The sequence below is a fragment of the Miniopterus schreibersii genome, assembly GCF_964146895.1.
Source record: "Miniopterus schreibersii genome assembly, chromosome: 16".
Taxonomy (NCBI): Eukaryota; Metazoa; Chordata; class Mammalia; order Chiroptera; family Miniopteridae; genus Miniopterus; species Miniopterus schreibersii.
In genome coordinates, this window is record NC_138116.1 from 3,694,769 (window position 1) to 3,806,441 (window position 111,673).

At 47.9% G+C, this 111,673-nt stretch overlaps 9 protein-coding genes and 1 pseudogene across 28 annotated transcripts; 6 read left to right on the forward strand and 4 right to left on the reverse strand.

Moving 5' to 3' along the window:
* The first annotated feature begins 7,663 nt into the window (after positions 1-7,663).
* Positions 7,664-16,858, forward strand: SLC25A19 (solute carrier family 25 member 19). 8 transcript variants are annotated; one of them, XM_081115839.1, is made up of 8 exons: positions 7,664-7,825; positions 8,184-8,234; positions 9,898-10,067; positions 10,254-10,409; positions 11,707-11,877; positions 13,620-13,803; positions 14,678-14,808; positions 15,362-16,858. In XM_081115839.1, the coding sequence occupies exons 3-8, from the start codon at positions 9,936-9,938 to the stop codon at positions 15,548-15,550; spliced, it is 963 nt and encodes a 320-aa protein (XP_080971965.1). In that variant the 5' UTR covers positions 7,664-7,825; positions 8,184-8,234; positions 9,898-9,935; the 3' UTR covers positions 15,551-16,858. The 8 variants fall into 8 exon arrangements, with proteins under 8 accessions (XP_080971965.1, XP_080971969.1, XP_080971966.1 ...); XM_081115840.1 differs by having other exon boundaries at positions 7,675-8,008; XM_081115841.1 differs by having other exon boundaries at positions 7,681-7,743.
* An 899-nt stretch (positions 16,859-17,757) lies between these two features.
* Positions 17,758-21,694, forward strand: MIF4GD (MIF4G domain containing). 3 transcript variants are annotated; one of them, XM_081162780.1, is made up of 6 exons: positions 17,758-17,884; positions 18,785-18,916; positions 19,739-19,848; positions 20,021-20,176; positions 20,267-20,359; positions 20,940-21,694. In XM_081162780.1, the coding sequence occupies exons 2-6, from the start codon at positions 18,835-18,837 to the stop codon at positions 21,165-21,167; spliced, it is 669 nt and encodes a 222-aa protein (XP_081018906.1). In that variant the 5' UTR covers positions 17,758-17,884; positions 18,785-18,834; the 3' UTR covers positions 21,168-21,694. The 3 variants fall into 3 exon arrangements, with proteins under 3 accessions (XP_081018906.1, XP_081018907.1, XP_081018905.1); XM_081162781.1 differs by lacking the exon at positions 20,267-20,359 and having other exon boundaries at positions 20,021-20,266; XM_081162779.1 differs by having other exon boundaries at positions 20,021-20,359; positions 20,940-21,568.
* Positions 21,569-24,831, reverse strand: MRPS7 (mitochondrial ribosomal protein S7). Its single transcript, XM_081162782.1, has 5 exons — positions 24,504-24,831; positions 23,789-23,980; positions 23,616-23,679; positions 23,077-23,244; positions 21,569-22,230 (listed from the first exon to the last, which is right to left on the reverse strand). Exons 1-5 carry the CDS (start codon positions 24,584-24,586, stop codon positions 22,009-22,011), a joined length of 729 nt encoding a protein of 242 aa, XP_081018908.1. The 5' UTR covers positions 24,587-24,831; the 3' UTR covers positions 21,569-22,008.
* Positions 24,832-24,861: 30 nt separating this feature from the next.
* Positions 24,862-46,695, forward strand: GGA3 (golgi associated, gamma adaptin ear containing, ARF binding protein 3). Of its 6 annotated transcripts, none has more exons than XM_081162772.1 (17): positions 24,862-24,943; positions 30,494-30,578; positions 30,703-30,778; positions 32,078-32,176; positions 32,891-33,014; positions 33,273-33,376; positions 33,511-33,591; positions 33,945-34,082; positions 34,647-34,728; positions 34,840-34,956; positions 35,269-35,514; positions 35,900-35,970; positions 36,174-36,490; positions 36,703-36,923; positions 37,221-37,390; positions 37,544-37,654; positions 45,928-46,695. In XM_081162772.1, the coding sequence occupies exons 1-17, from the start codon at positions 24,904-24,906 to the stop codon at positions 45,994-45,996; spliced, it is 2,151 nt and encodes a 716-aa protein (XP_081018898.1). In that variant the 5' UTR covers positions 24,862-24,903; the 3' UTR covers positions 45,997-46,695. The 6 variants fall into 6 exon arrangements, 4 of the variants coding, with proteins under 4 accessions (XP_081018898.1, XP_081018897.1, XP_081018899.1 ...); XM_081162771.1 differs by lacking the exon at positions 45,928-46,695 and adding an exon at positions 37,881-39,503; XR_014000581.1 differs by lacking the exon at positions 36,703-36,923.
* NUP85 (nucleoporin 85) lies at positions 39,885-56,893 on the reverse strand. Of its 2 annotated transcripts, XM_081162777.1 has the most exons (19): positions 56,562-56,893; positions 54,869-54,962; positions 52,741-52,909; positions 51,076-51,146; positions 50,509-50,552; positions 49,004-49,073; positions 47,705-47,826; positions 46,264-46,398; positions 46,037-46,159; positions 45,711-45,842; positions 45,359-45,465; positions 43,972-44,055; positions 43,761-43,826; positions 43,408-43,559; positions 42,545-42,662; positions 42,340-42,440; positions 40,985-41,136; positions 40,542-40,643; positions 39,885-40,165 (listed from the first exon to the last, which is right to left on the reverse strand). In XM_081162777.1, the coding sequence occupies exons 1-19, from the start codon at positions 56,592-56,594 to the stop codon at positions 40,064-40,066; spliced, it is 1,977 nt and encodes a 658-aa protein (XP_081018903.1). In that variant the 5' UTR covers positions 56,595-56,893; the 3' UTR covers positions 39,885-40,063. The 2 variants fall into 2 exon arrangements, with proteins under 2 accessions (XP_081018903.1, XP_081018904.1); XM_081162778.1 differs by lacking the exon at positions 40,542-40,643 and having other exon boundaries at positions 39,988-40,165; positions 56,562-56,679.
* On the reverse strand, positions 47,048-47,386 carry LOC308569214 (large ribosomal subunit protein eL42 pseudogene; annotated as a pseudogene). Its single transcript has one exon. The product of its transcript is annotated as a large ribosomal subunit protein eL42 pseudogene (transcript).
* Positions 56,894-63,327: 6,434 nt separating the features above from the next.
* Positions 63,328-74,076, forward strand: SUMO2 (small ubiquitin like modifier 2). The gene is made up of 4 exons (XM_081162783.1): positions 63,328-63,627; positions 65,216-65,347; positions 70,655-70,726; positions 73,424-74,076. Exons 1-4 carry the CDS (start codon positions 63,607-63,609, stop codon positions 73,484-73,486), a joined length of 288 nt encoding a protein of 95 aa, XP_081018909.1. The 5' UTR covers positions 63,328-63,606; the 3' UTR covers positions 73,487-74,076.
* A 6,404-nt stretch (positions 74,077-80,480) lies between these two features.
* Positions 80,481-94,233, forward strand: JPT1 (Jupiter microtubule associated homolog 1). 2 transcript variants are annotated; one of them, XM_081162784.1, is made up of 5 exons: positions 80,511-80,675; positions 86,741-86,883; positions 87,478-87,575; positions 88,479-88,497; positions 93,202-94,233. In XM_081162784.1, the coding sequence occupies exons 1-5, from the start codon at positions 80,620-80,622 to the stop codon at positions 93,354-93,356; spliced, it is 471 nt and encodes a 156-aa protein (XP_081018910.1). In that variant the 5' UTR covers positions 80,511-80,619; the 3' UTR covers positions 93,357-94,233. The 2 variants fall into 2 exon arrangements, with proteins under 2 accessions (XP_081018911.1, XP_081018910.1); XM_081162785.1 differs by lacking the exon at positions 88,479-88,497 and having other exon boundaries at positions 80,481-80,675; positions 87,478-87,579.
* Positions 94,234-96,545: 2,312 nt separating this feature from the next.
* NT5C (5', 3'-nucleotidase, cytosolic) lies at positions 96,546-98,125 on the forward strand. Of its 2 annotated transcripts, none has more exons than XM_081162786.1 (5): positions 96,546-96,794; positions 97,090-97,190; positions 97,263-97,323; positions 97,523-97,637; positions 97,760-98,125. In XM_081162786.1, exons 1-5 carry the CDS (start codon positions 96,591-96,593, stop codon positions 97,927-97,929), a joined length of 651 nt encoding a protein of 216 aa, XP_081018912.1. In that variant the 5' UTR covers positions 96,546-96,590; the 3' UTR covers positions 97,930-98,125. The 2 variants fall into 2 exon arrangements, with proteins under 2 accessions (XP_081018912.1, XP_081018913.1); XM_081162787.1 differs by having other exon boundaries at positions 97,523-97,627; positions 97,719-98,074.
* On the reverse strand, positions 98,125-109,297 carry ARMC7 (armadillo repeat containing 7). Of its 2 annotated transcripts, none has more exons than XM_081162788.1 (3): positions 108,913-109,297; positions 108,678-108,821; positions 98,125-99,692 (listed from the first exon to the last, which is right to left on the reverse strand). In XM_081162788.1, the coding sequence occupies exons 1-3, from the start codon at positions 109,001-109,003 to the stop codon at positions 99,331-99,333; spliced, it is 597 nt and encodes a 198-aa protein (XP_081018914.1). In that variant the 5' UTR covers positions 109,004-109,297; the 3' UTR covers positions 98,125-99,330. The 2 variants fall into 2 exon arrangements, with proteins under 2 accessions (XP_081018914.1, XP_081018915.1); XM_081162789.1 differs by having other exon boundaries at positions 98,131-99,692; positions 108,742-108,821; positions 108,913-109,086.
* Between the last annotated feature and the right edge of the window lie 2,376 nt (positions 109,298-111,673).

Genomic DNA, 111,673 nt, shown 5'->3' on the forward strand with positions numbered 1-111,673 from the left:
ATCCAGGAGATCCGGGTTCAATTTCCGGTCAGGGCACATGCCCGGGTTGCGGGCTCGATCCCCAGTCGGGGGCGTGCAGGAGGCAGCCGATCAATGACTCATCATTGATGTTTCTCTCCCTCTCCCTTCCTCTCTCTGAAATCAATAAAGACATATTTTTATAAAATTAAAAATAGAACTTCCAGAGGACCCAGCAATCCCACTTCTGGTATTTATCCAAAATAATTGGAATCAGGATCTCAAAACACTATTCAGCCAAGATGTGGAAACAACTTGAATGTCCGTCAACAGATGGACAGATAAGGAAAATCTCTCTCTCTCTCTCTCTCTCTCTCTCTCTCTCTCTCTCTCTCTCACACACACACACACACACACACACACACACACCCCGGGATACCATTCAGCCTTAAGAAAGAAGGAAATTCTGCAATTTGCTGTAACACGGATGAACCCTGAGGACAGTGCGCTCAGTGAGACGAGCCAGCCACAGGAGAGCGAAGGCCTCACGTCCTCGTACAGCAGAGAGAGCGAGCTCTGGTCATAGAGACACGAACCCATCGCGAGGACCCCGCCCTCATGACCTCATGTCCAGCTCGTGGCCTCCCGGGGGCCCCCTCCCAATACCATCACGCTGGGGGGCGAGGGCTTCATGTCCATTTGGGGGGCATTCAGTCCGTAGCTTCGGATTCCCGCTAGTTGTAGGACCGGAGCTCCGAGCTTGTCTCGTGGGGACTGTGCGGGGGCACGAGGCCCGCCTGCCGCCCAGGGCTGCGGGGAGAAGTGACTAAACAGTAGACTCTGAGCCCGGTGCGGGAATGCGGCGCTTGCTCACCGCGGGTTTCTCGCCCGCCGGCCGCTGCTGCCCTTGTCGCCTCGCCTCTCCTTCCTCTCCTCTCCTCCTCAATTTTTAGCTTGGTCGTGGCTACCCGGAATAAAGGCCACTTGTCCCAGCCATTCTAGCATTTAGGGGTGGCCGCGTGACTAAGTGCTGGCCAAGAGGGCCCAGGCCAGTCTCCTGGGCGGCTCTAGGCGCCCCCCCAGAACTCTCTCCTCAGCCCTTCCTCCACCCCGTGGCTGGAGTTCCAGCTGCCGCTGTTGGTCAGCCGGGGGGACCACACCCTGACACCCTGGGGCGGTGACACGGTGGACTGGAGCTGAGTCGTGCCCCTGGGAAGTTTGTGGAGACAGCTGCCAGGCCAGCCCTGCTCGGCTTCCCCTGCGCTTAGCCGGGTTTCAGCCACTGTTATTGCGGGGCTCTGTCACTTCCCTGGCAGCTGGGTCTAATCCTGACACCCCGCTGTTCATGCCAACCCCCACAGCCCCGATGGCACTTTCCCTCCCGAGTTCAAGGGGCCTCAGAAGCAGGTGTGTCTCCTCGAAAGGTGAGCAAAGAAAGACGCCCGAAGGTGGCCCCGTCGGCTCTGCTGCAGACGCTTCTCCGAGGCCGTTTCCAGCTCTGTAGACGCCAGGGGGCCGGGGCAGGTGGGGAGGAAAGTCACGGCCCTCTGAGCCGAGCGGGCACGGTTCCCCCACCCCTGCCCACCGCGGGACGGCTGGGCATTTGAACAGGGGCCTGTGCCCGGGGCCGGCGACAGAGATGAATCCGAAATTTACCCAACCCCAGCCGTCAGGGAGCTCGAGACGTGTGGATGCGGAGGGTCCTGAGCGATGATTCTCCCCCAAGACGGGCGGAAGGAGGACGCCCAGACTCGGATAGGGTGAGAGGGCTGCGGGGGAAGGAAGGGAGCACCGTGCACGCGAAAGCTCCCGGCGTCAAGAAAGCAGAGCCCGGCAGCGGGGCCCAGCCGCTGAGCATCGACCTCTGACCCCGGAGTCGTGCTCGATTCCCGGTCAGGGCCGTGCAGGAGGCAGCCCATCAGCGACGCCTCTCTCATCATTGATGTTTCTCTCTCTCTCCCCCTTCCTCGCTCTGAAATCAATAAAAACATTAAAAAAAGAAAGAAAATAAGAATTCAAACAGATCCTTGAATGTCACTGTCTGTTGCAGCGTTTTTCACGATGACCAAAAGGCGGAAACCACCCAAGTGCCCACTGAGGATTAAAGGACAGACAAAAAGGCAGTCTATACGTGCGTGTGGAATATTACTCAGCCATGAAAAAGAATGAGGTTCTGATACATGCTCCAGTGTGGAAGGACCTTGAGAACCAAATACTGAGAATCAGGAAGCTAGAAGCTTGGAGACCCCTCTGGCAAACGTGGGAACCTTTCTCTTTCTCTTGGGGCTGACACTGACGCTCGGTAACCTCCTGGCGCTTGGCTCTGCTGAGAAGAGCAGCAGAAGAAAGTTGAAGTGCATAAGAAATCAGCTCTTGAAAGTTACTGGACAGTAAATCCTCTCTCCCTCTCTTTTTCTTTTTTTGGTTAGCTTGCTGGTGTTTGAGCCATTCGCTGAGTTAATCTGAAAGGACGGAAAAAGGAACTGGATCCAGAGTGCCTCAATCCTTGGCGCCTGCAGGCTGTCAGAACTTCCCCAGAATCCTCCAACAGTTGTTGGGTTTTCATGATTTCCTCAAACTTAAAGTCCTAAAGTTTATTTTATTTTTTAAATATGTTTTATTGATTTTAGAGAGAGGAAGGGAGAGGGAGAGAGAGAGAGAAACATCAATGATGGGAGAGTCATTGATTGGCTGCCTCCTGCACGCCCCCTCCTGGGGATCCAGCCGGAAACCTTGGGCATGTGCGAACCCTGACCTCCCGGTTCATGGGATGACGCTTAACCAACTGAGCCACGCCGGCGGGGCCAAAGCTGCATCTTTAAATAAGCATCCCAGATAATTCTTGTATGAGCTGAAATTGAGAACCCTTGCAATGCTTACTAAAAATGTAGATTTTTTTTTAGACCTGAGGAGGTAGAGAGGCAGCAAGGCGTGGACACCCTGTAGTTCAACCCCTTTATCTTTATAGATGGAGAAACTGCAGCCGGAGAAACAGTGCCTGGCCGAAGAGCCACAGCAAGTCACCTCCTGGCTCTCAGGCCTCTTGCGGGTGGCGTGGCTGACACCCACTCAGGCAGCAAGGGATTCTCCTGCCTCTGCTGGAAAAGCTCCCCGCCTTCGGCAGCTGATGAAGGCCGGCTGTTTGCAAGGCCCGGGAGGTGTTTACTCCCTCGGAGGAGGCGAGGAGGCGGGGGAAGTCCAAACGAGCTTTTAATAAGTCTGTCTGTTTAGGGTAAATGTTGGTGAGGTCAAAGGAGGATTCACTTCCCTAACCTGACGGGAACCTCTATCTTCCCGTTTCTCTTTTCACATGATATGATTTGCTTAGAATATTTAACTTGAAATGACCAGATTTGAAATATGCAAAAACTAGAACCAGGTGTCAGCCGAGGAAAACTGGCACCTGCCACTAATCTCCTCTCAGCTCGGCCACCTATTTGCCATTTGACCATGGGGAGCCCTGGGCGAATCACCTCGCCCCTCTGGGCCCTGGCCCTGGCCCTGAGTCTTCCAGTTCTGACCGTCTGTGGGCCTCTGAGTCTAACGCTCTCTACCCTGCTGGCTCTTTTGTTGAATGACCTTTGGGGGGCCTATTCTGAAATGAGGGCATCTTCTGGTCCAGGAGAACAAGACAGACCCAAAGATTTCTGTAGCTGAAGAGAGAGGTGAGCAGTCAGCCCACAAAACTGATGGAAAACAGATTGAACACAAAGGCTGGGGCTTCGTGGGGAAATAAGGCCGTTGCTAAGCAAGGAGATGGAAGAAGTGAAAGTGGGCGAGAGTAAAGGTGGCCCTGAAGAGTACCGTGGGGGACAGTTCCAGGAAGTTAAGTTTCGGTACCAGCCCGGCCGGGCGGGTCTCAGCGGCTGAGCATTGACCTAGGATCCAGGCGATCGGGGTTCGATTCCCAGTCAGGGCACATGCCCGGGCTGAGGGCTCGATCCCCAGTCGGGGGCCTGCAGGAGGCAGCCGATCAATGACTCTCTCATCACTGATGTTTGTATCTGTCTTTCTCCCTTTCCCTTCCTCTCTCTGAAATCAATAAAGATATATTTAAAAAAAAAAAATTTCGGTACCAGGTTCAGCTCACTATGGGCCACCTTAACTTTTTTTTTTTAATTTATTGACTTGAGGGTGGGGGGAGGAAGAGAGAGAGAGAAACATCAATTTTTTTTTTTTAAGTTTCTTCATCTTTATTGTTGAGAATATTACAGGTGCTCCCTTTTTATCCCCATTGATCCCCTCTACCCTGCATCCATCCCACCCCCAGGCTTTCCCCATACCAATGCCTGTGTCCCTGGGTTATGCTTATAAACATGTAAGTTCTATGATTAATCTCTCCCCACCCACTTCCCACCCCCGCCTTCCCTCTGAGATCCCTGTCTGTTCCATGCTTCTATGTCTCTGGATCTATTTTGTTCATCAGTTTATTTTGTTCATTATATTCCACATATAAGTGAGATCATGTGATACCAGTCTTTCTCTGAATGGCTTCACTTAGCATATTTTCTAGTTCCCTCCATGCTGCCCCAAAGGGTACAAGATCCTTCTTTACAGCTGCGTAGTATTCCACTGTGTAAATGTCCCACAGCTTTTTCATCCACTCATCTACTGATGGGCACTTGGGCTGTTTCCAGATCTTAGCTATTGTAAATTGTGCTGCTATGAACATAGGGGCTCATGAGTTCTTTGTGATTGGTGTTTCCGGTTCCTTAGGATATATTCCTAGAAGTGGGATCACTGGGTCAAATGGCAGGTCAATTTTTAATCTTTTGAGGAACCTCCACACTGTTTTCCATGGTGGCTGCACCAGTCTGCATCCCCACCAGCAGTGCACCAGGGCTCCCCTTTCTCCACACCCTCCCAGCACTTGTAGTTTGCTGACTTGTTGATGGTGCCATTCTGACAGGTGTGAAGTGATATCTCATTGTGGTTTTAGTTTGCATCTCTCTGATAATTAGTGAAGTTGACCATTTTTTTCATGTGTCTCTTGGTTATTTGCATGTCCTCTTTGGAGAAGTGTCTATTTAGGTCCTTTGCCCTTTTTTTTAATTGGATTGTGTGTCTTCTTTTTGTTAAGTTGTATGAGTTCCTTATATATTTTGGATATTAACCCTTTATCAGATGCATCCTTGGCAAATATGTTCTCCCATAAAGTGGGCTACCTTTTTGTTTTGTTGATGGTTTCTTTTGCTGAGCAGAAGCTTTTTATTTTGATGCAGTCCCATTTGTTTATTTTCAAGAAACATCAACTTTTATTTCACTTATTCATGCATTCATTGGTTGATTCCTGTATGTGCCCTGACTGGGGATCAAACCCACAACCTTGGAGTATGGGGGCGATGCTCTAACCAATAAGATGCCCAGGGCCACCTTAACATTTTTAACTTTTCCTTTTCCTGCCTGGACAATGTTTACCAGCACTTATGTTAAGTGAAAAAGAGCAGAAGTCAAAATTTCGTGTACATGTGAACAACTGATTTTCAACAAAGGTGCAAAAGGCAATTCAGTGGAAAAATAATAGACTCTCCAACAAAAACAGTGTTCCAGGGGCTGCAGCAATTAAATAGGCAAATGCAAAAAAATAAAACAAAAAGAGATTTTCAACCACGTCTCACATCATACACAAAAATTAACCCAAAATGGGTCAGAGACCTAGATGTAACACCTAAAACTATAAATTTTCTATTAGAAAACATAGGAGAAAAATCTTTATAGCTTTTGGCTAGTCAAGGAGTTCTTAGGTATGATACCAAAAGCATGACCCATAAAAGAAAAAGAACCAGTAAACTGGACTTCATTAAAATTAAGAACTTCTGCTCTTTGAAAGACACAAGAGTGAAAGGACAAGCCACGTATATAATAAGGGGCTTATGGAAAAGAAAATATAAAAACTCTCAAAACTCAACAATAAGAAACAAAATAATCCAATTAAAAATGGGCAAAAGATTTGTACACATACCCCCCTGAGAAGACATACAGACAGCAAGTAAGCACATGACAAGATACTCCACATTACTCATTAGGGAAATGCAAATTAAAACCACAATGAAATATCACTACTTACCTATTAAAATGGTTAAGTGTATCATGAATGACCTTACCAGTGGAAAACAGTTTGGTAGTATCTTAAAAAGTTAAATATACATTGACCATATGATCCAGACATTGTACTCCTAGGTCTGTACAAGAGAAATCAGCGCAGATGTTCACACAAAAACTTCCATGTGGCCCTGGCTCGGTAGCTCAGTTGGCTAGTGTCGTCCTCACACCAAGGTTGTGGGCTCGAGTTCCCGGTCAGGGCACGGGCCTGGGTTGCAGGCTCTACCCCCAGTAGGGGGCATGCAGAAGGCGGACGAATGATGTTTCTATGCTCTCTCTCCTCCCTTCCTCTCTCTCTAAAAAAATCAACAAAAACATATCTTTTAAAAAAACACAAAAAACAATGTCATGGGGATGCCACTAGCCACAAGAGCTAGACTGAGGAACACTCTACAGGACAAACTACCTATTTTCTTTAATTAAAAAAAAAAGAGAGAGAGAAAGGAAAGAAAAAAGAAAAAAAAGAAGTGGCAATGAAAGAAATTGCAAGGGAAAAAGAGGAAGGGGGAAAACACAGATTTAAAGACTTAAGAAATGCATTAACCAGTTGCAATGTATGGTCTGGATCTCAACTTAGACAAACCTGTTGTGTTGTTGTTGCTGCTGTTGTTTCACATTTATAGGCCAGTCGGGAAAATGTAAATACTAATTTGATATTTGGTATTAGGCAATCATTGATTGGGTGGGGGGGATAGTTTGGTGGATATGTTTTAAAAGGAGAATGCTTCTTTTTTAAAGCTGCATTCTGAGATGTTTACTGGTGAAGCCACAGCATGCCTGGCATTTACTTCAAAATCATGCAGGAGGGGAGGGGTGAGGTAGGTACAGGCACGGAGGAAACAGGGTTGACCGCGAGCCGGTTCACTGCTGTGTAGTGACTATTTGGTGGTTCATTAGGCAATTTTCTCTACTTCTGCATATGTATGAAATATGTTAAAATTGTGCAATAAACTTTTAAAAGTGCGCGTCAAAACGATTGCACTAACGTTTAAAATGCAATTTAAAAATCAGGAAGAAATACCGTCCTGCGACACGCTGACGTTACGCGCCCGAGAGCGGGAGGCTGAGTCATTTCCCTTCGCGGCCGCATCTGCGATGCGCCTCCTTTTTATGAGAAAATAAACCCCAGGGGGAAACAAAGCCTCCACTTTCGCAGTCCTCTTCCTGGTCTCAAAACCCATCTATTCTTTCCCCCCCGGCCCCCGGGTTTTTGCAAAGCTCCCGCCATCTTTTCCAGGTTTACACTGTCCGGGTTCCGGGGCTGCCAGGGTCCGGAGGAAAGCGGGTGACGTTCGGGGCTCCCCAACCTCCCGCCCGCCCGGCCGCCCGCGGGATGCTTGAGCCACAGCGACGCTCCGCGCAGCCGAGCCCGCCGCCTCCCGCCGCTTGGTAACGTCAGCGCGCGCGCGCCCAGCAGGACTACATCTCCCAGGAGGCTCCGCGCCTCGCAGGAAAAACCGCCTCGACAGCGGAGGACTACATTACCCAGTGACACCTTGTGGGAGCTGTTGGCGGGGCGGGAAGACTGTACAACCATTGGTCCAATGTCTACCGGAAGCTGCACGGTGGTTGGCCCGGGAGCCCGTCAATTACTGCTGGGCTCAGTTTAGTTTTGCTGTTAGACTGCGTGAGGAGGGAGGGGAGAGCGGCGCTGGTGGAGCCGGGCGGTGCCCTCCGGGCAGCGTGAGTGACCTCTTCCCCCGCCCCCCTCGCCGTCCGCTCGGACACCTGTGCCCTGGCCCCGGGAGGGAGCACACGTGCGCAGGTATTCACGCGGGGGCGGGGACCGTACGCACGTGTGTCGGGCCTGACCTGAGACGCCTCTTCAGGGACCCCGCACACACCCGGGGCACCTGTGCACGCCGGTGCCCACCTCGCGGGCGTTTTCTCGGACTCTGGGAGCAGAAACCCTGCCTGAGGCCACCGAGATACCTGTGTGTACACGCGGGTACGGCGGCGGAGACCCGGAGCCGGACACACGGGCGGCGGGGCGCCCGCAGTGAGAGGAGGGGGTGGCGGGGCAAACTCCCACCCGCCCCCCAACCTGCCACACACCGGCGGCCCCCACCTCTGGGTGCTGCGTTACAGATAAAACATAATCATATTTCATTTCGTCTGTTTAGATAAAATCAAGGATTGTTGCTACAAGAAGGACATTTTGAACAGCAGAAAAAGTAAGGCCACCGCTGGACTATGTTTAGCCTTTTCACGTGTCTAAGACTTTTTTCCGTTTTACAAAACTTATCCCATGTGGTATCTTGCGTGAGCCTGGCAGCAATCCGGGCTAGGCAGGGCAGACACCATTCCCACTTTCCACAAGAGAAAACTAAGCCCGGGTTAAATGAACCTGCCCAAGGTACATGGGAGAGGCAGAGCTTCTTGGTCTGCGGTGGCAGGTTATGTCCAGCTAGGCAGAGCTGCTTATTTATAGAAATACCTCCTTTCCCTCAGGGCTGTGACCTGAGCAGTCCCTGGGGAACCTGGGGAGGGGCTCTCCCTCTCAGCCTTCTACCCTGTGTTTAAACTGCTCCTCACAGGTGCCTGGGGGAAAGCAGCTTGCGTTAAAGTGAGGGAAGTCGATGGGAAAGGCCAGGTGTCCCTCTTTGAGGGAATCAGCGAAGGTACATTTCTGGCAGGGGTTGGGGGGTTTCACACCATCAAACTTTTAATAAAATATCATTTTAGAATACTTTGCTGATAGAACTCCATGGAAATCTCGTGTTGGTTTTGAGGGTGGATTGGAGTGCTACTTTGGTATTTTCAGAAAAGCGAGGGGTTGGGGCTGAGAGAGTGGAACAGAGTTCCAGGCTGGGTGAGAAGAGAAAAAAAAAGTCAATGGTGGGCCTTGGCAGGTGTGGTGTGACTTTGTCCCATGCACTGAAAGGTGGTCAGTTCAATTCCTGGTCAGGATACATGCCCAGGCTGTAGGCTCAATCGTGCAGGGGGCAGCCCATCAATGTTTCTCTCCCCCTTCCTCTCTCTCTAAAAATCAATAATAAAAAAAAGAATCAATGGTGGGGTGAAGGCTGTCACTGTGTGGTCACTGACCTCCCTGTTACTACAGGTATTCAAGACCTAGGTTAATTCTAAGGTCCCTTCTAAAATAACTTTATATTTAGTTTTAGTTGGAATTTTTTGGGAGCTATAGCAAACCCAGAAAATATAGAATTGTATTAAGAAAAAGGGAGAGATCTACCTTCCCTCTTCCCTTGCCAAGCCTTCCCCCAAAGGTAACCCTACCGACCTGGGGGGGGGTGTTGTCACAGACTTTCCCCCCATGCATTATACAACTGTACAGAGTGTGTCTAGGTCTTGCTGTCTTCCTTTTTGCAAAAATGGGGTTAGACATACTATTCTGAAACCTACTTTTTTTCATGTTTCACTCTATTGTGGACATCTTTTCAAGTGTGTATAGCACTGGCTCATTCTTTTTAATGGCTGCATAGTATGCCATCTCATGGATATGACTTGGTGTATTTATCCATCCCTCTATTGATAAGCATTTGTGCCATATCCAGTTTTATAAACAGTGATGCTAGTGTGTAAAACCCCTCTACAACGATGGTTCTCAATCAGGGACAATTTCGCCCACCCTATATAATGTATAAAAAGTTTTGTTTACATCAAGTGGAATTGGCAATCCATGCTTGTACTTTTAAAATCTAAGCAGGGCAGAAATCCAGACCTATAAAGATATTTTCTCTGTTCTATGCTGAATCCAAGGGAGGCGCACTTTTAGATGGGTGGTCAGGGAGCGCTGTTCTGAGGAGATGATGTGTGAGCAGAGACCCTGAGAACTTGCTCTGGTGTTTACTCCTGTTTTTTTTTTGCATTTAGCTCGAAGCTGATGGACAGTGTATGGGCCAGAGGCAGGGATGGTCGGCTATGACCCCAAAGCCGATGACAGGAATATCTCCAAATTCGAGGTGGCCGTGGCTGGGTCTGTGTCTGGACTCGTCACTCGGGCACTGGTCAGCCCCTTGGACGTCATCAAGATCCGTTTCCAGGTACCCTTTCCCCCTTTTTCCATGTGATGGACAGACTGGAGGACAAGTTCATGCTTTTTTGCCAGAGCATTTCCTAAGAGCTTGACATCTTGTCGAGAAGCACTTTGCCTTCACTACCTTGACTGGAATTTTTCCTCTTCGCCCAGCCCCAGCCCGTTTTCCCGACCATCCGATTTTCATTCCTAGCTTCAGATTGAGCGCCTGTCTCGCAGTGACCCCAGTGCGAAGTACCATGGGATCCTGCAGGCCGGAAGACAGATTCTGCGGGAGGAGGGCCCGACGGCATTCTGGAAGGGACACATTCCAGCCCAGCTCCTCTCCATAGGCTATGGAGCTGTCCAAGTAGGTGGCAGGAGAACCACTAGGCACCTCGTGTCGGGTTGCTCAATGGAGCAGCACAGGGACGCTGCCTGGGGTCCGGCAGCAGAAGGTGATCATCACACTTCTCACGTTTCTCCACTGGGAACCTACCTGACGGACAGACCGAGTCAGACTGAGCTGTACTGTAGGCATTCTCTCCCACCGCCCCCACCCCCACCCCAGGGACTGAGCACCAACTGAACATTAGGTGTTGCACCTGGGAGACTATTTTGACACCACACCCACAATGGCACTTGGCAGATGGTGACACAATGCTTCTCATTTTTCGAAATAGCATTTTCATGTCTGTGCTTCCTTTGAACTTCCCAGCAGCATTGTGAGGAGCGTAGAGCAAATGTTATGTGGATCACAGAGGTTAAGTGAGCTGCCCGAGGTCACACAGCCTGTAAGTGGTGGGGCTGGGATTAGAACCCAGCTTCTTGACTTGTTCATTCTTCAGCTAAGCGCCGGTTCATCTCAGAGTGTGTAACACACAGTGTAAACCCCTGTAGTGCTAACTGCGGGCCAGGCCCTGTTGCAAGCATTTTACGTCTGTTACCTCATCGCAGTCCTTTGAGATAGGTTCTGTTGTCAGTCCTGTTTTACAGACAAGAAGAGTGAGGCAGAGAGAGCTTAAGTAAGTAACGCAACCAAAGTTAGTAGGTAGAAAGTGGCAGAGCCAGGATTCCCACCTGGACAGCTAGCACCAGAGTAGTCCCTGCCTGCTCTTCCTGCGACATCACAGCCATTGCTCAGGTCAGGCGCCTGGTTGGAGTGCCCTGCCATCCCATCTCCGCACCTGGCACGTAGTGACTTGGGCTCCCAGGACCCCGAGCTGTCTTGCTTTGCCTGGAGGGAGATCTGAGCATAAGGGAGTAGCACCGTGGAATTTGGAATATGTGGAACTCTCCGGACAGAATCCCTGCTCCGAGGCAGAATGCTTCTCAGTGTCGCTGCCTGCTGCACTGGAAGGGTCCCCTGCTGAGGATCAGACAATGGCCGCCTTTGCCCCGGTCTCAGGAAACTAAGTTAATGAGTAGAATTTTCTGATATAAAATTTTTCTCATATATTTTCTTAACCCTTTGAATATTTGACTCAACTCCAATAGAGCAGTAGAGTATAAAATGGCATCTGAGTTGCACAAAATTGTGTTTGTTATATTCTGTCACTGCTCAGGAGGACTCTCTTCTTGTCCCTAGGACTGGGCCCCACCTGGGTTATGGGTCATAGATGGCATATCTGGGTGCTCGCCGATAACCTTGTCACGTGCTCTTGCAGTTTTTGTCATTTGAAATGCTGACTGAGCTGGTGCACAGAGCCAGCACACACGATGCCCGCGACTTCTCCGTGCACTTCGTGTGTGGCGGCCTGTCTGCCTGTGTGGCCACCCTCGCCGTGCACCCCGTGGATGTCCTGCGCACCCGCTTTGCAGCTCAGGGTGAGCCCAGGGTGAGTGGCCCGGCCATTATTTACTTTTTCTATGTAACATGCTTAAGCCGCTGTTTCTCTCTTCTCTCTCTTCCTTCTGCCCCTCCATCTGCCCGTCCTTATTTGTAGGCGTTGGCTACTGACGGCTGCTAGGAAGGTGAAGGTTTGGCTCTTTAGCCATCACCCTCGTGTATGCTCGAGTTTCCTCCCTCATCTGATTACAGTACAACTGACCAGATTTTGGCTAAATCAACTCAGTGTTTATGCTATTACGATTACGTAGATGTTACTGCTGAGCCTTAAAATACATTTTCTTTCATCTCTCTTTTTCCTGAAGTTAGGAAAGGCCTTGTATTTTATTTGTTTAGCTTTCTACATACTTATCACGAATTCACCCTTAAACCTTCCCTCGATAGGGTCTGCCCATGGTCGTCAGTCCCACGTTACTGTGGAGCCCTCCTGGAGTCCCCTCTCTGGCACCCTTGACCCTCTGACTTCAGTCTGGACCCTTTGCTCTAGGACCCTGGCCAGCTGCTCTCTTAGGAATTCTCTTGTTGGAGACCACGTCTTCTCTTTCATTTTGGTGTAGCTTCCTGAGAGAAGTTTTGATAGAAAATGCCTTTATTTTACCCTTACACTTAGCTGCTGACTTGGGTATAGAATTAATTCTAGGTAGCTATCCGTGCTGCTGAAGAGAGAAGTCTGGAACCATTCTGATCACTGATCCTCTATATGAAACCATCACCCCTTCATCCCTTCCCCACCTTGGGAGTGTTCAAGATCTTTCTCAACCCCTGGTTTTCTAGAAATGTACACTGGTGTGAGTCTCCTTTCTTCATTGTGATGGGCGCTTCCTGGACCCTTTAGTCTGGATGATCCTGTTCCTCGTGCCTGGAAAATGGTCATGAATTGTTCATTCACGATGGCCTGCCCTCTGTTTTTTAATTTTCTTTCTTTCTGGAGTTCATGTCAGTTGGACACCCTGGATCGACCCTCTGATTGGCTGAGCTTTTCTCTTCTATTGCCCAGCATTCTTTGTCTTTTCCTCTCTCTGGGAGGTTTCCTTATCTTTATCATCTGGGCCCTCAGTTGAATTTTTTAAATGTTTGCCAGCACATGTTAGTTCCTAAGGGCTCTTTTTGGTTTGTTTCAGTCAGGTTTATTGAAGTATAATTTAGGTACACAGTGCGGAACAGCAAAAAAATGCACCATCCACGCAGGATACTGAGGACACAGAACGGGGATCATGACCTTCAGGGAGGAAAAGGGGGCGTGGCCAGGGCGGGAGGAGTGTGCTGTTACCTGTGTGTCCTGGGGGGGCGATGACTTCTGCATATGTTTGTTTCCTGCACAAACACTGCCTGCTCTTCTGTGCTTGGCTGTGATCTTTGGGGGATTAGTCCCTGTCAGTCACACAGATTGCCACCTCCTGTTTTAGCAGTTACACTGTGTTCCCGTGTTCTTTTCAATGGGTGTGTCATAATCCACCCAGTCACTCGAGGGTGGATGTCCCGTCTTCTACTGCTCCGAAGGACACATGCTTTGTGTACTCACGCGGATGTATCAGTCGTGTAAAGAGCTTGAAGGGGAGTCGCTGGAAAAGCCCACCCTTGGGATTTTTGTCCCGCGTGCTCTTTGTCTTCTTGGCAGGAGGATTAATGCTCCCAGTAGCTGGGTTTATAGGTGCGGGACGCACACGTGAGGGCTGTATGCTCAAGCTGACACTAGCACGTGTTCACTCGAGTTGCATGTGTGCCGTCCAGGTGTATAAAACCCTGCGGGATGCCGTGGCCACCATGTACAGGACCGAAGGCCCCTTGGTCTTCTACAAAGGCTTGAACCCCACTTTGATCGCCATCTTCCCCTACGCCGGGTTCCAGTTCTCCTTCTACAGCTCTCTGAAGCACGTGTATGAGTGGGTCACGCCAGCCGAAGGAAAGAAAAACGGTGAGACAGCCCCCACGAGAGAGGAAGCCGGGGGCTCCCACCCCACTCCCAAGCCATAACGTCTTTCTGAATCACGTAGGATATAAAGTTTTCTTGTCAGAAGCTTAGACACCCCAGGTCTCTGGATCTGGCACAGAAATGCAGTGGGTCACAGATGCCTCTGTTTCTTCAGGCTCTTGCCCCACCCATCAGTGGCATCATCGACATTTATTTCCAACTATTGGCCATGGTTTTCATTTTGGTCAGAGGTCCAACTTGCAGGCCACCTGCTTTTGGTTGTGTGTTTTGCTTGGTTTTTGTTTTGGAAGGATGTGCAGGAGGAGGGGCATCCTGTTCCCCTTTTGTTTTTTTTAAATCCTCACCCGAGAATATTTTTTCCATTGCTTTTCAGAGAGAGTGGAAGGGGGTGGATGAGAGAGACACATTGATTGGTTGCCTCCTGCATGCGCCCGACCAGGAATCGAGCCTGCAACTGAGGTACGTGCCCTTGGCTGGAATTGAACCCGGGAACCTTCAGTCCAAGGGCCGACGCTCTAACTACTGAGTCATGCCAGTTAGGCTTCCTGTTCTCTCTTGAGCCTGAACTGAGTGACACTGCAGAGCCCAAGGCCCTTATTGCCTCCAGTTGAGGAGGGAGATCACTAGTGATTGCTCACACCCATCCTGACACCTGCTTGTCTAATCTGCAGTCCCTTGTCATTCTTGCCAGAAGTGACTGGGTCTGGTCCTCTCTTCCTGGATTAAGTTCATCTGAGAGCAAGGATGCTTGTGGCTTTTTGTTTTATGGTGGAAGATAGAGCTCATGAACTTGAAGTTGTCTACCCTAAATTGCATTTTTCTTATTTTCCCCCTCAATCCTACTTTTGTGGTTTAGGGAACCTCAAAAATCTGCTTTGTGGTAGTGGAGCTGGAGTCATCAGCAAGACCCTTACGTACCCCCTGGACCTCTTCAAGAAGCGGCTGCAAGTCAGAGGGTTTGAGCAGGCCCGAGTCACCTTCGGCCAGGTGAGCTGTCCTCTTCACTGGAGGTGGGAGGGGACCATGGGGGAGAAGGGCAGGGCAGAGAGGGAAGTTGAGTTCCAAACGAACACCAGGCCTTGGAGCCTGAACTTGGTTCTTCATGATGTCACTGCCATCATCACAGTCGGGAGTTACTGGAGCCTTTGGAGGGGAGCAAGGTCATCTGGAGAAGGCCCAGCTGGAGGGGTGACTGGTCAGGCTGAGAGCTAATGAGGGCCAGATTCAGACATGCTGCCCAAGGAGGACGGTGGGGTGGAGGGTCACAGGTGCCTCTGGGAAGAGGGTCCAGAGCTCTCAGCCACAGCCAGTGGGAGCTGCCTGGGCAGGAAGCTCTGTCCAGCGCCGATTTCCAGGCACGTCAACTTGGGAGAGAAAGAACGAGGTTAGCTTTTTCTCTGTCTTTTTTGCACCCATTCCTCCATCCAGAAAGTATTTATTGGGAGCTCTGATGTGCCAGGCATTGCATTGACGAAAGAACAGAGCCGCCCCCATGTGTATTCACCTCTCTCGCCAACCCGAGTCACCTTCCTGTCCTCAGGTTCGAAGCTACCAGGGCCTCCTGGACTGCGCCAGGCAGGTGCTGCGGGAGGAAGGTGTGCGGGGCTTCTTCAAGGGCCTGTCCCCCAGCCTGCTGAAGGCTGCCCTCTCCACCGGCCTCGTGTTCTTCTGCTATGAGTTCTTCTGTAGCCTCTTCCACCACGTGAAGAAGGCAGACAGCTCGCCTTGAGAGCCGGAAGGTGGCCTGAGGTCTCTCACTGAGACAACCTCCTGAAAGAAGCAAGACTTGGTCTACGGTCTCGTGTTGCACTGAGAGGTGCCGTCTGGTCCATCCCTCCAGCCAGCTGTCCCAAGCATGAAGAGCCGCTGGGAGTGGGCTGCAGCCTCGATCCCACTGGCTTGGATGCCACCAGAAGGACGGGGCTTTCTCCCTGCGGGAGCATGGGAAGGACTGAGGACTTGGTCTGTGGGATCCCAGCCACTCCAGTCAAGGAGCTTGAAGTCTCCCCTCCGTCTAGTCCACACTAAGGGGAACAGTTGCCTGCTGTCCTGCATGTCTTAGTCAGTCTGCCAGAGAGTTCTCCTAGCCCTGGGTGCGGCCACAGCTTAGAGTGAGGGCTGAGACTGAGCCAGTGGCAGGGGTCTGGTCCTTACACCTGGGCTCTGGTTCCCGCCAGTTTTTTAAATAGACATTAAGGCTAAAAGCACATTCCCTACCTTACCCCTCCACCTTCCCTCCCAAGTCACATGTCCCCTGGATACCAGCTGTGCCCAGCCTTTCTCAAACTCCATTTTCTCAGTAGTTGCAGCCCTCAGGTAGCTTTGCTTCTAGTTCTGGGGGAAGCTGGTCACTTTCTAACCCCCCATATTCAGAGCTGCATGTCTGTAAATGTACCATGCAGGCTCTTTTCTCTTGGGGCAGGACTGGTCACAGCGGGGGGGCTCTGGGGAAGCAGGTACTGCAGCCCTGCAGGAAGTGGGGGGGGCTGTGCTGAGGGGAGGAGGTGGGCCCAGGGGAGACCGAGCACAGAAACCCAGCAGATACCCATCTAGGCACCGGGAGAAACTTCCATCCGGGGTGTGAGAGGAGAAAATCTACAGAGCAGCCACCGCCCTCCTCATCCAGGTCTCCCCAGCCCCGAGGAGTGGGCTCTGCAGGGGGAGCCAGGATGGAGGGGCACCAGAATCCCATGTAGGACTTCCACCTGCGCCCTCTCCTCTGGGCCTCAGCTCCAGGCTGCTCTTACTCTGAAGGCACCTGCTGGGAGCGGGCCTGGTGTGGGCCCCCGTGGAGCCTGCGCCCCTTCTCTCCTTGTTCTTATTTCATCCCCCATCTGGGGCTTTGTGACATGTCTGGGACCCTGAATCCCGAAGCTGCCTGCTCCTGGCTGCTGATCATGAAGGTCCTGGCTGTGGCCAGAGGGCACTCCGACACCCACAGGGTTTGGGCACTGAGGCCTGGGCATGGGGCTGGGGGAGGTAGCTGCCTGAACGTATTTTTATGAAATTCCATGAAGTAAACTATTTTCTTCGTCTCTCCTGCTCCCTGGTTTCCCCTGCTGCAGCTGGGGGTGCTCTGCCTCATCCATTTTCTGGTGACTGCTTCGGCCTCTCCTCACAGGAGGCAAGAGCTGTGGCGCCAGGAACCCACGGTCAGCACTTCTTGTCCAAGCCAAGGGGAGAGGCAGCTCCTGGCGGCGCCTTCTGTACGCCCTCCTGCACCCAGGGCCGAGCTCGGGCAGGGCCCTGCGCCCGCCAGGACAGACGGAGCCCGGGCTCGCTCACTTCAGGGTCACCCCAACACCTCGGGGTCGCAAGTTGGCAACTAGGAGGACCCTTTCCCCACTGATTTTCAACTTATTTTACCAGTATCGTTTGTACCTGGGGCAGGGGAGGAGGGGGGTAGTGGAACTGATCCTGCCCTTACACCCCTACCCGCTTCTCTACCTTGGGGGGGGCGCGGCCACCACCTGTGAAGTCCTACCCCTCCAGCCATCTCTGCGCTCCCTCCTTGCTCCCTCCCGCCCCCCCGGGTCCGGGACACGCCCCCCGCGGCTCCTCCCACGCCACGCACCCAGCCCGGCGGAGTCTCCCCCTCCGATCAGGTTTTAACCTGAGCCCCGGCGTGGGGCCGGGTGAGGCGAGCGCCACCGCTTAAGACCCGGGGCTTCATGCAGGGCCGGCCCAGCGCCGACGAGCCGTTCTGATCCCAGACAGGCGGGGGACGAACCGGGTGAGAGGACAGGGGCAGTAGGAGCAGTGTCGCGGAGGTGTCGCGCCGCACCGCCTCGGTCCCACTCTAGGGACCTCCGGGCTCGCCAGGCGATGAGCAGAGTCAGCGGGGCTCCGGCAGGTGGCGCCGGCGAGTCGAGTCCGCCGGGCCCCGCCCAGCCTCTCGGTCCCGCCCCTCTCGGCCCCGCCCCGCCCCTCGGCCCCGCCCTCCCGCGGTAGGAAATGACCTAAGCCGCGGCGAGGCGCCGTTGGTCTCACCAGCAGGTCGCGGACGTGGGTCGCGCGCACCATGCCCGCCGAGCGGCCTCCGGGCTCGGCACCGGCCCGGCAGGTGGGTCCTGGCGCTCACGCCTCCTCTCCCTCCCGCGGGGCACCCGACAGCGGGTTCCACCGTCGGTCCTGCACCGCCGGGAGGGGCGTCCCGGGTTTAGGGAGGCTGCCCAGGTCTGGAGACCCCTACGGTTGTCTCCTTTGACCGGGGGGAGGCACCGAGTCCAGAGAGGGGGCTCCCCTCGGGACACGGATACCCGCTCCTCTCTTTAAAAGGAAGGGTCTAGAATGGAGCTCAGGACTTGGGAGTCCTGAGCGGGCAGGCTGGGTTTCTGCCGCTCTGGAGGCCAGTTTAACCAGTTCGCCCCCGGGAGAGGCTGGCCAGGGCAGGGAGTGGGAGCTCCCAACCGTCAAGGCGGCAAAAAAGTCGTCTCCACCCACCCCACCTACTCGGGCCGGCCCCCCGCGAGGGCGGGACGAGTGGTTCTGCGGCCTGAGAGGGACTGAGTGAGGTGAGGTTGGAGAGGGGCTGGGAGCCCTGCTGGGGCCGCTGTGCGCCGCTTGGAGCCCCAGCCCCCTCACTCGCTGCGCCAGCAGCTTCCAGGCCGGCTTATATAGGCAGGCAAGTGTCTAAAATCCACCTGCCCACACCCCCAGCCCAGCGCACCCCCGCACCCCGCACCCCAGCTGAGAATAACTCTGCCTCCTGTTGGGACTGGGGGGTAGGCGCTTTCCCCCTTCATCTCTTTGCTCTTATGTAATCCCAGAAGCTACAGGGGTTCCTAAACTAAGCAGCAGGTGCTTAGCTGGTGCCCAGTCTCCACCAGAAGCCAAGTTCGGTGGGCACCCAGCCAACCACCAAATGCCAAGGACTGCCCAGGAGTACCTGTCCCAGGCGCTGGGAACCCCAGCCCCTCGCTCCACATCTGAGGCTTTCTCCTTTGCCTCTCCTCCTCCCCAGGTGCTGTCACTAACCCCGCCCCAGTAAAGAGCTGCTGGGGCTGGGTGGTCATGGGGGAGCCTGGTAGAGAGGAGTATAAAATCCAGTGTTTTGATGCAGAGACCCAGCAGCTGCTGAAGACAGCACTCAAAGGTGAGCATGGGGAGCCCTCCTGAGCCTGGGTCTGGACCTGCAGACACGGGGCCAGGGGGACAGGACTGGAGGACTGAGCCTTAGCCTGGGAACGTCCAGTTCCCTCTCTCCCTTCAAACCAAAAGGCAGGCTACATTCTGGCCAGTATTTAGGAGTGTGATTCAGAGAGTCACCTACCTCACTGACTGTAAAACCCTTTTTTAAAGTTTAAGTATCCATGAAAGTGGGGTGGGGCACAGAACACAGTTCCTGCCCTTTAAGTCCTTAAATTGGGCTTGGTTCCTGCGTTGCTGCAGCCAGCTCACTTGAATGCGCGGAGCTGCCCTTGTAGGGACAGAGGATGGAGTGTCCTGCTTGGCAGAGGAGCTAGAGTAATTGTCCTGGACCAAGGCCTTCCTGCAGCACTCAGGGCAGAAGTTTGACTCAGCTCACAATTAGCAGTGCCCTGCCTGGCCCTCTCATGTCAGAGGTTCATGGGTGTGTGTTATAACACTCTCCTGTAAAATTGCTGTTAAAGACACATATTCAGTGCTCCTTCCTCAACCTAGTGCCACAAGAGGTGTCCTAAAAAAACAAGCATTCTTCGATTAGTCTCTATCGGCCACATAACCCTTCCTGTTGCCTCCAATTGGGCTACAGGAGGCTCACAGCTGGAGCTGCTTCCATGTGTGGTTACTTCTCTGTATGTTTTCTGGTCTCTTTCAATTAAATGTAAGCGTACAATGAGAGTGCTGTTTTGTAAACATCTCCAGTCCTCAGGAGCAGGTGGAGGCAAATGTGATCATTAAGCAGCTCGAGACTGCCTGCCTATCTTTACCCCAGATCCAGGTGCCGTGGACTTGGAGAAAGTGGCCAATGTGATTGTGGACCATTCTCTGCAGGACCGTGTGTTCAGCAAGGAAGCAGGACGCATGTGCTATGCGATTATTCAGGTTGGGTAGGGTTGGTGAAGAGGGGAGATACTTTGCTTCAGGAGTGGGCAGAGATGCAAAGGACTTCCCTCAGAGACAGAGACGAGTAGGACAAGAGGGTCCTCAGCCCTGTTAGCTTAGGTGGGAGTTGTGACGGTAGCGTCCTCCCCCCCATCCTGTCTCTGGTTCACAGGCGGAGAGCAAGCAGGCCGGTCAGAGTGTCTTCCGGCGTGGACTCCTCAACCGGCTGCAGCAGGAGTACCAGGCTCGGGAGGAGCTGCGAGCCCGCTCCCCACAGGGCTGGGTCTGCTATGTCACCTTTATCTGCAACATCTTTGACTACTTGAGGGTGAGGCCACCGCAGCCACCCTGTACAGCAGAGACAGCCTGTCTTCTGAGGCCACCAAGCCAGTGTTCTGAGCCCTGCTCTCCCCCACAGGTGAACAACATGCCCATGATGGCCCTGGTGAACCCCGTCTATGACTGCCTCTTCCGGCTGGCCCAGCCTGACGGTCTGAGCGAGGAGGAGGAGGTGGGTGGCCCTGGCATGGAAGGCTGTGGAGGTGGGCAGTCTTTAGCTCAGCTCAGAATGCCAGCCCAGTGTCCATGGAGGCCTGGAGGGCATCACTTCCTGGGGCAGTTGCCTGGTGGGGGCAGTTAAGGCCTGTCAGTTACAGGATAAGCTGCCAGGTCTGGAATTTATCCAGAACAGAGAGCAGCCAAAACCTATTGGCTCAGAGGCTTCCTTCCCAGCAGGAAAGCCAGCCTATAAAAGGGATGGTGAGAGCCTTGGCAGTTGCGGATACAGATGGCCAGAAACCAAGCCAGGACCAGGCAGTGTGGGAGAGGCAGGAAGTGAGGCTAAGCAGCAGTTTGGAGAGAGGGTGTGTGTCCTGCCTGGCCCAGATGGAAGACCTTAGGCAAGTCCCTGAAACATGCTTCCTCTCATATAAGGTGGGGCTAGAACCCACTGGGTGCTGACAGGATGAAATGGGAAAATGCCCGTCTAGAGCCAAGCATGGTGCCTGGCATGCAGCAAGAGCTCAGTAAATGGTTGCTCTGTGTGATAGGCTGGCCGTGCCCCAGGGCTTACCTCCCTCTGCCCCCTGCAGGTGGACTGCCTGGTGCTGCAGCTGCACCGAGTTGGGGAGCAGCTGGAGAAGATGAACAGGCAGCGAATGGATGAGCTCTTTGTCCTGATCCGGGATGGCTTCCTGCTCCCAACTGGCCTCAGCTCCCTCGCCCAGCTGCTGCTGCTGGAGATCATCGAGTTCCGGGCAGCTGGCTGGAAGACGACCCCAGCTGCCCACAAGTATTACTACAGCGAGGTCTCTGACTAGGCCTTCAGATCAGGCTTCCTTTCAAGCAGCACTGGCCTACCCACCTCCCAACCTGGCAGCCCAGCCTTTGCCTCTCCCAAAGATGTTTTCCCTTCCAGACTTGAAACAGCTCCTGAGAGGTTTCCTACTTACCTGGTGGTCCTGCCCTGAGCACCCTTCCTCCTCCAGGGATTGGGGAATACACCACACAGACCTGCCCCCCCTAGTCTCTCCCATCACCTCCCATCTGGGCCAGGCAGAGAAGCACAACTAACAACCACTGCACTGTGTAACCACTGGTATAACACCATCTTGGTGCCTCAGTTTCCCATCTGTAAAATGGGTACCCATAGCCACTGGTGAAATGCTTTGGAATGTAAGGGGGAGAGGTGCAGAGCACAAGTCACACCAGAAACTGTTTTATACATTTTGTGTAAGGACCACTTTGGAAAAAGGCATATTTCCTCCAGTTGGGTTTAATGAGTGGCAGTACTGCATCACATGCTCCAGTTCAGGGTGACAATTTTCTAATAAACCTTTCTGACACTAAAATGCTCCCTTTTATCACCCTAAGGTCCACTCCAAGCAGAGGGAAGAGAAGGCTGGATAGGCCCTAAGTTTCTTGGGGGAAATCCAAGTCCATGTATTGCCTCTTTGCAAAAGGTGGGGCAGGGAGAGCAAGTTCTAGCCCACAAAGGAAGGACTAAAGCAAAATACTGCTCCATCCTTCCTGTGAGGCCTGCCCGCCTGCCCTTAAAAAGGAACTGCATTTTTAAGCACAGGTATTTTTCAATGTAGTGGCAGCTCACATTGATTCCTGCAGTAGCAAGCACTGGGCTCCTCCTGGAGCCTCTACCCTCCCCTACCACCAGCGGTAGTGGGCCAGGGCACGGTTGGCCTCAGCCATCTTGTGCATGTTGTGCTTCTTCTTGATCACAGGACCCTGGTTGTGAAAAGCCTCCAGCAGCTCCTGTGACAGCTTCTCTGGCATCAGCATCCGCCGATGCTTCTTCTCCCTGCACTCAGTAATCATCCACTTCATGGCCAGGAAACGCCGCCGCCGGTCGGCTAGTGGCACCGGAACCTGGGCATGACAGGACATGGGCAAGTTGGTCCAAGGATTTGCCAGAACTGTAGCCTCCTTCCTCCAGGAGCTCTAAAGTGTGCCCACAGGTTCCCTCTGGGTCAGCCCTAGCAAGGCTCCTGAGGAAAGGGGCCTGTCTTTTCCTCTTTGAGCTTCCTTCACCTTTGGGTGACCTCAGTGTATCAGACATCAGAGGCATTCACTGAGCAAGTGCTCATTAAGCAAGACCTCTTTCACCTGTAAATGGAAGCTCAGCCAAATTGATTAACAAGGCACCAACTGGGAGAAGCCCCATCAGCTGGGGTGACTTAGTCAGCTGAGGTGATGGGTGCCTAAAAATAAGATTCTCTTGTCCAAGAATCATTTGCCAAGCCCCCACTATGGTATCACACCAGGTATCACGCCAGATCCTAGGGACACAGACATTAATGAGAAAGTCTCTACCTTTATGAAGTCTACAGTGAAAGAGGACCATGAAGTATAATTAAACACTATAATGGAGGCACCTAGTTCAGTTTAACAAATGGTGGTGAAGCATCAGTTACAAGTCAAACGCTATGCTAGACACTGGTGGATAAAGACGAGGTATAAACATAGCCTCTCACCATGAGAAACTGACAGAACACAAGAACCTGGGGGATGGGGGGGCTCCAGAAGAGGGTACTTGGATACTTGTTCTCTTCCATTTTCTGCCTGTCATTTTTAACACTATGAGACTCAGATGATCAGATCCTGACGGTCTCTAGTCCCTAGAAAGCTATCAATCTGGATCCAACTCTACAAGAACCCTTCCCCCATCTTGTTACACATGTGGGCAACCCTGCTTTCCCTGCCCTGACCACTTACCTGGTAGAAATGGCCACCCTTGAGGATGGGTACCAGCCCAATCACAGGCTCACAGTTTTTCAGTGCTTGGTGGAAGATGGTGTAGGGGTTGCGTTCAATGGTTGCCTGTTCCTCTGAAGAAGCAGCATGGTACTTCTCAAATTGCTTCCTTTTCACAGCTTCCAGAGTCTGCAAAGGGATACAGTGGTAGAGGCTGCCCAGGCTTCCTGAATGGTTTACCCAGCTGAGCTAGTATTTTGCCCTTCACCCCCACCATCTCGCTCTTCTATAGCAGTACAGCTCCTCCCCCCAGCACTTCTAAGACAAAGTTCTTAAGTGCCTCCCTCTTTCCTCCACTAGGCCAGAAAGGGAAGGCTAAGATTTCAGGGAGGGGTGGGGATGGCAGTTGTTGACTGCTGCAGGACTTCATTAAAGCCCCCAACACATACATACAGGGAAGTTAATTTTAACGACAGACACATGAATTCATTCTTGTTCATGCTAAACTGAAAGAGCCAAGTACAAAGCCATAGGAGAAAGATGAGAGAGGTACCCTTTACCTGTGCCATGAGGGATCTGGCCAGTACTTTGTTTCCTCCTTTCATCATCATGTTGGTGAATTTACTTCAAGGAGAGAAGCAACATGTTTACCTTTCCAAGGCTGTATCAGAGAATCCTTATTGTAGATCCTCCCTGGTACTGCCCCAGTGGAACAAAAGAGTTTCCATCTAACCTGATCAATGGGTCTTCAAACACAGAGCTTGTTTTCGCCGCTGGGGCAGCTTTGATACGCTGAGTCTTCCTGAGCTCCCGCTCAAACTTCTCCTCCTCCGTCAGCTCTGCCAAGGGCTTGCGGTGATATTCCTTGTCAACCTGGGGATCTGTGTATTCAGGGCCATAGCGGCTCCCCCTAACCTGGGTTAACCTGGGAGGCGGGGAAGAGGAAGAGGCGGGCAAAGCTGACCCCACAAGTGAAAAGGTTTGACTTAATAATAGGCATGTTAGCCAACCAAACGGCTAGTGAGCGGCGCGCAGACCGCTAGCCAAACCTGAACAGCAATAATTCTGGCTCTTGTCCCAAGAGGTAGGAGGACCTCCCCCAAACAGGCCTGGAAAGTCTCCTCCTCGTCTAGTGCCTACGACAAGGACAAACTCCTGGACCTCAGGGTGGACGCCTGTCTATGCATCTCTCCCCCTAAATCCCAACACAGAGCCCCCGACTCTGAGCTCTTTAGCAACACCGCACTTTTAACTCCGAGTTAGAACCCCCTCGGGCAGGGGGCAGTTACCAAGCCTTCAGATTGGCCCAAAGTCACGTTTGGACCCAGATATCCTGGCCCCTAGGCTCTCTCCAGGTCCCCGCGCGTCTTGCCTGTGGCCCCTTTCCTTCCCCGCAGGTCTCCCCGAGAACACCCAAGCGGCCTCGCAGCTGCCCGCCGCCCTCTCACCTTGGAAACCGCAGGACAGCGCTCCGTACGCCCAGCGTTAGGTCCGACCACCCTCGCACTGCCTTCACCAAGGGCGCAGCCATCTTGGTTTGCTACGAGGACCCCACAAGAACTGCCCTCGGCGTGCCTGAGCGACTGACCGGAGACGGGGAAAAGGCTCCAAAGGGTCCTAAACCTGCGCATCACCCCATTAATCTGGGCGTTAAGAACCTCTCATTCCGAGATCCAAAGGGAAGACTCAAGAAGAAACACTCGCCCTCCCGTTATCCGTCGCAGCCTGGCGCGACCTTCGGTAGCGGCGCTCACTCCTCTCAGGCCCCCATGCAGGCTCCGCCCCGGCTCATCTCTAGCAGGATATCGCGAGGTTTGAGGCCGCGGGCCCGGCCCGGGCGGCTGCAATATGGCGGAGGCGGAAGGAGAGAGCCTGGAGTCCTGGCTGAGTGAGTACCCGCGGTCGCTTTTGCATGCCCTCGAGCCACCACCGAGCCGCCCCTCTCTGCACTCTATGCCCCGTCCCCGGCCTCGCAGCGGCGCCCCCTGTCAGCCTGCAGCCGAGCCCGCCGCCGCCCCGAGCGTCCCGCGATCACGCCCCTTCCCCAGCTGGGCTCCTGGCCCCCGCCCGGTGCCCGCTCCCCGTGCTGCGGCGCCTCCTCCCGCTCCTACGCGCGACGGCGTGAGCTCGGGTCCCGGCCCGGCCCTCGGGGCTCCGGGAAAGTGACAGCCACCCAGGTGCTTCCGGCTGACAAGCACCGGGCTTTGGGGAGGTCGTGGTGGGGCTGCGAGCGGTTCAGTCCCCGACGGAGGGAAAGGCTCCGGACTGGGGCTGAGACTCCGGGAGCGGCCGCTGCTGCTGAGCGCGCCCAGCCTCGGAACTGTGACTGGTTATTCGAAGAGAAGTGACCGCTCCGCGCACGCAGAATGTTCGAAGTGAGACTATTCCAAAGATAAAGAGCAGCGCTCTGTGCGCCCCTGCGCCGCGCGCGCGGAGCGTCTTGAGCCATTTGTCGGTAACCTCTGGGCAAAGCGGGGGAGCCCGGCCTGATTCCGTAGTTCAGCGGCCTGTTGCTGTAATTGCTAATTCAGGTTGGTAGTGAGGAAATGCGGGTTAACCTTGTCTGCTGAATGGGTAAGTCAGTTAACTTTCCTATGGGCAAGAGGAGGCTTCTAAGAGAAGACAGAAATCGGACGTGGCGATAAGGCACAGAGCGATGCAGGTTCTCGGAGGTGAAGGCTGTTTCCTCCAGTTGCCTGACCTTTCTTAATAAGAAACTCAGGTGTTTGAACTTAGGTTACCTGTGCAAAATCCTCCGTTGCAGGCAGGTCACAAAGCCTTCTGGATGTGGGGAGCTGTTCTCCAGGAAGCTCAGAGTGCTCAAAAGACATTAATTTATCAAGTCTCCTAGCGAAGCGGATATTATTGTCACAATTTCACAAAAAGGGGGCACCCTGACTCTAATCAAACCATTTGCCCAGAGCCATCCAACCAGATATAACCACGCTGGAATTGGTTCGATTTACAGATATTAATGGGGACATTGGAGTAGTTTAAGTGACCTAAGCTGGGGTTAGTAGATCTAGAAGTTATATTTTGAAATAGGAGAGGTACAGCCCTGTTTTTGAGGAAGAGCGGAGATGACAAGGGGAATGGGATGGTATCTCTAGGGACTACAGATGTCCCTCCCTTAACCACGGTTCGACACAGTTTTTAGACGTTATGATGGTGGGAAAGCAGTAAGCATTCAGTAGAAACCGTACTTTAAATTTTGAATTTTGATCTTTTCCCAGACTAGCAGTATGCAGTAGGATACTCTCTCCTGATGCTGGGCAGCTCCAGCAAGCACAGCGCCCTATCAGCCACTTGAGCACAAGCGTAAACAGCTGGTAGTCCACAGTGTACTGTGTTGCCAGTGTCTTTTGGATGTTGTGTTCTAGGCTAAGCTGTATGGTAGATTGTGTGTGTTAAATGCATTTTCGACTTTTGATATTTTCAACTTATGAAGAGTTACCTGGATGTAACCCCATCATAAGTCTTATGGCTTAATGGTGTGAACTATACCAAATGAATTGCTACTGGGGTTTTATATAGGATGGATTGGAGCCAACCTTCTGGAAACAGGTGTAAGGGAGGTGGGATGGGGACAGGGATAAGATATGAAGGGAGAGATTTAAAAAGACATTGAGAAGAAGGGGCTATGTACTGAGAAATGGATGAGGCAGGAGGAGAGGGGTCAATGATGGGGGCGCCAGAAGGAGGGGGCAAAGGGAGTTTTTTTATAGAAATAGGAAAGTCAGGAAGGAGAAGTGATGAGTTTGTTTTTTGACTCATTTCTGTGCCAAAGAAGCACTTATAATTACACACTGTTTTGTCTTTTGCTCTGGTTATGTCTCATGTGTTGCATCAGAAGAGAAAACCTTGGATGTTGTGTTCTAGGCTAATCTATGACATTCATGACATTCAGTAGGTTTGTTGTATTAAATGCATTTTCGACTTTCGATATTTTCAATGTATGAAGAGTTTATCTAGATTAACTCCATCGTTAGTCTTACGACTTAATGGTGTGAATTATGTCAAGTAAACGACCAGTGCTTGGACTCCAGTGCATCTTATTCTAGGTCCTTGTCACTCCGTGGTTTGCCAGAATTACTGCAGAAGCTCTTGCTGGGCCCAGCGTAGGATCCAAGTCTTGTACTGTTTCTGCCAAGTCCCTCCAGGGCCTGGCATGCTATGTACTTAATTTTCTGTGGGTGCTTAACAAACATTTGGTGATTTGCTCAGTCTCTCTTGATTCAGTGAAGGTTGACTCTTGATTTTCCTTCCATCCCTTGTTCTTGCCTCTGTTTATTTCTGAATCATTAGAACTTATTGTCTCTGGGATATCTGAGGTATGATGGATGGGGTGGCCAGAGCTGCTATTTCCATCCCTACTTGACCTTATGAGGCCCCACAACAGTCAATGCTAGCATGGAATTAAGCTGAAAATGAGAGCAGGGAATCTAGAGGCAGAGACACAGAAGACAGTAAGACTTTCAATAAAGATCTGAAATTAGAAACCTTGAGTCAAAGTAGAGCCCAGAGGGGCAGTTCTAGAAGGCAGGGTCTGCAACGGAAGCCCTGATGTCGCCTTGGTGCCCGGTGATGGTGAATGTTGAGTGGGTGGAAGATGGTGTGCATCTCCTGGGGGAGGCAGTGGGCAGATGGAGAGATCTAGTCAGCCAGAATGACCCTCAGAGGTTTCTTTAGTCCTGTGGCCAATCAAGGTGTGCTTTCTGAGCTGGCTGGAGAGCTGGAGGAGGCACTTAGAAGTGGGGCTGACCATTGCTGAAGCCAGGGCTTATTGTGCCCATGTGCAGGCACAGCACTCCCTGCAGGTTTTCAGTAGAAAGTTTTACCAAGATTAAAGGAAGTGGGATTCTAGAGAAGTTGAACACAGTGAAAAGCAAGCAGGGGTATTCTTGGAAGCAGGAATGCTGTTGGAATTATAGCAGCTTTGGGAAAAATACACTGTTTGGTGAATGCCGGGGGGGGGGGGGGGTTGGTGTGTGTGTGTGTGTGTGTGTGTGTGTGTGTGTGTGTGTCTGGTGGGGAGGAGGGGGTGTCCACATCAGACTGTGTGTATGGAAGATGCTTTTCTAATTTTGAACAGTGCAAGTGAGTGGGCTGCTTGTTCTTATAAGAATGTGACTGTTCCCAAAATAATAGTGATGGAGTGGGTATGGCTCCTTAGACCGTCTTATTTTTGTATTACTACAGCCTCTTGATGGCATGTGAGAACCTTAAACATCTCAAATGATAGGGATTAGTAACAAAGCCACACTAACACCTGAGAAGATTTCAGATAACTGGTGGGAGAGACTCGGGCTTCTCTGGAGGGTGACAGCTAGTAGGTCACTATGGCAGTTAATAGCCCCTCTTGATAGAATTTATCTTTTTCCTTCAAGCTTGACATTTTGAAGGGCCTACTAATTCTCTTACACGATTGAGGGCACACATCTCTTTTTTCCTCCAAACATGAACCCAAACCATCCGAATCTTCTTGCAGCCAGAGCAGAAACCCTGCCAGGCAGGTGCAGCGTCGCTGGTACTGCAGACTCGGCTCTGCCTCTGCGTGGCGTCTGCTGTCCTCTTGTGGCTCAGAGCCCCAGGGGGTGGGGGTGGCAGTCCCTGTTAGGATTTGATTGTGTGGAGCTAATGATTTTTAAAGTTAAGAAAACAGACCCAAGAAATCAGAATTCAAGAACTTTTAACAACCCCCCTGTTGGGAGAGGCTTTTTCAAGCCTCTGTCTCTCTGCTGTTGGCCCTGGTGGGAATCTGCAGGAGCGTGGGTGTTTAAAAAGGATGAGCCTTCCATTTGTCTTCTGAACCTGAAGCCCTAAATTTAGCAAACAGCTTGAGGCTGCTTTCTGGAAGAGGCAAACTCCAAGATTTGACTCAGGGATAGGAACACTTTTTTTTTAATTATTATTTTTTAAAATAAAATGTCCCCAATAGTCTGAATGCTAGCAATGTAGCAGAAAGAAAACCTGGTGGGGAAGTGTTTTGTGGTCATGTCCACGGCAAATGAGAAACTGCACTCTAAAAGCCTTGGTAACGACCAACAGATGGGAACACGTTTAACCACCCTCAGCCGCGCCATTCTCTGCAAGCACAGGTTCCCGGAATAATGGAAAAGAGGACCCCTCCCCAAGTATTAGCAGACTTGGCATTTAGGGCTGGATTTTAAACCCTCAGTGACCCTCTTAGAAGACCATCAAGCTTAGATTCTGTTTCTGTGACCCCAGGGACAGCTTAGTAATGGTGCCTAGTAGGGGTTCAATAAATGTTGTTAGCATAACTTAAAATGATGAGCATTATGTGCAATTTAAAAAATATTTAAAGCATTACAGAGGTTAGATCTTGAAAAAGGCTTTGAAGGTATGTGGGAAGTATATTTTCTAAGTATGTATATTTTTTATCAAGTATCCCCTTCTTCATTTTCTCCAAGAAACACTTCTTTTCTTTTGTAATTGTCAATTTAAAAAAATTTATTTTCATTTACTGTTTATATTCAGTATTATTTTGTATTAGTTTGTACAGCACAGTGGTTAGACAATCATATACAGAGTGTTCCTCCTGATAGTTCCAGTGCCCACCTGGCACCATACCTAGTTATTACATTATTATTTTTTAATTATTAATTGATAAATTTATTAAAAGCATGTGATTACAACTTTTTTCCCCTTTTTATTGAATTTATTGTGGTGACACTAGTAAACAAATTATACAGGTTTCAGGTGTATTACACTATTATTGACTATATTTCCTATGCTATACCAGGAAATACTTTTTTTCCCCCAACGTTAGGGTTAGCTTTATTTTTTGGAAACACTTCTTGATCACCCCTACTTGCTTAACACTTAGCTTATTTTTATATAGCTGGATTTGTCCGTATTCTTTTTATATTAAACGTTTTATATAGATATCTACTTGAATATTTATTTACTTATTTTTTTAATATGTTTTTATTGATATTTAGAGAGAGGGGAAGGGAGAGAGTGTTTATAATTATTTGTTTTCTGTTTTCTTTTAATCCTCACCTGAGGATATACTTCCTTCATTGATTCTAGAGAGGGAAAAAGGAAGAGGGGGAGACATTATTGACCAGTTGCCCTCTGTAAAGTGCTCTGACCAGGGATGGAAACTTTGGTGTGTGGGATGATGCTCTAACCACTGAGCAACACTGACTATTTGTGTGTGTTCTATTGATCGTGATCTACTCTAAGCTCCATGAGCTGAGGGTTTGTTTTCTCTTTCGCTTGTGACTTTCACAGTATGGACAGCAAATGGTATTTGTATGTGACTTGCTGCCTGACGGAACTGTTAGGGCTTCTGTTAGAGACAAAGTTTGGAAACAAACTTATTTTCACATCAATACCTAAAAATTATGAAAAAAACCTTCTGTTGTGTCCTCCTTGCTCTTTGTAACAGTTGTCTTCTTGGTTCTGTCCCAAGATAAAGCCACCAATCCTTCCAACCGCCAGGAGGACTGGGAATACATAATCGGCTTCTGTGATCAGATCAACAAAGAGCTTGAAGGGTGAGTCTCAAAGCTTTTAGGGGCAGGTGACATAGTTGAATGGGAAAGTACAGAACTGAGGCCGAGGGCTAGCCAGATGGCCTCAGGGTCAGTGTCTTGAAAATGTGGTCTGCTTATCTCCCAGGCCACAGATCGCTGTCCGACTGCTGGCCCATAAGATCCAGTCTCCGCAGGAATGGGAGGCAGTGCAGGCCCTGACGGTAGGTTTTTCATCCTGAGGGTGGATCTTCATGAGCCCAGGCCTGTTCTGTACATGTTCAGTCAGCTGTTTTACAAATGTGTGTGCCCTTGTGCCAGGCACTGAGGCTTCACAGATGACTGCACGGCTGTGAGGTCTAGTGGGAGAAGCAGAGAGGCTAAGGGAGGGAGCCAGAGGCAGGGCCCAGAGCCCAGGGTGGGGCTCAGAGAAGGCATCTTGAAGAGATGCTGACAGAGCTGTCCTGCCAGTTAAGCCAACTGAAGAAAAGTAGAGGTGAGTATAATTCATTCTGTAGCAAAAAATAATGCCAGTTACTAGTGAAGTCATCACACCAAGGGACGGATCTTAGTGTTTATTCAGACTGAGGATTCAAGACGTGGAGCTGTATACAGCACCTGGGCGCCTCCAGGCTCTCCCCTAAACCTGATGAGGAGTCCCAGGGTGCTCCCTGCCTTCCTTGAGGCAGTAGAAAGGTACAGGAGAAGAAATGGTAATGGAAAGGGTGTTTAGACATCGCACATGCACGCCTCTGTCGTGATCACCATAGACCGAAGGCCTTCAAACAGTGGTTCTCAACCAGGGTGGTTTTGCCCCCAGGGGACATTTGGTGATATATGGAGACACTTTTGGTTGTCTCATGTCAGGGGGTGCTACTGGCATCAGGTAGGTAGAGGTCAGGGATGCTGCTAAACATCCTGCAATGCACAGGACCACACCCACAATAGGGAATGACCAGCCCAAAAGGTCAGTAATTGCACAGTTGAAAGACCCTGCCTTACAAAGACAGAAGCCAAGAAAGGGATCCCTGGGTTGGCACGCTCCTTGGCATAAACTGCAGGCACAGGAAAGCTTACGGTAGTTTTATGGCCCCAGAAGGAAAATAGATGGAAGCAGAGAGGGAACATACCATGTTATCTAAAATGGAGAAAACAAAACTTTATCTCCCACCTCCCCAAAATGTCGGACAGCTTCTGGAAGAACCCTGGACCTTGAGTCAGAGAAACCTTCTCTGGGTCTCACTTTCCTCATCTGAAAACGGCAGAATCTCGCAGGAAGGCCCTTCCAACGCTGCCATTCCATCCCTCTTGGTATCCTGGTTTCTTTAGCTCCTGTTGAGCTTCCCCAGAAGCTCAACAATTTGAGGGACACAGCTGTCCCCTGGGGCTGTGCTCATAACTCTTCCTGATTACTTCCTTCCTTGCATGAATATTTATTCAGTGCCTGGCTGAGTGCAGGTCCCACCCAGACCCTCACCCTCACCCTCACCCTCACCGAGCGCCTCTCCTGTGTGTGGCTACAGGTGCTGGAGGCGTGTATGAAGAACTGTGGGAGGAGGTTTCATAATGAAGTGGGAAAGTTCCGGTTTTTGAATGAGTTAATCAAAGTTGTCTCTCCAAAGGTCAGTGAGTGGCAGTTTTCTCATTTCTAGGAGCCTTCTTTGTGTTTCTCCCCCTCTCCCATCTACTGGCTTTCACTGCACAACCAGCATCCCCATGGGTCTGAATTTCTCCATGTCCTGTCCTTGGAGAACTGGGACCCGAGGGTAACAGGATGACCATACAGGCCCCAGGGACAGGCTCCCAGCCTAAATGCGATAAGTGACACGGCAGCAGCTATGTGTGTATCCAGGGAGGGCCTGCATAGCGCAGGCCTTTGGGCTCTTAGTACAGCAGCCACTTTTGTCTGGCCGATATCACCTGGATACAAGGAGCTGGCTTCCCTCATTACTCAGCTGCTCAGGTTCAGTTGCTCACTCGTGTTGCCTAAGCTCTGAGTTCCCGCTTACAGCAGAGGGAACAATTTTTATGCTAAAGACTTTGACTCCTTTAAGATAAATCACAGTTGTGTTTTTGGCAGATTGTGCATTGAAATTCAGGGCCAAGCTCCTGGCCCCTAACCACCGACTGTATTCCAGATGGATGCGGCTCTGCCACAAGCAGCGTCCTCTCCTCCCCCTCCCTTTCTCTTTCTTGCACTCTGATCCCTGCTGGTTTCCCACAGGCCTGAGGGCTCTAACTTAACTGGGACCATTTCATTGCTGTGAAGAGAGCCTTCCCATTGTCTCTGCCCCAGGCTGCAGTTACTAGTTTCCCCATTTCCTTTTGCTTCTTAGTACCTGGGGGACAGGGTGTCTGAGAAAGTGAAGACCAAGGTTATCGAGTTGCTTTATAGCTGGACATTGGCCCTGCCGGAAGAATCGAAGATCAAGGACGCCTACCACATGCTAAAGAGACAGGGTATGTGCCTGTACCACCTCGGCCTCCACCAGCCCAGAGGCCGCCAGGGCCAGGGTGGATGAGGGAGTGTCTGATGTACCCAGGCTACGGCCCTTCCTCCCTCCCGAAGACAAGGGACAGGCTTGGCTGGGGTTTGATTAGACCTGCTTGTCCCTGTCCCTGCAGGTCCTGATCACAGGGATGTGCCCCTTGCTGTGTGAGGAAGGGCAACAAGGTTGCCTCAGCTGAGCAAACACTCTGCCCTGTGTCACCTTTCAGGCATAGTGCAGTCTGACCCACTGATCCCTGTGGATAGGACACTGATCCCCTCTCCACCACCTCGTCCCAAAAACCCTGTTTTTGATGATGAGGAGAAATCCAAGGTAAAGTGCATCCAGCCGGCAGAGTCCTCAGGCGAGGCGTGGTCTCACTCGTGCTGCAGGGAGCTCCCGTTTCTCTCGGGTCTCCCAGGTGGGGTGCTACCTTTGCCTTCATCTTTGATGTCCTTCTCGTCTAGCTTTTAGCCAAGTTGTTGAAAAGCAAAAACCCAGATGACCTGCAAGAGGCCAACAAGCTCATCAAGTCCATGGTGAAGGAAGTGAGTGGGCCTTGGGGTGTGGGGTGGAGGAGCCTGTGACACAAAGCAGAAGTCCTTTCCCTTGGCATTGGGCCTGCTGTTCGCCCCTGCCACCAGCCCTCTCTGAGAGGCCCGAGATGGAATAGAGGAGCAAGAGTGGATGAGGCCAAGTTTGGGGGTGGGGGGAGAGCCATTATTTTAAAAGAAAAACTAAACTGGGTCTGAATCCCGTGTTTCCCAAGCACTGTGCATTGAGAGGAGCCTCCAGGGGGCCTGGCCTCCCTCACACTCTCTGGTGTGACCCTGGCCTTGTGGGATTCTATGGGCCGTGGGACGAGTCTGGTGGAGCCCTTTTTCCTCGATCCTCTTTGCAGGATGAGGCGCGGATCCAGAAGGTGACCAAGCGTCTGCACACTTTAGAGGAGGTTAACAACAACGTGAAGCTGCTCAGTGAGATGCTGCTCCATTACAGCAAAGAGGATTCCTCAGAGGCAGATAAAGAGCTCATGAAGGTAGTGCACCCCCCTCCGCTGGAGAACTGGGCTCCGGGCAAGGGAGCCAGCCTTTGCTCAGCGGCTGCTCTTTTGAAGATGTTGCTCCACATCTCGGATCCCTAACTTATGAATCAACATGGCAGCTAGGTAGAGGGGGTTGGTGCCCCCTATTTTACAAGAGTGTTACTAACTCGCCCCGGGTAGAAGACTGCATGTACATGCAAATCTGTGTGACTCTGAGACCTGTTCTTGGCCTCGCCTCCTACAGAAAGGCCCCTGTGCGTCCCGAATTGTGGCATCTCAGTTCTTGGTCACATAGATACTCTGAGTTCTGAGCACATGCCAGCAGGGAGGCAGGAAGGGATGAACTTCCCCTTGTCTGTCCTTGTGACTTCTCCACTTAAGCAGGTATTTGGGTGATAGTGTGGTGCAGAGTGGTGGCAGAGGACTTGTGCTCGGAGCCCAGTTCGGCCATAACTGACCATGGAGCCAGGAGAGGCTGTGGTTTTCTGGACACAAATGCTGAATTAGATGATCTCCAATAGCCTTTGTAGCTGATTTTTATATCTGGGTCTCTTTCAGGAGCTGTTTGATCGATGTGAGAATAAGAGGAGGACATTATTCAAACTAGCCAGTGAGACAGAGGACAATGATAATAGTTTGGGTGAGTGAAAAGGAAAGACTAGTTGAAACGGAAAGACTAGACAGGAATTGAATTTGTGTGTGGTGGGGGAGTTGTCATGTCCAGGAATGAGAAGTCTCTTTTCTGCTCTAGGGGACATCCTGCAGGCCAGTGACAACCTCTCCCGCGTCATCAACTCATATAAAACAATCGTTGAAGGGCAGGTCATCAATGGTGAGGTGGCCACCTCAACTATGTCTGACTCTGAAGGTAAATGTTTCAGTTCCTCATTCTGGACCCCTCCAGACCAGCTGCAGTCCCCACCAAGCCACAGGTGCACGTTGACCAGTGTGTCAGCCCACAGGGCCCAAGGGGATTCTAAGCCATTCCAAAAGGTTCTCCAGCTTTCCAGAGGCCAGGAGACCAGACAGGGCTTTCTCCACCTGCTTTCACTTTTCTGCATACTTGGCACGAATGGCCCTTGTATTATACCAGAGGCTGCGCTCAGGGTTTTGGCCTCCTGCTGTGTAGCCACTACAGTGGCCCCTAATTATTCCTGTCCCCTTCCATTCACTCATCCAGGAAACCTCCACTCCAGTAACCAAGGCACTCTCATCGACCTTGCGGAGTTGGACGCACCAAGCAGCTCATCCCCAGTGTTGGCCCCAGCCCCCACCCCGCCTTCCTCGGGCATCCCTATCCTCCCCCCACCCCCCCAGGCCTCAGGACCTGGGCGCAGCCGCTCAGCCAGCCAGGCTGAGGCCCCCCCAGGGCCCAACAACACAAGCAACGCCCTGTGCTTGCTGGATGAGGAGCTGCTCTGCTTGGGTGCGTCCTGGAGGGAGGCTGTAAAGGGCTTTTAGCAGAACTGGTAGAGAAGGGGCATGGAATTGGGGGGTAGTGTATATATAGGGTGCCCTGTGTGCTTAGCAAGGATAGGAAGGGAGGCTTCAGTTGTAGGGGGAGAAAGTCAAGTTCATTGTGTCAGGCTACCAGGGCAATCTGTAGTGGACTCTAGGGTAGAAATGGTAGATCCAGTGTCTTGCTCTGCTTCTGTCTCCCCTGGAGACCACCTCCCCAACTATAAGGACTCCCCTCGAGATTGCCTGGGGAATACCTCACCATTTTTGTTGCATGACCCTTCCTTAGGTGAGGTAGGGCTGGGCTGCCCTAGCCCAGAACCTCTGCTCATCACAGCCATCTTTGTTCTCAGGCCTAGCTGACCCAGCCCCTAGGGTTCCTCCCAAAGAGTCAGCTGGAAATGGCCAGTGGCCCCTATTCCAGGTAGGTGCACAGGTGACATCACTGGAGCACTCAACCACCTTGACTTACCAGTATCCTCTTTCCCGACTAGTCCTCAGCTGCAATTAGCTGCAGCTCCTCTGTCCTTGGAGGGCTGCTAGTCCAGTGGGGTTGCAAAGGAGCCAGGAGTGGAAAGCTGAAACCCTTTGCACCCCTTGCTCACTCGCACTTTCCATTCCCAACAGAATGAACAGTCGGACCTGGACTTTTTCAGCCCCAAACCCGGGACTGCTGCTTGTAGCCCCACAGACAGGCCTGTCCTCCAGCCCTCAGCAACCCCTGCAGGCAACTCCCAGGCTCCACTGCCACCCCCCTTCCCAGCTCCTGTGGTCCCAGCCAGCGTTTCTGCTCCAAAAGCAGGCTTTTTGTTCCCTACTGGACTGGCCCCAACTTCAGTCCCAAAGGCTGAGCCCACAGGCCCTGGGTACCATGGCTCAGCTTTGGGCGACAGCACCTTGCACCAGCTGGATGCCCTCGATCAGCTTCTAGAAGACGCCAAAGCGTAATGAGTGGGAGAGGAGGGCTTGGGGAGGGTGGGTTGGGCCTGGGCTTGGCTTGGCAAAACCGGAGGGATTGGGGATGTTTTCTTTTGGTCTGACTGGAGATTGGAATCTAGAAGCTAGGGAGTGGGTAAGAGTGGCTCTGGCCTGGGTGAGGGGTTAGTCCAGCAGCTCTGCTTGGTCTCTGACTTGCCTTGTCCTTCCTGCCTCCCAGGACCTCAGGCCTGGTGAAACCCATCTCCAGCTTCCTCCCCGGGGCTACCACCTCCCCTCTGATCCCCACCAGCGCCTCAGCTAGGCCTCTCCTGCCATTCTCCACGGGGCCTGGCAGCCCTCTCTTCCAGCCACCTGTATTCTCGTCCCAGGGGAGCCCCATGAAGGGGCCTGAGCTTTCCCTGGCCAGTGTCCATGTCCCCCTGGAATCTATCAAGCCTAGTAGGTGTTGGAGGCTTGGGGTGGGAGGGGAAGTGGGACCCCCACCTTGCAGCACTGTGGAGAGGGATGGGGAGGGACAGGCACTCTTGCTGGCATCCCTTCATCAGTCAGGACCTGCTTGCTTGTCCTAGCCCCTGCTTGTGGCTTCTGTGCACTAGTGAAGTTCTGACAGCGGTCCTTTCCCGGAGTCCTTTGTGGGGAGTGCAGCTCTCCCCACTTGGCTGCAGCAGGCCCCCCCGGGTTCTGTTGGGGATTGCGGACCTCTCGCCTTCACGTCCACATGCTACCTTCTTGCAGGCAGCGCCCTCCCTGTGACCGCTTACGACAAAGACGGCTTCCGTATCCTCTTCCACTTTGCCAAGGAGTGTCCGCCAGGGCGGCCCGACGTGCTCGTGGTAGTGGTGTCCATGCTGAACACGGCTCCCTTGCCCATCAAGAGCATCGTGCTGCAGGCCGCAGTGCCCAAGGTACTGCCTAGGGCCTCTAGAGGCACAAGTTACCTTTATCCTGAACGCCTGCATTGAGGTGGCCAGCAGGCGGCAGTGTGTCCGTTGTGACTACAGGGTTGCACCTAGGCACCTGCCCTCTCTTCAAAGGAGCTGCTTTCTCTTCCTCTTTAGTCAATGAAAGTGAAGTTACAGCCGCCCTCCGGGACAGAGCTCTCTCCATTTAGCCCCATCCAGCCACCTGCAGCCATCACCCAGGTCATGCTGCTGGCTAATCCACTGAAGGTGAGCTAGAAGCCCCAGATTAGGACCTTGGGACCACCAACTCCAAGCCCTTGCCCCAGGCCACCTCCCAACCAGAAGTGTCCTAGTATTGTGGCATTAACCCTGCCCCCTCCCCACCCTGGTCCAGTGGCTGAGCAAGGATGTGGTGGTGGGAGCAGGGCCCATCCATTAGCACAGAAAGCGTCGAGGGTAATGGAGTCTCACGTGTGCTGCCTCTCTGTCACAGGAGAAGGCAAGGCTTCGGTATAGGCTGACCTTCGCCCTAGGGGAGCAGCTGAGCACGGAGGTGGGTGAGGTGGACCAGTTCCCTCCTGTGGAGCAGTGGGGGAACCTATGACCCCGGAGGATGCTGTCATCTCCACTTTGAAGCCCAAGCAGGCTGCCCTGAGACAGGAAGGCTCTCCGGGTCCAGTCATTTTCCATGTCCTGACCACAGTGCTTAGAGCTTTGGTATGGAACAGGGACCCTGGGCATTGCTGAGCATTGCTGCCAGGAGTTGAGCTACTGCTGTGATGGTCTCTCCTCCTTTGGCCCCTTAAAAGGACCTGTTTTTATCTACCTGTGTGACTTGAAGTGGCCATGTACTGTTGGGCGGGATGTGGCCCCAGACTCTGCACTGTTGCCCTGGGAACAGACTCAAAGCTGGAATAGGTTTTCCCCTCATGCTGGCATCCCCTGATGCCACAGGGAGGAGGTCTCTAAAGAGATTCGGGGCCCTCCCTCGAGGACCAGGTCCTCACCCCTCACCCCCAGAGGCCTCAGCTCTCCCACCCCACCCCTGCCATGCTACTCTGTGCGTCCCTTGCTGGCAGGCTCCTACTCCTACCTCCAGGAAGGTGGGCAAAGCCCAGTGTTCCCTGACGGGCCAGGGCACAAAGAAAGGAGTGGTTGTGCTGCCTTCTATGGGCAGCACTAGCCTGAAATGGCCACTGGATGATAAGCGTGTTTGTCCCTGGCGATGACAGGCTGTGTCCTATGGACATCTCAGCAGGATGTGGAACTCAGCCTATTAGAAACAGAACTTGGCCCCAAGGCAGCCTGAACTAAGGATAGGAGGGAAACTTAGAACCGGTGCTTCCCTTTCTGCGGAAGCAGGTACTTGGAGCTTTCTGCAAAAAGTGTGCCTCCCACTGTGGGAACAGGCCAGCCTATTCACTACCTCTTGCTTGGCATGAAATAAACTGCTGTCTTGCCCTTTCAGTCTCTAAAGAGAGGACAACTCCTGCCCCCACCTGCGTCCTCCTGCCTGGGCCTCCCTTCCCCACCCCAGATGGCCTGTGGTATAGCACAGTCAGGAACAGAAGGCCTCAGGGTCAGGAACGTTGCACTAGACTTACCTGCTGCCCAGAAACTGACTATCCTCAGCTGCTGAGGGGTACTGTCAGCGAGATGTTGGGTCTGGGGGTGGTGAGATTGGGCCCATGCTTGAATCGAGTCGCCAGACCCTATTGCTTCAGCAGTGCTCAGCCCCAGCTAGCTTGCGCCAGACTGTAGGCCTCACAGGACAGGAAAAGGAGAACCGGCTGCTGGGGAAAGGACACGGCTCACCTGAGCTCAGCTGGACGGGTGCAGAGCCATCTCCAGGGGAAGGTGGCACAAGCCTCACTCCCTGATCCCTCCCTGTTCCTGCCAGGCTTCCTTGCTCTATCAAGAGGTCATCTGCCCCTCCCCTCTTTAGCAAGCAGGTTTCACTGCTTCACTAGGATAGGTCAGAAGTGAATTGATTTCACTAAAGGAATAAACCCAAGAGCTTTCTGGAGACCGGCTGCTGCAGCCCTGGGAAAGTGTGGGATTACTACATGGAACTGTCTCTTACAATAAGCTTTAGACATTAAAATTATGAGTGTTACTGTTGAGGTCACTGTTTCATGACAGCTATTACTGGATATATCAACTCTGCTGCCCTTATTTTGCTGCATGTTGAATAAAACCATTTTCACCCCATGTGGAATCCTTCTAATGCAGAAACCATTCACCCCATTGGGAGGAAGGGGGGGGGGCACCACTTATGAATTCCAAATGTAGGTATCACCTAGGTTTTTGTTAAAAAATACAGGTTCCTCGACCTTTTTTAAAGGAGACAGCGTTTCAGATGATTCTCAGGTGAGGGCAGATTTTAGAATCACAAGTAAACCACTGATGGCTTCTGTTTATAGGCAGGAGGGCACTGCACTCACTATAACTTGTGAGGGGGCCTTTTTCTGTAAGGAGACAGGGAAGTCAGTTCCATGTCAAGGAGAACATTTTCTTAATTTTTACTACCTCATGTATACAGGGGACATAGATAAAACTCCCTAGCTGAACTCAATAAGAACTTACCTTATATTTGCAAACGAAAACATTTATTCTTTAAAAACTTATATACAATGCCATAAAAAGATAACATGCTGGAGCAGCTCTCGGCTAGCCTCAGGAGCCTCCCAATGAGCCTTCTTTTATAATTGCCCGAGCCAGATTTCGTGCCAGAGAAAGTCTCAGCATTTCCACCTTGGTGGTCTCTATGTCATCATCCTGAAAGCAAAGAGAGCCAGCATGAGGAATGGCAGGAAATGATCCTTTACAGCTCCCAAGGGCTCTACTAATCCAAAAGCAGACAGAGATCATTTGGCATTCAGCGATAGCTTCCAGCAAGTTCTCAATGTAAGAGCTGAATGCAAAGGACTAATGCAACTGATTGACAGAAGAAAAACGAGAGAGATCAGAACACTAGAATGACCCCACTGTTTTCCTAAAAGAAGGTGGTGTGTCACAGTTACAGGTTAAGAGGTAATTTAAGAGGCACATGAGTCTGTAAGAGGCCACTGTTTGTGGAAGGTGGGAGGAACCAGAGATAGAGGGAGCCTTTTCTCATCTCCATTGTGAAACCAACCCAGGAAGCTAAAATGACCTGGAGTTGTTGGGCATCAGGTTCTCCATGCACTGGTCGTCCTGAGGTCAAGTCCTCCAGACATCTCAGCAGCTCATATGTTTGCTCTGCTGAAAAAATCACCTAGGAGAGAGAAGCTGCTTTGCTTAGCTGCTCACAGCTGAGGCCTACACTGATTTGGGCCTGGACCAAAGTTCAGTGATGGCCTTCCTCGCATACCCTTGGAGGGGTGTACTTTGTATATGCAGCCCTGGGAAAGCACCACTACTCTCCCAGCCCTAGGCTGGGTATGGTCAGTAGGCAACTGCCTCATTTCAAATTAAGTAGTTTTTCTTGTGTGGATATGAGATTTCCAGAGTGGGTGCTATGAGGTGCGACCTACGCATCTGCACCAGCTACACAATGAAGCACTATCAAGGACTCCAAAACGCAGAGAAGAAAAACACTGTGGGCTCAACCTGTACCTGTTTCTGTTCCAAAAGGGGTAGGGCATCTGTTAGGAGTGTCATCCAGAAAGATCTTGGGGCAATCTGAGAGGTCATCAGTGACAGGAGAAGAGAAGCCGCATCAACAAAACGCTTGTCCCCATATAATCGGTGGAATTCGCGATACTTTCCTATTGAGAAAAGAGCACTAGGTCACCTCTGGCCCCAAACAAGACAAGACAGACCCCAGACCAGCCATTCCATAGAGCAGGGAGATTCTTCCAAAGCTGTATCCAAGCTCAAGGACCAACAAGACCCCAAAAGGATTCAAAACACACTTTTGAAGGGACTGAAACCTGCCAAACCTGGGAAAATGTAAGCATTACAATAAACAAAGAGTTACAGATTATAACAGACTGAACAAAATAACCCAGGAGTCCGTTACTGATGTAAGTAAGAGAATAAACAGGGATGAAGGGAAAGCCTTCCGAATGCTGGGATGCCAACTAAAACAAGGAGTGAGTCAGAAAATCACAGTAGGCACTAAAATTAGTGGGTGAAAGCTCAATGAGGAACAAGACATTTAAGGGATTCCAAAGTGTCTCTCTCCACAATTATTAAATCAAAGGGAAAGTCAGTGCTGCATGGAGGAGACAGCTAGTGGACCCACTTTAACCAAGTGATCAAAGCAAACTACTACAAGGGGACACAGCACTGAGGACACACCACCTCAGTGGCATTCCTGCCCCAAACACAATCTAAATCTGATAATGAGGAAACATCAGATAAACCCAAATTGAGGACATTCTACAAAAGAGCTGAACTGACTCTTTAAAATGTCAACGTTAAGATGCACCAAGAAAAGCAGAGGCACTTAAAGAGATATAAATTCGTGAACCTGCACACGATTAAGGACATTACTGGGACAACTGTGTAATAAGAGTATCAACTGTGGATGAGATGAGAGTATTGTATCGATGTTGAATCTCTAGATTTGATAAATATGATTATATAAGAGAATGTTCTTAGGAAATACATGCTCAAGTATTTATGGAGAAAGGGGGACAGTGTCTCCAACTTCCAAATTGTTCCCAAGAAACCCAACTGAGAGAATGAGAAAACAAATGAGGCAAAATATAAAAAACTAGCAAGTTTGGGTAAAGTGTATATGAGAGTTCCTTATACTACTATTGCAACTTTTCTCTAAGTTTGAAGTTACTGGAAAATAAAATATTACCAAAAAATATACTTTGTAGTCTAGCACACAGCGTTCTATGTGGTTTGGAGTTTGGGCTTAAGAGAAAGGAAATGGAGGAGTCTAGAACAGTCCCTTCAATTTCCACAACTGACCACCTGTGCCAGCAGTCCAGGGGACAGAGCCCAGAGAGACTCACCCAGGAACGTCAGTCGATCACTGAGCATCATAGCAGGCCCCAAGTTGTCAATGAGATCCAAATCAGAAAAGCAGCCTCGCTCACAATAATCCCTGAGGAACCTGTAAGGCCAGGCCTGGAGATCAGAGCAGCAGTCCCAAGCCCACCTCACCTCAGCCTCCTACCTTCCCAGACAGTTCTGGAAGCTGACACTGGTTGAACCCACCTGTCTGACACCAGCGTGGCAAAGGCAGCATCTTTGGCTCGAATGCTCCAAGAGAGGGCAGAGCCCAGGCGATTGTTGCGGACAGCTTTCATGGCTAAGATCTTACAAATGCTGCGAACTTTGCAGGAGGAAAGAGAAAAGGAAAACCTTTCACACTACAAATCATTCCTAAACCCTGCTGGGACAGGAGCAGCCTTCCCCCACCTCTCAGCCTCCCAGCCTCCCCCACAAGCCCCAAATACAGCTTGGTGGCAGAACTGGGAACTCGGGGTTTATAAATTGCCTGTTAAGAGTATGACCCACCCTGACAGGATTGGCTTTGTGAGCTTTGATTTCAGGGGTGGCAATAAGGTACTTATTGCTCCCCCAGATCAGCTCTTCCATTATCATTCCAGGTGCCAAAAATCGTATCATCCCTTGGGTCTTAAATGCCATATGTTTTCAGACAGTCAAACATGCAAGTGCCTCTGGGAAAAATAACTTAGGTTTTTATCATTCAACAGTGAGAAGGGAAAGGGCAAACGTCATCATTTCCTCTCTGTTCTTCCCAAGCCACCTCTGGTTCTGCCTCCCCAGAGCCAGCCTTGGCTAGCAACAGCAACCCACGTGGGACAGGTAAACTCAAAGCTGACCCTGGCCCTAACCTCTTAGAGTAAGTACAAGAGAAGTGGGTTGGGAATAATTTTTTATTGAGCAACATGCTCAATTGCTTCTAGGTCCCAAAGGATCCCTAGCTCTTTGTCCCTCCTCAGTGGTGTTCCTGTGTTTTGGTTTATTTCTTGGCATCTACTGCCCAGCCTCTCTCCAGTCTAGCTGGCATAGCACGAATATAGAGGGCTGTACCGGGAGGAGGGCCAACTCACCTTGCTCAGTCATCTGTCGCTGCTCACAAATCCGCAGCACCTTGAGGGCTTTCTGCTCGGTGCTCAGAGGGATGCGCTCAATGTGCAGTTCCAAGGAAACTCGGCCCAGCTCAGGGCAGTAGTCAAAGTAATCCACCCCCAGCTGCCACAGGCTGCAAAGGTCCCAGGAGGACAGACATGAGGGCCTGGCAAGTCTACGTGCTCCCAGGTAGCTCTGGGATTGGCCCCCCAGGATGGCTCATCTCTAGACCACTGTAACCTTCAGGGAACCAGACTGGAGAGAACACAGTCCAAGCTCCAATGGCACCCACATGCTAAAGAGCATCCTGCTGTCACCCCTTGGGCCTTCCTACCTGTGATGAGCAAACAGGCCCGAGGCGTATTCTAGCAGGAGGAACTCTCTCATGTTGGAGCCAAAGCTGGAATAAAACGTAACATGAGACCAAGAGTCCTGGTCTGCTCCATTCAGTGCCCCCTTCCACAGCCCAACATCTCTAGGCATTCAGCTCACCCGAGGGGCTGGGTGGTGGGGAGAAAAGGGTGGGCATGGCCACGTACACTTACTAGAGGTTATGCGACTGGAGGAGTTTGCAGTGATCCAGCAGGTCGGTGAGATGGGCCACAAACCACCAGTTGCTTAGGGCGATGCTGTAGGTTCAGGCACCAAGGCAAGAAGGAAAGTCAGGTTGAGAAGCCATGGCCCACATGAGTGGGGCATGAACAGGAACCCCACAGGTCCTTTGCTTAAAAAGGACAGGAGGGACAGTGAGGAGAGCGCTGAGTGAGAAGTTTCTCCTTGCTATGTGGGGACTAATAAGGGATAACCAAATGTCACACAATGAGATCTAATCCAGGGATCCAATCAGATGCAGAGAACGTGGACACAGAATGAACAAGAAAAGAACTAAAAGACTGGTGGTTTCTGATGTCTGATGAAACAAAACAGGAAGTGCACGTAGCAGTTGCCAGATCTACTGGGATCCACCCAGGCAAAGGGAGTGAACCTGACACTTGAGCAAGGCCACTCGCTGCCTGCTGTTCCCACTTTCTCCTTTCTGGGAGTCTTTGGTGCAATACCCACTTATACAGGCTGCACAGAACAAAGGGTAAATTCTTCCTGACTTACTATATATACATAAAAGTTTCTGGAAAGCTTTACCTTTGATTCATTCTTTTTGACACTCCCTTTCCAACCATGCTGAAGGTTAATCACATTGATGAGATACCCTTTTGGGAAGAGGGCTGGGTAGAATACCTGCTCTGAACAGACCCAGCCAGGAGCCCCATGGTGTGGGAGCCTTTAGCTCATCAGAGAGTGAGGCTGTTGAGAAGCGCTGTCCCCTAAGGTGGCTGCAGGTCGGTTAGCTTCCAAGCAATAAGCTGGCTTTTTCTGGATTTTTTAGAAGTTTTATTATTTTTTATTATTTTTAAAATATGTCTATTGATTTCAGAGAGAGAAAGGGAGAGAGATAGAAACATCATTGATGAGATTCATTGATCAGCTGCCTCCTGCACACCCTCTACTGGGGATTGAGCCCGAAACCCGGGTACGTGCCCTGACCAGGAATCAAACCTCAGTCTCCTGGATCCTAGGTTGATGCTCAATTGCTGAGCCTCATCGGCCGGGTTTTTTCTGGATTTTAAACATCAAAGTAATTTCCTGCCATGTTATTTTAAGTAAACATCCCTGATGTGGAAATTGTTATAAACATGGTAGCCCTCAAGCTTTAGGAAGGTCCCCAAATGTGTCCAGAGAGAAGCCATTATCTACCTACCTGTGGCTGGGGAAGGAAGCAGGTCTGTGGGAAGAAGGTTAAGACACCAGCAAAAAGGAACAGGACATTCTAGAAAAGGATGGTGGTGACAGTTGCACAACACTGTGAATGTACTTAATGCCACTGAATCCCACACCTAAAGGTGTCCAGAATGCTGGTGGCGCAGCAGGTCCTACCTGCACTCCTTGATCACTTGGTGGATGTCAAACTCGAAGGCTGCCATCAGGATGTTGTCCAGGGGTTCTGGGCTGCTCTCACCTCCCAGAAAAAGGTCAAGGCTGGACTGTGGAAAGGTGGTGACCCACTCAATCCCTGGACGAAAGCAAAGGCTCAAGGGGGTTGGCAGGGCTGCTGTGAAGGGAACCCTGGAGAAGGGCGATAGAGTCCTTTAAAAGTGCCAAAGGAAAGCCCCTTCCAGTTCTCCAGGGAGGTTTAACTCAAACAGGACACACACTGAAAATGACCCAGCAGGGAGCAGAGCCCCAGGACTCCTACTCCCCACCCCTACCCCACAGAGCTCAGACTCACCTGGGCATAGAAGTGCAGATCAATGGGTTTTACTGTGGGATGAGAGTACAGGAGCCGGGTCACTAGGAAATGATACCAGTTATTCAGGAGCTCCTTCTGCTCCAACAAGGCAGTTTCGTCGCCCAACATGATCTGAGGAGAGATGTTTTCCCTTAGCTCTAGGGGAGCTCTCTGTAACCCTCCTGATCTCAATGAGAGCACCTCTCCTTCCTCGCAGAGAATGGGTAGCCCTGGCCAAGGAGGACCAAGTTTCTGCCAGCACTGGGCTGGATGCCACAAGCCATAAGGGAAGACATTGGACCCCGACCTGGACTTGCTTCCCACACCTTGCAGAGAGACTCCAGGTGAAGACTGGAGGCGAACGTGCCATCCTGGAGGTACCGCTCACATTCCTCGCGCCAGTGCTGCCACTTGAGCTCCAGTTCTGTTAGGGTCTGCGTGTTACCAGGCTGAGGGAGAGATGCAGTGAAACGTCATCACCACATGAACCCCTTATGCTTAATGAATGAACCCATCTCCCATGATCCAGCAGAGCAGGGCTGCTCCCACGTACGCTGAGAACGGGCATTGTCCTCATCAGGTCCCCCAGGATTCGGCACATGCTGGCAGAGGCGGGGCTTGCATCAGCTTCCTTGGAGAGCATTTGTCGGGCCTCGTCCAGCCGGCCCTGCAGCACCAAGATGGTCACCTGGGGGGTACAACCAAGAAAATGAACATTCACAGGAGGCCCAGAAGCCCTCCCCTCAGTCCACACTTTGGGTTCCTAGCCTTGGGGAAGCATGATGGTTTCTTCCCTCCAGAGGTAATCTAGTCTCAGCCCTCTCCCCAGAAGGGTATCTCATCATTGTGATGAACCTTCTGCAAGGTTGGAAAGGGAGTGTCATCCAGTCTTATGGTTTTAACCTGAACCATGCTTTTGAAACTGACATTGTAACCCATTTACAGGCTGTGACCAGCTTTTAAAAAATAAATGAAACAGAAAATATCAGAGTGCATCAAATAAATTATTGGTTCATAAAAGTTTCAGTTCAGATATACATACATCCAAATAAATAATCCAAAATGACTTTCGGATCATCAATCTTTTTGTTTTTAACAGCTTTATTGAATTATAATTTATACACTATAAACATTCACCTATTTAAATGTATAATTCAATGAGGTTTAGTAAGTTTGCAGAGTTGTACACCATCAGTCATTTTAGAACATTTCTATCACCTCAAAACCACCTCACAAGCTCATTTATTTATTTTTTTTCAAGTGAACATATCCTCAAGATTTTATTGTCACATAATAAAACAAAATTTGAAGCTTAGAACTGGATTACTTGGCCCTTTCTCATCTCATCACCTCCCAGTTCAGATGCTTGCATGCCTTACTAGCCAGCATTCTCTTAGATCTGCAGTGGGGTTCAACACATTCAAGCCTCAGCACAACCTTCTTCGCGGTTTTAGCCTTTTTGCGTAGAATCAGCTCAGTCTGCCCACTGTAGCCACTCTGCTTCCTGTCATCATGTCCCTTTCCCTGCGCATACAGAGGATCCTTGCCCTTGTACTGTGTTACTCTGTGGGGCTGATGCTTGCCACACTTCTTCCAGCAAGTCCGGCAGGTTTTAGGAACGTTCACCATGTTTGGGAGAGCAGTGCCAGCACAGAAAGGCCCTCAAGCTCATTTACATCAACGCCCCAACCCCCAGCCCCGATCATCAGTTTTGTATTATCTCCAAGTCTTCTCTCCCTTAGATGCACAAAAAAACCAATGTCCCTTCTCACTGGAGTCTACAAAGCATTACTTTTTTTTACATAACTTAGTTCTAAACTCTCCCGTGGAGCAGGGAAGAAAAGATCTAAGGGCATCTCCATAATCACAGACAAAAAGAGCCAGGCCAAGTGCACTTAGGCTCAGTAAGTAACCCTCACGCGTGCCTGCGAACACGGGGGGAAACAGGACATGTGGTGGGAGAAAGGGAGGCCTGGCCTGCATGGGGTACTTACCAAGTTCCAGAAGTTCTTGTGTGTGTTTGGATTCTCACTGCCCAGAACATCTGCCAACATGCTGTCTACCTCGCACACATGCAGTCGGACCCAGTCAAGGAGGTGGAGGAGGAGTGGGCCAGCTGCAGGGAGAGACTCTCGTCACACACAGGACCTCAGCTTCATGTGCAGCAAATTCCACTTTCCCACAGTACAGAGAATGTAGGGCAGACAAGCTTTGTAGGAAATGGTTTATCCCTCTTAAGTGAGCATAGGTGTGGTCCTGAATAAAGGACTGAACTTGCAAATAGACTTTTATGGAATACTTCCTGGAAAGGGTTGACCACAAGGCCCAGACCTCACCCTCCTCACCCTTACTACCACAACCCCGCTTCCCACTCCAGCCTTCAGGTTCTCCATGACTATTCAATACTCAACGGCTATGTAAGTAGCAGCCACTTAGGAATTGGTACTGATTAGGTGCTAGGTATGCAACAATAAAAACACACTGATAGCCCTCAAAAATCTACTGGAGGAGAGAGGCATACAAACAACACATTTTATTTTCAAGTTGCTCAATCTTTTAGCAGGAGAATGAGTCAACAGCTGACTGCACAGAGATTACACTTGTTCATGGATAAGAGCAAACATAGGTCCTTAAAAGAATACAAAAAAGTCTCTAGCAATTCCACAGAGAGCCCACTCAAGACAAGAGACTGTACTGACCACAATTTAATTCAAGATCAACAGAAGAATTAAAAGTGGACAGTTAATGCACAGGATTGTCCCTGCCCCAATCATTAGCAACAAAATTCTCAAAGGAACTTTGCCTCCCACAGCCTAACCCCTCCTCACATCCCTAAAACTTTCTTTTTCATTTCCTTTTTTTTTAAACAGCAGAAATTTACGGTCTCTGGAGGTTAGAAGTCTGACACTGAGGTATTAGCAGGGTTGGCTCCTTCTGCAGGCTGTGAAGAAGCACTGGTGCCTCTCCTCTAGCTTCTCCTAAACCTTTCTGAAGCTTGACCATCCAGGATACAAATATCAACGATCACTCCCTTCAAGCACTAGTTTAATATCTGTTTTCTTGGTTTTTTCAAGGGTCATCTGAAACAGTTTAGGCTTCTGGAAAGCAGTCTGATTCTTTCTGCAGTACCTAACAAAACGACAGGCTTCTTTGGCTGTCATGTAAAGCTTTCTGATGGTTGTGTTGATGAAAAGAGCAACGTAGGCAACAAAACACTAACCACAACACACAGGAAAGACAAAGAGAAAGGGTGGGGGACACCTCTGACGCTGACAGAAAGGTTCCATGCTCACCTGGGGCAACTTCAATAAAAAGAATCTCACAAAGGTTCCAAATGAGCTCCATTGCTGACAAGATGGAGACCTAAGGGAGAAATGGAGACAAAGTTTTGACTGAAAAGATTCCTAGGATTTACTCTTAGAGCAAAGGAACAAAGCAGGGCTAGAATCACATGATGGTGAATATTTATTGAGTATTCCTATGGCAGGGTTTCCCACAGCCAGTGAAAAAATTTTAGGGGGGGGGGACGCAAACTAACATTTTTTTATTTTAATGGTTGTAGTCTTCATTTAATGTGCATTAGGAAAAAAATAACTGCCCAGCTGGTGTTGCTCAGTTGGTTGAGCATTGTTCTGTGCAAGGAGAGGTCACTGGTTCGAGTCCCGGTCAGGGAACATGCCCAGGTTTCGGGTTCGGTCCCTGCCTGGGGTGCATACGGGAGGAAAACAACCAATGTTTCTCTCTCCCATCGATCTTTGTGTGTGTCTCTTTCTCCTCTCCTCCTTTCTCTCTAAAATAAAAAAATATACTTAAAAAATAATAATAAACTAGCTCATCATACCCATGATCTTGATGAATATTATGGTTTAGGAAGGGGCTTTATTTGAATAATAAAGGAGAGATGGTTTTTAGAAATAATTCAGTAAGTAATATTATAAGAAATATATACAGTAAAAATTATGAAGTTGGTATTCCAGGGAATGGAGTTTAGGAAATCATCTGTGAAAAGGCAAACCCAATATAAGGCCCCAAAATAAACCTGCCCTGAGAATATACATTCCTCCCTTCCCTACCATCCTTCTGTGCACAAACACAGAATAGCTTATTGGTAAAGGAAAATAAATGCTTTGCTGACTTCAGATACAGTGCATCAGTCCCTATATGGAGTTTGAAAGTATCAAGATTCTACCATAAAGTACAGCATATTGAATATAGTCAATAATATTGTAATAACTATGTATGGTGCCAGGTGAGTACTAGACTTATTGAAGGGATCACTTCGTAAATGATACGAATGTCTAACCACTATGCTATACACCTGAAACTAATATAAAATAATACTGAATGTCAACTGTACTGAAAAATTAAAAATCTTTTTAAAAGACTCTACCAAAGAAAGAGAATTCTTTAAGCCCTCATCCAGTTCCAACTAAAGGGTAAGAACTTGTGGCTCAGGCTCAGTAAAATGGTGGTTTCGTGAGTTGAGTTTATGAAAATAAGCAGTGGTTCCAAAAGCTTAGCTCTCTACCCAAGGTGACACAATGTGGTTAGGATTTATATTTCCCATAAGAACTGAAAACTCACACAAGTATGTATCAAGCACATCCTTTGTTTCAATATTCTAGGCCTTGAAGGAGCACTAGGAAGTTTAAGGTGATCCTTACCACCCCAAAGAGTTGCCTGTATACCTGGAAAGAACAGAGTTCTGCAAAAAACTGATTGCAAAGCGACCCTAGGTAGGTGCCAAGGACACAGAAAGACATAAAAGTGCCAGCAACAACAAAGGCAGAGCCCTTACCTGGCTGCTGAACTGGCGGCTACTATCTGGATCTTTAGCAGCAACTAACAAAACACAAAACATTTTAAGTGAGCAATGGAACTTTCAGTCTGTTATAACTTCACATACTAGGTTCTTCAGCTTGTGCTTTGTTTCTTCTAATGATCAACCATTTTCACTACAGATATTTTTTTAAATGCTTCATATCTTTTTGTTGTAGATCAATAATTCTCAAACCAAGACCCTAATGTTAGAAGTGGCACAGCAAACATTGAGACGACCATGTTATACAAGACTATCTGACATCCAGTGGTCACGTGGCTCTCGTGGTCATGGTGACTTTAAATTACCAACTCAAAGAACTGAGAATGCAATTTTCAAAAATCCTTAATTTGGCCCCTTAGCCTTATACCTGTCAACTCTATATGTTCTAACTTGAAAAACATACTCAAGATGATAGACAAAAAATTAAGTAAGATAAGAAAGTAAGAGTTTTGAGTTGGAATGTCAATCAGATTTTACCTTGTAGTATTTATAGCCAGATAAATACTTCAATTACTATCACATATATACACACAAAATCCTTACTTGCAGCTTGGTGCATTTCTTCCATGCATGCTCTTATGACTGATCGGTAGTTTTTACTGACTCGAACCAATCTACAAAAAATGAAATGACATACAAGATGAGCCTGGAATATCTTGTGGTAATGAAAAGATAGGTGACAGGAGCTTGCTGAAGGGAGACAAATTGAAGGACAGTTGAAGGAGCTCCTACTGGCCAAAGTGGGAACAAGTTGAGCAACAAAAATAAATAAAATACAATATAAAACATGAAAAAAAATAAGTGTCCATGAGGCCCTAGCTGGTGTGGCTCAGTAGTTAGAGCATTGGCACACGCACCGAAGGGTTGTGGGTTCGATTCCCAGGGCATGTTTGGGAGACAACCAATTGATGTGTCTCTCTCACGTTGATGTTTCTCTCTCTAAAAAGCAATGGAGCCCAGCCAGGTGTGGCTCAGCGGTTGAGCACTGACCTAGGATCCAGGAGATCGGGGTTCGATTCCCGGTCAGGGCACATGCCCAGGTTGCGGGCTGCAGCTGATCAATGACTCTCTCATCATTGATGTTTCTATCTCTCTCCCTCTCCTTTCCTCTCTCTGAAATCAATAGATATATTAAAAAAAAAAAAAAAGCAATGGAAAAATATTCTTGGGTGAGCATTAAAAATAAAGAAATAAAGAAATAAAAATCAATGGAAAAATATTTGCGGGTAAGGATTAACAATAAATAAATAAAATAAGTATCCCTGAGTTCATACTGATACTGTTGCAGATGAGACTCACTGATGGGACACTAAAATCAATTGTTGAAAATTTGAGTGGGATAGCACTGTAGGAGTAAAGGAAACACAGGAACCCTAGCTGGTTTAGCTCAATGGTTAAAGCATCAGCCCGTGTAGTGAAGGGTCCCGGGTTTGATTCCGGCCAAGGGCACGTACCTTGGTTGTGGGCTCATGAGGTAGGCAACTAACTGATGTGTCTCTATCACATCAATGTTTCTCTCTCTTTCTCCCCCCCGTCCACTTTTTCTGAAAAGCAATGGAAAACACAGGAGAAGGGGGAAACGGGGTGTTTTCAATAACAATATTGCCCATGCCTAACCATATGAATGGACACTGATTAAAACCTAACACAGGGACTCTCAAACTCCATTGTGCTTAAGACTCACCTGGAGACTTTAGGATCCACCCCCCAAAATTTTGATTTTGATGATCAAAATCAAGTACCTGTCATTGATGCAGATAACTCATGAACCACACCTCAAACATCCTAGTCTATAAACAGTACAATAGTTTTCTGGTCTCTTGCCAAAAAATGTCTTGAGAGTAATTCTTTAAAAACAAAACAAAATTCATTTTTATATTAATTTCACAATCTCCCAATAGTGGGACCTCATTCAGTGACTCTCAGGTGCTTATTTGGTCTAACTTTTCTTCTTTGAAGAGTAAATGAGTAGGAATATAAACAAAGAAACCGTATCAGCCAGCAAGTCAATCAGCACCATTTGCACAATCTCTGCAAGGCACTTCCACCTCTGACCACTCCCACTGCCCAGTATAGAGGCTGGCGCAGAACCAGGACTCCCTCATATGTCCAGGGGATCTGTCTGTTATGCAAAAGGTCAAGAATGCATTTCATTTGGCTTTTCACAATTTAGTTGTGTACTTAAGCACCTATTAGCAGCCCACTTACTGTGCTTTTCTGGATTTTCCAGTCAATTCTTCTTCAATTCTCTGGAGGCCGACAAAGATTCCATGGGATTCATTGAAAAGTTTTCTCAAGATTTGCGAGTAAACATCTTTATCTTTCCGGATGATATGGATGAAGGGACAGCCTGGCACTGTCTCTGATTTTCCTGAAACTACATAGAAAAAAAAAATTAACACCTATCACCATCATCTTCATAAAAGAACCCACTATAAAATTTTTGAGTAATTACAAAAGCTTCAGTTTTTTGATACTAATTTCACTTATTAAAAATGATATAAAAGACCATTTATCAATTATCCACACAGGAATTTTTTAAATGTTCATTCTCAGACTTTACACCTCAATTCACTAGCATATTTTGAAACTACCTTTCACCTCCATCAATCGAACTCTACTGAAAAAAAGTAAACTCTCTTAATAGTAGCCCAATATGTAAAACCCAATAAAAAAGATAAATCTACAGCCAAAGTTCTATATAAACTCAAAGTCAATGTTGTTTTATATTACTTTGTACTGCCATTATCCCTAAAATAAAGAATCAAGAGTTAACTAAACTATTTTGCATCAGCGATGAAAAGGCTCTATAATAAATTATAAACCAACTTGTGGAAATTTCTTATATAATAGCTTCTCAAACAAGCTATGATAATATTCAATGGCTCGTCCTGAATGTGATTTCAACAGATATAAACAAACAAACAAAAAGAAAACCTGTGTTTCCAACAACAGAGGTCAAACTGGAAATGTTGATAAGTTTTCCCACTAAGTATAGAAAGAGACGATCCAGACACATTCACAGAAGTTTCTCTTCTGAGCAAGTGCCCCTTTGGCAGATTCTACAGTTCTGCCAAGCTTGATATCTTCAATATCAATATACCTGACAAATATTTAGCAACATTAGGGACAACTCAACTATTTTTAAACTACACTGCTTAAAAATTACATGAACTGGCCCGACCCGCATGGCTCTGTGGTTCAACATTGACCTATGATCCAGGAGATCGAGGTTCGATCACTGGTCAGGGCACATTCCCTGGGTTTCAAGCTCAATCCCCACTGAAGGACATGCAGGAGGCAGCCGATCAACAACTCTCTCCCATCATTGATGTTTCTCTCCCTCTCCTTCTCCCTTCTTCTCTCTGAAATCAATAAACATGTATTTAAAAAAAAATTACATGAACTGCGTATTATAATTTGCCAAAATTATAAGACTTTCATTAGCTCTACCTGCTCCTTATAAAATAGGAAAACCTATTCTTTAGAGAACCTGTCAAAAATTTGCAAGAAAATCTCTTCAACATTTCCTGAGACTTCTCTTTTGAAAAAGAGAAAGCAGAATCAAATGTCAAGATTTCAGTTTTATCTTGCTACTAGTGGGAGTCTGTATCAGAAGGAAAAAGATTCATATCCAGTACCTAATAGAGCTTAAAGAACAAAGCCAAGGATAAGTCACTTCACTCTCCAGATCATTTGTGCTATGTAGCAACAGCCTAGAGAATTCAATCAAGTTCATAATGATAATGTAAAGGTAAGGGCTGTAAGATCTGCAAAGTTTCACAATAAGGGGGATGCTATGAAGGGAACTGAATCACTCTGGACAAGAAGAGGGATAGCCTGAAGTTTTTAAATATAAAGAAAACCTTTCCCGCCCAGCCGGGCTTGGCTCAGCGGCTGAGCGTCGACCCAGGACCCAGGCGATCCAGGTTAAATTCCTGGTCAGGGCACATGCCCGGGTTGCGGGCTCAATCCCTGGTAGGAGGCATACAGGAGATAGCCAACAGATGTTTCCCTCTCACATTGATGTTTCTCTCTCCCTCTCCCTCCTTCATTTCTCTCTCTCTAAAAATCGATTAGAAAAGGAAAGAAAAGAAAGAAAACCCTTCTTTAACACCAGGAAGAATATTGTGTGGTGTTTTTTTCCCCTGGATTCAACATCTGCCAGGTCTCATAAATCAATGAAACTCTTAAACAACTAAAGTTTCAAAAATGAAAATGGTCCAAAATAAGTTTAACTGTATCATGCCTCAGCTAGTCAAATCTGAGAAAATAAGGGAAAAAAACCAACGAAATGTGCCAGGACAGATAATCAAGAAGGAAAAATAATAACTACCTTTTTTGTTGAAGGAGGTTTCACACACCAGCATCTCCCCTGGACCCCAGTCAAAACATATTTGCTTCTTCTTGGAATTCACTCCTGGAATCAACTAGTAAAAAATAAGGCAAAGAAACTGTTATGATTACTAAAGGCTTTGCTTCCAACTGACTTGCAAGCACAATCCTAGAAATCGGTGGTCATGAAAAGTTAAGTGCTAATCTACGTAACAGCTGAATGTGGCTGCGATCAGCCCAGTCTATTACACCCAGAATAAGCAAATGAACTTTGTTGTCCCTCACTTGGACAAAGTCCCAACTTGAGAGTGTTACAAGTAAGCCCAGAATGCAGTTGAACACTCAAATACAGATGTGAGAGAGTTTGAACTTGAGCTGAGGTTCACACTCTAGACTATGGAGTTCTACCAAGGTAATGCCCCTATGTGAGGCTGTTGTGCCTACAAGGCCAACCAGTTTCCTATCTGGTTTCCCCAACGCCAACATAGAGATGGGTTATCGCAAGTCAATCACTACTGGGATCAAAATAAAGCTTAGATCATCTTCATTCCATTTGGAAAGGCATGGCTCGTTATCATGACCCAATATCAAAGTGGTGGCTCTCCAGGGTCGCACAGGGCACTGGGAAGGTTCCCCCATCCAAAGATTCTGACTAGTGGAGGAAGGAAAGTTTGAAAAAGTTCCAGTTTTTCTGAAACCCTAATTTTTCTTCCCGCAAACACTGACATAAGTCCTTGATGGATGTTTCATATTTAAAGTACTTTATATACGCATTAAAATTTAACATTCTACAGCAGTACACTTTATAAAGCATAACCACCCACGTCTCATGCCTCGTTTAGTCCAGTTAGCTTTGAAATTTCCCATTTCCAATGTTTTGTTTTGTCGGATATTGCTTTGCAACCTCATAGCTTTAGCTGAAAACTGTAGGCATCTCAACTTTCTAAAAAGCAAATAACACAAGGTCAGGCAACCTGCGGTTTAGTGGGGTTTATAGGTTACCTAGGGCTAAGAGGTGCAGAACAAGCCTATGACGGGCAGAGATATTTGCCCTAGTCAGGGGAGGCTTTCTAAGGCTGAGGCCGCAGGAGCTTGCATCTGAAAAATGAGCAGGAGATAAGAGAAGTGCATTCCAGGCTGCGGGAACGGTAGGTATTCGCATCTAAAGCATCACAGATCAGAAACACTTGACATACTTCTTCAAAGTTCAGGAAAAAAAGGAAAGCAAACAGAGCAATAAAAACAGAAATAGTCCCCCGAGAGAAAGAATACGTTCAGTAAACCCTGGGCAAGTACAGCACCGCTAGCCAAGCTCACCGCGCCGCGGCGTGAAGCTTAGTCCGGCTGGAAGAAAAAAGCCCCCATTCCCCTGCTTGGTCCGAGCGCGCTCTTTAAGAGCTTTACTCCGACGGGAAAAGCGTGGGGAGGCGGCAGGCGGGCAGACGAGGGAGGGAGAGGGACGGAGTGAGGCCTGCGAGGCCGGGCATGCAGCGTACTGAAAGCAGCACAAAACCAGCGACCACTGCGACCCCAACACCACAGCCTAGTTGACGGGACCTCCGGACAGGGGCAACCGAGCGGAAAGAGGGGACGGGCGCCTCGCGGGCGGCAGGGAGGGAGACAAGCTTGCACAGACGAAGCAGACTCAACCCTTGGACCGCGAGGGCAATCAAGACTCTTTGGGGCGCCCTTACAGTGACTATCGGCTCGCCATCGAGCTCCTCCATAGCGCCGCACCTCAGCCGCCTGGAACTCGCCGGGCCGCCAAAGCTCGCGGCTCCGGCCTCCCGCTCAGAGCCCGCTGCGGCAGAGGACCCCGCCCGAGCGCCTCTCGCACTGCCCGCAGGTCCAAATCCCCAGCGCTGCAGGGGCCTCTCCTCTCGGCCACGACCACCCCTCTGTGGCACGCTGTACGATTCCTTCCTTCCTCGCCTCAAAAACACTTCAGGAAGAACAGCGCCAGGGGCGGTCTGTCCTGGGAGTAACCCTCCCTCCTGGTGAGGCGCCGCCGCGGACAGCCCCGCGCTGGTCCGGGAGAAGGTCCCCGGAGACGGCGGGAGCAGCGGTGGTGCGGCTGCGCGTGCGCGGGCTGGTCGCAGTGGGGGCGAGAGCTGGGCGTGCCCCGGGCTGGAGCACCCCGCGACTTCTCGCCGCTCTGGCTTTTGTCGCCCCTTTTGGTCTGCAGGTTAGCGTCGTCACAGCCGCTTCTCCGAGCGGTGTCCAGGGCGAGGGAGCCCCTTCCCCGGGACGCGTGGGCCCACTGGGCTCGGGTACGAAGGCAGTCGCTGCCAGCTCGCACCTCAACGCTCAAGAAGCGGGCGGACAAAATTGACGCAGCTGAAACAACTGTGAAACCGAGACTGCTGGGCTTGCTTAAATTAAACACAGATACTGGTTTGTTACCTCACCGAAGAAAAGCCGGAAAAAAAGCAGGGAATACTGGGTCTTGTTAATGGAAAACCCAGAAGTTCCCCATTTACTTAAAGGAGTTTATTATGTAAATACCCTATTTACAAATACAAGGAAGATAATAGTAGCTTCTAAAGTCCCAAATAAGCAACTTTTTTAACTTAAGGTAATTCGGAACTTAAAAGTAAGCCTTAGGAAACTGCCTGAAAATGCAGCATTTTTCTAAAAAATTTTATTTAAGAAAAATTTGACCTGAAAAGGACGAGTTTTCAGTGTTTTAGCTGGGAAAACAGTTCTTTCCCTGAGATTAAGCTGAACGACCTATTTGAATTGGTGTAAATACGCTGACTTGGAGTGATAAGGAAAATCATGTCACCTGGGTAGTTTGTTTTTTTGATGTACAAGTGTTAAGTAAAGGAAGGAAAATCCTGTGGCTATCACAATTTCATCCAAATCCCTCTCTTAAGACAGCCATCCTTAGGATGAAATTTAATATAATTCTGCCATCTATGTCTTGCATTTTCTAAATGTTTCACTTTTACTGGTCTGAATGTTTCTGACACCAATGGTGGGGCTATGAAGTATGAGAAATTAGGCGTTAAAAAATTTAAGTATTGATTTGTTTTTAGAGAGAGAGGAACATTTATTTGTTTTTCCACTTATTTCTGCATTCATTGGTTTATTTATTTTTTAAAATATACTTTTATTGATTTCAGAGAGAGGAAGGGAGAGAGAGAGAGAGACATCAATGATGAGAGAGTCATTGATCGGTTGCTTCCCGCACACCCCCAACCGGGGATCAAGCTGCAACCTGGGCATGTGCCCTGACCAGGAATCGAACCCCAGTTGCCTGAATCCTAGGTCGATGCTCAACCACTGAGCCACACCAGCCGGGCTATCGGTTGATTCTTGTATGTGCCCTGATCTGGGATTGAACCCACAACCTTGACATTGACAGTCCAACCAGCTGAGCTACTGGAGCAGGGCTCATGTTCCTTTTTTGGGTGGTAAAAAGAGCCCTAATATTTTACAAATAAAATAAACATTCAAGAGTCCGGCCAGGTAGCTCAGTTGGTTAGAGCATCTTCCAGATATCCAAGGTTGCAGGTTCAGTCCCCAGTCAGGGCACATGCAAGAATCAACCAATGAATGCATAAGTAAGTAGAACAACAAATCGATGTTTCTCTCTCTCTAAAATCAATCAATAAAAATATTTTTTAAAACCTTCAAAATATAAGTAAATAAAGCAAAATAACCCAAAGAAAAAAATGTTTCACTGATGTTTTAAATATATATATACATACATATGTACACAAACATGAATAAGACCATGTTTGTGAAAACCTGCTTTATAGTCCTAGTAGTGTATATCTAGCCACATAAAACGTCAGGTTGAGAAATACAACTATAAATGTGACAAATTTCTTACTGGAAGGTAAAAACTACTCTAGACTTAGGGTTCTCAAACCTTAGTGAACTTCAGAATTCTCTAGAGTGTTAAACCACTGATTCCTGGGCTCTATCCCCAGAGCTGCTAATTCAGTAGTTTGGGATGGGGCCCCAGGTATTTGTACTTCTGACACATTTTCAAGTGGAAGTGATACTGTTGCCCAGTGATATCAGCCTTCCAACTCTTCTCTACCTCAGGGTGAAAGTAGTTAGTCACAAACCAGAGCTTGAACAATACACATATTATCTATATGTGGCATGACTGCAAAATATAACCTTGTTTAAGTTGTTTTCATTCATTTTATGAAACAAACAGTCTCAAGTCATTGGGCCATACTTGACTCCAGTAATGGACAGAGGAGTAAGATTGGAGCATTGGGTTAGAAGAATTTGAAATTGTCATACAAATGTAGAGGCTGTATAACTGACACTCAGAAACCCTAATTTAGGCATTTTTGGTATTCTCATGGCAAATGCTGTGTTACTATTGCATCAATAAATCAATGAACTCTTATTGAACACTGACTCTCAGGACTTTGTTATTTGCTGAGACTCTGAGGACAAAAAGTGATCATACCTGTCCTCAAAAAACTTACAGGACCATACTGTAAGTATGTTTATGCAACATGTATGTTAATATTCAGTGAATGTGTGGTATTGTAAAATGGAACACTATTTCCCTACCTTTTATACCCCAACTATAAATGGCAGGGAAATAGTGCATTATACCAGGTTCTTGGCTATGACTGCTGGCACAGTCTTGGGTCCCACCTTTGCCATGACCCAAGGAGAGAAAACTGGAAGGTTTTTACATCACCATTCTGCCTCCAGATTTCCTGAAGTATTCAGGGATCCAGTATTCAGTATTCTTACCGCCCCCGCCCCCCCAATATTCAGTATTCTTGCAGTATTCACAGAGAGCTCAAGCACTCAACTAACCTTAGAACCTGAAGGAAATTTGATGGCATAAATTACCAGTTTAGTCATCTGTGTTACAAATTCAGTTATGTGTTTCTCAAGGGTTTTGGCAAAGATTTAAAGCTCTAAACAGACTCCGTGAATCTTGTTTTCCTGCACTTTTTAGGAATGATGGTTTTTCTTTGGCATCTGACCCTGAGGGGTTCATTCTGGATGGTTCACCCTATTTTTACCCTCTACTTCTAACACCAGTTGGTAGATCAGGGTTTCTGGTTCAATCTCTGGTCAGGGCAAATACAGGAAGCAACCAGTGAATGCGTAAATGAGCGGAACAATAGCCCTGGCTGGTGTGGCTCGGTTGGAGCATTGTCCTGTACATTGAAAGGTTGCCGGTTTGATTCCCAGTCAGGGCACATACCTAGGTTGTGGGTTCGATCACAGGTCAGGGCACTTACAGAAGGCAACCAGTCATGTCCTCTCTCACCTTGATGTTTCTCTCCCCCTTCCTCTCTAAAAATCAATAAAAATGTTCTCAGGTGAGGATTTAAAATAAATAAGTGGAACAACAAATCGATGATGTTTCTCTCTCCCTCTAAAATCAATTTTTAAAAAATGGAGGGAGAAACGTAATGTTGGGAAATCTCTATATTTTCACAATTTTTTTTTTGCTGGAAATTGGAAAGAGACTCTCAGTATACAATTTTGGTAGATCCCCTAGGCTAAGCTCACAGAATTCCAGTTCTCCATTGGAATATGTTTTGCTCACACATTTGAATGTGCTTAACTACTTTTTATAGGAACTCCTCCATTGCCTGAAGCTAATTTTGTAATTTAGCATAACTTCGGAGAGGGAGGATATTGTAGGACACACCTGTCACCCAGAAGCTAAGGACCAAACAAGCGTTTGATTCCTGGAAGTCCCCACATATTAATGATGGTCAGTTTAGCACGACATATTCCTCTTTGATGGTTCTGTAGTCCTACAAGGCTGGGAGGATGTGCGATGGCAACAGGAAGACGATTCTGGACAGCAAGGATAGCATCTTTTTCTTTCTCCACAGTACCTGGCACAGCACCCAGCATGTTCATTCCCTGGCATTCAGTAGGAGCTCAGTCAACACTACCTGGCAGCTGCATGATACTGGGTAAGTTACTTAATTCCTTTGAGCCTTAGTAGCAAATAAATACTATACTGGCTTACAAGGGTTTGTGTAAGGAGGAAATGAGCTAATATTATTAGTAAAGCCCCATGCAGTACCTGACACATGGCAGTTGGTGCTCTTCCCCTTTCACTTCTTGTGTATTTCCTACCTAACCCCACCCCCACCCCACCAAATTATGTTATTTAGTCAGGGACTTTGTCTGCCTTTCTTTGTCTGCCCAATGACTACCACAGGAACTTTGCATAGTGATAGTTTCCATTTATTCATGCATTCAGTGAATCTTTGAGCACCTACAATGGACAAAAGCTTAGAGTTGAGAAAGAGAGCAGGTACATTTCAGAACCCAACTAATTGACTATGACTGAAGAAGCAGAGGCTTCCAGGAAAAAATGATGAGAAGGAACTAAAATGGTTAACCTGGATTAGTTTTTCTTGTTGTTTTTTTTATTTTGTTTTGTTTTTTGTTTCTAGAAAAAGAGAGAGAGGAAGAGAGAGACCGATTTGCTATTCCATTTGTTTATGCATTTATTGGTTGATTCCTGTACATGCCCTGATCAGGGATTGATCCCAAAACCTTGGTGTATCGGGAATGAAGCTCTAACCAACTGATCTGCCTAGCCAGGGCTGGATTAGCTCTTAAAGGGCTTTGTAGGCTCTTACAAACAATTTTGGACTTTATCCTGTAAGACAGAGGATTGCCACTGAACCAAAAAGTGGCAGAGACTTATTTTGTTTTTATTTTAGAATGGTTCATGGTTCTCAGACTTTAGTGTGCTTAAGAATCGTGGGGGTGGGGGTGAGAATCATCAGGAAAGCTTGTCAAAAAGGAGGGATCCTAGAGTCACACTGCCCAAGAACGTGCATTAAACCAGCACCCTAGTTGATTCTGATTCACTTAAATATTCAGGTACAAGTCGGACTTACCTTAAAAAGACCAGTTAGGAGGCTATTGCAGTAGCTCTGGGGAGAGCGGACTTGAACTTAGGCTTCCCCCTGCCTCCCCCGAGGAATCTGCCTTTTGTGGCTTGTCTTACATCCAAGGCTTTAAGCCTCCCCTTTCCCATGGAGGCCAGCTGGAAGCCCAGCAAATGCTGCCTAACCCAGAGACTGGACAGAAGCTGAAGAAACAGAGACATATTTGGTAGGTATTAGAAAGCAGAATAGACAAGACTTGGAGGTGGGTTGTATGAGGGGGTGGTGAAAGAGAGGGAGTCAGGGATGCCCGGTTTCTAGCTTGGAGCAGTGTTGTAATGGTGTACCATTCACTGAGTCAGGGTGATGGAGAGGGGCAGGGCAGGGAAGGCGAAATGAGGAATTTTAGTTGCGATTTGCTGAGTTTGAGGTGCCTCTGGGACATCCAGGTGGAGGTGTTCAGAAGTCAGTTGAATTTATAGGTTGGAAGTTCAGAGAAAGATCTGGACTACAAATATAGATTTGAGAATCATTAACAAATAGATGGTAATGGAGGTGGGCGAAATCATCCCAGGAGAGCGACGAGAATGATAAGAGAAAGCGTCTAGAACACAACCCAAGGAACACTTAAGGGAAGGACTGAGGAAGAAAAAAAAAGCAAAGGGATCAAGGACAGACCAGAGTCAGCCCAGAGTTACCGGGAAGGAGTTCAAGAGGAGTGACGAGCTGGCAGGCGTACTGGATCTTGCAGAGTCTGCGGTGACCTTGCAGAGAGCGGTTTTCATGGAGCTGTGGGGACAGCACCAGACTGCAGTGGGTTGAGAGTGAGTGGGAGGTGAGGGAGTGGAGACAGCTGGCGTGGACATTTTTTTCAAGATGTTTGGCCAAGAACCGAGAGATATGGTGGAAATAGAATTGAGTCTTTTTCTATTCTTAACGTTGGAGTGGAAGGAAATACGGGGACAAAGGAAATAATAAAACCTGAGGGGGAGGGGGGAATCCACTGCACAGATGTTAGGATTTGTTCCTAAAACAGGAGGGGCCAACGTCTATATTTTAACCCGACGGAAAGAGGAAATGATTGATTGGATTGGAAACCTGATATTGGGTAGTTCTCGCGGATGGATTCTGTTTCCTCTCGGAGGTTGGGAGCCTGGCCATGAGGAAGGAGTGTGGAGGATGAGCATTTTCCTTCATCCGGCCAAGGTATAGGGTTACCAGCACGCGTTAGCAGTTCCTGCGCCGTTGCAGGAACTTGGTGGGAAGCGGGTTGAGGCTGAAGCTTTAAAATTCAAAGGATGAGAGGCTGACTGAGAGGAAGTGCGACGTTCCTCTCACTGTGGGGAAAACTGCATTTGGGCCAATGAACAGGTTTTTTTTTTCTTTTTCCTAGAGCCTCGTGCTGGGGCTCCCCCTTCCTCGTCCAGCCTGCCTTCCCCGGCGTGTCTCTCACGTCCAGGCCTCAAGCCTCCTCGCCCTCAACGAGGACCAGCTGGAAGCCATTTTGATTAAGCTCCACCACAGAAGGACAATACAGCCCCGCCCAGAGCAGGCGCGCCCCCGCGGCGGGCCGGGTGCGCGTGTCCGCGCCTCTTCCCGCCGGCCAGGCAGGCGCCGGGCCTAGGCCGGGGCGGCGCGGGGCGGGGGTGGGGGTGGTTATGTAAGCGTTGCGCGCTCCCGCGAGGCGACAACCAATGAGAAGCCCCGGTGGCTCGTGCTCGCGCACGCAGGGTGGGGGGAGGGAGCGCACAACGTGCGCGCGCCCTCTCCCTCCTCTACCGCTGCCGCCTCCTTCTTCTGCCGCTCCTGGTGCTGCTTGTGTGCTCGTTTGGTGCGGACCTGGTACCTCTTTTGTGAAGCGGCAGCTGAGGAGACTCCGGCGCTCGCCATGGCCGACGAAAAGCCCAAGGTGAGTTCGGCGCCGGCCTCCTCGCCTCGCCTCGCGGCGGGGTCACGGCGCGGGCTGGGGACCGGCCCGCGCCACCGCGGGCTCCCCGCGCCTTCCCGGGCCCCTCACGGGCCGGCCGCGGCTCAGGCCCGAGCGTTCCGCGCCATTTTCCTCCCTCCCCTCTTCCTCCCTCCCGCGCTGGAGGAGGCTCCGCGGCCCTCCCCCGCCCCCAGCCGCCAGGGAGTGCGCGCCGGGCGCGAGTTGGGCGGGCGGGTCGCGGACGCCCGCAGGCCAACGGCTGCGAGCGGGGCTTCTAGGGCCCGGCCAGGCGGGCGCGCGTGGGGAGGGGCGTTAGGGCGCGCGGTGTCCCCACCCTCCGCGGACCCGGTGCAGAGCTGCGGCGGGTGTTGCCGCCTCCGCGGTGGCGGGGAGTTCCCTTGGCCCGGGACTTTCCCCCCACGGGAATGAGGTCCGCGAGCATTTGGGGACCCCTGCCCCAGGCCGCAGTGGCCCGGTGAGGGTTCGGGAAGAATCAATGGGCTGCGATGGGTTAGAAGCCGGATGCCCGCCGGGTCGTCGTGAGGGGCCGGGGATTCCCGGGGGGTATATCCCGCTTTAATGGCCTCGGGCCCCCGGGGGGGGATGGGCAGGGGCTTTTCCTTGGTGTCAGATAACCCCTAACCTGCGGAGACCATGTGGTTTCGAGAAGTTGGGGGCAGATGGAGGAGCAGGGAGACTTCGTAGGGCTTAACTTTTTAACGCGGGTTTTGAGGCACAGAGAGGCTTTTCCCGTGAGGACTAGGGCACACGTTTCTACCTGGCACAGGGGAGTTTTCTTTTGGTTTGGTTTGTGACACCCTTCCCTTCTGAAGTAATTTAAGGGCTACAGAATCCTTTCTACAATTGATGGGGGTGAACTTCAGATTGGGTCGAAACCTGCAAGGAAGACTTGGAATGAACTGTGCATTTGACTCATGTCAACAAAGGGGAGGGGAGAATAAGAGCTCTTAACTAAAAATAAACAAAATGAAGCTGCTAATTGAGGCGGACGTTAATGGAGGTTCGGAGTTATTACCGCTGCTTCAGAGAGAATCAGGACATTTCTCAATTCGATTTTGTTAATGTAGCTTGAGATTTAAGTTATAAAGCTGAGTTTGGTAACTTTAACAGGAGAATTGTAAATGAGTTTTGAATTGCAAGGTCTAGATTTTGCTCCCCTGCATACTGTACTAAAAGCACTTTGAAAAAGACACTCGTTTTTAAATTTTTTAGGGAAAAGATAGATTTTGAAAGTGACATAAAATATGCCACTTTAGACAATTGAAGAGAGCATTGTAGCAAATTGAGTGGGACCCATCTTTAAAAATCGATTGTTGTCACTGATAGTATTGCATGAGGCTTCTTTTCTGTTTCTGTGACAGCTATTTAATGTTGCTTCAGAATTTCTCATTTTTTCAGATTTATTTCAGTGACTGAAAACAGCTGTATGCTCTTTTATCATACAGAATGGGAAACCTGTTGATTTCTGAAGCAACTTGGGCTACAGCTGCTTTAAAAGGTGTTTGTTCTTCACATTTTCCAAATCATACTTTTATTTTTCTTTCAACAGGAAGGAGTCAAGACTGAGAACAACGATCATATTAATTTGAAGGTGGCGGGGCAGGATGGTTCTGTGGTGCAGTTTAAGATTAAGAGGCATACACCACTTAGTAAACTAATGAAAGCCTATTGTGAACGACAGGTGAGGAAATGACGTGAGCACTTTCACTGAATAAAACTTATTTAAATAAAAAACAAACCTTATTTTCATGAGAATAGAAACTAGACTGACTTTGGTAGAGTGAAAATGCACTTATGTACTTGACATACCAGTTTTATCATAGACTTGGTATGATGATTCTTCATGAAAACCCTTAGGATGGGTTGGTTAATGTATGGCTCTAGTCCTAGCCACAAATGCATCAAATTATACTTAACACGTGGTTTGTTTCCAAGGTGATATAAGAAAATAAGAATGAACATGGTAAAATTTCCTGTCAGGCTCTTTTTTTATCCATTTAAAATTTGCGTTATGTCAGAACTATTTTGAGTATTTTAACCAGTTTGGAAATGCAATTAAATGTGAGTTTAAGGAAGTTGCAATTTTCCTGAAGCATGTAAAATTTTAATAATTTCTTTTTACACTAATAGTTGAGGTCAAGAAATTTAACCTGAGCTAAGTATAAACATTATTATATTCCCAAGACATTTGCATTTTACTCTGATAATAGTAAATAGGCATCAAGTAGAAGAAGTAGAAATGAACAGATGCTGGGAGGTAAAAGCAAGATTTAAAACAAAGAAGCTTCCCTTTGTGATGAGTCTAACAATACAAAGCAACTTTAAAAAAAGGACTTTTGCAAGTATAACAAATACTCTGGTACTTAGATAAGTACAACAATAACCTGGCAGAAGTTTTTTTTTTTTTTTTTTTTTAATTTTTATTTATTCATTTTTAGAGACGGGAAGGGAGAGAGAGAAGCATTGATTTGTTGTTCCATTTATTTATGCATTTTTTTGGTTGATTCTTGAATGTGCACTGACCAGGGATCAAACCCACAACCTTGGTGTGCCAGGATGACACTTCAGCCAGCTGAGTGACCAGTACAGGGCTGAAGTATTTTCTTGTTCAACCCTGAATATATAATATATAAAAGTTGAGAAAATCATTATTTTAAACAACTTGCCTACATTGCAGATTGTCTTAAATACAGGCTCTAAGTAGAATAAGGCTTAAACCTATAGAAGCTGGGAAATTGAGCTTGGGTTGAAAGTTGGGCTTTCTCCATGAGATATATGGGCATTTGAAAAAAACTGAGGATATAAATTCCTTTTTGAGTTTGAAGTCTTACTTATAACTTAATAAGAGAACGTGTGCTTATGATTCTTTAACTTCGTATGTGAAGTTTCTTACAGGTCCTTACAAAGATTGTATCTTCAGGACACTTTTTAAAAATTTTATTTTTTATTTTATACATATATATATAGAGAGAAGCATCAATTTGTTGTTACACTTATTTATGCATTCGTTGTTTGGTTCTTGTATGTGCCCTGACCAGGAATCGAGCTTGCAACCGTGGTGTATCAGGACGATGCTTCTAACCAACTGAGCTGCCCAGGCAGGGCTTCAGTATACTCTTACTCGAAGAATTTTGATGAAATCCACCTAGTAATTAGTGAATATGTACTTATTAATTGTGCTAAAGATTTTTTTTGCACTGGCATCTTTCTCTTCAGGTTAGGTAGGAGAATTTTTTTTTTTTTTTTTTTAAATCCTCACCTAAGGATATTTTTTCCATTGCTTTTCAGAGAGTGGAAGGGGAGGGGGGCGGGTAAGGAGAGAGACAAAAATATTTACTGGTTTCCAGCATGAGCTCTGGGTGCAGGGAGCGAAGCTGCAACCCAGGTATGTGACCTTGACTCAGAATTGAACCTGTGACCCTTTGGTGCGGCCGACGCTCTAACCGAATGACACTGGCCAAGGCTACGTGGGAATTTTTAATGCTAATTTTGTAGAATTTTATTTAGGCAAACGTACAAAATAGAAACTCATGCTTAGATTTGGTGATTTTCAACAAAATGCTATATGTATCTTAAGTTTTCTCTAATCACTACTAGATTTTAGCTTTTTAAATTATGTTTAGAGAGAGGAAGAGGAGGAGAGAGATATAGATTTGTTGTTCCACTTATTTATGCATTCATTGGTAGATTCTGGTATGTTTATCTGATAATTGCCAGATGCCTACCATGTGCTGGGGCATTATACTGTGTGCCAGAAAAACAAAGTACATAGCACACATCTTCTATATTCCAGATTGTCCCTATGGGAGAGTGCCCTATAAGATCAAGTTAGTGGGTCACTCAAGAATTTTTTAGTTTTCCTGCTATGTTAAAGTAATTTTAGTGTATTACCCAGTGTAAAGATAGTTTTTCTTGAATTTTCTTAGTTATTAGGCTTATATTTGAATATATTTGTTGAGGTCACTTAATTTGTGCTAGAGGAAAAAGAAGCACGTAAAAAATTTCCACTGCATATCTATGGGAATACAAATAAAATTTTTTTTTTTTTTTTTTTTACAAATACAATTTGAAGATATGGTTCAGGAAGGGTTTGGATAGACATTTCTATTTTCCTCTTAAATTGGAGTTTTGAGTGAAACAAGATCCCTGTTTCAGTTTCAAATGGTTTCTCACATTCTAAGGAAGAGGGAGTTGAATTATCACCTAATAGGGCTGATTCCCTGCTTTTTAAGTGTAGGTACAAGCTATCAAAAGACTAAAATATTTATCCAATCTAATGAGCATAGCTAAAGTTTTTTGGCAGTTGAGAATTCTTGACCAAGGATTTACAATCAAGATTAAGTGAGTGGTCATATTTACTTTGTATTGAACTTACTTGGTATCTTATCTCTGGAGTTTCAGTGGATGTCTAACGGGTAACTCAAACCAAACATGAAAAGGGGGACACTTCATTTTACTCCTAGGAATCGTTTTTTCTGGTGTTCCCACTCAGTAAACAGCACAATTCAACATCTAGTTGTGAGGTCAAAACCTTGGGGTCATCCTTGATGATGCTTCCTAACTCATATAAGCTGTCAGTAAGTTTTGTTCTTTAACTAAACCTGTGCTGTCCAATACAGTAGCCACAAACCACATGTCACTACCACTAGAAATGTGGCTAGTCCAAATTGAGATGTGCTGTAAAGTGTAATATCTATGGCATGTTTTGAAACTCAGTATGAAAAGTAAAATATCTCAACTTTAAAAATGTTGATTACATATTGAAATGGTAGTGTTTTGAATAGACTGAATTAAAATATTAAGATTATTTTTTTTAATGTGGCAACTAGAAAATTTAAAATACGTATGTGGCTCACATATTTCTGTTGGATATTGCTGAGCCCTCAACCATTTTATTCCACTCTTGCTAAGTTATTACCTTGTAGACATCTCTGATTAATTCAAAGAGCTCCTGCTCCTGTCAATCAATTCTCTCATTCAGTTTGGTATTTTTCATAGATCTTCATCTACATTTGTCTCTTCACTAAAATGCAAGCTCCATGAGCATAGAGCCTTTTTCACTATTTCTGTAGAGCCAGACCAGTACCTGGGATATTGAACATGTTCAATAAATGCTTGTACAATGATAGAGAACATTCAAACTAATATCTCTGGAGGTTGGTTCATAAATAAGTTTCATTCACATGTAGAATGAAAGGTTGCCTGCTTTATGTCAGCTACATAGCCTTCAGCTAACTGATTGAGAGCATCCTTTCCCATTCTAGTGTGGATTTACCCTAACAGATTATTACATGGAGTGTCAGGTGGTTTCAGAGAGCACAGATTTGTTTAGTCCAGTTCATTTTTTGTGAAATGAGAAAAGAACCCAAAGAGAGAAGCTTACACAACTCTCTGGGCACAGTTCTAAAGCTCAGGGATGAGGTTTATTTAGAAGGGGAGCTGAAATACTGGTCTAATGTGAAGCCCTTGTTTGGGTTTACATGGTTTATGGAATCGTAAAGGCAAGTTTTCTGAATTTTGGACTTCTGCTCTCTTGCAAAATAATTGATGAAGAGAAGCATATGAACGCGGCAATAAAGGAATACAGCCCTGGCTGGGTGGCTCAGTTGATTGAAGTGTCTTCCCATACACCAGAAGGTTTTGGGTTTGATCCCTTGTTGGGGCGCCTACAAATGTTTCTCTAAAATCAATAAAATATCCTTGGGTGAAGATTAAATAATAATAAAGGAATACATTTTGCTTATGTACTGACCCTGCATCCCCACCACTACCATCACCACTTATTTTGAATGGCCGCACCATTGTCCTTATGACGTTACCACTGGATGTAGTGCAGGAATAATCCAGCATATAGAAGGTTCTTAGTATTTTGTTGAAGCAAGAAGTCTTCAATGGAATGTTTTAAAATATATAATACTTGGTAATTAATGCTCAGCATTGAATTCTTGGTGGTTTTGTGTAATCACTAATTAAAATTGAATGCCACGAGGATAAGGTTGTGGATGTTATCTACCTGATGGAGGATTGCATGTATTCCTCAAGACGGGGCATGTGTTGAAGGTTAGAGTTTTAAGGAAAAGTTATATGATCATGTTACAGTTAGTTTTAAAGACAGATTCAGCAAATCCTTGTTAAGAGAATATAGGTGTTATACAAGTATTTGTTCATTTTGAATATTTTTATTCCTAGGAACTCAGTTAAATTTTCTCTTAAATATTCATTGAGCCCTGGCCACGGTGGCTTAGTAGGTTGGAGCGTCCTATATGCCAAAATGTCGTAGGTTCCATCCCCAGTTGGGGTGCGTGCAGGAGGCAGCTGATGTTTCCCTCTCTTATTCTTCCTCTTTTTCTAAATAAAACAAGAATCAAAAACATATTCTCTGGTGAGAATTGAAGTATGGAGTTTGTGTAACAATTATAATGTGTAATTTGAGCATGATATAGGAGTCACTTTTTGTAAGATGCTTTCTAGAAAGCTATCTTTTAAGTTAATATATTTATAACATATCTCCAAAGATACTTTATTTTTCTATCTTGTTCTTCATTTGGCTGCAGTTACCAACAGCTTCAGTGCTTTGCTCTTTTCTTCACCCCTGTGTCAGGAAGGTAGTGCTTGATCTCTAATGTGTTGAGAAATATTGTTTGCTGTGTGCATCTGTTACTTCAAATTTCCTTGCAGTATCTTACTCACTTAAATGCACTGTTTGACTCAATGTATGATCTATTAAAGCTTGGAGTAGCTATGGTCTCAAAAGCAATACAGGTTTTTTTAAGAAGACCTTTTTAAAAACATTTTTCCCAAAGAAAATCAAACGTCGTTTAAAGAAAGTGAAAATCACCCCAAATCTTTTTACCCACATAGAAAGGTTGGTGGCATATTGATGATCATTTATTTAAGTCTCTCTTAATACATTCATGGCTAAATATGCATAGAGTTTTATTTCTTACTGCTTCTTTGCATTCTTATGCTTTCAAACTCTCTTGTCCAGGGTTTGTCAATGAGGCAGATCAGATTCCGATTTGACGGGCAGCCAATCAATGAAACAGACACACCTGCACAGGTAAAAATCTCTTTGTGCTAACTAGAAAAATCAATGTTTCTTTGTAATTTTCTTAACAGCTTTGTTTATTTGTGAATTTTTAGATGTTGAAATATAGTTCTTTACCATAATTCAAAGCTGTAAAATATGATCAAAGGGGAACAGAAAGAAGAAAAAAAGGACTAGATTGAGGAAATGGTTGTAAAATATCTGGTTATCACTTAGTAAAACTAATAGGTCATTTAGTTCACAACCCATTTTTTTCTTACTGTCTGTTTCTTCAGAATGTATCCCTTGTTTTGGTTGCTGCAGCTCTTGATCATACCTGGGTTCTGTGAACTAGTTGGCTTTTGATCCTGACCATTTTAACTCATGCTGAAATCTCAGCAAGTCTCTTGATAGCTTCGTTTGAGAGGGAGGGCTCTTGACAATGGGTGGCTTTCCAGACCTTCTGAATCCTTTATCTCTTTACCCATCACGGAAGTGAGGTGGTGGTTCTGTCACGTTGTAAGAGATCTGCTGGGATGTCTTCTATGGCAGAAGCTCTTTGTTTTTACCTTTTCCAGTTCCAATTAAGGATTCCAGTTTGGAAATTTAAATTAGAACCTTTGTATTTTTGAAATTTTTTATCACCCCATAAAAACCAAGAAGTGATAAATATGGTATGAGTGAAGCAGCACATCAAGACTGGTTTTGTCTTCAAAAATTTGAAATATCTATGAATTATACTTGAGGGAACAATATTTTGAAGAAGTTCCCTTCATAAGTCTCTAAGAAGCAATTATAGTCCATAACCACAAGGAGGAGCTGATTTCTTTTGATGAAAGAGAAAGCTCTTTTATCCTTTGAAGGCATTTAAAGTTTCACTATAAAAATTTAACATTCCAGTAGTTTTATTTCAGTAGATAAGCTAAAGACCTGTTTTGATGGTTTTAAAAAAATAATCCATTATGCTAAACTCCGATGATTAGAATGAATTTTCTGTTGCGCAGCCCTCACCCACCACCAAAAAATAGTTCTGAAGATTGTCTACCATGCTAGCTGCAAATACTAAACCTTGAGGAGGATTTGTTCAGACTTGCATTATAAAATCTTCAAATGATTTTAGAATTGAATTCATTTTAGAATGAAATTGATTTGTTTTAGAATTGTTTCCCCCGTGTTAAATAGAAGAACTGTAGTAAATTAGAAAATCTTATCAGCCAATTTTAGTAGCTGTATAATTATGTGTGTATCATTCTGTTAAATACTTTCTTTGACTCATTTAATTCTCATGATCGAATGGTATTCTTTTTTACAAAAGAGGGAATTGAGACTCAGTTATTAATATTTTAATGCCTTACCTCTACTTTGAGTATATTTGAACTTTGTTAGAAACAGTTCCCTTTCTTTTTTAAATAATATCTATTGATTTCAGAGAGAGGAAGGGAGAGAGAGAGAGATAGAAACATCAGTGATGACAGTCATTAATCAGATCCCCTACTGGGGATAGAGCCCACAACCCGGGCATGTGCCCTGACCTGGAATTGAACCTCGATCTCTTGGATCATAGGTCGATGCTCAACCGCTGAGCCATGCCGGCTGGGCGAAACAGTTCCCTTTCTTGTCTTTAGTTGCCCAAAGTTGTTTTATCTTCAAAATTCTTAGTTTTTAGAAAGAAAATTTCAAGGGTAATTGTCAGCAATAATAAACTTTACAAAGCTTATATACTGTACAACATTGCCATATGTAGTTGATAGTTTCTACTATCAACATGGTGGTTTTGTATACAATGTATAAGTGGTGAACCTTGCAACCTTAATTTGTGAATAGCATTTTAAAATTTAAATTTGTTTTTTTCTTTAAAAAACAAACACAAGTTTCTTCTTGCCCATTCCTTCCCCTTACTGCATAGAGGTAACCACTGTTTTGTGCATAGGTAAGGGTATATTCATGTTATAGACACACACACACTTAAAAACACAAATGCTGCCTAGCCGGTTTGGCTCAGTGATTAGAGTGTCGGCCTACGGACTGAAGGGTCCTGGGTTCGATTTCGGCCAAGGGCACACACCTCGGTTGCAGGCTCGCCCCCTGGTCAGGGAGCGTGCAGGAGGCAACCAGTCAGTGTGTGTCTCTCACATCAATGTCCACCCCCCCACCCCCCCACCCTCTTCTCTCTGAAACGCAATGGGGAAAAATATCCTCAGGTGAGGATTCAAAAATTTAAAAAAATGAAAACACAAATGTTGCCTAGTTTTTAAATTTTGTTTTTAGCCTAATATTAGTATTCTAGGGATGTTTCTCCTTCTGCACGTATTATAAATCTGCTTATTCTTTAATAACAGCTATGTGGTATTTCATTACGAATATATCTTATTTCTTTGGGTTTCTATTGATAACTTGGGTTATTTCCAGTCTTTTGCTCATCTAAACAACATAGTAGTGAGATCCTTTATATGCATCACTCATTTCCAGTAATCAAAGGAAATGATTTAACTCAGACATATTAAGCTTTTAACTTAAAAACTAAGTTTTCTATAATCTTCATTAAAAAAGGAGACCAAGTGAAAAATTACTTAAGCCTAAGGCTGATGCTAATAGTCTCTAGGATGTCTAAAATAGTCAACATGAATTGGGTGAAACTTGTGCATTTTTTCAGGATATTAGGTCTGATAGTTACAACTTTCAAGAGCTGAGTGATCAGTGGCTTTTAACTTGTTTTTCTCCATTATGTAGTTGGAAATGGAGGATGAAGATACAATTGACGTGTTCCAGCAGCAGACAGGAGGTGTCTACTGAAAGGGAACCTGCCCCTTTACTCCAGAACTCCGCTCCTTCAGACCAAGAAAACATTCTTAATTAGAAAACTGCAATTTGGTTTCAACACACCTGACTACTACAGTATAGTTTTCTCTATTCTTTCATTTTCCCCTTCCCCGTTCCTTTATTGTACATAAAGTAACTGATGTATGTGCACAAGCATTTGCATTTTTTTTTTAACTAAATGGCCAATGGTATGTTTTGATCGACATCAAATGGAGATGGGATGGGGAAAATACTGGTTCTGTGAAAATACCCCCTTTCTCCATTAGTGGCATGCTCATTCAGCTCTTACCTTTATATTCCAGTAAGTTATTTTGCTCTCACTGTTTAACAAAAAAGAACAACATAAAAATCCTTGCATACCTTGTTTGATTGGAGAATTTTAATGTTTTTCATTTATCATTGTAAAACCAAGGACAATTTTATAACTTTTTTGTACGTAGCTGTTACATGTAGGGCAATCTGTCTTTAAGTAGGGGTAAATTACTCTAAAAAAATGAATCCTAGATAGTTTTCCCTTCAAGTCAAGCGTCTTGTTGTTTAAATAAACTTCTTGTTTAAAATGAGCTGTTTTCTTTATTCTGAGGAATATTAAATAAGAAAATTGAAGTTTAGGGGAAAAATATGACATCAGTAGGCCTGCTAGAAGTAACATTTCAAGGAAGAAATAGAGCTACTTTTTATTTCTTGCATACTAATGCAAAACAGTAACAAATTTATATGAATGACTAGCAAGGGATGTTTCAGCCTCCCCTTGGTTTAAAAAGCTTAGGTAGTTCCAAATGTGCAACTTTACTAGAAAAAAAGGTCATAATGTGTGGATTTACTCTTAAGCATCCCTTTCTGTAACCACTACCTGAGGCAGAGTGCCTTAGTAAGTGCAGCTGGGAAAAAGTTCTGTTTTAGTTAACTGCTGATAAGTCACTTAACCCTTCTAGCTTTCACTTTGATGAGTAAATACTCCCTGACCTAAAAAATAGGCGGTTCCATATTTGAGGATGTTGAAGGGTAGGAAATGTTGACATGTATTTCTTACAGTCTTAAATATATGCAGGTCACTATTCTCTTTAAATTCAAATGTATGGGGAAAGATCAAGGCTATAGAACCAATAAACAGAATATTAGAGCAGGAAAGATACAGATTATCTAATTCTAACCCCTGTTTTAGGAATGAGGAAACTGATCCGGAAGGTTAATTGTCACACAGCTAGATGGTTATAAAAATGGGACTAGAGATAGGTTTCCTGATGCTTGTTAATTCCAATAGAATTCTCCAATACTGGTTCTGGAGAAACTGAATGGCCATCAGTGTGGCCTTTTTGGATCAAGTCCCCATGTGCTATAACACCTTGTCATTCACTTGATTCATTCTGCCTCTTGCAGTATGGTCTTTTTTACATTCTGCATCTTCATAGTGAATGGGCTTCCCCAGAAACAGGAATTCTGTAGATTTTTGGCTCTGTTATGTGTATGAGTTAATCTTGTGTCAACAACTTTTATTTTGCTACCAACCTATTTTTACAATTTATATTGTGCGACTGGGAAGACTGCCCCCCCAAGAATTCTTAGGGATCAGGTAAGTACATTTTTCTTGACTTACTTGCTTGTAGGTACTATTAAGTAGTGGAATTCAAATCAGAGAACTATTATGGAAGGGGTCTTGAATTGGATTCTTTAGTCAGGAGTTTATAATACTATGAGTTTTTGCCTTGTTAGGGGAAGATAAATTCCTTCATAGTAGAAAAACTTGGTTGAATTAAAAGAGCCAGAGGGAAATGTGTGGAAAGAGCACTGTTTAATAATACAGTATGTTGTAACATTGATATTTGGAATAAGTGAAGTTGTTTGAGTTGTTGAAAATACTGAAAGTAATTTTTTTTGCTTGGGGAGGGGACATTCAAATGATGGGAGTTATGCTGCCATTTTGGTTAACTGTTCCAACAATTTAGCTAAACTCTTTCTGGCTGCCCTTACATTAATTTAATGAGATTGAATGGAAGATGGGAAGGAATAAGCATAGTTTGAGGAAAAATGGGAGACGGGTGAAAGTGTAATTACGTTGGGGATTGTGACACCAGCAGATCAATGGACAGTGGCATCCCAGAATTTGAGGGGGGAGGCCTATTGGAAGGTTTTTCCAAGGTCTTTGTGTGGGAGGGCTGTATGGTGTATCGGAGAGGGCCAGCTGTGCTGATGAATTTTTTTTCTTTTTAGTTAGGATGATGCCACTTTTAAATATGACAGTGATTCTGGATCATGGTTTTTTCATTAGAATTTCTGGATGACCTTTTAAGAAATACCAGTGCTTCTACCCTACGCCCAGAAATGTATTTTCAAAGCAATGTGGAATTGAAAAGCAGTTCTAGGAGGCATCCTCACAATTCTTAAGAGTTAATTAAGCACCTCATGGTGAAGATTGAATGAGATAATATATGTTTGGTTTTTTTTGTTTGTTCATTTGTTTTTTTTGGTTAATCCTCACCTGAGTGTCTATCCCCCCCCCCCCCCCAGTGGATTTTCAGAGAGAGTGGAAGGAAGGAAGAGGGGAGAGAAACAGGGATTGATTGCCTCCTGCACATGGCACTGGTGCCGAGGTCAAACCTGCAACTCAGGTACGTGCCCTTGGCTGGGAACTGAACCCGTGACCCTTCGTTGCAGGGGGCCAATGCTCTAACCACTGGGCCACACTGGCCAGGTTGAGCTAATATATGATTTAGCTGTCCAGAAAATGCCTCCAATATACTGAACTCTAAGTAAAAGTTACTATATTCAGCCCTGGTCGGGTGGCTCTGTTGGAGCATCATCCCGTACACCAAAAAATTACGGGTTCAATTCCCAGTGAGGGCACATACCTAGGCTGTGAGTTTGATCCTTGGTTAGGGCATGTACGGGAGGCAACCAATTGATCTCTCTCTAAAAGTCAATAAAAACATCCTCAAGTGAGGATTAAAAACAGAAAAGTTACTTTATTTAGTGTGAAGTATGGGTTCTGCCATAGAATGCTGAGGCTTCAACTGAGTACCAATTGGTCTGCACTTAATGTAAATGAGAAATCAGAGACTTGGCCAAGAACTTTCTATTTAAAAAACAGAATATGATCTTTGTCTCATGTCTCAGTAGGTTTTTTAATAAATGCTTAATACTAAATTGTGCTCTAGTGAGTCTTTAAGGAAACGATTTCCTCAAGATTTATTTTTTTAATCCTCACGTGAGGATATGTTTATTGATTTTTAGAGAGGGAGGAGCATCGATGTGAGAGAGAAACATTGATTGGTTGCCTCTCTCACGCTCCCGGACCGGGGTATGTGCCCAGACCTGGAATCAAACCCACAACCTTTTGGTGTACGGGACGATGCTCCAACCAACTGAGCCACACCAGCCAGGGCATTCCTCAGGATTTTAATGATTCTCCAATCTTTAGGAACCAAAGGACGTTTCCGCAAGATGCTTCAGCGTTCTGATTATCTAGGTGATGATTTGAGGGTTAATCCTGAATGTAGAGAGAAGTATGTTTTATAATGAGACTTTGGTCTGTTTAGTGGTTAATGAAAATAAGTTCCTCAGAATGGAACATAATTAGAGTATATAAACAGGCTAGGAATCTATTATTTGTAACATTGAGTGTTCCCTGTAAGCAGTGACATGTGACTAAGATCATTTTAGAATTTCCTACACCCTTGGGTCTGTGTGAAACAGTTTAAAAGTCAAAGAATTGTCATGTAATATCTTTTCTTTGCAATTCCCATTTTTAAGGCATATGTGATTAACTTTGCCACAAGTTAAAACAATTGGGGATATTAAGGGAAAATTTTTTCCACACATTTTTCTGAGCATACCCTTTAAAATGTTAGCAATTATTTTTGCTAAGAAAGTGAAATTCATTTTTAGGAAAGCGGGACAGATGGGTATGGGGAGTTTTTGCCTGTTTATTAATAAATAGACAAATAACACGGAATTGGGAAAAGGGATAATATTTTATTCAGCTCTTGAGATGAGGAAGAAACAATGGGGAGATACGAATTACGCTCTCTCTCCAGTTCGGTGATTAAAAAGGACCTGAGGCCCTGGCTGGTTTGGCTCAGTGGTTAGAGTATTGATCAGTGGACTGAAGCGTCCTGGGTTCGATTCCAGCCAACGGCACATACCTTGGTTGCAAGCTTGTCCCCGGCCCTGGTTGGGATTCGTGCAAAAGGCAGCCATTCGGTGTGTCTCTCTCACATCGGTGTTTCTCCCTCTCCCTTCCTTTCTTTCTGTCTCCCCCCTACCTCAAAAGCAGTGGAAAAAATATCTTCTGGTGAGGATTTAAAAACAAAAAAACCTGAGAAGTGTGTGTCAGACCTTAGTTTACCTTATCTTTTATCTTTGAATAAAGAGAAGGCAGGAACATGACAAAGCTATTTTCCATTATTGGAGACCTCTCAGTGCATTTGTTTAATGGCAAATGAGTTTAAGAGAACTTGGGTTGTCTCAGTGGGCATTGATCGCCCCCCCCTTTTTTGGTGAGGGTACAGCTAAGAAAAGAATGGACAGATGCATACTAAATTTGGCTTTAAGAGTTATGGATGCAGAACTTTTGTATAAATATGTGTGGTTAAGACACAAGTGATACACTTATGAAGTACCCTGCAATACTGAGGCTGAGAAGTAAAGCTTGTTAGAAATAATTGTCAGTGGGGCAGTCATTAATTCAATCATTAAACTGAGTTCAAAAAGCACATGACAGGTATTTTTTTTAAATAATGAAATAGCCCTAGCTGGTTTGGCTCTGGTTAGAGCGTTGACCTGCTGACTGAAGGGTCCCAGGTTTGATTTTGGCCAAGGGCACGCACCTCGGTTGCAGGCTCAATTCTTCACCCTGGTTGGGGCTCGTGCAGGAGGCAACCAATCGATGTATCTCTCTCATATTGATGTTTTGCTCCCTCTCTGAACCCCACACCCAGAAACTCCAATTTAGTAGATAACAGATGGGGCCTCGTGTTTGTTTATATTCCTTAAAAGCTCATAGGTTATTCTGCTGTGCAGCCAGGGTGAGACCACCTCTAAGAGAAAGCTTTTATTTACTATATACAACATTCTTACAATTCTTAACTCCGTTTTACAAATGAAACTGGGCTCAAGGGCATAAGTGTACTTAAAAGTGTTACATTGAAAGGGCGCAGACCTGTAACTTAGGCTTTTTGATTTTCAGTCCAGTGCTGTATTGCCACAGCAACCTGTCTTCTACTAGACTACAGGGGATGAAGTAAGGCAAGGCAATTACAAATTCAAAAATCTAGGTCAAAAGGGACCCTAAAGAGTCAGGTGCAGACCCCTCATTTCATACATAAAAAATTTCAGATTGTTAGAAAGAATGTGATTCTTTTCCAAGTAAGTCAGAATAAAAATGGCTATCACTTTGATGACTTCTTAAATTTTAGGCCAGGCACTTTGCATCTATTACCTAATTTAGTCCTCACAATTCTGGAGTCTAGATACTATTTTATCCTTATTTTAAGAATGAGGAAACATGCTCAGAAAAGGTAAGAGTTGAGATTAAAAACTCAAAAGAGTTGAGAGCCTGAGCCAGCAACCACCTTACTCCTCTACCTCCTAGTCTTTAATTACATGTTTGTTTTTTGTTGTTTTTGAGAGAGAGAGGAAGGGAGAGGGGGAGAGAGAATGAAACATTGATGTGAGAGAAACACCCATCCATCAGCTGCCTCCCACCCTGACCCAGGATGGAACCTGGAACCTGAGTATGTGCACTGACCGGGGACCTTTACTGCACAGGACAATGTTCCAACCAACTGAGCCACACCGGCGAGGGCAATAATTACATGATTTTTGAGGAGGGCTTGCATGCTGACTGGCTAGATGGGTCTGAAGGTGTTTTGTTTTTTAAGGTTTTGGAAATTTAAGCCCAGTCTTTAAGAATGGAAAGATTTTAATCCATACAACTGTGTTTCATGCTTTTGTGGTAAGCACTTAAAGACATGATCCATGTCTTCTAGAAGAGAAGAACTTACCTCTGGCTTTTCATGAGAGCTCGAAAGAGGGGTTAACCAAAAATACAAACTTCTAACTGCCTGGAAGGAGGAGGCCATGCAAAGAGGAATGTAGTTCAATTTTTATGGAAATACCCAAAAAAGAGATCTGCCTTGAGGAAACCCCGCATGATTTTGTAAACAGTCATTCCTGAGCCCTCCAAGTGTGTCTGCATTTGTTGCAGGGACAGATTTACCCAGACAGGTGGAAGAGTCATGACTTAAGGGTATAAACAGCTGCAGAGCTCTGGAATAGTCTTGGTGGCAAGGGATGTGCCCATTCCCAGCCGCCAGGCATTAACCAGCCTTAGAACAGGCCCTCAAATCGGAACGACTGTAATTTTGGTCTAGTGCATGCAAAGCCCATGACAGCTAAATAGTAACATTAAAATGGAAAGAATTTCCAGTCGTTTTCAAAGGGATCATCTTGGCCTGCTTTCTGTCGCTGACTCAATGCGTCTGCTTTGGGACTGTCAGGCTTCCACACAAGACACACTGTAGGTATTCAATAAATGTCCATTTAGAGCAGCACTTTTCATCCCTTGAGGAGCATGCCCTTGCTATCCCACCATAAGTGAGGCGAATAAGCAAGTGTAAGGTAACGACAAGTGCGCCCTGCGCTGTGGGTTCCAACTTGTCTGGAGCGAGCTTTCCCCGCGGTGGGGTAACTTAATTTTAAGTGGCGGCGAGCATAACTCCTCCTGAGCGCGGGGGCGGGGGGTTGTCCTTTGTCCAATCATCTCCGACATTTGAGGTGGGGAGGAGGGGGACTTCTCCAGACCTTCCCTGACCAGGAAGCAGGCGGGTTTAGGGTGAGTGGAGAGCCCCACAGCCAATCGTGATGCGGCAGTATGCTTGGCACTCCAGGGAACCAATAGGTAAGAAGAGAGCTATTTGAATCGGCCAATGCCGGCGGGGCGGGGGCGGGGTTTGCAAGCACTATAAAGGCGACGGTCGGTCCAACAGGCGGTGGCGGAGGCTTCTGCAGCGGTCGCCGTCGGTGGGGTGGGGAGCTCCTCTGCGCCCCTCTGGCCGGATCCTTTCAGCGCTGTGGTACCGCGCCAGCCTTTCTCGCTCTTCGGCGCCATGACCACCACCACCACCTTCAAGGGCGTCGACCCCAACAGCAGGAATAGCTCCCGGTGAGACGGCGGGGGACTCGGGGTCGGGCGGGCCGCTAGCCGGCGGGACCACGCGGGCCGGTCAGCGGGTCGTTGGCGGTAACGTGCCCGGGGCGCCACTCTTGCGACTGGCCAGGCGGCGGTGCTCGGCTGCCGGCCCCGCCTTTGTGCCGCCCCGCGAGCCCTGCACGCCGGCCCCGCCCGATTCCCTCTCATTCATTCCTGCCCCGGAGCGAGGGGACCGGAGGTCCGGGGACGCTCGCCCTGTCAGCGCGGCGGGTTTGAAGTTGGGATGTGCTGAGAGGGTTCGCGCACTGCCTTTTTTTGGCGTGGCCGGCCCGACCCCAGGGCGGTGGTCTTAGCCCCCCGGTGCCAGGACAGCCTACGGGGCGCCTCGGCCGGGCCCCATTGTCCTACCCCCGGGCCACGCGCTTCTGTCACTGGCCCGGGGCAGGTGGCGGCGTGGCGGTCAGATTCCGCGGTCGCAGCGACCGGGTCCGGCGGGCTCCTGCCCACTGGGGCCCGGCGGGCAGGTGGCATTTTTTTGTCAGGCGGGATGGTCATTGCGACCCCCCAACTCCTTTCCAGGACCCACCCGTCAGCCCTTTGCCAAGTGCCTCCCGTCTGCTAACAAAGGAAAGACCCCTGCTCCTTCCCCTCCCGCGCCCACCCCGAACGGGGGAGAGTGTGCGCCGGTCCGAGGGGCTTTTCTGTGCTCAAACCTTCGGACCTCGGTCTTCGCATCCCACCTCCTTTGCTTCCCCTGTTGACGTCTGTGAAATGAGTTCATCTCTGGCCCCAGTTCCCTCGCTGGAGGAGGCTTCCTGTTCTTGGGCGGGGCCGGAGACATCCATTGTCTCTTCCGTATACTATCTCCACTTGGGAAGCCGGGGCCTTTCTGGCCACTCAGGCCACTGCATTTGGGAAAGGGGGCCCTGGGCATGGCGTTTGGACTGGGACCGTTTGCCAGGCGGCTGCCTAACTTGGCGGAAGGGTTTGGATCCGGTGGAACATGCCCACATTGTCTTGGCTAATTGCACACTGGCTGCTCTTTAAGGTGGGATCCAGGCGTCTCTGGGATCCTTACTCAGGGCTTGGAGGAAGCTGAGACTCCACTGTTTCTGGGCATCTGTTCTTCGTTGACAGTGACCTGAGTCGTGTGTGGCCAGCCTTGGGGTCCTGAGCAAGTGGCACAAAGGGAGCCATTTTGTGGGGCTAAGAAGACAGCCGTGAAATAGCTGTGTCTCATAGGGGCTGGAGAACTTGGGGACAAAAGCAGGCCTCAGCCTCAGCAGTGAGTCTCAGGAGGGAGCTTTGGAAATGACATTCCTTTTTAACTCATTCCTTTCCCTTTCACAATGTAGGAAAAAACGGGAGAGATTTTAAAAGACTGAATTAGTGGTTCCTGGGAGAATGGGGGAGCTTGAGGAGTACAGACCTACGGAAATGCTGGAGAGGGTCACTCCCTCTTCTGTTGTCATCCTTCCAATGAGATCATTTTTTTTTCAGAGGACAGTGGAGCACATTGAACAGTGGTTTTTCAGTTTGTGCCATGGGGTCAACTTTCTGCAAGTCAGAATGTAGTGGTTGGAATGTTAATGTGTAAAAAAAATCTGAGGTTTCATCCTTTGGGGCTGAGTGCGGCTTAGTGCTTCATAAAGAATTTCGGGGACCTGGTCAAATGAACCCTCACACTCGTTTTTTGATATGCAGATTTGAAATGTGAGGCAGAAATGAGTTTTGAATCTGCACAATAAGTGTTTTAATTCACCCTTTGTCACCAATTTCTCTCCAGCCTTGTGACCTCAGGACTGTAGCATTGTCCCCCTATTTACTTCCTACCTTTCCTTCTATGATCTCACCTCATGCTCCTCAACTTCTTTCTCCCAGTAACATTCTCCTGGCTCCATAAACACGTTATAGATTTAGTGTGTTAGGAAACGATCTGCAGAGATCATATGGGAACTCTAGGATTTAAAGAGAGAAGAAAGAAAAAGTAATTTTTAAAAATGTGCTATCTGCAGTACATGGAAACATTTTTGTCGAGCCTGAAATATGTAATCCTGATTTCGTTGTCATTGTGTAGCTCAAAAAGAGTAGTAGGGCCTTAAAAAGTAAAACCAATATAATTTCTGTCTTATGATTCAAATCCTTTGTTTGGGGATGCCTGGCTGTTACAAATGGGCTCCAACAACACTGACGTCATCGGAGTAGTTCCTACCTGCTGTTGCAGGAGGAACACAAACCTTTAAAAAGTTGGAATGGTCAGAGCTTTGACTTTTTTTGTAAACTGGTGTTTGGGTACTAGTGTCTTTTTTTGTTCTTAAGGCCAAAAAATATTTCCCAGCCCAGTAGGGTTCTGAAGATTTTCATCTGGCTAAAAAATCATGAGGGTTTAATTATGATGGTAAGGAAAAAAATCTAATCTCTGGGGAACAAAGGGGGAAGACAATGAAGCAAGTCAACTTTTGGGGTGCAGATGTTGACAACCTGGTCACTTCAAACTAACATGAGAGAAAGCCTATTAAGAATTTATAACATATCTTTTAATTGTGATTTAAACAATTACACTAACTTAAAATTATCATCCTCATAAAATGTATACCTGAATGCATTTACCTTCATATAGTGAATTTAATCTAAGTGGATATTTAATGTCTCATATTTTTTGCTGATCTGACTAAAAAAATAGGTATAATTTTGATTCACTCACACCAGATGGCTATTGTTACGTTGGCATGTTGCCATTTTTTTAAATTTGACAATCCAAGGGAAAAGATGTCAGTGCCCCTGACTACATAGCCAGGTATTGATTGCATATTTTAAACATTCTTATAGAACACCAGTTGCAAATTGCTGGGATAGAGCAGAGCCCAGCAAACTACCACTGAGGGTCAAACCCAGCTGGCATTGGATCCTGACATTTATATATGGTTGAAGGAAAAAAAAATACCAAGAAGAAAAATATTTCATGACTTGTGAAAATGACATGAAAATCAAATTGCAGTGTCTCTAAATGAAGTTTTATTGGAGCACCGCTCTCTCATTCATTTTCATGTTGTCTGTGGCTCCTCTGTGCCATGTGATGCAGTTAGTTGTGCGAGACTATGTGACCCACAAGCCAAAAATATTTACTCTCTGGTCCTTTATACAAAGGATCTCTAGCCAGTTGTACCTTTTGGGTTCCTTCCACCTGTTACTCTGTGGTGCACATACTTTCAGATATTTATGTCTAGTTATGACTGTTATCATAGCTAGGACGCATGATCACCACGTTCCAGTTGCTATTCCAAGCACAGTATATCTGACATCCTTCTAATAGTCTTACTAGGCCGCTATTATTATCTTACTTTTATAGAAGAGAAACTGAAGCATAGAGAGGTTAAGCGACTTACCCAGCGTCACAGCCAGATAAGTGTTTATCTCTATACGTGTCATTTTATATAACACGTAATTGGGCTTATATTTGTTCTCGAACCTTTTTGTTCACTGGGTTTTGGGTAACCTTTTTCATCTACTAAAGGTAAATCTCACCCTCATGTATATAGCTTTCTGTTGTATGGACAGACTTTGATACCTAACCTCCTACTATTGGATAACTAGGGTATTTCCTCCTTTTTACAGATTAACCTGTTTGTAGGAGTGTCCTTGTACATATGTCTGGTTACCTACTTAGGATAATTTTTGAAAGTAGAAGTGCTGATTCATATAAAATGCAAGCAAACATTTGATACATATTATCAAAATGTTCTTTAGAAAATTTATACAGATTTTCTCACACTTCTATTAATGCTGGGATTTGGCAAATTTTTATTTCTTCTTTACCAGTCTAATAAGCAAAAAAACTGTGTTTTAAATTTCATTTATTTGCTAATGAGGTTGAATTTTTAATATTTAGAGGCTATCCATATTTTTAAATCACCTTTACTACCTTTTGCCCATTTTTCTCATAATTTTTAAAATGATTTTTAAGAGCATTTCATATACTAATGATAGTATCCTTTTCAAACATTATGTGTATTTTGCCAAATTTAATCTGTCCATTTTAGGATTTCCGGCTTTTATCCTGTGCTTAGAAAACAAGCCCTTTTCTTCAAGACTAGGAAACATTTGTACATATTTTCTTCCGGTATTTTTGTTTTACTCTTTAAATTGAAATATTTGACCTACCTGGAACTTTTTGGTAACTGAAGTGAGTTAGGGATATATATTTTATTTAATCAAACTGAAAAGCCACTTAACCCATTGCAGTTTTCCCCACTGATCTAAAATATTCCAGTGGCAGTCTTTTTGACAGAGAACTCTTTTTTTTTTTTTTAAATAATATTTTTAAATTGATTTTTAGAGAGAGAAGAAGGGAGAGGGAAAGAGAGAAGCACTGATTTAAGGGAGAAACATTGGTTGCCTCCCGCACGCACCCTGAGTGGGGATCAAACCCGCAACCTGGGTATGTGCCCTGACCTGGAATAGAACCAGTGTTCTTTTGGTGCATGGGACAGTGCTCAACCAACTGAGCCACTCCAGCCAGGGCGAGAAAGAACTATTGATCTTAACAGAATTCTGAGGAAAAACTGAGAAACCCCCCATTGTAGTAGAAGTTGCTAACAGATTCTCTCAGTAAGTGATAAAACATTTAATTAGTAGATTTGAACAACTCGATTAACAGGCTTGATCTAATGGACATATAGAACATTGGCAAATACACATTCAGAGAGATTTATAAAATTCACCACATATTAGGCCATAAGGCACATCTCATCAAATTTCAAAGGGTTCATGTCATAAAACTGTTGTCTTTGTTATAATTAAAAGCTAGAAATCAATAAACTACAAAGACTCCTATGTTTGGAAACTTACAAATGCACTTCTAACTAATTTATGGGTCAAAGAAGAAAATAATGGAAATGCTAAAATATTTAGAATGGAACAATAGTAAAAAAATCAAAATGTGGGAATGCCTTTAGTGGGGTACTTAGAAGAGAATTTTTATACCCTGATTAATTTTTCCTTTATTTTCTAACCTTAGGAGCTAAGTTTACAAATGACAACTATATTTATTTGGAAACTTGGATGAAATGGTCATATTCCTTGAAAAATGTTTCTTATTCAAACTGACTTAAGAAGAAATAGAAACCAGACTATTGCTATCCGTAATAAAGGAAGTGAATCAGTAGTTAGAAAAATCTTCCCATAAAACCATCTTCATTTTCTGTGCTTTTGAGGTTTTCCAGGGAGGGGACAAATTGGTCAGCCTGTGGCAGGAAGATAAGATTTGGAAACGTGAAAGTACTGTATTCCTTGTTGAACAAAAAGCTATAGGTGGTGTGAAAGGTGCACGCCTATAGAACATGCCATGAATCTTACACTTAATTTCTCATATTGACTTTTTCCCTGTGGCTAGTCACTGGTGTTTACTAGTGACAATAGTGAGGTACAAGTATATAAACAGGGCTTGTTTGTGATGTTGAGAATAGGGGAGATGCTTTATGATCACCTTTGCTTGGGCTTCTGAATTGGTCTAGCTAACTTTTAATATGTATATTCTTCCATTTTTTATTTTGTTGAAAATAAAAATGGAAAATAAATAATAAGATATGCTCCTGAACTTCTTTGCACATACAGGGTGGAGCAAAAGTAGATTTACAGTTTGTATGGAAAATGATGCAATAATTAATAAATAATAGCATAAGAATATACTCTGTTTTGCATACTCACTCTGTAAACCTGCTTTTGCCGCACCCTGTATATCCAGCTAAGCCCAGGAGGCACGGTCTCTTAGGTTTTCTGCCATTTCTTAAAAGTGGACGCCAGCCAGGCTGTTGTTTGTGATGACTTTTGGGCTGTTTCAGCCGCCTCGTTTGATGACAACCTTACTACAGATATTGTAAAGCAGCATTTTAATATCTTAACATCCAGCATTGAATTTATACCCCATGGAATCAATACCCCTTCCCCACTAGCAGCTCTTTTGTGGGAGGGAAGGGGAATGAATGGGCGGGGGAAATGAAGTGAAAGGTATTTGACAACATTTTTGCCAAGAAATGTTTTGGTGTAGTTTGAAACTAATGTTTTGTCATTCTTCCTAGGGTTTTGCGGCCTCCAGGTGGCGGATCCAATTTTTCATTAGGCTTTGATGAACCGACAGAACAGCCTGTGAGGAAGAACAAAATGGCCTCTAGCATCTTTGGGACACCTGAGGAAAATCCCCCTTCGTGGGCCAAGTCGGCAGGTATGGCTTATGGCAGTGATTGGCTCATGTCTGATCGCTGGTCAAGGGAGGCGGCCAGTGTGGACAGCCACAGCTGGTTTAGGGCTGAGCAAGATCCAGCTTTATCCTAATGAGATAAACGACAGTTAAAGCTTCTCACTGGAGGAAAGACTGGGACTAAGTCTCGGGAAGCGCTGAGAATTTATGGGATGGGTCAGAATAAGGAATGACATCAGATTGGTTTATTCAGTCCCTCTGTCGAACTTTTTATTTATTTAATATGTCCTTATTGATTTCAGAGAGAGGAAGGGAGAGGGCGAGAGAGAGAAACATCAATGATGAGAGAGTCATTGATTGGCTGCCTCCTGCACGCCCCCTACTGGGGGTCCAGCCCACAGCCCAGGCATGTGCCCTGACCGGGAATCAAACAGCGATCTCCTGGATCCTAGGTCGATGCTCAACCGCTGAGCCACACTGGCTGGGCCCTCTGTCGAATTTTTAAGCTGTCACTTAACCTCCCTAACACTGTTTGCTCATTTTGTAATATGAGGCTAATGTACATCACTCACTAAGAAAGTGTTTGCTTTAGGTCTTCCTATTATATTCCTGCTACAGGTGCCAAGTCCAGTGGTGGCAGAGAAGATTCTGAGTCATCTGGACCCCAGAGAAGGAACTCTTCTGAAGCCAACTCTGGAGACTTCTTAGACCTGAAGGTCAGTGTGACAACCTGGGGAAGAGGGCAGGCTTTAATTCAGTTTAGAAATCAGACTCCCCCCGTTGTACTAGGAGCTTCAGCTCTGCCCCTGGAGTTTTCCGTAGAGGTTGCTGGGAAAGGGACCCGGCCATGTTGGTGATTGGAGATTGAGAACTAAAGACAGGGAAGTCAGAAAGTGAGTAAACGTGATCTTGGTGTGTCCTGAGGTCTCTTCAACCATTAGGATTGGTCTCTACACTTCGGTATCAACTTTTGGAATTTCTGAATCACACCCACTTCCTGTGTATCTCATATATGTGGTATTTCTGAGTTCAAGGACAATTTAAATTGTTGGCAAATGTTGTCCAGTTGTTTTGAGCTGAACTCCAGGAGACTGTAGCACCACCCCAAAGCCCCTAGCTGTGTGTCTGGAAAGCCTGGTAGGCTGTCCTGCGTAGGGATCTCAGAGCACATGGAGGCATTAGCCATCTCCCTGTGGGCTTTGGGATTGTTAGATGCCCTTCAACCCTAGGTGAGAAGAAAGAGGGAGAAGGGAGGGTAGATTCACCAGTTTCCCATTCTGATAAAAGAGCCTCTGAAATGCTCATTGATACAGGTCATCAGCGTAGATAGTAAGGTTTTTTTTCAAAAAATTTTTAACTCTATTGGGGTGATATTGGTTAGATGTTGCGGTTTCTTGGATTTTGGGTGTGTTGCCGGCACTGGGGCAAATTGTCCAGTGACATTTTTGTCCAGCTTTTTCCTCAGTTGAATAAAGATTGCTTGTTGTAATGCAGCCTGACCTTGACCTTGAAAACATTTGGTTTCAGATAGATAGTAGCCTCTCTGAACAGAGACTGCTTTATTTGTATGTTGTAAAATTAAAATCTGGAGTAAATTTTTAATGTCTTTTCTTTTCCAGGGAGAAGGCGACATTCATGGTGAGTACTTCTGAAGCCCAAATTTCTGGTTCTTTAAATGGTTTTAGAATAGATGGGAGCCTTGGCTGGGTGGCTCAGTTGGCTGGAGCGTCGTCCTATACACCAAAAGGTTGCGGGTTTGATGCCTGATCGGGGCACATGCCTGGATTGTGGGTTTGGTCCCCAGTTGGGGCATGTGCAAGAGGCAGCCGATTGATGTTTCTGTCTCTTCCTCTCCAAAATCAATGAAAGAATAGATTGGAATTTTGATTCAGATCATGTCTTGGGGAAGAGACTGGGGACTGCAACCTGGTTTGCCTGAGAATCAGCATACTCTGGGTGGGGAGCGACGAAAAATGAAGCAGGAAAGTTAGCGAGCCTGACCGCGTGTGGTATCGGCTGGCAGTGAGAGCAGCACCATAAATGTACCAGAAGGGAAAACCCCAAATCCTTTACAGGTGCATGTACATTATTTGGGCTGGTGTTCGTTACACTTGATGAGAGCTTTTTGGTAAACAGCTCTGGCAGCTCAGGCTTGGCCCACAGCATGGAACTTACCAAGCTGGATTTTATGCTGAGGTGTCATTCATCGAGACAGGGCAACCCTGTGGTCTTGTAAGTGGTGATTTAGGGGGCAGATGTAAATTCTCAGTTAGCATCCGTGTGGAAAAAAAGCTGTCATCATTTATTGGATTATTCTAAATCTGTGGAGTAATTATTGGCGTTTCCTTAACAAGTGCTAGCATTGCTGACGAGGGTAATGCAGAGTTGACAGGCCTGGCAGTAGGACTTGGTAGAGTGCGGCCATCGCTATCGTAGGCCTTCTGGCCAGAAGCGCTTCCTTGTGGCCTTTCCTACCTTACATTCTGTGATCAGTCTCCAGGGAATCGATGTTTAAGAACCACATTCCTCTTCTGTCCTCTAGAACGTGTTTCTCAATGGGGGTTGGGGAGGAGATTCTTCTGAACCTTTGTGAGTGGAACCCGGGCTCCTGCTCGTTGGACACATTACCTTTTGTTTTTGTCTGTGTCCAGTTTGTTCCATTTGAAAAGACTGTTCTGGAGGTAAAATACCTTCTAGGCTTTTCGATTCCACTGATTTTCATATTCTGAAATACTTCCAACTGTTAGACCTTAGCCACAATCTTTACTCACTAATTTTGGCCAATGAATACAATTAGAAATGAATTTGGGGAACCTGGAGAAGTATGTGAGAACCCTGATGAAGTTGTGGAAGAATGTGTCATGTGTCTTGCTGAATGATTAATAATCCCCCCCAGCTCAATTTGTTATAGATTCTGCAGGTAAATAGCACATTGAATTGTGTAGTGTGACAAGTCCTTCGTCTTTTTTTTAAAATGGTCATCAATTTTGCCACCTGATTATTTTGTGTTCCCATCTGCTGCTACTTTTAGTTTACTTGTCATAAAATGACAAGGGGCCTAGTCATGTAAGATACATCTGGTGGAGTAGAGGTCAACCCCAGCTCTGTTGCCAAGATTCCTTCAAAGCCGAGCTACTCTGCTCAGTTTAAATAAAACAGATTTTGTTTGGATATGTGGGAAATTGCCTTAGTCTGTTGGGTAATTAAACACAGCAGTGGCCGCGGGGAGGACTTTGGAAATCTATAAGGAAGAGGGGGAGGGTCCAGGAAATTGAGGCAGAAGTCCCTCCGTGCCGTCGGGCAGGTTACGTGCTCTGCTACTTTCTCTTCCTGTTCTAACTCTTTGGTCCTTATAATGAATCACTTCTGTATTTTACTGATCCGCCAGGGAGGAAAGACAAGTCAGTAGTCTGGAGTATGTAAGATGGATGTTATGGGAGAAGTATTTTTGTTTAAAGCCCAATTTTTTTAATTAATAGATTTAGCAGACAAAAGCTTTCTCTGTCGAGCTGCTATAGAACTTCCTAAACTCAATTCCTTATCTCAGTGCAGACTTAGGAGATGGAGGAACAAACAAACCGCCATCTCTTCTGGCTGGAGTATTTATTTCTGACAAACGAGCATTTAAATGATGGCCTGCTGCTGTTTAGTCTCCATGTGTTCTTTTCCTTTTTTGGCATGTTATTACCTTGTGAAAGACAGAACAGCTCCATTAATAATGAAAGACAAGTAGAAGATTGGTGGGAATGAGCTTGATTTATCTAAAAATCACTTTATGGAAACTAACCGCCCTGGTAGAGCTGCAAGGTGATTTCGTGTCCTGTAGAAGTTCTCACTGACTGCTTGGCCCAGACAGACAGTGAATTCGGGTGGGTTCTGTACAGCGGGCAGAGGCCGCGGCCTGGCGGCAGGAATGGGACTGTCCGCTCGCGTTGATGCGCTGGCTCAGCCTGAGCTCATGGTCTGTATCCATCTGTTTTGGGTTGTTTTAAAAAGGGGGTTTTGTTTGTATTTGTAGCACATCGGACGTATTTTCCTAGGTTATGTAAGGGACACTCACTGTAGGACTTGGGTACTCGATGGTGATGCGTGTGACCATTTCTTGTGTGACAAGCCTGTAGCAACAGGAAACCAAAGGGTGACTGGTCCCTTCTCCCCGAACTTCAGTTCACAACCGTGAGGCTGTTATACCAGGTCTTTACTTGTAGTTCAGTACTATAGGACATTATGTGTGTCATACTATGTTACATCTATAGAATGCTCCAGAAATTCATAACATGCAATGTTAAAGGCAGCAGCGGCTTATTTCTGAGATTGTGTTGTGTTTCTGACCGAAGACCTCTTCCCCTTGGACTTCTCTCTTTCAGTCGGCTGAAGCCAAACTTGGTGCAAGTGGTTTCAGGAACATGAACTTTTAATATTTAGTCTTTAATGCAGAAACTACATGTTTTCGAAATTAGAATTTTTCGTTGATGTCCAGTATGAGTCCATCTGGAGTTCTTACGTAGTAGAGTATAACCAGGGAGTGTTTCGCGTCACTGCTTCCAGGGTTTGGAACTCCCGGGGTGGGGAGGGGATACATGTCTTTGCGGCCTGGCCGGTGGCTCAGGTGGCTCAGGTGGCTGGGCATCATCCCGTACACAGGAGACTGCGGGCTCGATGACTGGTCAGGGCACAGACCTAAGTTGTGGGTTCAGTCCCCGGTTGGGGCGCAACGAGGGACAACCAATTGATGTTTCTATCTCACATCGATGTTTCCCTCCCTCCCCCCCAAATCAATAAAATCATATCCTTGGGTGAGATGGGAAACTTTTTTCTAAGTTTATGGTAGCTTTTCTCCCCCACCTTCTAATAAAGGTGCCTGTATGTGTGTATGTGTGTGTGTGTGATTATCCTAAGGCGCAAGTGTCAGAATGAACACATAACTGAGTGTGGTTTAACAATGGAACGAGGCCTGGCATTTTGTTAAAAATAAAAAATAAATCTAACATGCCTTAAAACTTAAACTCTTCGTGGAAAGTTCCTTTCACAGAAAATACTGAGTTTTTTCTTTTGCGGTTGCTCTTGACTTTGAATCATTGACGTCTGATTTTGGAAACTACCTGGTTAAGAATATACATGCTTGTTGGGAATTTCACAGATCAGTGAATGAGTCAGGCAATATCCAAAATATTGGATAATAATACACTAATTCTAAACACTTTAATGTGGAGTATGCCCAGGTAATAAGAGATGGGAGTGACCTGGTTAATGGAGGTGCTATTACCAGTCAGCAGGGGAAAGGTGGACCCTAATAAATGTTGATGGTACAACTGGCAATCTATGGAGTTAAAATCACCCTTGCCCAGTAATCAGGGACACGTAACAGTCCAGGAATGCAGGAGTGTTTCTCACCCATCAGTTTGGCAAATAGCAAAGCGAGGTGGCTCTCAAGCTGTGGATATGCACGTGTAAGGAGGGCACATTTGACGTGGTTGTGGGGTGGACCGTGGCACAGCCACTTGGGAGGGTGGGGAGTAGCGTCTGTCCAAGTTGAAGGCGTGGCACACGTTCCAGTGCGGATGCATCACAGCTGGGTTCTCAGTGGTTGGGTTGGTTGCTTTCGGGAGGAGAAGACTGGACCAATGCATAATATATATAATAAAGCAGTTTATTAAGGTGAATTATAACCGTGTGTATAAATATGGGTCTCTTTGCAAGAGTGAAAAAAAGGGAAGTTGATATCATTTATGTTAAATACAACAGAAACAGCATCATAATGTGTTGGAAAGAAAATACACATAAAACAAACCTGCTGGGAACAGGGCGAGGAGTCTCATATAGAAGTGTATTAGGGATCAGGGACCTAGAGATTATATGTGATGTTTTAATTTAAAATACGCCTTTGCCCTGGCCAGTTTGCTCAGTGGTTAGAGCGTTGGCCAGGGACCGAAGGGTCCTGGGTTTGATTCCGGCCAAGGCACGGACCTCGGTTGCAAGCTCGATCCCCAGCCCTAGTTGGGGTGTGTGCGGGAGGCACCATCTCTCACATCAGTCTCTCTCTCTGAAAAGCAATGGAAAAAATATCCTCAGGTGAGGATTAAAGAAATTTTTTTAAATAAAATATTCATGTCTTCATTATTTGTGTCATTGAGGAAGAACATACACAGAAAAGGGCCTGGGGCAAATACAGCAACACGCTGACAGTGGTTAATTCTGGGTGGCGGGGACATGGTTGGTGGTTGTCATTTTCTTCTTCACATTTCCAGGTCTGTTTGGAACCTTCCTCAAAAAACTAATATCTTAGATTTTTCATCTTCACTGGAAATAGTTGTTAGTCTTAATTTCATTCTGTTTTCCTAGAAAATGTGGACACAGACTTGCAGGCCAGCCTGGGGCAGAGTGAGGAGAAGCCTGTGCCCGCTGCCCCAGTGCCCAGCCCAGTGGCGGTGGCACCAGCCCCGGTGCCGTCCCGAAGAAACCCCCCTGGTGGCAAGTCCAGCCTCGTCCTGGGTTAGCTCCGACTGTCCCCAACTCTGTCGTTCTGTTTGTTTGTTTGTTTTCTCCATGCTTGTGAACTGCACAACTTGAGCCTGACTGTACATCTTTTGGATTTGTTTCATTAAAAAAGAAGCACTTTATGTACCGCTGTCTTTTTTTTCCTTTCCCTTTTGAAGACCAGGTTCTTGATCTGTCCCGAGTCCTCTGGGTCTATAGGCCACGGCATGAGTGTTTTCTAGTAGTAGGTTGGAGGGAAAGCTTCGTGAGACTTAGTACCGTGTTTTTAAGAACAAATAATTTGATTCCAAATGTGTTAAACGATCTTTTGTACTGAGGTTTTTAAAACCCCTTCCTGTCAGCTTTACTTGGGTGCACCAAGCCTCGATGGGACAGGCCCGTAAACAGTCCACAGGCACCGTCCCGCAGGCCTTCGACACAGGGCTCTCTGCTGAACCTTCCTGGCGTTGCCCTAACTTGTCAGTGCCCTTTGCTAAAAGCATCTTCTGTGCCATATGAACAGTCAAGAGGCCTGTGCCTCATGCCTTGCTGCCTGCAGAGCAAAGAAACTGCCTTTTATTTTTGAACCGTAAGAAATAAGCCAGATACTAACTTGACTGGCCAAGGAGCAAAGCCTCCTGCGCTCCCGCAGAGAACAGCTCCGTGTCCACGCCAAAGGACCAACGCAAGCGCGTGGAGCCAGCGAGGGCAGGGGCCACGCAGAAGCGGGTCTGCGACCTGGGCGGCCCCGCTGGGGCAGGGCTCAGAGAGAACTTGAAGCTGTGTGCATGATGCTGGTGCTTGACCCTCAAACGAAAAGTCTCATCCTTAAAAAGCGTGTTGTACTTCACAATCCTGGACTGTTGCTTGAAGTAAACAAGTGTACAAATTTTGAAACACCGTGTCCTGTGTCGTCTTTCTGAGACTGTCTCAGTGTTCTACCTGTCTAGTTGCTGCTTTGTTCCTGCAGGTCCTGCTGCTCAGCGATTGCAGGGTCAGACTGGTGAGGCCCAGAGACAAGTGGGCTTCTCTGTAAAGAAAGTTCTCTAGAGCGGCAGGTTTAGATTCATAGCATGAGTTCAAAATGCCAAAAGGATCATGAACTCTCATATCTGTGGTAATAAAATTCAGGAATAAGACGAATTGGTAACCAAAATAATTATTAGCCAATATATTTTAGACTCTTCTACCACCCACCCTTTGTGCTGGGTGGTAAGATTTAAAGTTGTAAGTCCTCTCACACCTGCAAGGTAATTCTCTGGTGGGTGCTCAAAGAAGAGAAGAGCGCTCCAGAGGAAGGGAGGGGTTCACATAATTAGAAGGGGGTGGGTGGGAGGATGGGGGGAATGAGTCCCCTTGAGTGATACGGAGACAGCTGGGTTTAGGGAGAAAGTTCCAGGTTAACGTGCTGTATTGTGTCTCAATTGGGCATTATTAAGTCCAGCTGTGCTACTGACCCAGCTGTATTCTATTGGCTTGTCATTTGGGGCTCAATTTCCTAACTTAAAAAGTGACACCTTTTGGCCCAGCCGGGCATGGCTCAGCCACTGAGCATTGACCTAGGACCCAGGAGATCGAGGTCCGATTCCTGGTCAGGGCACATGCCCGGGTTGTGGGCTCCATCCTCAGTGGGGGGCATGCAGGAGGCAGCCAATCAATGACTCTCATCATCGATGTTTCTCTCCCTCTCCCTTCCTCTCTGAAATCAAGATTTTTTTTTTTTAAAGTGTCCCTTTTGAACTAGGTCATCTCTGAACCCCTCCCATGATGGAGATGACCAGGACAGTGTGTAACCACAGGCTCATCTGAACTATTGGGCATCTCTTCAGGAAGGATGGGGGTGTTTACAGGTTGTTGGGGTGTTACATTTCTCTCACAGTGGAAAGCACACGAGCCCGAGGTAGAGTTTCACTTATGACTTTGGAGGTAGGGAACCAGCACCCTTCTCAGTAATGGTGGGGCTCCTGGAAAAGAGATGTCCCTGATTTGTGTCACAACTTGTGACTTGGGATTTTTTAATTCTATATAGAGAAAAATGCCTAATCAAAATTAAGGTGTTCTGGAGGGGGTGGTTACAGCAGAAAATAAAACAACTGGTAAAAAAACAAGGTGTTCTGAGGGAAAGACTAGCAAAACGGCAGGCAATTATGCTCTATCAAAATTACATAGAGCCCCGCTGGTGTGGCTCAGTGGTTGAGCATCAACCTATGATCCAGAAGATGGCAGTTTGATTCCGGGTTTGGGCACATGCTTTGGTTGCAGGCTCCACCCCTAGCAGGGGGCGTGCGAGAGGCACTGATATTTCTATCTCTTTCTGTCCATTCCTCTCTCTGAAGTCAATAAAAAAATATTTTTAAAAAATTACAAATTCTATGTAAACATGTTTGCTTTAATTTTCCAGTTAGAAAGCTTAGGGTCTAGACAGTGAAGCTGAATGATCTTAAAATGATGACTAGAATTGACAGCGTCTGCAATACATTCTACCTCTTGAGCGTTTTTGTAGGTCGCCTTAGAAGGAAACGCCGGCTCCCCTTTGTGATGCTTCTGGGGCTTTGGTCTAGAAGTACTGAGGCGCGCAGATGGGAAACTATACTTGGGCGTGGGCAGGAAATGGAGTGAAATCTACAAAAGGGGCCGTTAACAAAATTTAGCAACGTTCAGCACTGTCTAGAGCGGGGTGTAACTGTCGGTTCTAGAGGCGAGGTGTCGGTCCCACAGAAGGGGCTGCCCCGTTACCTGAGCTTGATGGAAATCCTGGTCCCGGCGGGATCTTGCGTGTTAAGTAAAGGTTCCCATGTCTCAAACCAGCAGGCTTGGGCATCCGTTTCTTAGGAGCTTGGCTCGCTCGGACCGGTCGTCTGCCGCAGCTTCAAGGACTCCGGTTGCCGGGAGCCCCGCGATCCCCGCCTTGGGCTAGTGCGCCCCCCCCCACCCCACCCCGGAGGCTCGGGTTCCCGGAGAGGCGCGGGAGCCGCGCGGCTGTGGTCTCGGCTCCTCGTGGGAAGATGCTTCTCGGCATTTCCGACCGTCCCCGTGCGGCCCCTAGTAACGCCCGCGGCAGCCGACGGCCAGAAAGGTGACCCCTAGGCCGCGTCCGGCTCCGCGCCCCGCACCCCGCGCCCATGCAAATGCGCCCGGCGCGGCCCCGCCCACGCACGGCTCCGGCTCCGGAAGCGGCGCCCGCGCGCCCCGCTCGCCCGCCCGGCCCGGCCCGGCCGGCTCGCCCTCGCTGTCGCGGTCCCGGCGCTCGGGCGATGGCGGCGGCGATGGCGGCGGCGGCGCGGCGCGCGCGGCCCGTGCGGGTGCTGGTGGACATGGACGGCGTGCTGGCCGACTTCGAGGCCGGCCTCCTGCGGGCCTACCGCCGCCGGTTCCCCGGGGAGCCGCACGTGCCGCTGGACCAGCGCCGCGGCTTCTTCGCTCGCGAGCAGTACGGAGCCCTGCGTCCCGACCTGGCGGTAGGCAGTGGGGCGCGGGCGGGCGGGCGCGGGGCCGCCCCGGGAGCGGGCAGCCCGACCCCACAGGACCCCTCCGAGTGGGGAGCCCTCCTCAGGGGCAGGGTGGTCTCTGCTCTATTTCCCGAGGCATCCCCTTGCTGTTTCAAATTAGCAAAACTAACTTTAACTTAGGAAGACACGGTTCACGCGAGCGTAAGAAAAGCCTCCCCTCCCCCACCGCTCGCCTCGCTGGGAGATCCTCGCCGGGCTGCATCTGCCGAGGCAGAACCCGGGATGGGAACACTGTATCTTTCAGGACAAAGTCGCCAGTGTGTATGAAGCCCCAGGCTTTTTCCTAGACCTGGAGCCCATCCCCGGAGCCTTGGAAGCCATGCAGGCGATGAACGCCATGCAGGAGTGAGGAAGGGAGGGCGGGGTGGTGGGGAGCAGGGCTGGCACCGCCCGGGCTGACCTGCCCCTTCCCCGCAGCACGGAGGTCTTCATCTGCACCAGCCCTCTGATGAAGTACGACCACTGTGTGGGCGAGAAGGTGAGGCTGCCCAGCACCTGCTAGACAGACCCGGCTTCCTGAGTCCTGGCTCCAAACTAAACCGGCAGGAGGAGGAAGTGCGGGTGGGGAGGGGGGAGCTGCCTGTCACCTGCCGCCCACCCCACTCACACTACTTCTCACTGGCCCTGAACTCAGGGGCCCATAAGACCCTACTGACAGACCTGTGTCCCCTACACAGTTCCGCTGGGTGGACAAGCACCTGGGGCCCCAGTTTGTGGAGCGCATTATCCTGACAAGGGACAAGACGGTGGTCTTGGGGGACCTGCTCATTGATGACAAGGACACCATTCTAGGTTGGATCTGTTTTCCTTGGGAACCTCCAGGCATCTGGCCTGCTGGGACTTGGGGGGAGGGAGCAAAAATAACCAGAGTAGAGACTGCATGCTCGCTGCCTTTCTCCCATACCCTGTCCCAGGCCAAGAGGAGATCCCAAGCTGGGAACACATCTTGTTCACCTGCTGCCACAACCAGCACCTGGCCCTGCCCCCGACAAGGAGACGGCTGCTCTCCTGGAGCGACAACTGGAGGGAGATCATAGACAGCAAACGGGGAGCCACTGGGACGAAGGCTGTGGACAGTCGCTGAAGGAAGGGAAGGCAGGCCAGCAAGGACCCAGCAGAGCTGAGTGACAAGGCGGCGGCGCAGTGGTGACCCCAGTACTGGGGAGCAGGGAGACACAGTAACCTCTACTCTCACAGGCCAGCCACCTGGCACCTCCAGAGATGGCTGGCATGGGAAATCAGTCAGGAACCTTTTAATAAAACACTTTGGCGCACTGCTCCTTTCAGGCCCTTTATTTGTGGAGTTGGAATGGAGGCTGAAGAGAAGGCCTTCCCGTTCCTCCATCTCCAGAGGCCCCAGGACCTGCCCAACCTCCACTCCCACCCAGGTGCCATTTCTCTTGCAGCTGCCTTTCCTTGGTCCCGTACCCTGGATGTAAGAGGTCAACCTTAGGGGACAACAGAGGACCAGTACTCCCCACTGCTCCCGAGTCTTCCATGGGTGTCCCACACCCCTTGCCCTGTGCTGACCAACACACTGTGGACTGCAAGCCACACGCTTTATGTCGATATCTAGCCCTCTGTCTCCCTGCACACCTCTACTTGCATCCCCGAAGACCTCCTGAGCTTGAAATGTACTTCCAGGGGCAAGGACTCCCCTTCGTTTAACCCTGGTGGCAGAGGAGGGCCAGGGCCATGGGGTGTGGGGAGAAGACGCAGCTCCAAGGGTTTGTGCCTGTGTTCTGATGTCATCACCCTCATGGCCTTGGTCCTAATGCCCTTTGGCCACAGTAACAGTCACTGGGCTGCATCACTCAAGAGCAGGGACCACTTCATCTTTGAAGCCCTCACACTGTGCCTGGCAGACAGGCCTGTGGATAAATGGTTAATCTTGGGCCATAGAGTTCTCTAGGCCAGCACCCACCATGCCCAGCACCAGCCTGGAGAGCTTGTGGGCAGGTACCCAGCTTCCCAGAGCCTCGAGACAGTTTTAGCATTGAGGCTCATTCCTATTCCTCAAAATTAATCCAGACATGTCTGTGGAGGGGCCGTGCCTACTTCCTCAAGCTCGAGCAGTGTTCCTGAGCCCCAGGCCTGGCTGCGGTCAGGGCTGCCTTCTGCAAAAGCCTCTGGGTCTAGGGACCAGGGTGCTTCTTACATGAGAGAGTGAGCCTGGCAGTGGGCGGATGAGGCAGGACCTTCACCTTCCCTTGGTCGAGTGCCAGCCCATGAAAACGCCACTGCCTTTCACTTCCTTCGCCACGTGTCTCAAAGTCTGTCTTCCTCAACCCATCTCCTAAAGCCATTCATCACAGTGTAAATACCTGTCAGGCTGAGAAAACTCACCTTTAAAATGGCTGAAAAGGCGCCATGTGGGGAGAAAGTGCTCAGTGGGAGCTCTACGGCTCCTGCTTCTTGAGCCCCCACCAGGATTTCAGTCTTGTCTCTGGCAGTAAGAGTACCATGGCCTTGATGTGTCCGTGGGTCAGGGCTGCTGTGGGGCCTCGGTCCTTGGCAGTGGGATACCCAGGGCAGAGTGAGCCGGCCGGCGGCGGGCTTCGGCCACTTGGCTTGGGGAACAGAAGTCTTCCAGGAAGATCTGGGCCAGGTTCCGGAGCCTCGTGTTGGCCGAGAGAGAGAAGCGCAGCATGCACTGGACCACAGGCATGGCGGTCAGCTCAGGGTGGGAGCTGGAGCCGGGCGAGCTCAGGTACATGATTGTGGTGACAGCGGACAGCACAGTCTCCTCGTTGGGACTGGATAGGCAGTTGATGATGAGCGGGATGCCCCCTGTCTGCAGGATGTGCTCCTTGTTGGCCCTGTCTGAGCACAGGTTGCAGAGGCCTCCTGGGGGAAAGCAAGATAAGTCTGGATGCTTCAGCTCTGGGCCTCCTCCCTTCTCCCTTTACTGCTTCTCTCTGCCCACTGAGTCCCAGGGAAGGGCCCAGGCCTGTGGGAAGGTGGCCGAGGGACAAGGGATCCAAAGTCCATTCTGGTCTCCAGCCCTCCCTTTCAGGGTTCCAGAAAGGCCTGCCTGCCTGCCACATCCTAGCCCTCTGGAAGTGGGCACCTCCTCCTTGGTCCAGCCAGTCTAGTGGTTGACATACTTTCTTTTTTTTTTAAAGTAACAAAAACAAAACCCACAATCTATCTTTGATGGTTTCACCGGTATATACATATGTCAAGACTTACCAAATTTACCTGTAAATATGCAGTTTATTATATGTCAGTTGCAACTCAATAAAGCTAAAAATACTGGAAATCAAAATATAAACCATCTTAACCCTCCCACCCAGACATTTAACATTTGCTTTTCATGCCACGATTTTTACTTATTTTTTATTAATATATCTTTATTGATTTGAGAGAGAGGAAGGGAGATGGAGAGAGAAACATCAATGATGAGAGTCACTGATCGGCTGCCTCCTGCATGCGCCCAGCTGGGGATCAAGCCTGCAACCCGGGCATGTGCCCTGACTGGGAATCCAACCGCGATCTCCTGGATCCTAGGTCGATGCTCAACCGCTGAGCCACACCCGGCCTGGGACATCCCATGATTTTTATTTTTATTATTATTTTTTATTTTTTAAATATATCTTTATTGATTCCAGAGAGAGGAAAGGAGAGGGAGAGAGGGAGAGATAGAAACATCAATGATGAGAGAGTCATTGATCGAGCCCACAACCCGGGCATGTGCCCTGACAGGGAATCGAACCCTGATCACCTGGATCCCAGGTCGACGCTCAACCGCTGAGCCACGCCCAGCCGGGCCATCCCATGATTTTTAAATATGTAAATATATAGTTCATAAAAATCTATTCTTAATGTTTTATACTCCAGCTTTTTCACTTAATGTGTTGTGACCATCTTCCTGTGCCAATAAATCTACAATCATGGCATCATTTAGTGCTTATGCAGTGCACCATTTTACGGATACAGTACAATTTATTAAGAGGTTAGAGCATTTTAGTGTCATTTTCACAACACTGTTACTAGGATTCTGGGGGACAAAAAAAAAGGCCAGCTGTGGTGCTGGATCAAGCCATGGCTCAGGTAGTGTGGCCAGACCTCCCATTCTCGACCTCCCATTCTCTCACATCAGGTCTATGAGCACTGCCCCCTTGGTTTGGTGACCTCTCGGCCCAGGGGACAGATGCTCACTGCACAGCACTGGCTACTCAATGCAGGAAGCTGACTTCTGTGAGGGACTAAGCTTCCCGCCATCATGGCGCCCCACACTCAGGGTCCTGCTCCATGCAGAGGAAGGGCTTCCAGCTCTTTGCACAGCAGGGTAGGAACAGACCTGAGTGTCCAATCAGGAGTGAGTCACAGCCCACTCACTTCCCCTGCTTCCCTAAAACAAGCAGAGGGCTGCCCACAGGCTGTCTCAGCTAGGATGTCTTCCCCAGCAAGAGGGGACAGGTGCCTATGGGGCCCCTGGCAGGGACACTCCTCCTCCAGCGGCAAGAGTCTGCCCAGATTTGGCACTGATGCCCCTCCCCTAGCAGTACCTGGGTCAGTGAGAGTCCTGCTCTGTAAGAAAACGTTTTTAAAGGTTTTATCCATTTAGCCTTTAGGGACTTCCCATTGTGTTTCAAATGAAATCTAAATTCCCTTCCGTGGTCTTCACTGCCCTGCACCAACTGGCCGGGCCCTTCTCCCTCTCCTCACCACTCATGGCAGTCACCAACCTCAGCCCACCCTTGGGACCGTTTGGTCCCAGAGCTTCACAAGTGGCCACCCTGTTGCTGGTAACTGGCACTTCACTGCTTCCTCAGCAGTAAGGGTGCCCTGGAGCTCCCCACCACGGCCAGGGGGCTCCCCTCCCCACCCCAGCTCATTTTGTTCAGATGCTTAGAAACTGCCTTTGTTGACCGGCTTCCTGCGCACTGCCTGCCGAGCCCCCAGGAGGTGCGCGTCAGAGATCGAGACCTCAGCTTCCTCTTGCAGCCTGAGGAAGACTCAGAAACTCCAGGGCCACGTGGGCCACGGCCATGGCTGCATCAGAAGCACAGGAAGCCCCCAGAGGCCGAGGTGGCCCGCTTGGCCACAGGGCCAGCTCCGACAAATACCACCAGGTTACTCTGGGAAAGCTGGTGTGAGGCACAAGCACTTAAAGAGGAATGAAAGCTTCTAACTGTCAACCCAGTAAATTGTGGACCTTGGTCAGGGAGCAGGCATGTAAATGCTGCCCGAAACAAGACTGGAGCTGCTCCCATTGCTGACACAGTGCCATCAGCTACCAGAGTCGGGAGGGGAAGGCCCCACGGCGGCCTGTCACTGCGAAGGCCAAGTTCTCAGCAGAAGAGCTGAGGAAGAGACTAAGGGTGTTGGGGGCACCTGGGAGCTTGAAGCCACATGGAGGGAAGTTCATTTAGTGCTCATAGGTGCTTTTGTAAAAAAACAAAAAAAACCTCAGCTGTTTTACTGCCACCAGTCCTTGGTGCCAGAAGCAAGGGGCGCTCCAGGAGTATCTGTTGGAAGGGTTTTCAAGCAGTGAGCAGGGTGGGCTGGGGGTGGGAGGAAGGACTGAACTGCAGAGGGTTGGGGGGCTGCATGGGACAGCTCCCTGAGACCCTACCCACCTTGGACCCTGCAGTTGAGATCCGGGCTGTGGCCCACAGGATACATCTGAGGGAGGGAAGGGGCTGAGGGGTGTTCCTGGAGTCGCGAGGAGGAGGCAGGCTCTGATGGAGAGGTCCCTCCCTGCGAGACACTCAGAGGCCTTCCCTGTCAATCCTCCCTCAGTGCCCCTTCACCCAGTGTAGCACCTGGCACAGCCTGGGCCATCCTGTAGACAGCCTTCGGGCCTGCTGTCTGTCCCTATCACTGGGCACCATAAGGCAGGGCCCCACTCTCTGGTGTCCCTCTGTACCCAGGAACCTGCAGCTGCGGAAACTCCCTGGACATATGCTGGGAAACACAACTGAACCCCACAAAGTATTGTTATTACCCCCATTTTAGTGGAAGAAGCCAAGGCTGTTGAGTAATTCACCCAAAGTCCCAGGAGATGGGGAGCCCTTTGCCACTCCCATGGGAAAGGGTGTCCCTCTAGAAGCTCCGAGGAAAACTAACCCTGCCGTGGGGCAGAGGCCAGGCTTGGTCAAGCACGGGGACAAGTGCCAATGCTGGGGGGCGCCACCGGCTTCGCAGACACATCTGCACCATCCTGCGCTGAGTGTGACCCAGCCTCCTACCCACCTCGCAGACGGAACTCGGCTGGGGGATGGGACTTACGGCTGCAGTAAGACTAACTCTCTCCTTAGTATCATCACACCGAGGCGTGTCTGGGCAGGACACTGCCACCAAGGCCAGGGGAAGATCAAATGGCAACGCTATCTGATCTACCAGCAATGAATTTTTGTCTCCTCCTTTGATTCTAATGTATAAAATAAGCTGTAAAACTGCGATTCTCTGGAGCATTTTCTCAATCCACTGAGATTTTGCTTCCCTGCAATTGTCAGTTTGGCTCAAACTCATAAAGTCTCTACAGGTTTGGATGTTTCTTACGCTGACCCATTGTTGAGTGAAAGAAACTGTGATTCCACTTACATGAAGTCCAAGAACAGGCCAAACTAATCCATGGAGTTAGAGGTTAGGACAGGGGTTACTTGGGGTGGGAGACTAACTGGGAGAGGGCACGAGGGACCTTTCTATGTCGTGATTAAGGGACTGGCTACAGAGGTACATACACTGTACTTAAGGTGTGTGCATTCTGCTGTGTTAACCACGCTGCAATTTAAAAAAAGTTACCAAGCAAAAAGGAAAACAAGTTGGGACTGGCTGGTGAACGTTTTGGACAAACCAGACAGGACAGAAAAAGGGCCTTTCTGGGTGTAGGGAACCGTAGAAACCCCTGGGAGAGGCAGAGGGGAGCCCCCAAGAGCAGCCCAGGATGAGAAAGCTGGAAGCTCCGAGAGGGCAGGTAGGTGGCCTTGGGTCACACAGCAAGTCGGGCACTGCTGCTGGGAGGGCAGGAGGGTGTAAGGATCGTCCCAGGGACTAAATGAGGTCAAGCCGACAAATGCTTAGCCAGCGCCTGGCGCCTGGGGGCTGGGTGAGCCCTTGGAGAGCGGGGCCCCAGACATTACCACATCTGAGGACCCGCCCGCAGCCCATCCCAAGTCAAAATCTTCATTTGGGATTATTAGTTCTTGGGTTTTACTTTATCATCTTGAAAATGGTTCTCTCTGAAATTTCAAATTTGAGGGACAGAACAGTCCGTTAGGTAGAAGAAGGGAGTTGGGGGGACAAATATACATATGTGTATATGCTCACATCTGCTGGTTCTTTATGAGGGAAGGGCTGTGGAAGAGCCAGGAATGGAGGGAGACGTCTTTAAAAAGCCTGTATTAGCCATGGCCGGTGTGGCTCAGTGGATAGAGCGTCGGCCGGCACACAGAAGGGTCTCTGGTTTGATTCCCATCAAAGGGCACATGTACCTGGGCGGCAGGTTCGATCTCCGGCCCTGGCTGGGGCGTGTGCAGGAGGCAACCAACTGATGTGTCTCTCACTGTGTCTCTCCCCTCGATGTTCCCCTCTCTCTCTCCCCCTCTCCTCCCCTCCCCCCCCCCTCCCTCCGTCCCTTCCACTCTCCAAAAATCAATGGAAAAACTATCCTTGGGTGAGAATTAACCAAAACTGAACACAAACACTGTAATATAGTTTTGACTTAAGGTTACCCCACTGAAACACTGAGAGCAAAAGGGAAACGAATAAACATCCATCCCCGAGGGGCCGGCTAACCTTCGGTCCCCCATGCCACAGAGCGCCGGGTGCTTTACAAAGGACCAGGCAGCTCCCACGGACTGACATGGCAGGGGTGTCAAGATATGTTGCTAAGTAAAAAATAAAAACAAATTTATACAATCTGTATATGGAAAAAAAAGATGTTGCTAAGTTAAAAATAAATAAATAATATAGACATTATATTACTACATGTGTAGAACATGCAAAAATGTATTCAGCCTGGCCGGGCGTGGCTCAGCAGTTGAGCATCAGCCTAGGATCCAGGAGATCGGGGCTTGATCCCGGTCGGGGACATGCAGGAGGCAGCCCATCAATGACTCTCTCATCACTGATGTTTCTATCTCTCTCTCTCCCTCTCCCTTCCTCTCTCTGAAATCAATAAAGATATTTTTAAAAAACCAAGTATTCATATAGACAAATACATGTTTGTAAACCCTGAAAATATCTCTGGGAGGCTACACAAGAAACTAGTGACACTGGAGAGCCACAGAGAAGGCTGCAGAGGGAGTTACCTTTCACCACCTTTTAAATTTTGTACCATGTGAATAAATTATACATTCACATAAATAACAAACACACACACTCCCGCGCACACACACCCTGCTTGTGCCTAGACCTAAGAGGATGGGAAATTGGTCTCTGCAAGTCAGGAAGGGATGGTGGCAGCTGCCCTGGCACCGGTGAGGACAGCCTGGGGCCACTTCTGAGCTAGTGAGGAAGGGAGCAGGGGTGAGAACCTGGACACCACCTTCCTGCCAGGGGAAACCTGCCACAGGTGGATGGCTGAGGAATTTCCTCTTAAGCAGAAAGATGTATGACTGCAGGAGCCTCACTGGTAAGTGAGGGAAGGATGGAGCATGAGGACGGAGCCGGGGCTCGTGGTGGGCCAATCCAGTTAGAATTCCAGTACTGCCTCTGAGGATTCAGGTGACCTGAGCAAGCAGCTCAATTTCTCTAAGCCTCAGCTTCTTCAATGGTAAAATGGGCAGAGAGAATTAAATAATGTGATCAAGGCCCCTCCCTGGCACACAGTAGGTGTGGACCAAGAACACACCTGTCTATAGCCCTAGAGGCTGGCACAGGGCCACCCCTGCAAACCACACACACAGAAAAGGGCTGACACATACAGGGAGCGTTTAACAATGACAAAGCGAATGTCCATGTAACCAGCACCGAGGACAAGACCTAGAACACTGTCGCCAGTCCATAAGCCTCGGTGTGTCCCTTCCTGATCCAATTCCCTCCCTCAGAGGTAAACCTTCTTGGTTTGTAATAATTTCATAACAAATTTTTACTAAGCAGAACCTTTTATATTTTTAATTTAAAAATAATTTTTAGGCCCTGGCAGGATAGCTCAGTTGGTTAGAGCATCATCCCAACAGGCCAAGGTTGCACGTTCGATCTCCGGTCAGGGCACATACAAGAGGCAACCAATGAATGCATAAATAAGTGGAACAACAAATCGATGTTCCTCTCTTTCTCTCTCTCTGTATCTTCCTCTCTTTCTCTAAAAATCAATCAATAAATTTAAAATTTTATACAGACACATCCCTAAACACTATAGTTCATGTCTGCCTGTTTTTGGACTTTATAGAAATGGAATCACACTGTATGTGTAATATTGTGTCTAGCATCATTTGCTTACTATTACATTTATAACATTATTGCATGTAGTTAAACTGTTCTTTTACCTTGCTAAACAGTATCAATATCCCACAATGCTGGTATCCATTCTACTGTTTACTGTTCCTAACTGCTGGGTTACGAGGTGTGCCTACCTTCAATTTTACTACAGACTGTTTTCCAAAGAGGCCCCTGAGTACCTAACAGCCTTTTTCTGAGCACCATCACCATCTCGTGGCAGCTACATGTATTGCAGGAAACAGAGCACAGAAAAGGGATTTCAACCTGAATTCCGGGAGGCAACCTACTTGAACCCAGTTTTAGTAAAAAGACTGCCAAGTATTCTGTGATAGCCTAGGATTCAACCAGTTTTCACAGAAGTAGAGGATTCTCTTCTGGTTCCTTTGTCTCCATACAGCATCAAGGAGAGAGCAGGTGTGCACAACCAGCAAATGGTGCTTTGGGCAAACATTTCCAAATTAATGTCAAAGGCAGCCAGAGTTTTTACTTGGGGCACGAACTTGGAATACTCATTCTGCTGCATGGGCCTCTTTCCTGGATCCTCACTCCCAGAGGTGAACCCCACCGCTGGTATATATACTCCTAAATCCAAGGAAAGGCCACAGGCAGGTGTGTGTGGGGGGAGGGAGGCGAAGGGAATGGAGCTTCGATGTCCATACACATGTGAGACCTGTGGTGGTGAGAAGAGGAGGGGCAACTCCCACTTGAACTCTAGCCACAATACCACAAACATTAGGGGCAGACCTGGATGGTCTTTCAACACTTTAAATCACACTTACCTATGATGTATTCAGGGGTGGGGGGAGTGTTATTTAATTCTATCAAAGCTTTTGATCTAATATCTAGGTTACAGGAAATTAAAGGGGATAGAGGAACAAACTAAATAACACCATGAAGAGAGAGAGAGATTGAGATCTAAGGAACATAAGAACCAGATTAAATGCATGGATCCTGGCGTACACAAACCAACTAAAAAAAATGTCCTTTTGGCCCCAGTTAGGGCACATACAAGAAGCAACCAAAAAAGTCTTTTTGGGAATTATGAGAAAAATTTGCATAATTGGGTATCAGGTGGCAATGGAATTTTTTTTTTCTTTTTTTTTTTAAAGATGGCATGTGGGGTGGACGAGGGCATGTTTTTTTATTTATTGATTTTAGAGAGAGGAAGGGAGAGGGTGAGAGAGGTAGAAACACCAATGATGGGATCCAGTCCACAACCTGGGCATGTGCCCTAACCGGAAATTGAACGGTGACCTCCTAGTTCATGGGTCAACACTCAACCACTGAGCAACACCGGCTTACTGGAATTATTATTAAAGATTTCTTCCCCTACATAGATAAGAGTCTTCCACTATAGAGAAATGTTATTTTTAAAAGATGCATGCTGAAAAGAATTTTTGTTTGCCTTCATAATAAATTCCACACTCTTTCCCACGGACTAGCTCTAAGCCGGTGTAAATTCTGGTGCTGCCACCTCTCTAACCTCACTTTGTGCCACCCTCTGCTTCACTCGCCACAGTCCTGACACATCAGCCTTCCCCTCACTCCTCCTGCTGTAGGGTCTCCCGCCCACCATGTGCTCTGCCTAGAACGCTGGCCCATGAGGGCCAAAGCAGACGCAGCCCCATCTCCTATTGCTCCATCTAATTATCCTGCGTATTTCCTTCAATCCTCAGCTTCTTGGTTTGCTCACCATCTGTCTCCCCTACCAGAATGAAAGTTCCCTGAGAGCCAAGACCTTTCTGACTTGTTCGCCATCTCTCCGGCACTCAGAACAGTACCTTGCTCACACAGTTCATGCCCAATAAATACCTGTCCAGCGGATATTTCAGTAGATCTTAGGCCATAACTACAGGAACCGTAAGCCAATTCCAAGTCACCTCTACTTCTCTTGATACTAAAACATTAAAGAGGTTTAAAAGAGCACGCTAAACTTTTCCCCTCCAAGTGGCTTCAATCCATCGCCTCATTTACTTACTTTTTAAAATATGTTTTTATTTATTTATTTGTAATTTTTTTTTTTTTTTTTACTGATTTCAAAGAAAGGAAGGGAGAGGGAGAGAGAGAAACATCAATGCTGAAGTCACTGATCGGCTGCCTCCTGCACGCCCCCTACTGGGGATCGAGCGCACAACCTGGGCACCTGCCCTGACCCGGAATCGAACCCTCACCTCCTGGATCCCAGGTCGACGCTCCACCGCTGAGCCACCCCGGCAGGGCCACCCCCCTCAGTTATGATCTCACTTCCAAGCAGGAGGGAAGGCAGGCGTGCAGAGGGAGTCCTGGGCTTGCGTTCGAGACCTGACTGAAGGTAGCTGTGACCCCGACAAGGTGCGAGCCGCGAGGTGCGCCGCGCGCTGAGGGGCTGCCGGGGCTCCTCTCCCGGCGGCCCGCTCGGCCTCGCCCGTCCCCTCGCGGCCCGGCCGGCCCCGGCCTTACCAATAGCGAACTCCACCAGCGTCTCATTCTCTTCCGACAGCGAGTCGAGGAATAAGTCCAGCACCTGGAGCTGCCGCAGGTACTGGTAGTTGCTGGGGTCGTAGGCGAAGTTGGCGAGGTTGGCGAGGACCTGCTCCTTGGCGTCTGCAGCGGAAAAGGCGCACTGAAGCCAGGTCCCGGCGACGGTCGCGGGCGGCCCCGGCCCGGCCCCCGAGCCCCACCCCGTCGCCCTCACCTCGGCTCTCCGTCTCCTGGAATTCCGTCACCAGCGCCTGCAGGTATCCCAGCCGACCGACGTGCGGGTCCACCTTCGGCTTCTGGGCCATGGTCGGGGTGGCGCAGGGTCCCCGGGGGGACAGGCCGGGAAGGCGGGCGAGAGCCTCCCCGCGCCTCGCCGGGCAAGGGCGGACCAGGGCGGGATGTCGGCTCCTTTCCGGGCTCCAGGTCCTGCAGTAATTTTGCAGCTGGAATTGCGATGGGATGTGGTATCAGGACATCGTCAGGGTTGCGCGTGAAAATCTAAACTGGGGCGGCGGGAGGCACGGAAGCGACTGCGCGTCGGAGGAGCGGGTAGCATCCCCCGGCCCTCAGCGGCTCCCGAGGATTTTCCGCTCGATTCCGGACTTCCGGCGGAAGCCGCGCTTAGCTCCGCCCCGGAGGGCGGGTCAGGGGTGGGCCTGGGCGGGGCTGAGCAGGAACCTGGGCGGGGCCTAGGCGGATAGTGGGCGGGGCCTGGGCGGGGCCTGGGCGATCGGAGGCGGGGCGATCGCGGAGCTCGGCGCGTGTGCAGTACCCCTCGCGCCCTCCCGCTCGCGCCCGCGGCGGCGGGCTGTGGGTTCCCAGAAAGACAGTTCTAGGGCCCTTAGGAGCTCAGAGGCGCCGGAGGGCTCCCGAGTGGCGGGCTGTCGAGGCAGAACCACCTCCAGATCCCCTTGCATCTGACGAGGGGCACTGGCCAGCCTCCTCGACCGAGGGATGCCCCCCTGGAGCGTGGGCGTCGGCTCCCTGCGGGCCACCCTCCATGGGTCCTTTGACACCACCTTCTGGTCGGCCCTTCCAGAAAAGCGGGGCGAGCCCGGCACCCCATGCTCGCCAGCCCCGAGCTGAGTCTTCCAGATTTCTTTCTGGTTAGAAATCTCGGGGAGCGCTGCAGCAGCACCGACGGGTGGCGAGAACCTCTGCTCGCCCCAATGTACAGTTCTGGCAGCTTTCTGGGTTGGGGAGCAGCCCTGGGTGTTGAAGCCCTCTCTTTCGTCCCAGTTCTTTCTCTGGGCTTCCCAGGAAGGTGGTGTGTGGCGGAGACCTCAGGTGCAGGGGAGAAAGCACCAGGGAGGGAGGTGCTCCTGCAGCGCTCCCGTCTGCTTGAAAATGTGAGGGTAAAGGGGGCTCGGGCTGTGAGCTTCTTGAGGGCAAGGGCCCTGTGCCTTTGGTCCTGGGCTACACTCCGTCCTGCCACAGCCTCCCTGGGAGCAGGTCCCTGGGGTCAGCCCCTGCCCTGTGCACAGCCCCTGGGGCAGGAGTTGTGACCAGAGTCTGGGTGCTTGGGTACGTGGCTGCTCCGTGACAGTGATGGCCTCAGGGCCCTCACCAGGCACTTCAGCTTATTTGGGAACCTGGTGCAACCTGAGGATGTACATCCTAGTCCAAGGTGGCCAGGGGGCTTCTCTGCCTCTGCCTGGACAGAACAGCAAAGGCTTGGGGAAAGGGTGGAAATGAGCTCAACCCTGTGCTACTCAGGAACTGCCCCAGACCCTCTCTAGAGAATTCCTAGAAAATCAGCTTAGTGTGGGTTCTGGAATCAGATAGCCCACCCATCCTCCCTCATCTGTTTCCTCCCAAGGCCTCAGGGGCCCTCCTCCTTGGGGAAAAATTCTCGGTCCTTGGTTTTGTGCTGAGGGCATTGACCAGTTCTTGCTCCTATCTGCCCAATTTCTGGCACAGAGCAGATGCTTAATAAATATTTGTTTAAGGGAGTCTGCCTAGTGATCATGGCTACTGTTGCCTGGAGCAGATGAAGTCAAAGTTCTCTACGCTGAATGTTCACTGATAATCTTTTTTTCCTTAAATGTTTTAAGGAAGTGGGCCTATTAGGGTTTGCACATTTCAAAGCCCGGTGGCTACTAGCACCAAAAGCAACCCCCAACTCCCTCCTTTCTCAACTCCATTAAGGTGGAGGAGACAGGACTTGGTAAAATGTGTCCAAGCTTTTCCCCTTCAGTTCACAAGCTGTGGATGGTGGCCAAGCACAGGACCCGGTGGGGGGCAGGAAGGCAGTGAGGCTCTTTGGGATCAGACTTTTCAAACTGGAAGAGACTTTAGCTTATCCAGGCCAACCTCCTTCTTTTTAAAAGCCCAAAGACGGTGAACAATTTGGCCAAAGTCACACAGTAAATTGTGGCAGAGTCAAACACGAACTCCGGTCTCTACTATCCCAGCCAAGCGCCCTTTGCTTCACCTCTGCACTACCTCCTTTGGCCATAAGGGGGCACTCGTGGCAGGGTCCCGGAGAAGACTTTGCAACCCCAAGGATGCTTAGGCAGCCAGGCGGATATGTGGAGGAGGCAGGCTGGAGTCAGATCATGAAAATAAAATCAATCCTCCTGATAAGGTTTTCTTGTTGGAGCCTGGTTGAGCCCGAATCAACAAACAAAGTCCTGGGTGTGAGCAGCCCCTGCTAAGCTGGAAGACCTGCTGCAGCGGGGGAGGGGGACTTACCCCAGGCCTGATTTCCTGCTTCATTAGTTCACAGGGTTTATAACCTGCTGCAGGAAACATTTTTGTGTGTAATTCAAACAAACTCCTTCTGTTCCCTTGGTTGGTACCCTGCTGGAACAAGCCTGAGCTGATGACAGCCAGCCCCCCACAGTGATGACCTCAAGGAAGGGCACCAGCAAAGTGTGTGGGGAGAGCTCTGAACTCCAGGCCACAGACTCAGGCCAAAGGGGAGCAGGGTGGACTGGCAGCCCGCCCAGCCAGCTACTCACCCCAGGGTTGAC

What these genes read in the sequence shown, in the direction of transcription:
- MIF4GD (XM_081162779.1), top strand. Translation starts at nt 18,835, where the DNA reads ATGGGGGAGCCTGGTAGAGAGGAGTATAAAATCCAGTGTTTTGATGCA. An exon ending in GCTGAAGACAGCACTCAAAG is followed by an intron (nt 18,917 to 19,738) that starts GTGAGCATGGGG and finishes TCTTTACCCCAG; the next exon opens with ATCCAGGTGCCGTGGACTTG. An exon ending in GTCTGAGCGAGGAGGAGGAG is followed by an intron (nt 20,360 to 20,939) that starts GTGGGTGGCCCT and finishes TGCCCCCTGCAG; the next exon opens with GTGGACTGCCTGGTGCTGCA.
- SUMO2 (XM_081162783.1), top strand. Translation starts at nt 63,607, where the DNA reads ATGGCCGACGAAAAGCCCAAG. An exon ending in AAGCCTATTGTGAACGACAG is followed by an intron (nt 65,348 to 70,654) that starts GTGAGGAAATGA and finishes TCTCTTGTCCAG; the next exon opens with GGTTTGTCAATGAGGCAGAT. An exon ending in AAACAGACACACCTGCACAG is followed by an intron (nt 70,727 to 73,423) that starts GTAAAAATCTCT and finishes TCCATTATGTAG; the next exon opens with TTGGAAATGGAGGATGAAGA.
- GGA3 (XM_081162771.1), top strand. Translation starts at nt 24,904, where the DNA reads ATGGCGGAGGCGGAAGGAGAGAGCCTGGAGTCCTGGCTGA. An exon ending in CAGATAAAGAGCTCATGAAG is followed by an intron (nt 34,083 to 34,646) that starts GTAGTGCACCCC and finishes GGTCTCTTTCAG; the next exon opens with GAGCTGTTTGATCGATGTGA. An exon ending in TGCAGGCCGCAGTGCCCAAG is followed by an intron (nt 37,391 to 37,543) that starts GTACTGCCTAGG and finishes CTTCCTCTTTAG; the next exon opens with TCAATGAAAGTGAAGTTACA.
- ARMC7 (XM_081162788.1), bottom strand. Translation starts at nt 109,003, where the DNA reads ATGGCCCAGAAGCCGAAGGTGGACCCGCACGTCGGTCGGCTGGGATAC. An exon ending in CCAGGAGACGGAGAGCCGAG is followed by an intron (nt 108,822 to 108,912) that starts GTGAGGGCGACG and finishes TTTCCGCTGCAG; the next exon opens with ACGCCAAGGAGCAGGTCCTC. An exon ending in GCTGGTGGAGTTCGCTATTG is followed by an intron (nt 99,693 to 108,677) that starts GTAAGGCCGGGG and finishes GCTTTCCCCCAG; the next exon opens with GAGGCCTCTGCAACCTGTGC.
- NUP85 (XM_081162777.1), bottom strand. Translation starts at nt 56,594, where the DNA reads ATGGAGGAGCTCGATGGCGAGCCGATAGTCACT. An exon ending in GGCCTGTTTGCTCATCACAG is followed by an intron (nt 43,560 to 43,760) that starts GTAGGAAGGCCC and finishes GGACCTTTGCAG; the next exon opens with CCTGTGGCAGCTGGGGGTGG. An exon ending in TGATCGACTGACGTTCCTGG is followed by an intron (nt 41,137 to 42,339) that starts GTGAGTCTCTCT and finishes TTTTCTCAATAG; the next exon opens with GAAAGTATCGCGAATTCCAC.
- MRPS7 (XM_081162782.1), bottom strand. Translation starts at nt 24,586, where the DNA reads ATGGCTGCGCCCTTGGTGAAGGCAGTGCGAGGGTGGTCGGACCTAACG. An exon ending in CCAGATCCCTCATGGCACAG is followed by an intron (nt 23,245 to 23,615) that starts GTAAAGGGTACC and finishes ATCCCTTTGCAG; the next exon opens with ACTCTGGAAGCTGTGAAAAG. An exon ending in AGGGTGGCCATTTCTACCAG is followed by an intron (nt 22,231 to 23,076) that starts GTAAGTGGTCAG and finishes TGTCATGCCCAG; the next exon opens with GTTCCGGTGCCACTAGCCGA.
- SLC25A19 (XM_081115839.1), top strand. Translation starts at nt 9,936, where the DNA reads ATGGTCGGCTATGACCCCAAAGCCGATGACAGGAATATCTCCAAATTC. An exon ending in AGCCGAAGGAAAGAAAAACG is followed by an intron (nt 13,804 to 14,677) that starts GTGAGACAGCCC and finishes TTTGTGGTTTAG; the next exon opens with GGAACCTCAAAAATCTGCTT. An exon ending in CCCGAGTCACCTTCGGCCAG is followed by an intron (nt 14,809 to 15,361) that starts GTGAGCTGTCCT and finishes TCCTGTCCTCAG; the next exon opens with GTTCGAAGCTACCAGGGCCT.
- NT5C (XM_081162787.1), top strand. Translation starts at nt 96,591, where the DNA reads ATGGCGGCGGCGATGGCGGCGGCGGCGCGGCGCGCGCGGCCCGTGCGG. An exon ending in GCGATGAACGCCATGCAGGA is followed by an intron (nt 97,191 to 97,262) that starts GTGAGGAAGGGA and finishes CCTTCCCCGCAG; the next exon opens with CACGGAGGTCTTCATCTGCA. An exon ending in ACCACTGTGTGGGCGAGAAG is followed by an intron (nt 97,324 to 97,522) that starts GTGAGGCTGCCC and finishes TCCCCTACACAG; the next exon opens with TTCCGCTGGGTGGACAAGCA.
- JPT1 (XM_081162784.1), top strand. Translation starts at nt 80,620, where the DNA reads ATGACCACCACCACCACCTTCAAGGGCGTCGACCCCAACAGCAGGAAT. An exon ending in AACAGCAGGAATAGCTCCCG is followed by an intron (nt 80,676 to 86,740) that starts GTGAGACGGCGG and finishes CATTCTTCCTAG; the next exon opens with GGTTTTGCGGCCTCCAGGTG. An exon ending in TTCGTGGGCCAAGTCGGCAG is followed by an intron (nt 86,884 to 87,477) that starts GTATGGCTTATG and finishes TTCCTGCTACAG; the next exon opens with GTGCCAAGTCCAGTGGTGGC.